The sequence below is a fragment of the Budorcas taxicolor genome, chromosome X, assembly GCF_023091745.1.
Source record: "Budorcas taxicolor isolate Tak-1 chromosome X, Takin1.1, whole genome shotgun sequence".
In the NCBI taxonomy this organism is placed as follows: Eukaryota; Metazoa; Chordata; class Mammalia; order Artiodactyla; family Bovidae; genus Budorcas; species Budorcas taxicolor.
Window position 1 is genome coordinate 83701367 of NC_068935.1, and position 144179 is coordinate 83845545.

At 38.9% G+C, this 144179-nt stretch overlaps 1 protein-coding gene and 3 pseudogenes across 1 annotated transcript; 2 read left to right on the forward strand and 2 right to left on the reverse strand.

The window, feature by feature from the left end:
* Positions 1 to 1232: 1232 nt before the first annotated feature.
* On the reverse strand, positions 1233 to 11312 carry LOC128069539 (uncharacterized; annotated as a pseudogene).
* Positions 11313 to 26111: 14799 nt separating this feature from the next.
* On the forward strand, positions 26112 to 26762 carry LOC128069733 (uncharacterized). Its single transcript, XM_052662854.1, has one exon. It carries the CDS (start codon positions 26112 to 26114, stop codon positions 26760 to 26762), a length of 651 nt encoding a protein of 216 aa, XP_052518814.1.
* Positions 26763 to 31968: 5206 nt separating this feature from the next.
* LOC128069732 (uncharacterized) lies at positions 31969 to 32651 on the reverse strand (annotated as a pseudogene).
* A 6832-nt stretch (positions 32652 to 39483) lies between these two features.
* LOC128069540 (uncharacterized) lies at positions 39484 to 113500 on the forward strand (annotated as a pseudogene).
* The last annotated feature ends 30679 nt before the right edge of the window (positions 113501 to 144179 follow it).

Consider the following 144179-nt stretch of genomic DNA (forward strand, 5'->3'; position numbering starts at 1 on the left):
TGGTGGCCGATATATCAAGGAGTATTCATCTATGTGAATTCTTCCTGTTAGCAGATATATTGCTTCATCATTAGCACCTTGACCAACCTCATGCCACAACCTTTAGGTTCCAATGCTGGGACACATCAGGCCAAATAAATAAAATGATGAGAACATAGCCCTGCCTATCAGCAGACAGTTCAGTTCAGTGCAGTTCAGTCACTCAGTTGTGTCCGACTATTTGTGACCCCATGAATTGCAGCATGCCAGGCCTCCCTGTTCATCACCATTTCCCAGAGTTCACTCAGACTCATGTCCATCGAGTCCATGATGCCATCCAGCCATCTCATCCTCGGTCGTCCCCTTCTCCTCCTGCCCCCAATCCCTCCCAGCATCAGAGTTTTCTCCAATGAGTCAACCCTTCTCATGAGGTGTCCAAAGTACTGGAGTTTCAGCTTTAGCATCATTCCTTCCAAAGAAATCCCAGGGTTGATCTCCTTCAGAATGGACTGGTTGGATCTCCTTGCAGTCCAAGGGACTCTCAAGAGTCTTCTCCAACACTACAGTTCAAAAGCATCCATTCTTCGGCACTCAACCCTCTTCACAGTCCAACTCTCACATCCATACATGACCACAGCAAAAACCATAGCCTTGACTAGATGGACCTTAGTCGGCAAAGTAATGTCTCTGCTTTTGAATATGCTATCTAGGTTGGACATAACTTTACTTCCAAAGAGTAAGCGTGTTTTAATTTCATGGCTGCAGTCACCATCTGCAGTGATGTTGGAGCCCCCAGAAATAAAGTCTGACACTGTTTCCACTGTTTCCCCATCTATTTCCCATGAAGTGATGAGACTGGACACCATGATCTTCGTTTTCTGAATGTTGAGCTTTAGGCCAACTTTTTTGCTCTCCTATTTCACTTTCATCAAGAGGCTTTTTAGCTCCTCTTCACTTTCTGCCATAAGGGTGGTGTCATCTGCATAGCTGAGGTTATTGATATTTCTCCCAGCAATCTTGATTCCAGCTTGTGTTTCTTCCACTCCACCGTTTCTCATGATGTACTCTGCATAGAAGTTAAATAAGCAGGGTGACAATATACAGCCTTGACGTACTCCTTTTCCTCTTTGGAACCAGTCTGTTGTTCCATGTCCCGTTCTAACTGTTGCTTCCTGACCTGCATACAGATTTCTCAAGAGGCAGGTCAGGTGGTCTGGTATTTCCATCTCTTTCAGAATTTTCCACAGTTTATTGTGATCCACACAGTCAAAGGCATTGGCATAGTCAATAAAGCAGAAATAAATGATTTTCTGGAACTCTCTTGCTTTTTCCATGATCCAGTGGATGTTGGCAATTTGATCTCTGGTTCCTCTGCCTTTTCTAAAACCAGCTTGAATGTCAGGGAGTTCACAGCTCATGTATTGCTGAAGCCTGGCTTGGAGACTTTTGAGCATTACTTTACTAGCATGTGAGATGAGTGCAATTGTGTGGTAGTTTCAGCCTTCTTTGGCATTGCCTTTCTTTGGGATTGGAATGAAAACTGACCTTTTCCATTCCTGTGGCCACTGCTGAGTTTTCCAAATTTGCTGGCATATTGAGTGCAGCACTTTCACAGCATCATCTTTCAGGATTTGAAACAGCTCAACTGGAATTCCATCACCTCCACTAGCTTTGTTCGTAGTGATGCTTTCTAAGGCCCACTTGACTTCACATTCCAAGATGTCAGGTTCTAGATTAGTGATCACATCATCATGATTATCTGGGTCCTGAAGATCTTTCTTGTACAGTTCTTCTGTGTATTCTTGCCACCTCTTCTTGATATCTTCTGCTTCTGTTAGGTCCAGACCATGTCTGTCCTTTATCGAGCCCATATTTGCATGAAATGTTCCCTTGGTATCTCTAATTTTCTAAAGAGATCTCTAGTCTTTCCCAATCTGTTGTTTTCCTCTATTTCTTTGCATTGATTGCTGAAGAAGGCTTTTTTATCTCTTCTTGCTATTCTTCGGAACTCTGCATTTAGATGCCTATATCTTTCCTTTTCTCCTTTGCTTTTTGCCTCTCTTCTCTTCACAGCTATTTGTAAGGCCTCCCCAGACAGCCATTTTGCTTTTTTTGCATTTCTTTTCCATGGGAATGGTCTTGATCCCTGTCTCTTGCATAATGTCATGAACTTCATTCCATAGTTCTTCAGGCACTCTATCTATCAGGTCTAGGCCCTTAAGCCTATTTCTCACTTCCATTTTATAATCATAAAGGATTTGATTTAGACAAGCTACCTAAATTTTTTTTCTGAACAAACGACTTCTACACATGTTCCTTGACATGGTTCTGCCCATCAAAAGGCCAAAACACAGCTCTAAACACCACAGAACAGGCCCCAGCCCCTTCAACCAGGATGCTAGCACGAATCTCTAGAGCAACCTAACACATTAGGGTGAAGAAACCATAAAGGAGAAAACTATGATCTTTCATTCTACAGATCTGAATCTGCAAACAAATGTCAGAACCCAACCTGGGACAAAATGGTCCCTGGATCTTGGGTGAGAAGATGGCAGTGAACAACTGCAATACATAGTCACTTCCCCAAAGTTAAAAATATAAATAAGCTACTACATATAAAAAATGCAATAGATATTTGAATAAAATGAGATAGCTAAGAACATGATCCAGAAGAAGAGAAAAGATAACATTTCATAAGAATAAATAAGTAATGTGGAGAAAGACAATCTATCTGAGAAAGATTTTAGAGTAATGATTGTAAGTGTGATCTAAGAACTCAGGAAAAGGATGTATTTACAGAAAGACAGGCTATAAGAAAACTTTAGCAAGAATTAGAAAATATAAAGAACAACCAAACATAGTTGAAGGCTAAAATAACAGAAATGAAAAATAAACTTGAAGGAGTAAATAGAAGAATAATTGATGCAGAAGAAAAGATCAGTGAGTTGTAAGAAAAAGTAATGGAAATTACTGCTGCAGAACAGAATAAAGAAAAGAGAATGAAGATAAATGCAGTTTGAGAAACTTCTGGGACAATGTCAAATGCACCAGCATTTGCAAATTAGGTGTCTCAGAAAGAGAAGAAAAGACCTGAGAACGTATTGAAGACTAATAGATGAAAACTACTCTAGTGTGGGGGGAAAAAAAACAATAGTAAAACAAGTCCAGGAAGCACACAGAATCCAATACAAGATTAATCAAAGGAGGAATTCTCTAAAACACACAGTAATCAACATGACAAAAATTAAAGACAAAGGAAAATTATTAAAAACAAGATAAAAGCAACAAATAACATACAAGAAAATCACAATATGTGTATCAGTAAAAAATCTGCAAGCCTGAAGGGAGTTTCACAATATATTTAAAGTTATGAAAGGAAAAACTTACAACCAAGACTACTCTACTTACAAAGAATCTCATTCAAATTCAATGGAGAAAACTTTCTGAAAAAGTTTTACTTACAGAAAACAAAAACTAACAAATCCAGTACCACCAAAAGACAATTTTACGACAAATACTAAAGGCACTTCTCTAGGCGAAAAAGTCAAGGTCATGAAAAAAAAAAAATGAAGATTATGAAATGGGAAAACTCATTGTTAAAGGCAAGCACACAGCTTTGTTGTACCGGTTCAGTTACTAAGTGGTATTTGACTCTTTGTGGCACCATGGAGTGAAACAAGCCAGGTTCCTCTATCCTTTACTATCTATTGTAGTTTGCTCAAATTCATGTCCATTGAATTAGGGATTCTATCTAACCATCTCATCCTCTGCTGCCCCCTTCTCCTTTTGGCTTCAAACTTTTCTAGCATCAAGGTCTTTTCCAATGAGTCACCTCTTGGCATCAGGTGGCCAAAGTATTGGAGCTTCAGCATCAGTCCTTCCAATGAATATTCAGGGTTGATTTCACTTAGGATTGACTGGTTTGATCTCCTTGCAGTCCAAAGGACTCACAAAAGTCTTCTCTAGCACCACAATTCTAAAGCATCAATTCTTTTGTCCATTCTTTATGGTCCAAATCTCACATCTGTACATGACTATTGTAAATACCATAGGCTTGGCTATATGGATCTTTGTCAGCAAAGTGATGTGTCTGCTTTTTAATATGCTTTATAGATTTGTCATAGGTTTTCTTTCAAGGAGCAAGCATCTTTTAATTTCATGGCTGCAGTCATCATCCACAGTAATTTTGGAGCCCAAGAAAATGAACTTTGTCATTGCTTCCTCTTTTTCCCTTCTATTTGCCATGAAGTGATGGGACCAGATGCCATGATCCTCTTTTTCTGAATGTTGAGCTTTAAGCCAACTTTTTCACTCTCCTCTTTCACTTTCATCAGGAGGCCCTTTATTATTTCTTCTTCACTTTCTGCCATAAGGGTGGTGTCATCTACATATCTCAGGTTATTGATATTTCTCCCGGCAATCTTGATTCCAGCTTGTGCTTCATTCAGCCCAGCATTTCTCATGATATACTCTGCATATAAGTTAAATAAGCAGCGTGACAACATAAAGCCGTGAGGTACTCCTTTCCCGATTTGGAACCAGTCTGTTTTTCCATGTCCAATTCTAACTGTTGCTTCCTGACCTCCATACAGATTTGCTGATTATTTAGAGAAAGACAAATCAAAACTACAATGAGGTGTCACTTCACACTGGTCAGAATGGCCATCATCAAAGAATAAGTAAATACTGGAGAGGATGTGAAGAAAAGGGAACCCCATTGCACTGTTAGTAGGAATGTAAGTTGATACAGCCACTATGGGGAACAGTACGGAGCTTTCTTTAGAAACTAGGAACAAATCTGCCATATGGCCCAGCAATCCTACTAGGGAGCATATACCCTAAGAAAACCCTAATTCAAAGGGACACATTCACACCAATGTTCATTGCAGAACTATTTACAATAGCCAAGACATAGAGGCAAACGAGTCAGTGGTACTGAAGTTATACAGAATAGAGTAAGTCAGAAATAGAAAAGCAAATATATGTTAATGCATATATGGAACCCATAATAATGGTACAGATGAACCTATTTGCAGGGCAGAAATAGAGATTCAGACATAGATAATAGACTTATGGATACAGAAGGGGAAGAAGAGGGTAAGATAATTGAGAAAGTAGCACTGAAATATATATATTGCCATGTATAAAATAGCAAACGGGAAATTGTTGTATAGTGCAGGGAGTTCAACACATGCTCTGTGACATTCTAGAGGGGTAGGATGGTGTGGGTGGTGGGAGAGAGGTTCAAAAGGAATTGGACATGTGTATACGTATGACTGATTCATGTTGATGTGCGGCAAAAACCAACACAACACTGTAATTGCACCTCAATTAAAAAGAAGAAATAACTTGACTTTCCAAAACCTACTGGACTCAGTAAAACCACTTCTAAAAGGGAAGTTTATAGTCATACAAGCCTAACTCAGCAATCAAGAAAAGTATCAAATAAACAACTTAAACTTATATCTAAAGCAACTACAGAAAGAAGAATAAACAAAACTGGAAGCTAGTAGAAGGAAATAAATGATAAAAATCAGAGCAGGAATAAATTAAACAGAGAATCATAAAATAATATAAAAGGTCAATCAAACTAAAAGTTTATTCTTAGAAAAGATAAACTAAATTGATAGATCTTCAGCCAAACTCATATAAGAAATAGGCATAGGGACCAACCAAATCAATAAATTTATAAATAAAAAGGAAGTCGTTATAAATGACACCACAGAAATATAAAGAACCATAAGAGACTATTACAAGCAACTATATTACCAAAAAAAAAGGATATCCTAGAAGAAGTGGACAAATTCTTAGAAAGATTCAATCTCCCAAGATTGAACCAGAAAAAAATAGAAAATATGAACAGAACAATCACAAGCATTGAAATTGAAACTGATTAAAATTTAACAAACAAAAGTCCAAGACCAGATGGCTTCACAGTTAAATTCTAGCAAAGTGTTAGAAAAGAATTTGCACATATACTTGGGAAACAATTCCAAAAAAAATTGTAGAGAAAAGAACAATTTCAAACTTATTTTATGAGACCACAATCATACTAATACCAAAACCAGACAAAGATACCTCAAAAATCTACAGGCCAATATCCCAGATTAACATAAACACAAAAGTCATCAACGTAATACTAGCAAAATGTATTTAACATGCATTAAAAGGTCATACACCATGATCAAGTGGGATTTATCCCAAGGATGCAAGCATTTTTTTCCGTATTTGCAGATCAATGTGATACACTACATTAACAAATAGAATAATGAAATCATATGATCATCACATAGATGCAGAAAAAGCTTTGAATAAACTTGACCATCCATTTATGGTAAAGAACAAAACTCCAGAAAGTAGGAATAGAGGGAACCCACCTCAAAATAGTAAAGGCCATATATGACAAACATAGCTAACATCATACTCGATAGTGAAAAGCTGAAAACATCTCCTCTAAAATCAGGACTAGAAGTTTGATTCCTGGGACAGGAAAATCCCCTGGAGATTGGATAGGATACCCACTCCAGTATTCATGAGCTGCCTGGTGGCTCAGATGATAAAGAATCCACTTGCAATGCAGGATGCCTGGATTTGATCCATGGGTTGGGAAGATCCCCTGTAGAAGGGAATGAATACACACTCCAGTATTCTTGTCTGGAGAATTTCATGGACTTCAGAGTCTAGCAGGCTACAGTCCATGGGGTCGCAAATAGTCAGACATGACTGAGCAACTTTCACTTCACTTACTAAAATGGGAGATGATTCGAATTGCCAGATGGTAAGCACATTATTGGGAACTGGGATGAAGATTGACCTTTTCCAGCCCTGTGGCCACTGCTGGGTCTTCCAGATTTGCTGACATATTGAATGCAACAACTTGATGGCATCATTCTTTAGAGTTTGGAATAGTTCTATTGGAATTCTATCACATCCACTATCCTTATTAATAACAGTGCTTCCTAAGGCCAACTTGACTTCATTTTCCAAAATGTCTGGCTCTGGGTGACTGAGCACATCATTGTAGTTATCTGATTCATTAAGATCTTTTTTAGTACACTTCTTCCATGTATTCTTTCCATCCCCTCTTGATCTCTTCAGCATCTACGAAGTCTCTACCTTTTCTGTCCTTTATTTTGTCCATCTTTGGGTGAAATATTCCCTTGACATCTCCAATCTTCCTGAAGAGATCTCTAGTCTTTCCCCTTCTGTTGTTTTCTTCTAGCTTTGTTCATTGTTCATTGAAGAAGGCCTTCTTGTCTCTCCATGCTATTCTTTGCAATTTTGCATTCATTTGAATGTACCTTTCCCATTCTCCTTTGCTTTTTGCTTCTCTTCTGTAGCAAAAATGCAGCATGTTGAAAGTCCAGAAATAAACCCATCTACCTATGTTCAATTAATCTACGCCAAAAGATATAAGAATATACAATGGAGAAAAAACACTCTCTTCAATAAATGGCACTGGGAACACTGGACAGTTACCTGTTAAAGAATGAAACTAGTGCATTCTCTAGTATATAAAAACAAATTCAAATGTGTTAAATACCTAAATGTAAGACTGTATGCTATAAAACTCCTGAAGGAAAGCATAGAGAGGATATCTTTGACATAAATTACAGAAGTATCTTTTTGTATTTGTCTGCAAGAGTAATGGAAATAAAAACAAAATAAACAAATGGGACTTAATTAAACTTAAAAAAATTAAAGTAATCCAAATATAACTTACAGTTAATACTAAAAAAGAAAACAAAATACTTTTCCTCCCAATATAGGAACAAGACAGGGTATTCCTTTTCACCAAATGTATTTAGCATTGTGCTATTGTCTACAGACAAGATAATTAGGCAAGCAAGAAAAATTAAGAAAAAACTTTCCAGTGTAGCAGAAGTAAAACTATCTCTACCTATAGATGATATAATATTGTATAGAGAAAAATCTTAAAAACAAAACACTAATAATTTATTAGTAGCAATAAATGAATTCAGCTACTTTGAAAAATACATTATCAATATATAAAAGTCAATTGTATTTCTGTACTCTAACAATGAATGTTCCAAAAATGAAATTAATAAAACAATTATATTTAGAATAGTGTCAAGATAGCCAACAGGTGCCCAACATTACTAATGATCAGAGAAATGCAAACCAAAACCACAATAGATGTCACTTTATACCTGTCAGAATGGCTATCATCAAAAAGAGATCAAAAGTGTTGACAAAAATGTGGAGAAAAGGGAACATTTGGGCAGTGTTTTTAAGAATGCAAATTAATGCAGCCACTAGAGAAAACAGTATAGAGATTTCTCTAGGAATTGAAAATATAACTGCAATATGATCCAGCATTTAAAATTCTGGATTTATATAAAAAATGTTTTAAAGTATATCAAAGAGAAATCTGTACTCACATATTTATTACAGTACCATTCACAACAACCAAGGTGTAGAAACAACCTAAGTATCTGTCAACAGATGAATGGATAAAGAAGGTGTGGTATATATGTATAATGGGATATTATTCAACTATGATAAAGAAGAAAATTCTGTCATTTGCCAAATGTGTGGCCTTCAAGGGCATTATGCTAAGTGAAATAAGCCAGACAGATCATGTTATCCCTTATTGTGAATTCATTTAAAAAAAAAAAGACAAGTGTGAGGTAATATTAATTAAATAAGTGGTGGGAATACTGACATAATGTATACATATGTTAAAGAAGGGCAATGCCAAACAATGTTCAAACCACTGAACAGCTGCACTCCTTTCAAATACTAAAAAGGTAATGCTCAAAATCCTTCAAGCTAGGCTTCAACATTATGTGAGTCGAGAACTTCCAGATGTACAAGCTGGATTTAGAAATGATAAAGAAACCAGGGATCAAACTGTCAACATTTGTTGGATCAAAGAAAAAGCAAGAGAATTCTAGAAAAATATCTACTTATGCTTCATTGACGATGCTAAAGCCCTTCACTGTGTGGATCACTACAAACTATGGAAAATTCTTAAAGATGAGTATATCAGAACACCTCACCTGCCTCCTGAGACACCTTTATGCAGATCAACAAGCAACAGTTAGAACTGAACATGGAACAAAGGACTGGTTCAAAATTGGGAAAGGAGTACATCAAGGCCATATACTGTCACTCTGCTTATTTAATTTATATGCAGATTACAACATGCAGAATGTCACACTGAATGAATCATTAACTGGAATTAAAATTGCCAGGAGAAATACCAATAACTTCAGATATGCAAATAATGCCATTCAGATGGCAGAACACAAAAAGAAACTAAAAAGTCTCTCAATGAAGGTGAAAGAGGAGAGTAAAAAGGCTGGCTCAAAGCTCAACTTCCAAAAAACTAACATCATGGCACCCAGTCCCATCACTTCATGGCAAATAGTTGGGTAAAACATGGAACCAGTGACAGACTATTTTTGTGGGCTCCAAAATCACTGTGGACAGTGACTGCAACCATGAATTAAAAGATGCTACCTTCTTGGAAAAAAAGCTATGACCAACCTAGACAGCATATTAAAAAGCAGAGGCATCACTTTGCCAACAAAGGTCTGTACCGTCTAAGCTATGGTTTTTCCATTAGTCATATATAGATCTGAAAGTTGGACCGTGAAGAAGGCTGAGGTCTGAAGAATTGATGCTTTCAAATTGTGCTGGAGAAGACTCTTGAGAGTCTGATGGACAGCAAGGAGATCCAACCAGTCAACCTTAAAGGAAATCAGCCCTGACTATTCATTGAAAGGACTGATGCTGAAGCTGAAGCTCCAGTACTCTGGCCACCTGATGTGAAGTACTGACTCACTGAAAAAGACCCTTATGCTGGGAAAGATGGTGGAGAAGGGGTTGACAGAGGATGAGATTGTTGGATGGCATCACCAACTCAATGAACATGAGTTTGAACAAACTCTGAGAGATAGTAAAGGACAGAGAGTCCTGGCATGCTGCAGTTCATGACGTCTCAAAGAATAGAACACAACTTAGCTACTGAACAACAAAATACATACATCAAATTATCACAATAAACTCTTCTTTAAATACCTTATAATTTTATTTGCCAATTATACCTCAAAAAAGGTGAAAATATTTACATATCTGAATAGTTTTTAAGTGATCCTAATTGTATCAGTGTGGAGGACACAGTTTTGAGTAGCTCTGTCAAAATATTCTGCTTATGATGGCAGTAGGAATACTGCCCACTGTCCCACCTGTCCAGTGTCTGGTAGAAATATTCTGACTTATTCTTATGTCATGAATTTACCTATAGTTTTGTTAGCATAAACTCTCTTGGCCCTTTTTCATCTTATTGTTCATGTAGTTGTTCTCAGTAGTTTACACAGACATGTTAAAAAGTCAAAAAACCTATAAAACTTAAGCCACATTTCTTGCTTGCAAAGACAATCACTTCCAACTTTTTTAGCTTTTCCTTTTGATATTTGCCTCTACAAACCTCTAACAAGATCCTTATTCGACCACTTCTTCATTTGATAGTTTTAGGCATACTGACTTCCATTAACAGAGTGAATATGTTGGTCTTTGTCACTTCCCTGCTCCACACTACATATGGATACACCAACAGTTTCATCATATTCTAAATATAGATATACAATAAATTTGCTAGATCAATAATTATGCTTTACATTTTTATTACTATGTAAATGTTATTCAAATGAATTATATTGTTTGCAAAGACTAATTTTTCTTTCTTGCCCTAATTTTCCCCGCTTGACAGCAACATTTTCAAAATTTTCTTCTTTGCTTACTTTTGCAACTAATTATACCAAGATTATTCAAAATCTGTGTAAAATATATCTCAATACTTCAGATATTCTTATAACTTTCCCTTCTTAGTATATGGTTGCCTGGAATATCATCATCATCTTTAACCCAGAACACTTTCTTTCTCTGCTGATGCATGATACAAACTTAGGTTTCCATCACCATCTTCCTGGAAATTGTCTTTATTTGTCTGTAGTGTTAGTCTTCCCATTTCCTAGATATGTCCTAAGAAAGCATGAATGTTATGGGAATTTCTTAAGGACTTTTGATTGTCTGAAAATATCTAAGACAACCTGCACACTTGTTATAGTTTGGTTCAATTGTAAAAATGTTTAATTAATAATTCTGAAACCATTTATCCATTGCTTTTCAGACCTTAGTGTTGTTATCAAACCAATTCTGATTTCCAACTTGCACATGTAACCAATGTTTTTTCTATAAAATACACTATTGTATTGAGTAATAAATGGACACTTTAAATAAGGAATACCATACTATCCAAAGCATTAAGGTATTTTGAAATATTTATTTGGCACTCACCCCACCATGGTTTGTCTCATCTCTATTCCTAGAACTGCTATGAACTGAATGTTGGACATCCTGATATATTTCTCTAATTTTAAATTTTCACTACTATTTTTCATTTCTGACTTTGCCCCTATATCCTTGAAGACTTTCTCAAATATGTTTTACAACTTTCGTTTAAATAAATAATTTATGGATAATTTAAATATATAATTACCACCGAATTTCTAGTTTCCAAGATCTCTTCTCACATTTTTAAGTTTTTTCCTCCCTGTAAATTAATTTTTAAAATCTGATTTTACCTATTTTTATTTAACTGAAGGATAACTGCTTTAGGGGATTTTGTTGTTTTCTGACAAATATCAACACGAATCAGATATACGTAAACATATATTCCCTCCCTCTTGAACCTCCTTCCTATGTCCCTCCTCATCCCACCACTCTAGGGGGTACAGAACTCTTTATGAGTTACCTGAGTCATATAGCAAATTCTCATTGGCTATCAATTTTACAGTCTATACAGTCAGAAAAATCAAGACTGGGAGCTGACTGTGGCTCAGATCATGAACTCCATATTACCAAATTCATATTTAAATTGAAGAAAGTAGGGAAAACCAATAGACCATTTAGGCATGACCTAAGTTAAATCCCTTATGATTATAGATTGGAAGTGAAACATAGATTCAAGGGATTAGATCTGATAGAGAGAGTGCCTAAAGAACTATGGACAGAGGTTCATAACATTGTAAGGAATCAGTGACCAAAACAATCCTAAAGAAAATAAATGCCTTTTTTTTTTTTTTGGTATTCTTATTCTTCTTCTTCTTCTTTTTTGCTTTATTTTACTTTACAATACTGTATTGATTTTGCCATACATCAATATAAATCTGCCACGGGTGTACATGAGTTAAGTAATCTTGTATATATAAACACTTACTCACCTTCCCAGGATGAGAAATGATTTCTGCTTGGTGAACTGTGATGTAATTTTTCAAAGTTTGACCTACAAGTGATGGTATATTGGTTAAAATTATCTGAGGTTTGGAACCTTCTTGGAGTTGTTTGTAAGGCTGAGTTGTAACAATAAATTCGTTAAATGTGGGGAAAAAAATCATAATAGGATTGTATTGCATACCTACCAAAATGGTTGACACGTAAAAATTTTAACAATATCAAGAACTAGCTAGAATGTGGAACAATTAGAGGGGGATGTATAAAACAAAGAAAGAAAGAAAGAAAATAAATGCAAAGAAACAAAATGGTTGTCTAAGAGGACTAACAAAGAGCTGAGAAAAGAAAGGAAAAAGGCACAGGAGAAAAGGAAAGATATATTCATATGAATGTAGAGTTCCAAAGAATAGCAAATAGAGGTAAGAAAGCCTTCCTAAATGATCAATGCAAAAAACAAACAAAAAAAAAAAAAAAAAAAGGAAAACAATAGAATGGGAATGACTAGAGATCTCTTCAAGAAAATTAGAGATACTAAGGGTATATTTCATCTAAAGATGGGAATGGCAAGGAAAGAAACAGTATGGACATACCAGAAGTAGAAGATATTAAGAAGAGGCAAGAATACACAGAGGAACTATACCAAAAAGATCTTCACGACCTAGCTAACCATTATGATGAGATCACTCACCTAGAGCCAGACATCCTGAAGTGTGAAGTCAAGTGGGTCTTTGGAAGCATCACTATGAATAAAGCTTGTGGAGGTGATGGAATTCCAGTTGAGCTATTTCAAATCCTAAAAGAAGATGCTGTTAAAATGTAACATTAAATATGCTAACAAATTTGGAGAACTCAACAGTGGCCACAGGACTGGGAAAGGTCAGTTTCCATTCCCATCTCAAGAGGGGCAATGCCAAAGAATGTTCAGGCTATGGCATAATTGAAATCACTTCACATGTCAGCAAAGTAATGATCAAAATTCTCCAAGGTAGGCTTCAGCAGTACATGAACCATGAACTTCCAGATGTTCAAGCTAAATTTAGAAAAGACAGAGGAACCAGCCAGACTGCCAACATCACTTGGATCATAGAAAAAGCAAGAGAATTCCAGAAAAAAAAATCTAATTCTGCTTCATTGACTATGCTAAAGCCTTTGACTATGTGGATCACAACAAACTGTTGAAAATCCTTAAAGAGATGGGAATACCAGACCGCCTGACCTGCCTCCTCACAAACCTGTATGTAGGTCAAGAAGCAACAGTTAGAACTGGACATGGAACAAGGGACTGGTTCTAAATTGGGTAGGAGTACATCAAGCTGTATATTGTCACTCTGCTTATTTAACTTAAATGCAGATTCAGTTCAGTTCAGTTCAGAACATTTGCTGACTCTTTGCAACCCCATGGACTGCAGCATGCCAGGCTTCCCTGTCCATCACCAGCTCCCAGAGCTTACTCAAATTCATGTCCATCAAGTTGGTGATGCCATCCAAACATCTCATCCTCTGTCATCTCCTTCTCCTCATGCCTTCTATCTTTCCTAGCATCAGGATTTTTTTTTTTTTTTAATGAGTCAGTTCTTCGCATTATGTGGCCAACTTATTGGAGTTTCAGCTTCAGCATCAGTCCTTGGAAGAATATTCAGAACTGATTTCCTGTAAGATGGACTGGTTGGATCTCTGTGCAGTCAAAGCGACTCTCAAGAGTCTTATCCAACCCCACAGTTCAAAAGCATTAATTCTTTGGTGCTCAGCTTTCTTTATAGTCCAACTCTCACATCCATACATGACTACTGGAAAAACCATAGCTTTGATTAGACATAACTTTGTTGGCAAAGTAATGTCTCTACTTTTTAATATGCTGTCTATGTTGGTTAAAGCTTTTCTTCCAAGGAGAAAGTGTCTTTTAATTTCAGGGCTGCAGTCACCATACGAAGTGATTTTGGAGCCCACCTCCCACCCCACCCTCCAAAAAAAAAGTAAAGTCTCACTCTGTTTCCACTGTTTTACCATTCTCTTGCCATGAAGTGACGGGACTGGATGCCATGATCTTAGTTTTTTGAGTGTTGACTTTTAAGCCAACTTTTTCACTCTCTTCTTTCACTTTCATCAAGAGGCTCTTTAGTTCTTGTTCACTTTCTACCGTAAGGGTGATGTCATCTGCATATCTGAGGTTAATGATATTTCTCCCAGCAATCTTGAGTCCAGCTTGTGCTTCATTCAACCCAGCATTTCGCATGATGTACTCTGCATATAAGTTAAATAAGCAGAGTGACCATACACAACCTTGGTGTACTTCTTTCCTGATGTGGAACCAGTCTGCTCTTCCATGTCCAGTTCTAACTGCTGCTTCGTGACCTGCATACAGATTTCTCAGGAGGCAAATCATAAGGTTTGATATTCCTATCTCTTTAAGAATTTTCCAGTTTCTTGTTATCCACACAGTCAAAGGCATTGGCAGAGTTGATAAAGCAGAAATAGATGTTTTTTCTGGAATTCTCTTGCTTCTTCTATGATCCAACAGACGTTGGCAATTTGATCTCTTGTTCCTCTGCTTTTTCTAAAACCAGCTTGAACATCTGGAAGTTCATCGTTCAAGTACTGTTGAAGCACAGCTCAGAGAATTTTGAGCATTACTTTAATAGCGTGTGAGATGAGTGCAATTGTGCAGTAGTTTGAACATTTCTGGCCTTGCCTTTCCTTGGGATTGAAATGAAAACTGACCTTTTCCAGTCCTGTGGACACTGCTTAGTTTTCCAAATTTGTTGTGATATTAATTGCATCACTTTCACAGCATCATCTTTTCTTTTAATTTTTATTTTTACCTTATTTTACTTTACAATACTGTATTGGTTTTGCCATACATTGACATGAATCCACCACTGGTGTACATGCGATCCCAAACATGAACCCCCTTCTGAATGGGAGAAAATAATGGCAAATGAAACAACTGACAAACAACTAATCTCAAAAATACACAAGCAACTTATGCAACTCAATTCCAGAAAAATAAACGACCCAATCAAAAAATGGGCCAAAGAACTAAATAGACATTTCTCCAAAGAAGACATACGGATGGCTAACAAACACATGAAAATATGCTCAACATCACTCATTATTAGAGAAATGCAAATCAAAACCACAATGAGGTACCACTTCAAACCAGTCAGAATGTCTGCGATCCATCATCTTTTAGTAGTTGAAAACGTTCAACTGAAATTCCATCACCTCCACTAGCTTTGTTTGTCATGATGCTTCTTAAGGCCCACTTGACTTCATGCTCCAAGAAGTCTGGCTCTAGGTGAGTGAACACAGCATTATGATTATCTGAGTCATTACGATCTTTTTTGTAGAGTTCTTCTGTGTATTTTTGCCACCTCTTCTTAACATCTTCTGCTTCTGTTGGCCCGTACCATTTTGTCCTTTATTGTGCCCATCTTTGCATGATGCCTATCTTAGCCCAACTTTTGCCCATCTTTCCTCGGTATCTCTAATGTTCTTGGAGAGATCTCTAGTCTTTCCTATTCTGTTTTCCTCTATTTCTTTGCATTGATCACTGAGAAAGGCTTTCTTATCTTTCTCCATGATTCTTTGGAACTCTGCATTCAAATGGGTATATCTTTCCTTTTCTCCTTTTCCTTCAGCTTCTCTTCTTTTCTCAGCTATTTGTAAGGCCTCCTCAGAAAACCATTTTGCCTTTTTGCATTTCTTTTTCTTGGGGATAGTCTCGATCAATGTCTCTTGTACAATGTCATGAACCTCCATTCATAGTTCTTCAGGTCCTCTGTCTATCAGATCTAATCCTTTGAATCTATGTATCACTTCTACTATATAATCTAAAGAGAGTTTAGGTCATATGAATGGTCTAGTGGTTTTCCTTACTTTCTTCAAAATAATTTGGAATTTGGTAATAAGGAGTCCATGATCAGAACCACAGTCAGCTCCCAGTCTTGTTTTCACTAATTATATAGAGATTTTTCATCTTTGGCTGCAAAGAATTTAATCAATCTGATTTCGGTATTAAGCATCTGGTGATGTGCATGTGTAGTCTTCTCTTGTGTTGTTGGAAGAGGGTGTTTGCTATGACCAGTACAGTCTTTTGGCAAATCTCTGTTAGCATTTGACCTGCTTCATTTAATACTTGAAGGCTAAATTGGCCCATTACTCCAGGTATCTCTTGACTTCCTAGTTTTGCATTCCAATCCCCTATAATGAAAAGGACATCTTTTTTGAGTGTTAGTTCTACAAGGTCTTGTAGGTCTTCGTAGTACCATTCAACGTCAGCTTCCTCAGCATTACTGGTCGGGCATAGACTTGGATTACTGTGATGTTGAATGGCTTGCCTTGGAAATGAACAGAGATCATTCTTTTGTTTTTGAGATTGCATCCAAGTACTGAATTTCAGACTCTATGTTGACTATGATGGCTACTCCTTTTCTCCTAAGGGATTCTTTCCCACAATAGTAGATGTAATGGTCATCTGAGTTAAATTTACCCATTCCAGTCCATTTTAGTTTGCTGATTCCTAAAATGTTGATGTTCACTCTTGCTATCTCCTGTTTGACCACTTCCAATTTGCCTTGATTCATGGATGTAACATTCTAGGTTCCTTTGCAATATTGCTCTTTACAGCATTGGACTTTACTTCCATCACTAGTCACATTCACAACTGGGTATTGTCTTTGCTTTGGCTCTGTCTCTTCATTTTTTCTGCAATTATTTCTCCACTGATCTCCAGTAGCATTCTGGACACTTACTGACCTGGGGAGTTCATCTTTCAGCATCCTATCTTTTCTTCTTTCCATACTGTTCATGGGTTTCTCAAAGCATGAATACTGAAATGGTTTGCCATCCCCTTCTCCAGTGGACTATGTTTTGTCAGAACTCTCCACAATATCCCATTTTTCTTCGGTGGCCCTTCACAGCATGGCTCATAGTTTCATTGAGTTAGACAGGCTCAATGAGTTAGGCTGTAGTCCATGTGGTCAGTTTGGTTAATTTTCTGTGATTGTGGTTTTCATTCTCTCTTCCCTCTGATGGGTATATTCAGATTATATCATGAGAAATACTGAGCTGGATGAAGCACAAGATGGAATCAAGATTGCCAGGAGAAATATCAATAACCTCAGATAAGCAGATGCCACCTTTATGGCAGAAAGCAAAGGGGAACTAAAGAGCCATTTGATGAACGTGAAAGAGGAGAGTGAAAACGTCTTAAAACTCAACATTCAAAAACTAAGATCATGGCATCCAGTCCCATCAGTTCATGGCAAATAGATGGGGAAGTAATGGAAACAGTGACAGACTTTATTTTCTTGGTCTCCAAAGTCACTGAAGATGGTGACTGCCTCCATAAATTTAAAAGATGCTTGCTCCTTGGGAGAAAAGCTATGACAAACCTAGACAGCATACTGAAAAGCATAGACATAACATTACTGACACAGGTCCGTATATTTAAAGCTATGGTTTTTCCAGTATTCATATATGTATGTGAGAGTTGGATTATAAAGAAAGCTGAGCACTGAGGAATTGATCCTTTTGAACTGTGGTGCTGGAAAAGACTCTTGAGAGTCCCTTGGAATGCAAGGAGATCAAAGAAGTCAATCCTAAATAAACCAATCCTGAATATTCATTAGAATGTTTGATGCTGAAACTCCAATGCTTTGGCCACCTGATGCAAAGAGCCGGCACATGAGAAAAGACCCTCATTCTGGGAATTATTGAAGGCAAGAGGAGAAGGGGATGACAGAGGATGAGATAATTGGATAGAATCAGTGACTCCACGGACATGAGTTTGAGTAAGCTCTTGGAGATGGTGAATGACAGCAAAGGCTGCCATGCTGCAATCCATGGAGTTGTAAAGAGTCACGACTGAGTGACTAAACAGTAACAACAAATAGGTTTTGAATCATCTTGTTTTTAATATCACTTATTCTGGAAAATTTTGTATTTCCCTTCTGTTTTCTTCAGTTACCTGTTCGTTATTTAGAAACGTATTGTTTAATACCATATGTTTATGTTTTTACAGGTTTTTTTTTCTTGTAATTGATATCTAGTCTCATAACATTGTCATAAGAAAAGATGCTTGATATGATTTTAATTTTCTTAAATTTACTTAGGTTTTATTTGTGACACAAGATGTGATCTATCTTGGAGAATTTCGACGTGCACTTGAGAAGAAAGTTTATTCTTCTGTATTTGGATAGAATATCCTGAAGACATCGACAGGATTCATCTGGTCGAATGTGTCATTGAGGCTTGTGTTTCCTTATTAATTTTCTCTTTTGATAATCTGTCCATTGATGTAAGTGGAGTGTTAAAGTCTCCTACTATTATTGTGTTATTGTCAATTTCTCTTTATATGTTTGTTAGTGTTTGTCTTAGGTATTGAAGTGCTCCTATGTTGGGTGAATAGATATTTACAATTGTTGTCTTCCTCTTAGACTGATCCCTTGATCATTATGTAGTGTCCATCCTTGTCTCTTACAATGTTCTTTATTTTAAGGTCCCTGGTAGCTCAGCTGGTAAAGAATCAACCTGCAATGAAGGAAACCTGGTTCAATTTCTGAGTCAGGAAGGTCTGCTGCAGAAGGAATAGTCTACCCACTCCTGTATGCTTGTCGTTCCCTGGTGGCTTAGCTGGTAAAGAATCCACCTGCAATGCGGGAGACTTGAGTTTGATCCCTGGGTTAGAAATATCCTCTTGAGAAAGGAATGGCTACCCACTCTAGTATTCTAGCCTGGAGAATTCTATGGACTGTACAGTCTATGGGGTCACAAACAGTCAGACATGACTGAATGACTTTCCCTTTGTCTGATAACAGGATTACTACTCCAGCTTTCTTTGGATTTCCATTTGCATGGAATATATCTTTCTATCATCTCACTTTCAGTCTATATGTGTCTTTAGGTCTGAAGTGGGTTTCTTATAGATAGCATATATATGGGGCTTGTTTTGATATCCATTCAACTAGTCTTTATCTTTTGGTAGGAGCATTTATCCCATTTACATTAAAGGTAATTATATATATATTTATATATTTTATGTATATATATATATTCCTATTTTTTCTTAATTGTTTGGGGTTTGTTTTTGTAGATCTTTTTCTTCTCTTATATTTTCTTATTATATAAGTCCCTTTACCATTTGTTGTAAACCTGGTTTGGTGGTACTAATTCCCTTAATTTTTGCTTATCTGTAAATCTTTATATTTCTCCATCAAATCTGAATGAAATCCTTGCTGGGTAGAGTAATCTTGGTTGTAGATTTTTCCCTTTCAGTACTTTAAATATATCCTGCCATTCCCTTCTAGCCTGAAGAGTTTCTGCTGAAAGAGCAATTGTTAAGCATATGGGGTTTCCCTTGCATGTTACTTGTTTTTTCCCTTGCTGCATTTAATATTCTTTCTTTGTGTTTAGTCTTTATTAGTTTGATTAGTATGTTTCTTCGTGTGTTTCTCCTTGAGTTTATCCTGTATAGGACTCTTTGCAATTCTTGGACTTGATTGACTATTTCCTTTCCTATGTTGGGGAAATTTTCAACTACAAAATCTTCAAGAATTTTCTTTATTCATTTATTTTCCTCTTTCTCTTCTGGGACCCCTATAGATCGAATGTTAGTGTGTTTTATGTTGTCCCAGAGGTCTCTGAGACTATCCTCAGTTTTTTTTCATTCTTTTTACTTTATTCTGCTCTTCTATGGTTATTTCTGCCATTCTGTCTTCCAGCTCCGTTATCCATTCTTCTCCTTCAGATATTCTGCTATTGATTCCTTCTAGTGTATTTTTTTTTTAATTTCAATAATTGTGTTGTTTGACTCTGTATGTTTCTACTCTATTTCTTCTAGGTCTTTGTTTATTGATTCTTGCATTTTCTCCATTCTGTTTTAGTGATTTTGGATTATCTTTACTATCATTATTCTGAATTCTTTTTCAGGTAGTTTGCCTATTTCCTCTTCATTTATTTGGACTTGTGTGTTTCTAGGTTGTTCTGTTATTTGAACAGTATTTCTCTGCCTTTTCATTATTTTGTTTAACTTATTGTGTTTGAAGTCTCCTTTTCCTGGGCTTTTGGTTTCAGCCCTCATAAGGTTGGTCCAGTGATTTGTGTAAGCTTTGTGTAGGGTGTTGCTTATGCTTTGGATCTGGTGTGAGGAGGTGAGATTTTTTTTCTTTTCCTCTGATGGGCATGGCTGAATGAGGTAGTAATCCTGTCTACTTATGATTGAGTTTGTATTTTTCTCTTCTTTGTTGTTTGGATGAGGTGTCCTGCATAGGGTGCTACTGGCAGTTGGATGATACCAAGTCTTATATAGAAGTGATTGCCTTTTTTGGGAGTTCTCACTATTTGATACTCTCTAGTATTAGGAGTTCTCTGGCAGTCTAGTTCTTGGTGTCAGTGCTCCCATTCCAAAGCTCAAGGCTTGATCTCTGGCTGAGAACGGAGATTCCACAGGTGGTTTGTTATGGCATTCAATGGGATTAAAACAAGTACACAAAAATAAGAAACAAAAGGTGCACCACAGACAAATGTCAGTTACAAAATCAGGCAAAAAGAATAACTAAAATAATGGAATATATACACATGCATATATACTAATAAGCAAAACCAAAAATAATCTAAAAATTAATAAATAAGTAAAGTACAATAGATTGACCTGGTGAACAAAGGAATCCAAAAACCCACCACTTCAAAACAAACTAAAAGCACAGACTGAAAACAAAACTAAAGCGAGGTGCCAACTGGGGAATAAAGCAATGAAAACAAAGCAAGCTAACAAATATGGTGAGAAAAGGAAAGAACAGAAAGAACAAAAATTCAAAGATAAATAGAGATAGATAAAGAAGGTGTATATATATTAAAGATTAACTTCAGTGAGAAAAGAACAGCAGGAAAAGCAAACAAAGAATAAATGTAAAAACAGAATAATAAATTTTAAACATTTAAAAGTTAAAATTAAAAAAAAGAAAGAAAAAAGAAATGAAAACCCCATAGAACCACAAAAGGCCAACACAGAGACAGAAGTATATAACAGAAATGAAAATTATGATTTAAAAAATTCTAAAAGATTAAATAGATTAAATAGTACTCATAAGATTGACAACTGCAACAACAGAGAGGGGAAGAAAAGAAAGAAAAAAATTCAGAAGCAGCTACAGAACAAGTCAAAATATAAAAATAATAAACATTTTTTATTGAGTTTCTGCTGTCAGAGTCCTTTCCCTCGCTGGGAGCCACAGTCCACCTCGCCTCCCCAGTATGCTCTCCAGCACTGAACTGGTCTCTGTACCGGCCGTGGGGGAAACTCAGACACTAATATGGTCCTACTCCTCTGAGTTATTGCCTCCAATGTCCACATCTGTCAGAAGTAGTGCATTTTATTTTGTGAGAACTCTCATTGTCCTTTTACATATTCCATAGACACAGAGTCTGCCTAGTTGATCATGTGAATTTATTCTGCAGCTAGTACACTGGTGGGAAGGTTTTGAGTCCTCTTCCTTAGCCACTGTGCCCCTGGATTTCAACTGTGGTTTTATCTCCACCTCTGCCTGTGCTCATCCACAGGGGTTTGCTCCTGAGGCTGCCCTGGAGGACCTGGGTCTGCCTCAGTGAGGGCCAAGTGTGAAGATGGCACAGTTGCTTGGGTCACAGGGGCCCTGGAAGCACCAGGTACTCAGGGGAATCAATGAGTAGGGCAGCAGGAAATACGGTGCTCTAGAATGGCATGACAATCTACTCCAGTATTCTTGTGTGGAGAATCTCCCAGATAGAGAAGTCTGGCAGGCCATATTCCAGAGGGTTGCAAATGGTTGGACATGACTGAAACGACCCTGCATGCAAGATACAGGACTTTATCTAGCCTCTGACAGTTTTGTCCCTGTGGGGATCATGCATGGAGGTGGCACAGTCGCTTAGATCACAGGGACCCTGCAATGCTGGCTGTGCAGGAGTGCTGGTGGCTATTTTCACAGGAGATATGGTGCTATTAGGATTTTTTCAAGCCTGTGGAAGCTCTGCCCCAATGAAGATTGCGAGTGAAGGTGGTGCTGCTTTTTAGGTCGAGGGGACCCTGGTGGTGCCAAGTGTTCAAGAACATGGGCTCCCTCAGCCACAGGAGCTATGGCCCTATCAGAGTCTTTTTCTAGCCTCTGGCAGCTGGTGATCAGAAGGCCTCTTTGACTCGTCTTTCTCTGTTTCTCAGAACATCAGGAACATAAAGGGACTCCCTCCCCTTGCTGGGGTCCTACTCTGGTGTTCAGCACATAAGGCCCTAAAAGGGCTCACCTGGCTGGGGTTCTTCTCTGTTGTTGGGTGTTTTAGGTGCTTGAAAGCCCATTCTTTCTATTGTTCAACTGCCAGTACTGGCATGTGAGGAAACAGAGGCTACTGTGATGGTTCAACCTCCTACACATGACTCAGCAGTATTGCCTTGCCTCCCTGGCTGCCTGATTTTCCTCCACAGGCATTTCCCACCACATTGTCCTCCCTCATGCCCCCTTAGGCCATCTCCCTACAGTCAACAGCAGACTTTGCCCTGGGATTGCTCCACAATCCTTATGCTCCAGCTCCGAGCTACTGTGCTTTCCAGGGGACCTGTGGCCCTGTCCAGGGTATGTGTGGCTGTGGCAAGAATTGTCTGTGTGATTCTTGTTCCATTTAGACTGTCACAGATCAGCCTCTTCACTCTCAGTCTCAAATGTTTCTCCTCTGTTCCAAACAATTACCCTAATGGGGAGGTCGGACCCCTGCTTCAGTTTCTCAACCCACCAAGGGCAGGTCAAGTCCTACTAACTCTCCTCTTTTTTCCCCCTATTTCCTTCATCTTATGGAGTTTTGTGTGGTTCTATATATTATTTTCCAGTGGTCAGGTACTCCTGCATCTCTCAGCTGGTCTTATGCAAGCACTTCTGTGTCTGAAGGTGTATTCCTGACATATCCATGGAGAGAGATGTACTCCACATCCACTTACTCCTCTGCCATCTTGTTCTCTGAGCTTAAATTTTTCATTTTGCAAAAACAACAAAGTTACTCATTTTTGTTATTTTTGTTTCTTTCTGTGTTCGCCTGTTATGTTAGAGGTTTTCTCAAATGTGTAGTAAAGTTGTTTGTCTGTTTATATGTAAAAGTGGTTAAAATAAAATCAACAAAATTAGGGATGAAAAAAAGAGGGGTTACAACGGACAATGCAAAAAGTCAAAAGATCATAAGAGTCTATTACGAGCAACTATCTGTTAGCAAAATGAACAAATTAGAGAAAATAGATTCTTAGAAAAGTTCAACCTTCTAAGACTGAACCAGTAAGAAATATAAATTATGAACAAGCCAATTACAAACATTGAAATCACGACTATGATTTAAAAAAAAAAACCTCCCTAAAAACAAAATCCCAGGGCCAGATGGCTTTACAGATAAATTCTATCAAACCTCTAGAGAATTTTGCAAAAAACTGCAGAAGAAGGAATACTTCCAAACTCAATCTACAAGGCCACCTGATACAAAAACAAGACAAAGATATCATAAAAAATGAAATCACAAGTCAATATTACTGATGAACATAGATGCAAATATTCTCAACAAAATTCTAGCAAACAAAATTCAACATTTTAGAAAGATCACACACCATGACCAAATCACGTTTATTCCAAGGATGCATGGATTCTTCAGTATATGCCAATCTGCCAATGTGATACACCATATTAGCAAATTAAAAGATTAAAAAGCATAGGACAATCTCAATAGATGCAAAAAAAAAAAAAAACCTTTCAACAAAAATTAACACTCATTTATGATAAAAAAAAAACCTCTTCAGAAAATGGGCATAGAAGGAACATTAAAAAGGCCATATACAACAAACCCACAGGAAACATTATTCTCAATGGTGAAAAAATTAAAGCATTCCCTGTAAGATTAGGAAAAAGAAAAGTTTGTCCATTCTTACCACTATTATTCAACATAGATTTGGAAGTCCTACCTATGACAATCAGAGAAGAAAGAGAAATAAAAGGAATGCAGATTGGAAAAGGAGAAGCTAAACACTCACTATTTGAAGATGACAGGATACTATAAATAGAAAATCTTAAAGATACTATCACAAAGTTGCTAGAGCTAATCAGTGAATTTAGTAAAGTTGTTATGTACAGAGTCAATACACAGAAATCCCTTGCATTCCTATATACTAACAACGAAAAATCAGAAAGGGAAATTAAGGAATCAATCCAATTTACCATTGCAAAAAAAAAGAATAAAATATCTAGGAATAAATCTACTTAAAAGACAGAAGAGCTGTATACAGAAAACTATAAGACACTGATGAAAGAAATTAAAGACAACATAAGCAGATGGAGAGATATTCTATGCTCTTGGGTTGGAAGAAAGAATGTTGTGAAAATGACTATATTACTCAAAGAAAACTAGTTAATCTAATCACACTAGGACCACAGCCTCGTCTAACTCAATGAAACAAAGCCATGCCCCTGGGGAAAGCCAAAATGGGCGGGTCATGGTGGAGAGGTCTGACAGAATGTAGTCCACTGGAGAAGGGAATGGCAAACCACTTCAGTATTCTTGCCTTGAGAACACCATGAACAGTATGAAAAGGCAAAATGATAGGATACTGAAAAAGGAACTCCCCAGGTCAGTAGGTGCCCAATATGCTACTGGAGATCACTGGAGAAATAACTCAAAAAAGAATGAAGGGATGGAGCCAAAGCAAAAACAACACCCAGCTGTGGATGTGACTGGTGAGAGAAGCAAGATCCAATGCTGTAAAGAGCAATGTTGCATAGGAACCTGGAATGTCAGGTCCATGAATCAAGGTAAAGTGGAAGTGATCAAACAGGAGATGGCAAGACTGAACGCCGACATTCTAGGAATCAGTGAACTAAAATGGACTGGAATGGGTGAATTTAACTCAGATGACCATTACATCTACTACTGTGGGCAGGAATCCCTCAGAAGAAATGGAGTAGCCATCATGGTCAACAAAAGAGTCCAACATGCAGTACTTGGATGCATCTTAAAAACGACAGAATGATCTCTGTTCGTTTCCAAGGCAAACCATTCCATATCACAGTAATCCAAGTCTATGCCCCAAACAGTAATGCTGAAGAAGCTGAAGTTGAACGGTTCTATGAAGACCTACAAGACTTTTAGAACTAACACCCCAAAGATGTCCTTTTCATTCTAGGGGACTGGAATGCAAAAGTAGGAAGTCAAGAAACACCTGCAGTAACAGGCAAATTCGGCCTTGGAATGCGGAATGAAGCAGGGCAAAGACTAAAGGAGTTTTGCCAAAAAATGCACTGGTTTTAGCAAACACCCTCTTCCAACAACACAAGAGAAGACTCTACACATGGACATCACCAGATTGTCAACACCAAAATCAGATTGATTATATCCTTTGCAGCCAAAGATGGAGAAGCTCTACACAGTCAACAAAAGCAAGACCAGGAGCTGACTGTGGCTCAGATCATCAACTCCTTATTGCCAAATTCAGACTGAAATTGAAGAAAGTAGGGAAAACCACTAGACCATTCAGGTATGACCTAAATCAAATCCCTTATGATTATACAATGGAAGTGAGAAATAGATTTAAGGGCCTAGATCTGATAGATAGAGTGCCTGATGAACTATGGAATAAGGTTTGTGACATTGTACAGGAGACAGGGATCAAGATCTTCCCCATGGAAAAGAACTACAAAAAAGCAAAATGGCTGTCTGTGGAGGCCTTACAAACAGCTGTGAAAAAAACAGAAGCGAAATGCAGAAGAGAAATGGAAAGATATAAGCATCTGAATGCAGAGTTCCAAAGAATAGCAAGAAGAGATAAGAAAGCCTTCCTCAGAGATCAATGCAAAGAAATAGAGGAAAAGAACAGAATGGGAAAGATGAGAGATCTCTTCAAGAAAATTAGAGATACCAAGGGAACATTTCATGCAAAGATGGGCTCGATAAAGGACAGAAATGGTATGAACCTAACAGAAGCAGAAGATATCAAGAAGAGGTGGCAAGAATACACAGAAGAACTGTACAAAAAAGATTTTCATGACCTGGATAATCACAATGGTGTGATCACTCACCTAGAGCCAGACATCCTGGAATGTGAAGTCAAGTGGGCCTTAGAAAGCATCACTACGAACAAAGCTAGTGGAGGTGATGGAATTCCAGTGGAGCTATTTCAAATCCTGGAAGTTGATGCTGTGAAAGTGCTGCACTCAATATGCCAGCACATTTGGAAAACTCAGCAGTGGCCACAGGAATGGAAAAGTTTAGTTTTCATTCCAATCCCAAAGAAAGGCAATACCAAAGAATGCTCAAACTACTGCACAATTGCAGTGATTTCACATGCTAGTAAAGTAATGTTCAAAATTCTCCAAGCCAGGCTTCAGCAATACATGAGCTGTGAACTTCCTGATGTCCAAGGTGGTTTTAGAAAAGGCAGAAGAACCAGAGATAAAATTGCCAACAATCTGCTGGATGATGGAAAAAGCAAGAGAGTTCCAGAAAAACATCTATTTTTGCTTTATTGACTATGCCAAAGCCTTTGACTGTGTGGATCACAATAAACTGTGGAAAATTTTGAGAGAGATGGGAATACCAGACGACCTGACCTGCCTCTTGAGAAATCTGTATGCAGGTCAGCAAGCAACAGGTAGAACTGGACATGGAAGAACAGACTGGTTCCAAATGGGAAAAGGAGTACGTCAAGGCTGTATATTGTCACCCTGCTTATTTAACTTCTATGCAGAGTACATCATGAGAAACGGTGGACTGGAAGAAACACAAGCTGGAATCAAGATTGCTGGGAGAAATATAAATAACCTCAGATACGCAGATGACACCACCCTTATGGCAAAAAGTGAGGAGGAACTAAAAAGCCTCTTGATGGAAGTGAAAGAGGAGAGTGACAAAGTTGGCTTAAAGCTCAACATTCAGAAAACAAAGATCATGGCATCCGGTCCCATCACTTCATGGCAAATAGATGGGGAAACAGTGGAAACAATGTCATACTTTATTTTGGGGGGCTTCAAAATCACTGCAGATGGTGATTGCAGCCATGAATTTAAAAGACGCTTACTCCTTGGAAGAAAAGTTATGAGCATCCTAGATAGTATATTCAAAAGCAGAGACATTACTTTGCCGACTAAGGTCCGTCTAGTCAAGGCTATGGTTTTTCCAGTAGTCATGTATGGATGTGAGAGTTGGACTGTGAAGAAGGCTAAGTGCCGAAGAATTTATGCGTTTGAACTGTGGTGTTGGAGAAGATTTGAGAGTCCCTTGGACTGCAAGGAGATCCAACCAGTCCATTCTGAAGGAGATCAACCCTGGGAATCTTTGGAAGGAATGATGCTAAAGCTGAAACTCCAGTACTTTGCCCACCTCATGTGAATATTTGACTCATTGGAAAAGACTCTGATGCTGGGAGTGACTGGGGGCAGGAGGCGAAGGGGACGACAGAGGATGAGATGGCTGGATGGCATCACTGACTCAATGGACGTGAATCTGAGTGAAGTCCGGTAGTTGGTGATGAATAGGGAGGCCTTCTTGGGGTCGCAAAGAGTCAGAGAAGACTGAGCGACTGAACTGAACTGAACGAAATATAATCTATAGATTCAATGTGATCGCTATCAAATTATCAATGGCATTTTTCAAAGAACTAGAAAAAAATTTCACAATTCATATAGAAACACAAATGACCACGAATAGCCAAAGCAATCTTGAGGAAAAATTGAGTTAGAGGAATCAACCCTCCTGACTTCAGACTATACTACAAAGCTACAGTTATCAAGACAGTATGTTGTTGGCACATAAGCAGATATATAGACCAATGGAACAAGACAGAAAGTCCAGAGATAAACACACACACCTATGGGTACCTTTTCTTTGACAAAGGAGGCAAGAATATTCAATGGGGAAGAGATGATCTCTTCAGTATATGGTGATGGTAAAACTGGACAACTATGTGTAAAAAAAAAATTGAAATTAGAAGATTTCCTAACACTATACACAAAGATACGCTCAAAATGGATTAAAACCTAAATATGAGACCAGAATGTAAATTTTTTAGAGGAAAACAGAGGCAGAATATTGTATGACATAAATCATAGCAAGGTCTTCCACGACTCACCTTCTAGAGTAATGGAAATAAAAGCAAAAATAAACTATTGGGACCTAATTAAACTTAAAATATTTTGCACAGCAAATGAACCTCTAAACAAGGTGAAAAGACAGCCCTTAAATGGGAAAAAAAAATAATAGCAAATGAAACAACTGATAAATGATTAATTTCCTAAATATGCTAGCAGTTTATGCAACTCAATAACACATAAACAACCCAATCAAAAAGTGAGCAGAATACCTAAAGAGACATTTCTTCAAGTAAGGCATACAGATGGCTAATAAAGACATGAGAAATGAAAATCCAAACTACAAGAAGGTATCACCTCACACTGGTCAGAATGGCCATCATCAAAAAATCTACAATAAATGTTGGAGAGGGTGTAGGGAAAAGGGAACCAAACCCCTTGCATTGTTGATGGGAATATAAATTGATACATCCACTATGAAAGACAGTATGGAGATTGCTTTAAAAACTAGGAGTAAAACTACCATGCTGCTGCTGCATCACTTCAGTCATTTACAGCTCTTTGCGACCCTATAGACCCTATTGCCCACCAGACTCCTCTGTCCATGGGATTCTCCAGGGAACAATACTTGAGTGGATTTGTATGCCTTCCTTCAGGAGATCTTTGTGACCCAAGGATTGAGTCTGCATATCTTATATCTCTTGCATTGGCAAGTAGGTTTTCTACCACTAGTGCCACGTGGGAAGCCAGTAATCCCACTACTGGTCACATATCCTAAAGAAACCAAAAGTTAAAAAGACACATGTACCTCAATGTCATTGCAGCACTATTTACAATAGCTAGGACATGAAAGCAACCTAGATGTCCATTGACAGGTAAATGGATAAAGAAACTGTGGTACATATATAAAATGGAATATTATTTGGCCATAAAAAGGAATTCATTTGAGTCAATTCTAATGAGGTAGATGAACCTATAGCCTATAATACAGAGTGAAGTAAGTCAGAAAGAGAAAAAAAATCATATATTAATGCATCTATATGGAATCTGAAAAGATGGTACTGTTGAACCTATTGGCAGTGCAGCCATGGAGACTCAGACATAGAGAACAGACTTATGGACATGGGCAGGGGTAGGAAACAGAGGGTGGGAAAAAATGTAGAGAGTAGCATGTAAGCATATACACTACCATATGTAAAATAGATAGTCAATGGAAATTTGCTGTATGACTCAGGGAACTCAAACCAGGGCTCTATAACAACATAAAGGGGTGGGAAGCAATGGGAGGGAGGTTCAAGAGAGAGGGGACGTATTTGTACCTATAGCTAATTCATATTGATGTATGGCAGAAACCAATGTAATATTGTAAAACAATTATTCTTAAATTACTTTTAAAAAAACTAAAAATAGTTTTTAAAAAAAAATGGTTAACTGAGACTTTAGAAGTTCCATGAGTGTGTGGAAATTTTCAAATCTGGGCTTCACAGACTAATAGAGGTTTCATTGGGAAAGATTTGATGCTGATATCTTCAGATATTTTCTCTTAATTCAGTCACATTCCCAAGGTAAATATCTTCTCTCCCTAAGATGTCTAAGTTTAGTTAGTCTTTGGAGTCAGTTGGAGGCTCAACATTCAATTTTTAAATTTTTAGTTGATGTCTTTTCTTCTCGTTCTTCACTATATCTAAAGCATAATTTGCTTTCTCTGAACTATGAAAAGTGAAAGTGTTAGCCGCTAAGTCGTGTCCAGTTATTTGGGACCTCCTGGACATACCCCACCGGGCTCTTCTGTTCATGGAATTATCCAATCAAGAATACTAGAATGTATAGCCATTCTCTTCTCAAGGGTATCTTCCTGACCCAGGAATCAAACACATGTGTCCTGCATTGCTGGCAGATTCTTTATCATCTTATCCACTAGGGAAGCCCTATCGAAGTATAGTTGATCTATAATACTATATTAGTTTCACATATACAACATATTGATTCAATATTTTGTAGACTATATTCAATTAAAGTTATAATAATAATGTCTTTATTTCTCTGTGCTATATATCTTTGTTGCTTATCTACTTTATATATAGCATTTTGTGCTTCTTAGCCCAAACCTCATCCCACCTATTTCCATCTCCCTAGTGAGTACCACTAGTTTGTTCTCTATACCTGTGAGTCCATTTTGTTTTCTTATATGCATATATGTGATATATTTTTAAATACCACATGTGATAGCTTGGAGTACTTAGCTGACTTATGCCACTAAACATATTAATCTCTAGATTGCTTCCATGCAAATGACAGAATCTCAATCTTTTTTATATCTGAATACTATTCCATTGTATAACTTTTCACATGTTCTTTATTCACTCATTTGTTCATGGAAAGTGATGAAAAGAAAAAAAAATTACCTAGGACACTGTACAGCAAGATTGTCATTTAGAACTGAAGTGGAGACAAAGAAATTAGAAAAGCAAAAACTAAGAGTTCATCAATTCCAAACTGATGCAAATGTTTCTTAATGAAGAAATATATGTTATCCTTAAGGGAAAACAAAATATTTGATTTCTGCTGCTATGAGAGAAATCACCTGGCTCCATGAAGTGAGGGAAGATCACAGGTTCAGTTCAGTTTAGTCGCTCAGTCGTGTCCTACTCTTTAAACCCCATGAATCGCAGCATGCCAGGACTACCTGTCAATCACCAATTCCCAGAGTTCACTCAGACTCATGTCCATCGAGTCAGTGATGCCATCCAGCCATCTCATCCTCGGTCGTCCCCTTCTCCTCCTGCCCTTAATCCCTCTGCATCAGAGTCTTTTCCAGTGAGTCAACTCTTAGGATGAGGTGGCCAAAGTACTAGAGTTTCAGCTTTAGCATCATTCCTTCCAAAGAAATCCCAGGGCTGATCTCCTTCAGAATGGACTGGTTGAATCTCCTTGCAGTCCAAGGGACTCTCAAGAGTCTTCTCCAACACCATAGTTCAAAAGCATCACTTCTTCAGCGCTCAGCTTTCTTCACAGTCTAACTCTCACATCCATACATGACCACTGGAAAAATTATAGCCTTGACTAGACAGACCTTTGTTGTCAAAGTATTGTTTCTGCTTCTCAATATTCTGTCTAGGTTGGTCATAACTTTTTTTCCAAAGAGTAAGCGTCTTTTAATTGCATGGCTGCAATCACCATCTGCAGTGATTTTGGAGCCCCAAAAAATAAAGTCTGATACTGTTTCCCCATCTATTTCCCATGAAGTGATGGGACCGGATGCCATGATCTTCATTTTCTGAATGTTGAGCTTTAAGCCAACTTTGTCACTCTCCACTTTCACTTTCATCAAAAGGCTTTTTACTTCCTCTTCACTTTCTGTCACAAGGGTGGTATCATCTGCATATTTGAGGTTATTGATATTTCTCCCAGCAGTCTTGATTCCAGCTTGTGTTTCCTCCAGCCCAGCGTTTCTCATGATGTACCCTGCCTATAAGTTAAATAAGCAGGGTGAAAATATACAGCCTTGGCATACTCCTCTTCCTATTTGGAACCAGTCTCTTGTTCCATGTCCAGTTCTACCTGTTGCTTCCTGACATGCATACAGATTTCTCAAGAGGCAGGTCAGGTGGTCTGATATTCCCATCTCTTTCAGAATTTTCCACAGTTTATTGTGATCCACACAGTCAATGGCTTTGGAGTAGTCAATAAAGCAGAAATATATGTTTTTCTGGAACTCTCTTGCTTTATCGATGATCCAACAGATGTTGGCAAATTGATCTCTGGTTCCTCTGCCTTTCCTAAAACCAGCTTGAACATCTGGAATTTCACAGCTCACGTATTGCTGAAACCTGGCTTGGAGAATTTTGAGCATTGCTTTACTAGCATGTGAGATCAGTGCAATTGTGCAGTAGCTTGAGCATTCTTTGGCTTTGCCTATCTTTGGGATTGGAATGAAAACTGACTATTTCCAGTCCTGTGGTCACTGCTGAGTTTTCTAAATGTGCTGGCATATTGATTGCATCACTTTCAGAGCATCATCTTTCAGGATTTGAAACAGCTCAACTGGAATTTCATCACCACCACTATCTTTGTTTGTACTGATGCTTCTAAGGCCCACTTGACTTCACATTCCAGGATGTCTGGCTCTAGGTGAGTGATCACACCATCGTGATTATCTTGATTGTGAAGATCTTTTTTGTACAGTTCTTCTGTGTATTCTTGCCACCTCTTCTTAATATCTTCAGCTTCTGTTAGGTCCATACCATTTCTGTCCTTTATCGAGCCCATCTTTGCATGAAATGTTCCCTTGGTATCTCTAATTTTCTTGAAGAAATCTCTCATCTTTCCCATTCTGTTCTTTTCCTCTATTTCTTTGCATTGATCTCTGAGGAAGGCTTTCTTATCTCTTCTTGCTATTCTTTGGAACTTTGCATTCAGATGCTTTTATCTTTCCTTTTCTCCTTGGCTTTTCACTTCTCATCTTTTCACAGCTATTTGTAAGGCCTCCTCAGACAACCATTTTGCCTTTCTTTTTCTTGGGGATGGTCTTGATTCCTGTCTCCTGTACAATGTCACAAACCTCCATCCATAGTTCATCAGGCATTCTATCTATCAGATCTAGTCCCTTAAATCTATTTCTCACTCCACTGTATAATCATAAGGGATTTGATTTAGGTCATACCTGAATGGTCTAGTGGTTTTCCCTACTTTCTTCAATTTCAGTCTGAATTTGGTAATAAGGAGTTGATCTGAGCCACAGTCAGCTCCTGGTCTTGGTTTTGTTGACTGTATAGAGCTTCTCCATCTTTGGCTGCAAAGAATATAATCAGTCTGATTTTGGTGTTGACCATCTGGTGATGTACATGTGTAGAGTCTTCTCTTGTGTTGTTGGAAGAGGGTGTTTGCTATGACCAGTGCATTTTCCTGGCAAAACTCTGTTAGTCTTTGCCCTGCTTCATTCCTTATTCCAAGGCCAAATTTGCCTGTTACTGCAGGTGTTTCTTGACTTCCTACTTTTGCATTCCAGTCCCCTAGAATGAAAAGGACATTTTTTGGGGGGGTGTTAGTTCTAAAAGGTCTTGTAGGTCTTCATAAAACCGTTCAACTTCAGCTTCTTCAGCATTACCCGTTGGGGCATAGTTTGGATTATTTTTGACATTGAATGGTTTGCCTTGGAAACAAACGAAGATCATTCTGTCTTTTTTGAGATTTCATCCAAGTACTGCATTTCGGACTCTTTTGTTGACCATGATGGCTACTCCATTTCTTCTGAGGGATTCTTGCCCACAGTATTAGGTATAATGGTCTTCTGAGTTAAATTCTCCTATTCCAGTCCATTTCAGTTCACTGATTCCTAGAATGTCGACATTCACTCTTGCCATCTCCTGCTTGACCACTTCCACTTTGCCTTGATTCATGGACCTGATATTCCAGGTTCCTATGCAATATTGCTCTTTACAACATCAAACGTTGCTTCTATCACCAGTCACATCCACAACTGGGTTGGTTTTTGTTTTTTTTTTTTTTTTTTTGCTTTGTCTCCATCCCTTCATTCTTTCTGGAGTTATTTTTCCACTGATCTCCAGTAGCATAATGGGCACCTACTCACCTGGGGAGTTCCTCTTTCAGTATCCTATCATTTTTTCCTTTTCATAGAGTTCATGGGGTTCTGAAGGCAAGAATACTGAAGTGGTTTGCCATTCCCTTCTCCAGTGGACCACATTCTGTCTGACCTCTCCACCATGACCCACCCATCTTGGGTGGCCCCAGGGGCATGGCTGTTTCATTGAGTTAGACAAGGCTGTGGTCCTAGTGTGACCAGATTGACTAAATTTTTATGATTATGGTTTCAGTGTATCTGCTGTCTGATGCCTTCTTGCAACACCTACCATCTTACTTGGGTTTCTCTTACCTTGAACTTGGGTTATCTCTTCACGGCTGCTCCAGCAAAGTGTTGCTGCTGCTCCTTACCTTGGATGAGGGGTATCTCCTCACCACTGCCCCTCCTGACCTCGAACGTGGAATAGCTCCTCTAGGCCCTCCTGTGCTCACGCAGCCACTGCTCCTTGGACTTGGGGTTGCTCCTCCCGGCCCCCACCCCTAACCTTGGATGCGGGGTAGCTCCTCTCAGCTGCCGCCCCACAGGTTAGAACTCTCTTAATTCCATTGTCATCTTTACCCTCATTCACTTTTTGAGGCAGTGGTTTTTTCACCATTGGGAAGTTTGGTTGTGTGAACTGTTATGTTTCAGGACTCCCCTCTTCTGTTGGCTTAGTACTTCGTTTTTACAAGTATGATAAATCTCTTACCAGCTTATACTTCCTCAGTTCAGCTCCCTATAGTTGGTTGCTAACATATTTCCTCATCATTTCCCTTGATATTGTGCACAATGCACACCTGAATGTTTACATTTCTATTTGGATAACTGTATATGTATGGTTGAGTCTCTTTGCTACCCACCTGAAACTATCACAACATTGTTAATTGGCTACATACTCCAATATGAAATTAAAAGTTTAAAAAATTAAAAACTAAAAATGCTTCAAATGGGATTATAATGAAATCCATTTATGCATGTAGATATGTTTTTATTGATATAGTTGATGTGCAATATTATATGTTTCAGGTGTATAATATCAGTTCAGTTCAGTTCAGTCGCTCAGTTGTGTCCGACTCTTTGTGACCCCATGAATCGCAGCACGCCAGGCCTCCCTGTCCATCACCAACTCCCAGAGTTAACAGTGATTGACAATTTTTAAAAGTTACATTCCATTTCATATTTATTATAAAATACTGGCTGTTGTCAATGTTGTACAATATTTTTACTTTATTTATTTTATACACAGTAGTTTATACCTTTTATTCCCCTACCCTTAGCTTGCTCCTCCCCCTCTTCCCCACTGGTAATCATTAGTTTGTTCTCTACATCTTTGAGCCTATTTTTGTTACCTTTGGCTGTTTTATTTTCAGATTCCATAAATAATTGATAGTGTACAGTATTTGTCTTTCCATGCCTGACTTATTTCACTCTACAAGTCCATCCATGATGCTGCAAGTAGCAAAATTTCATTTTTCATATAGAATAATATCTCACATCTTCTTTATCCATTCATTTCTTGATGAACATTTAGGTTGTTTCCATATCTTGGCAATGGTAAATAATGTTACTATGAACATTGGGGTGCATGTATCTTTTCTAATTAGTATTTCTTTTTCTGTCAAATAAATCTCCAGAAGTGGAATTTCTGGGTCTTATGGTAGTTCTATTTTTAGTTGTTTAGAAACCTCCATACTGTTCTCTATGATGGCTGCACCAAAGTACATTCCCCGCAAATTGTATACATGCATGCTTTCTCAGTCATGTCTGACTCTTTGTGACCCCAAGGACTGTAGCCCACCAGGCTTCTCTGTCCATGGGATTCTCCAGGACAGAATACTGGAGTGGGTTGCCATTTCCTACTCCAGGGGATCTCCCCAACCCAGGGATTGAACCAATGTCTCCTGCAGCTTCTCCATTGGCAGGTGGATTCTTTACCACTGAGCCACTGGGGAAGTCCCAAAATGTATGAGGGTTCTCCTTTCTGCACATTCTTGTCAATGTTTGCTATTCGTGGTCTTTTTTCAATGACGTATTATTGATTTGCAATGTTCTGTTAATTTATGCTGTACAGAAAACTAAGTTATACATACATACACATTCTCTGTAAAATTCTTTTGGATTATGGTTTATCACAGGATATTAAATATAAATCCTGTGTTATACAGTAGGACCTTATTATTTATCCATTCTATACATAATGGTTTGTATCTACTAACACCAAACTACCATTTCAACACTCCTTCATTCCCTCCACTTCTTTTTGGCAAACACAAGTCTGTTCTCTATGTCTGTGAGTCTCTTTCTATTTTATAGATAGGGTCATCTGTTTTAGATATTTTAGATTCCAATACCATATGGTATTTTTCTTTATATTTCTGACTTAATTCACTTAGTATGGTAAACTCTAGGTTCATGCACATTACTGTAAATGGGAGTATTTCATTCTTCTTCATGGCTCAGTAATATTCTGGTGTGTATATACCACATCTTCTTTATCCATTCATCTGTCAATGGACACGTAGGTTGTTTCCATGCCTTGGCTAATGTGAATAGTGCTACTATAAACATAGGCATGCATATATCTTTATGAATTGTAGTTTGTCCAAATATATGCTGAGGAGTGATATCGCTGGATATTATGGAAAATCTACTTTTAGTTTTTGAGGAACCTCCAAAATTGAAAAAAGATTCCCAAAAAATGAGTGATGTTGAGCTTCTGTTCACGTGCTCATTGGCCATCTGAATGTCTTCCTTGGAAAAATGTCTATTTAGTTCTTAGCCCACTTTTTAGATTCAGTTGTTTGCTTATTCTGTTGCTGAGTTGTATGAGCTGTATGAATACTTTGGAAATTAAGCCCTTGTCAGTCACAAGTGTTGATATAAAACTGATTACATTATTTGTAGCCAAGGATGGAGAAGCTGTATAAACTCAGCAAAAACAATACCTGGAGCTGACTGTGGCACAGATCATCAGCTTCTCATAGCAAAATGTAGGCTTAAACTAAAGAAAATTGATAAAACAATAGACCAGCCAGGTATGACTTAAATCAAATCCTGTATGAATTCACAGCAGAGGTAACAAATATATTCAAGGGACTAGATCTAGTTAACAGTGTGCCTGAAGAACTATGGTCAGAGGTCCAAAATATTGTACAGGAGGCAGTGAACAAAACCATCCCAAAGAAAAAGAAAGGCAAAAAGGCAAAGTGATTACCTGAGGAGGCCTTACAAATAGTGGGAGAATGAAGAGAAGTTAAAAGCAGGGAGAGAGGGAAAGGTACATCGAATTAAATGTAGAGTTCCAAAAAATAGCTTAAAAAGACAAAAAAGCCTTCTTCAATGAACAATGTGTAATAATATAAGAAAACAACAAAAAGGGAAAGCTTAAAGATCTCTTCATGAAAATTGGGAACATCAAGGGAGCATTCCACCCAAATATGGACACAATAAATGATGAAAAGGGTAGGGACCTAGTAGATGCTGAAAAAATCAAGAAGATATGGAAAGAATGCATGGAAGAACTGTCTAAAAAAGATCTTAATGAGCCAGATTACTACAATGGTATCGTTAGTCATCCAGAGCCAGACATTCTGGAATGCGAAGTCAAGTGGTCATTAAAAAGCACTGCTATTAATAAAGCTAGTTAATGCAATGAAATTACATCAGAACTATTCAAATCCCTAAAAGATGATGCATCAAGGTTTTGCATTCATTGTGTCAGCAAATCTGGAAGACCTAGCAGTGGCCACAGGGCTATAAGTTCAATCTTCATCTCAATTCCCAGGAAGGATAGCACCAAAGAATGTGCTAACCATCAGACAATTGCACTTATTTCCCATGTTAATAAGGTTATGTTCAAAATCGTGCATGCTAGGCTTCAACATTATGCAAACCAAGAACTTCCAGGTCTCCAAACTGGATTTAGAAAAGGAAGAGGAACTAGAGATCAAATTTCCAACATTCTCTGGATTATAGAGAAAGCAAGAGAATTTCAGAAAAATCATCGACCTCTGTTTCATTAACTATGTTAAAGCCTTTGACTGTGTGGATCATAACAAACTGTAGAAAGCTCTTCAGTTCATTTCAGTCGCTCAGTCGTGTCTGACTCTTTGCGACCCAATGAATCGCAGCACCCCAGGCCTCCCTGTCCATCACCAACTGCCGGAGTTCACTCAGACTCATGTCCATCGAGTCAGTGATGCCATCCAGCCATCTCATCCTCTGTCATCCCCTTCTCCTCCTGCTCCCAATCTCTCCCAGCATCAAAGTCTTTTCCAATGAGACCACTCTTCGCATGAGGTGGCCAAAGTACTGGAGTTTCAGCTTTAGCATCATTCCTTTCAAAGAAACCCCAGGGCTGATCTCCTTCAGAATGGACTGGTTGGATCTCCTTGCAGTCCAAGGGACTCTCAAGAGTCTTCTCCAACACCACAATTCAAAAGCATCAATTCTTCGGCGCTCAGCCTTCTTCAAAGTCCAACTCTCACAACCATACATGACTACTGGAAAAACCATAGCCTTGACTAGACAGACCTTAGTTGGCAAAGTACTGTCTCTGCTTTTGAATATACTATCTAGATTGGTCATAACTTTTTTTCCAGGGAGTAAGCGTCTTTTAATTTCATGGCTGCAATCACCATCTGCAGTGATTTTGGAACCCCCCAAAATAAAGTCTGACACTGTTTCCACTGTTTCCCCTGTTTCCCCATCTATTTCCCATGGAGTGATGGGACAGGATGCCATGATCTTCATTTTCTGAATGTTGAGCTTTAAGCCAACTTTGTCACTCTCCTCTTTCATTTCCATCAAGAGGCTTTTTAGTTCCTCCTCACTTTCTGCCATAAGGGTGATGTCATCTGCATGTCTGAGGTTATTGATGTTTCTCCCGTCAATCTTGATTCCAGCTTGTGTTTCTTCCAGTCCAGCGTTTCTCATGATGCACTCTGCATAGAAGTTAAATAAGCAGGGTGACAGTATACAGCCTTGATGTACTCCTTTTTCCTATTAGGAACCAGTCTGTTGTTCCATGTCCAGTTCTAACTGTTGCTTCCTGGCCTGCATACAGATTTCTCAAGAGGCAGGTTAGGTGGTCTGATATTCCCATCTCTTTCAGAATTTTCCACAGTTTATTGTGATCCACACAGTCAAAGGCTTTGGCATAGTCAATAAAGCAGAAATGAACTCCTTATTACCAAATTCAGACTGAAATTGAAGAAAACAGGGAAAACCGCTAGACCATTCAGGTATGACCTAAATCAAATCCCTTATGATTATACAGTGGAAGTGAGAAATAGATGTAAGGGCCTAGCTCTGATACATAGAGTGCCTGGTGAACTATGGAATCAGGTTCATGACATTGTACAGGAGACAGGGATCAAGACCATCCCCATGGAAAAGAAATGCAAGAAAGCAAAATGGCTATCTGGGGAGGCTTTACAAATAGCTGTGAAAGAAGAGAAATGAAAAGCCAAGGAGAAAAAGGAAAGATATAAGCATCTGAATGCAAAGTTTAAAAGAATAGCAAGAAGAGATAAGAAACCCTTCTTCAGTGATCAATGCAAAGAAATAGAGGAAAAGAACAGAATGGGAAAGACTAGAGATTTCTTCAAGAAAATTAGAGATACCAAGGGAACATTTCATGCAAATATGGGCTCGATAAAGGACAGAAATGGTCTGGACCTAACAGAAGCAGAAGATATTAAGAAGAGATGCCAAGAATACACAGAAGAACTGTACAAAAAAGATCTTCACGACCCAGATAATCACGATGGTGTGATCACTCACCTAGAGCCAGACATCCTGGAATGTGAAGTCAAGTGGGCCTTAGAAAGCATCACTACGAACAAAGCTAGTGGAGGGGATGGAATTCCAGTTGAGCTATTTCAAATCCTGAAAGATGATGCTGTGAAAGTGCTGCACTCAATATGCCAGCATATTTGGAAAACTCAGCAGTGGCCACAGGACTGGAAAAGGTCAGTTTTCATTCCAATCCCAAAGAAAGGCAATGCCAAAGAATGCTCAAACTACCACACAATTGCACTCATCTCACATGCTAGTAACCTGCTAAGTCACTTCAGTCGTGTCCGACTTTTTGCAACCCCTTAGATGGCAGCTAGTAAAGTAATGCTCAAAAGTCTCCAAGCCCGGCTTCAGCAATATGGGAACCTGAACTTGCTGATGTTCAAGCTGGTTTTAGAAAAGGCAGAGAAACCAGAGATCAAATTGCCAACATCCGCTGGATCATGGAAAAAGCAAGAGAGTTCCAGAAAGCTCTTAGAGAGATGGAAATACCAGATAGTCTTACCTATCTCCTGAGAAACCTGTATGCGAATCAAGAAACAACAGTTAGAACCCTGTATGAGACAACTGATTGGTTCAAGATCGAGAAAGGAGTATGACAGGGTTGTCTGCTCTCACTATGTTTGTTTAACCTGTTTGCTGAGCACATAATGAGAAACGCCAGGCTGGATGAGTTACAAGCTGGAATCAAGATAGGCAGGAGAAATATCAACAACCTCAGAGATGTAGATGATATTACTCTAATGGCAGGAAGCAAAGAGGCACTAAAGAGCTTCTTGATGAGGGTGAAGGAGGAGAGTTAAAGAGCCAGCTTAAGGCTAAGTATTAACAAAAACTAAGACCATGGCAACTTGCCCCATTACTGCATAGCAAATAGCAGGGGAACTGTGGAAGTACTGACAGATTTCCTCTTTTTGGGCTCCAAAACCACTGTGGACAGTGACTACAGTCATGAAATCAGAAGAACATTACTTCTTGGCAGGAAAGTGATGACAAACCTAGACAGCATGCTGAAAAGCAGACATTACTTTGCCGAGAAAGGTTTGTATAACCAAGGTTATGGCCTTCCCAGTGGTCACATATGGTTGTGAGATCTGGAGTGTAAAGAAGGCAGAATGCCAAAGCATTGATGCCTTCAAACTGTGATGCTAGAGAGGACTACTGAAAGTCCGTTGGACAGCAAGGAGATCAAATCAGTCAATCTTAAGGGAGATAAACCCTGAATATCCACTAGAAAGATTAATGCTGAAGCTGAAGCTCCGATATTTTGGTCATCCAATGCAAATAGCCGACACATTGGAAAAGACTCTGATGCTGGGAAAGATTGAAGTCAGAAGAAGAGAGCATCAGAGGATGAGATGGCTGGACAGCATCACTGATGCAATGAACATGAACTTGGGCAAACTCAGGGAGATGGTGATGGACAGGGAAGCCTGGTGTGTTGCAGTCCATGGGGTTGCAAAGAATTCTACATGACTGGGTGATGAACAAAAATAACAGTCACATCATTTACAAATATTTTCTCCCATTCTGTATGCTGTCTCTTTGTTTTGTTTTTGGTTTCCTTTGTTGTGCAAAAGTTTGTAAGTTTGATTAGATCCCATGTGTTTATGTTTGCTTTAATTTCTATTGCCTTGGAAGACTAACCTAAGAAAACATTGGTACAATATATGTCTGAGAATATCTTGTGTATGTTCTCTTCTAGGAGTTGTGTGGTGTCTTATCCTGTATTTAAGTCTTTAAGCCATTTTAAGTTTATTTTTCTCTATGGTATGAAGATGTGTTCTAACTTCACTGATTTAGAACAACTGGTTCTAACTTTCCCAATGCCAGTTCCTGAAGGGACTGTCTTTTTTTCCATTGCATATTCTTGCCTCCTTTGTCAAAGATTACTTGATTGTAGGTATATGGAATTATTCTAGGGCCTTCTATTCTATTCCATTGATCCATATGTCTATCTTGTGTCAATACCATGTCGTTTTGATTACTGTAGCTTTGTAGTATTTTTTGAAATCTAGGAGGGTTATGTCTCCTGCATTGTTATCCTTTCTCAGGATTGCTTTGGGAATTCTGAGTTTTTCATGGCTCCATATAAATTTTAGGATTATTTGTTCTAGTTCTGTGAAAAATGTCATGGGTAATTTGATAAGGATAGCATTGAATTAGTAGATTGCTTTGGGTAGTATGGCCATTTTAACAATGTTAATTCCCCCAATCCAAAAATATAAGATAACTTTCAATTTCTTTAAATTATCTTCAGTTTCCTTTATTAATCTTTTGTATTTATCAGCATATAATTATTTCATGTCCTTGGTCAGGTTTGTTCCTAAGTATTTTACTTTTTGGATGCAATTATGGTCCAACTCTCACATCCATACATGACTACTAGAAAAAACATACCTTTGACTATGCATACCTTTGTTGGCAAAGTAATGTCTCTTTTTTAATATGCCATCTAGGTTAGTCATAGCTTTTCTTCAAGGAGCATATGTCTTTTAATTTCATGGCTACAGTCACCATCTGCAGTGATTTTGGAGCCCCCAAAAATAAAGTATGTTGCTGTTTCCATTGTTTCCCCACCTATTTGCCATGAAGTGATGGTACCAGATGCCATAATCTTAGTCTCTTGAATGTTCAGTTTTAAGACAGCTTTTTCACTCTCTTCTTTTACCTTCATCAAGAGATTCTTTAGTTCCTTTCACTTTCTGCCATAAGGGTGGTGTCATACAGATGGCCAATAAACACATATAGATGGCTAATAAACATACAGATGGTCAATAAACACATGAAATAATGCGTGACATTATTAGATACATGTGAATCAAAATTACAGTGAAGCATCAACTCACACCTGTCAGAATGGATATAATTTTTAAAAATCTACAAACAGTAAATGCTGGAGAGGATATGATGAAAAGGGAAACCTCTTGCACTGTTGGTGGAAATGTAAATTGATACAGCCACTATGGAGAAAACTATGAAGATTCCTTAAAAACGCTAAGAATAAAACTACCATATGACTCAACAATACCATTACTAGAAATATACCCTGAGAAAATCATAATAAAAAAAAACCAACAACATGTACCCTAATATTCACTGAAGGACTGTTTACAGTAGCCAAGACATGGAACTAACATACACATCCATCTGTAGATGAATGGCTAAATAAGATTTGATACATATACAAAAAGACTGTTGCTGAGCCATCAGTTCAGTTCAGTCACTCACTCGTGTCTGACTTTTTGCTATCCCATGAACCACAGCACGCTAGGCCTCCCTGTCCATCACCAACTCCCGGAGTTTACCCAAACTCATGTCCATTGAGTCAGTGATGCCATCCAACCATCTCATCCTCCGTCTTCCCCTTCTCCTCCTGCCCTCAATATTTCCCAGCATCATGGTCTTTTCAAATGAGTCAGCTCTTTGCATCAGTTGGCCAAAGTATTGGACTTTCAGCTTCAACATCAGTCCTTCCAATAAACACCCAGGACTGATCTCCTTTAGGATGAAGTGGTTGGATCTCCTGGCAGTCCAAGGGACTCTCAAGAGTCTTCTCCAACACCACAGTTCAAAAGTATCAATTCTTCAGTGCTCAGCTTTCCTTATAGTCCAACTCTCACAACCATACATGCTGCTGCTGCTGCTAAGTCGCTTCACTTGTGTCCGACTCTGTGCGACCCCATAGACTGCAACCCAACAGGCTCCCCTGTCCCTGGGATTCTCCAGGCGAGAATACAAGAGCAGGTTGCCATTTCTTTCTCCAATACATGCTTTTGTGATGATCCAGCAGATGTTGGCAATTTGATCTCTGGTTCCTCTGCCTTTCCTAAAACCAGCTTCAACATCTGGAATTTCACAGTTCATGTATTGCTGAAGCCTGGCTTGGAGAATTTTGAGCATTACTTTACTAGTGTGTGAGATGACTGCAAATTGTTGAGGAGTTTGAGCATTCTTTGGCACTGCTTTTCTTTGGGATTGGAATGAAAACTGACCTTTTCCAGTCCTGTGCTCACTGCTGAGTTTTCCAAATGTGCTGGCATATTGATTGCATCACTTTCACAGCATCATCTTTCAGGATTTGAAATAGCTCAACTGGAATTCCATCACCTCCACTAACTTTGTTCGTAGTGATGCTCCCTAAGGCCCACTTGACTTCACATTCCAGGATGTCTGGCTCTAGGTGAGTGATCACACCATTGTGGTTATCTGGGTCATTAAGATATTTTTTGTAGAGTTCTTCTGTGTATTCTTGCCACCTCTTCTAAACATCATCTTCTGCTTCTGTTAGGTCCATACCATTTCTGCCCTTTATTGTGCCCATCTATGCATGAAATGTTCCCTCGGTATCTGTAATTTTCTTGAACAGATCTCTAGTCTTTCCCATTCTATTGTTTTTCTCTATTTCTTTGCATTGACCACTGAGGAAGGCTTTCTTATCTGTCCTTGCTATTCTTTGGAACTCTGCATTCAAATGGGTATATCTTTCCATTTCTACTTTGCTTATTGCTTCTCTTCTTTTCACAGCTATTTGTAAGGCCTTCTCAGACAACCATTTTGCCTTTCTTTTTCTTGAGGATGGTCTTGATTCCTGTCTTCTGTACAATGTCACAAACCTCCATCCATAGTTCATCAGGCACTCTGTCTATCAGATCTAGTCTCTTAAATCTATTTCTCACTTCCACTGTATAATCATAAGGGATTTGATTTAGGTGATACCTGAATGGTCTAGTGGTTTTCCCTACTTTCTTCAATTTAATTCTGAATTTGGCAACAAGGTGTTCATGATCTGAGCCACAGTCAGCCATAAAAAGTAACAAATTGAGTAAGTGTTAGTGAAGTGGATGATCATAGAGCCTGTTATACTGAGTGAAGTAAGTCAGAAAGAATTAAAAAATTGTATATTAACACAAATATATGGAATCTAGAAATATAGTTCTGATTAACCTAATCATGGTGTAGGAATAGAGACATAGAGAACAGACTTGTGGACACAGCAATGAAAGGAAAGAGTGGGAAGAATTGAGAGAGTAGCATTGAATACTCTACATTACCATATGTAAAATAGATAGCTAGTTGAAAGTTGCCTTATAACAGAGGGAGCTCAACCTGGTACTCTGTGACAACTTAGTGGATGAAGTGTTGGTGGTGGGAAGTGTAAGGAGTTTCAAGAGGGAGGGGACATATATGTATACTAATGGCTGATTCATGTTGTTGTATGGCAGAAACCAGCACATCATTGTTAAGCAATTATACTTCAATTAAAAATTAATCTTGAAAAAAAGAATGCAAAAGTACACAGAAGACAGTAAGTGATCTTCCACATCACATGCCACTGACCAAATTTTAAAGAGAGTTTGCCAATAACTCATTCTGCTTTCTCTTTGAGACAGTTTATGTTAACATTGCAGCTGGTTGCTCCTTGGTAATAGTATAATCTATTACTCATGTATATTTCATCTTTGAATAGTGCCCTTTTACTTTTGATCTCTAAATTTACAGAAAAAAAATACTTCAAGGTTCTGTTTTGCACTTGTTTGGGGAATATGTGATTGGCTTACTAGGGAAACTCTTGTGTTTTATTTGAAAATTGTGTAAAATCATATATGGCTTCATGCCACCACTTGACAAAGTTTTATAACAGCACTCTGAGATGTGAGAAAGAGTGTATAGACAGTTAAATGAAATGAAGTTTTTGAATATGCATATTGCTTTCTGGTCAAAATTTTGTTTTACAAATACTTGAGTGGTAGGAATATATTCACTTCTTCCAATAGTACAGTTTTCAGTTTTAGATTGATTTTTCAACTTTTAATTTTGTATTGGGGTATAGCCAATTAAGAAAGTTGTGACAGTTTCAGGTGAACAGTAAAGGGACTCAGCTATGTATATATACACACATACATACATAGAATAGGTCTTTATTGGTTATCCATTTTAATTATAGCAGTGTGCACGGGTAACCAAGTTCATTCTCTAAGTCTGTGACTCTCTTTTTCTGTTTTGTAAGTTCATTTGTAATTTCTTTTTAGATTCCACACATGAGGAATATCATTATTTTTCTTCTCTTCTGCCTTGACTTACTTCACTTAGTATGACAATGTCTAGGTCCATCCATGTTGCTGCAAATGGCATTAATTCATTCTTTTTAATGACTGAGTAATATTCCATTGTATAAATATACAATGTCTTCTTTATCTTTTCCTCTATTGATGGACATTTAGATTGGTTCCATGTCTTGGCTGTTATAAACAATGCTGAAGGGAACACTGAAGTGCATGTATCCTTTTGGATCATGTTTTTCTCTGGATACATGCCCAGGAGTGGGACTGCAGAGTCATATGGTAACTCTATTTTCAGGTTTTTAAAGAACATCCATATTGTTCTCCATGGTGGCTGTACCAATTTACATTCCCACCAACAGTGTTGAAGGATTTTCTTCTCTCCATACCCTCTCTAGCATTAATTGTTTATGGATTTTTGATGACAGTAATTCTGGCTGGTGTGAGGTGATATATCATTGTAGTTTTGATTTTCATTTCTCTAATAATTAGCGATGTTGAACATCTTTTCATGTGCCTCTTGGCCATCTGTAACACATCTTCTTTTTAGAAATGTCTGTTTAGGTATTCTGTCCATTTCTTTTTTTTTTTTTTTCAGTTAAGCTTCATGAGCTGTTCATAAATTTCAGAGATTAATCCTTTGTCAGTCACATAATTTGCAAGTATTTTCTCCCAATCTGTTTTTCTATGATTCAACATCTGTTGGATCATTGAAAAAGCAAGAGAATTCCAGAAAAAAAATCTACTTCTGCTTTCTTGATTATGCCAAAGCCTTTGTGTAGGTCACAACAAACTGTGGAATATTTTTCAAGAGATGGGACTACCAGACCACCATACCTGCCTCCTGAGAAATCTGTGTGTAGGTCAAGAAGCAACAGTTAGAACCAGACATGGAACAACAGACTGGTTCCAAATTGGGAAAGGAGTACATTAAGGCTGTATATTGCCACCTTGCTTATTTAACTTATATGCAGATTACATCATACAAAATTCTGGGTTGGATGAAGCACAAGCTGGAATCAAGATTGCTGGGAGAAATATCAATAATCTCAGAAATGCAGATGACACCACCCTTATGGCAGAAAGTGCAGAAGAACTGAAGAGCCTCTTGATGAAAGTGAAAGATGAGAGTGGAAAAGCTGGTTTAAAACTGAACATTCAGAAAACTAAGATCATGGCATCCATTCCCATCACTTCATGGCAAATAGATGGGGAAACAATGGAAACAGCAACAGACTTTATTTTCTTGGGCTCCAAAATCACTGCAGATGGTGACTGTAGCCATGATATTAAAAGATGCTTTCTCCTTGGAAGAAAGCTATGACCAACTTTTATAGCATATTAAAAAGCAGATATATTACTTTGTCAACAAAGTTCCATTTAGTCAGTGCTATGGTTTTTCTGGTAGTCATGTGTGGATGTGAGAATTGGACTAAAATGAATTGATGCTTTTGAACTGTGTGTTGGAGAAGGCTCTTGAGAGTCCCTTGGACTGCAAGGAGATCCAACCAGTCCATCCTAAAGGAAACGAGTCCTGAATATTCATTGGAAGGACTGATGCTGGAGTTGAAACTGCAACACTTTGGCCACCTGATGGGAAGAACTGACTCATTGGAAAAGATCCTGATGCTGGGAGAGATTGAAGGCAGGAGGAGAATGGGACAAGAGAGAATGAGGTGGCTGGATGGCACCACCAACTCTATGGACATGAGTTTGAGCAAGCTCTGGGAATTGGTGATGGACAGGGGAGCATGGTGTGCTGGAGTCCATGAGGTCACAAATAGTCAGACAGTACTGAGCAACTGAACTGAAACAAACTGAATCTGTTTGCTGTCTTTTCTTTTTGTTTATTGTTTCATTTGCTGTGCAAAATCTTTTCAGTTTAATTAGGTCCCAGTTTTCAATTTTTGTTTTCATTTCCATTATTCTGGGATACTGATTGAAAAAGATATTGCCCCCTTTTATGTTATTACAGTGTTCTGCCTATGTTTAGTCATGCTTATTATTCACACTCAATTAATTATGATTGTGTTCAGTCGCAAAGTCATGTCTGACTCTTCGCACCTCATGGGTTGTAGCATGCCAGGTTTTTCTGTCCTCCATTATCTCATAAAGTTTGCTCAAATTTATGTCTATTGAATCGCATCCTCTGCCACCCCTTTCTCCTTTTGCCTTCAGTCTTTCCCAGCATCAGAATCTTTTTCAAGTCATTATATTTAGTTGTAAATTTATGTTACTATTTGTATTTCTACTTGTGTGAGTTTTCTGTTGCTGCTGTAACAAGTTATCACAAAATTGTTTGTTCAAAACAATACAAAGGTAATATGCTGTGGATGTTACTGAGTCTTACCAAGCTAAGTTGGTGGCTAAGTTGGTAAAGAATCCACCTTCAATGCAAGACACCCAGGTTCAATCCCTGGGTGGGGAAGATCCACTGGAGAAGGAAATGGCAACCCACTCCAGTATTATTGCCTGAAGAATTCCACAGACAGTGGAGACTGGTGGGCTACGGTCCATAAGATCACAAAGATTTGGACACGACTGAGCATCTGAGCATCTATAACATCAAAGCTAAAACCAAGATGTTGACAGGGTTAAGTTTCTTTCTGCAGTATCTAGGAGAAAATCTGTTTCCTTGACCTTTACATATTCTAGAAGCCACCCACATTCCTTGGCTCATGACACTCTCCATTTTCAGAGCCAGCAGCATCAGGCCAAGTCCTTCTCACACTACCAACTCTCTGGTTTTCCTTTTTCTGCCTCCATCTTCCACTGATAAAAGCCCTTGTGATTATATTGGACTCACTTAGATTATCTAGGATAATCTCTCCACTTCAAGGTCAGCTGGTTAATATCTTCAATTCCATCTGGCTTTTAAAATTATTTGACCTTAAAAAAGTTAGGAAGGAAATATTGAGTTCCAAAGGTAGAATAGAAATCTTTTCAATGAAGAAACATTGTTTCAGTCCTAAGCAATAGTATTTTCTGTCTCCAGATTAACAATGGGAAAGCATTAAAGAGATTTTAACAGGGAAGTGACATGACCGTTTTTGTGCTATGCCAAGATTATTCTGGCAGAAGTGTGAAGAATATTTTGGTTGGGGCCAAAAGTAGAAGGAAAGATACCAGGCAAAAATGATAGTAGCTTAGACTAGGGTGCTGGCAAAGCTAGAAAGTGGAGAATAAAGTAGTGGATTCTAGAAATAAACCCATATTTGAAAACCAATATTTTAGAACTAATATTTATCAAGAATACACAATGGCATAAAAATAGTTGCTTTAATAAATGGTGCTGGGAAAACTTGTCATGTAAAAGAGTGAAACTGGACATTACAACACTCTAACTTGAAATGGATCAAAGTGTTAAATGTAAAATCAGAAACCATTAAACTTATAGAAAAAGCTTCCTTACATTGCTCTTAGCAATGACTTTATGAATATGAGAGCAAAAGCAAGAAAAGCTAAACAAGTGGGTCTACATCAAATTGAAAAGCTCTTGCACAGCAAAAGAAACAATTAACAAAATGAAAAGGCAACCTACAGAATGGGAGAAAATATTTGCAATCTACCTATCTGATAAAGAGTTTATATTCAAAATATGTAAGGAAATCATGCAAATCAATGGCCAACAAATTAAAAACTAGGTTAAAAACTAGACAGAAGGCTTGAATAAACTTTTGTTTCCTTCATAGAAAATCTACAAATGGCTACCAAGTATATGAAAAGGTGCTCAGCATCACTAATTGTCAGATAAATGCAAGTCAAAATTCTAATAATATATTTTCATTCATAATTAATAGAATGGTTATCCTCAAAAAGAGACTAGATAAGGTTTAGCAAGGATGTGGAAAAATAATCCTCTTATACATTTTCGGTGAGAATGCAAATTGATGCAGACATTATGGGAAAAGAGTATGGATGTTCATCAAAACTTGAAAATAGAATTGCCTTGTGATTCAGCAATTCCACTTTTGTATAGATCCAAAGGAAGTAAAACCTATCTTGGAGCTATATACAACCCTACATTCACTGCAGCATTATTTGTAATAGTCAAGACAAACAAATGATCTCAGTGTCTGTGATGAATTAATGGATAAAGGAAAATAATAAATAGAAACACTAAATAAATACATATTGATATAAATTATATATTTGATATAAACTAAATATAAATATATATTTAAATTTAATAAACAAAAACTCTATTAGAGTTGGGAGACCAGAAAGGGGAGCTCTCATACCCTAAAAAATAATAGTGCCCTAAAGAGAAGAGTCCAGTATTCCTGCCTGGAAAATCCCATGGACGGAGAAGCCTGGTAGGCTGTAGTCCATGGGGTCGCTGAGGGTCGGACACGACTGAGCAACTTCACTTTTGACTTTTCACTTTCATGCGGAGAAGGAAATGGCAACCCACTCCAGTGTTCTTGCCTGGAGAATCCCAAGGATGGGGGAGCCTGGTGGGCTGCCGTCTATGGGGTCGCACAGAGTCGGACATGACTGAAGTGACTTAGCAGTAGCTGTAATAAAGAGGAGAGTGAAAAAGTTGGCTTAAAGCTCAGCATTCAGAAAACTAAGTTCATGTCCCATCACTTTATGGCAAATAGATGGGGAAACATTGGAAATAGTGACTGACTATTTTTCTGGGCTCCAAGATTGCTGCAGATGGTGATTGCAGCCATGAAATTAAAAGACGCTTACTCCTTGGAAGGAAAGTTATGACCAGCCTAGACAGCATATTAAAAAGCAGAGACATTACTTTGCCAGCACAGGTCCCTCTAGTCAAGGCTATGGTTTTTCCAGTGGTCATATATGGATGTGAGAGTTGGTCTATAAAGTAAGCTGAGCACTGAAGAATTGATGGGTTTTTTTGTTGTTGTTTTTTTTTTTTTTTTTTTTGTAAGCTTTTTCACTGTGGAAGAGGTTTTTTCTTTTTTTAATTTAAATTTATTTATTTTAATTGGAGGCTAATTACTTTACAATATTGTATTGGTTTTGCCATACATCAACATGAATCCACCACGGGTGTACACGTGTTCCCAATCAATGCTTTTGAACGATGGTGTTGGAGAAAACTGTTGAGAGTCCCTTAGACTGCAAGGAGATCCAACCAGTCCATCCTAGGGGTGATCAGTCCTGGTTGTGCATTGGAAGGACTGATTTTGAAGCTGAAGCTCCAATACTTTGGCCACCTGATGCGAAGAGCTGACTCATTTGAAAAGACCGTGATGCTGGGAAAGATTGAGGGCAGGAGGAGAAGGGGACAACAGAGAATGAGATGATTGGATGGCATCACCAACTCGATGGATATGGGTTTGGGTAGACTCCGGGAGTTGGTGATGGACGGGGAGGCCTGGCGTCTGCCGTTCATGGGGTCGCAAAGAGTCGGACACGACTGAGCGACTGAACTGAACTGCACAGGAAGAAGAAAAAAACTTTTTCTTTCTTCACAAGTTCTCAGACAATGAAAAGCCACAGACTTTTTGTTTACTAGAGCCCTCCCAACATTTTTACCTCTCTGTAAAAGTGTTCTTCTTTCCTTTGCATGCACGGACTTTTGTGTGGTTCATCATGGCTGCAGACTCCCAAATTGCAATTCTCTGCTCATCCTAGGTACCTAGGAAATATCTGGCAGTATGCTTCAGGTTAACGTTTTTGTGGCCAATACCGAAACCAGAGACAACTCCTGAGAGCTCTTGGGCTGGTGAGCAAACAGGTGACCTCATTGTTGTTTGTCTGTTTGTGTTAGTCTCTCAGTCATGTCTGACTCTGCAACTCCATGGAATGTAGCCTGCCAGGCTCCTCTGTGTGTTGAATTCTCCAGGCAAGAATACTGGGGTGGGTAGCCATTCCTTTCTCCAGAGGATCTTCCCAACCCAGGGATCAAACCTTAGTCTCCTGCATTGCAGGCAGGTTCTTTTCCATCTGAGCCACCAGGTGTTTAGTCTTTTCCTTTGTATTATGGAATTCAAATCTGTGTCTTTCTCCTGAATGTGAGTTAATGACCTTTTTGTATTGAAACTGTCCAGGCCTTATTTGGGATCTATTGGAATGCTTTGTCTTTCTGATCAAGGCCTTGTTTTCTGTACATAAGTATTTATTTGGCACTTTGGTCTGATCTGAGTTTAGACTATTTCACTGAAACTGGCCAGCCTTCACACTATTCCCTTTGGAACAAGGACTGCTTCTCCTGAAGCTGGCTATCCTTCTACTCATTTGTTTAAGAACAGGGGTTATCTCTCAGAAATGGTACTGATATTTTTAGCCTTTAGCCTATTCATTGGGAAAGGTTATTCTCTGGAGACTGGCTTAAAACAAACAAACAACAACAAAAAAGAACCCTTCTTCCTTGCTCTTCTGGGACCTTTTTCTGCCTAAAACTGGATGGGACTGGCTTGAAAGTAGTGTGAATCAAGCCATTTGTGCTATAAGCTGTCTAAGTTGTCTGAAAATAAATTTTAGAGGGAAAACCTCTAGGAAGTGGAATCACTTTAACTATCTTGAAAACTGAAAATGAAAGTGTTAGTCACTCAATTGTGTCTGACTCTTTGTGATCCCATGGACTGTAGCCACCAAGCTCTTCTGTCCATGGAATTCTCCAAGCAATGGGTAGCCATTCTCTTATCCAGGGTATCCTTCTGACCCAGGGATCAAACTCAGGCCTCCAATGTTGCAAGCAGAGTCTTTATCATCTGAGCCACCCCTTGAATTGGCAGTATCTTGAGGGTACCCCTTTTTCAGAGACTCCAGGCTGATTTTATGTTTAAAAACTTAGATCCTTTCTTATGCCCATGTCTAATTAAATGGACTTACTTGTATAAAAGCAGTTTAGAGTATTAATAACTTTTATGGGGAGCTTTCAAAACACCCAAATTTAATTTTCTCAAAATCGAATTGGACTAGAATGGCTGAAAAATTTCCACAATTGAGGGGAATATTTATTTTGATTGGCATTTTGAGGCTTCCCAATATTATTAGGAATCTAAAACTGCTTGTATGCAAAGTAAGTTTTAAGATTACCTAAGGAAGCAAATGATTAAAGAAAGATAAAATGGACCCCAAAGCTTCTGGTTCTTCTTCCTTGGCTTCTTTGTCCCAGGCTCTGCCTCCAGCTCAACTTGTCTCTTTCCCTCAGCTCCTTCTGACTAGGTTCTACCTCCAGCACCATATTCCTCCTTTCCTTCTACACTGCCTATCCCTCCACTATACCTTCAAATTGCTCATACTAATTTTCTTGCCAAACTTCTACTTTCCTCTGACACCTTCTACTTTCTTTTCCTCTGAACTTGTCAGAACCTGTCCCTTTAAAATTAAACCTTCAGAGGATCTGGAAGCTAAACCCTTCATTTCTTAAACTTCCTGGTCTGAATTCTAGCCATAATCAAAGATTTTCCCAAGGTAACCATAGATTCTAACATATCTCCTGAGAAATTTAATACAGTTATCAACTTTATCAACCTGGTTTCTCTGACTTATATCAGATAGTTCATATGCTTGTTGGCAAATGTCAGGCCCAGCATTGGATGAAAACCATTAATTGAGAAAGTCCTGAAAGGACTCTAGAATTACAACTGGGAGACCAGCCTACTAATTTATATGATCAGGCCCAATAACTCAGTGCTTTTATCAAGCAATTCCAAGGCTTTTCTAAAGACTCTAGAATGGTACAAAATTCAGGTTTGCACACAGAAATATGACAAACCTGGGTATTAATTTTATAATTGTTTTAATTTTCTCTTTTACTTTTTGACAATTTCCTTTTAAAAATGCTTTATACAATTTTAAAGGTTACACTCCACTTACAGTTGTTACAAAATATTAGCTATATTTCTTGTGTTGTACCATACAGCCTTGTAGCCTATCTTACACCTAATAGTTTGTACCTCCCAAATGCTCATCCCTATATTGCCTTATAAAAAGGGAAATAAGTCAGAGAAAGACAAATACTGTATGATATCACTTATATGTAGAATCTATAAAATACGACTAGTTAATACGACAACAACAAAGAAGACTCACAGATATAGAGAACAAACTAGTGTTTACCAGTGGGGAGTCTTCAGATTGCTTTTAAAGAAAATTCTGGTCTTCCTTCAGATGCTAATTCTACTTGAGAAACTTTTAAGTCTATTAATGGATTGAACAGGGGGCTTCCCTGACAGTTCAGTTGGTAAAGAATCCACCTGCAATGTGGGAGACCTGGGTTTGATCTCTGGTTTGGAAGGATCCCTGGAGAAGGGAAAGGCCACCCACTCCAGTATTCTGGCCTAGAGAATTCAATGGACTGTTTAGTCCATGGGGTTACAAATAGTCAGCCAGACACAACTGAGAAATTTTCACTTCACTTTCCTTTCTAATATAAAAAGACCAGTATAGAATGGGAAACTATATCCATTCCAGGCTTAGTTAATCTAGCAATCCAGCTGTCTTGTACTCTAGATGAGTCACTTGCTGTCTTGCACTCTAGATGAGTCACTTCCAACGAAGGCTGCCAAAAGTCTTAATCCTCAACTTAATCTTCAACTTTAGCAAATGAAAACTAAACAAAACTAAAACCTTCCTGTTAACAATTTTTGCTATTATTGGAAAACTGATTGTCACAAATGCAAGTACTTTGGGTGTCCTCATCACTGCTACGAGCTTTCCAAAGTCCTCCTACTTCTCAATAATGGGTCTCCAAGGAACCTTAGGGGATCTTCCCAATTCTTTTTCTTAATCAGTTCAGAAAATAATTCCAGATTGGAGATGAATTTCTTCCAGTCCTAACTGACACTGAACAAAACCCTTGGTGCTCAACCAAACTACCATAAAATAGACACTGCCTCAAAGTACTAAAACAATTCAAACTATGGATCGTTAATGAACCTCAAGAGGTTTTGGTCTCTGAACCTATTCCTCTTCTTTCAGACCCTTAGAGACAGAAAAACACTCTTTTAAAAAAAAATATTTATTTATCTATTTTAGTGTTTGGCTGTGGTGAGTTTTATTGCTGCACATGATCTTTTCCTACTTGTGGAGAGGGGGGCTACTCTCTAGTTGTGGTTCCAAAGATTCTTATTGCAGTGGCTTCTCTTGTTGCAGATCACCGGCTCTGCGGTACACAGGCTTTAGTAATTGTAGCTACTACAGGCTTCTTAGCATGTAGGACCTTCCTGGACCAGGGATCTAACCTATGTCCCCTGCATTGCAAGGTGGATTCTTAACCACTGGACCAGCAGGGAAGGCTTGTGCTCTTTCTTGCCTTAGTTCCTCTGACACTATCCATTTATTAGGCCAAGACATCTCAGAGGAATATTATGCTGGAATTTCTTTTTTCCAAAAAGGTGAAATAATTCTAGTATTTGAAAGTAGCCATCAGAATAATCAAGGAGATATATTAAATGATCCTTTGACACCTTTTATTTGCTCCATCTCTGACAGTCTAGAGCACATTCTGGAAACACAGATAATGTGTTCCTATTAAATTAGCTACCACTTTCCTTAACGGCAAAGTCTCCTACTGACATTGGCAAAATTCACAGCACACCTCTCATCAATGGACTATTACTCAGCCATAAAAAGGAACATATTTAAATTCTGTAAAGCAATAATCCTTCAATTAAAAAATTATTTAAAAAAAAAAAAGAGGCCAAAAAAAGGAATGCATTTGAGGTAGATGAACCCAGAGGCTATTATACAGAGTGGAGTCAGTCAAAAAGAGAAAAATATACCTTGTATACTAATGCATATATATGAAATCTAGAAAGATGGAATTGATGAAATTATATGCAAAAAAAAGGCAGCAGTGGAGAAACAGACGTAAACAGACTTATGGACATGGGAGGAAGGGAGGAGATGGTGAGATGTATGTAGAGAGTAACATGGAAAGTTACATTACCATATGTAAAATAGATAGCCAATGGGAATTTCCTATATGTCTCAGGAAACTCAAACAGGGCTCTATATCAACCTAGAGGGGTCAGATAGGGTGGGGAAAAGGAGGGAGCTTCAAGAAGGAGGGGACATATGTATACATATGGCTGATTCATGTTGAGGTTTGACAGAAAACAACAAAATTCTGTAAAGCAATTATCCTTCAATTAAAAATAAATTTAAAAAGAAAAGAAAAAAAAAAACAGTTTGAACAGATTGATCACTAGAAGCAAAATGAAATCTATAAATAAAAAATTCCTTACAAACAAAAGTCCAGGACCAGATGACTTCTCTGAGCAATTATACCAAGCATACAATGAAGAACTTATACCTATTTTTCTCAAAGTGAAAGTAAAAAGTTAGTCGCTCAGTCATGTCTGACTCTTTGTGATTCCATGGACTGTAGGCTGCCAGGCTCCTCTGTCCATAGAACTCTCCAAACAAGAATACTGGAGTGGATAGCCATGCCCTTCTCCAGGGAATCTTCCTGATCCAGGCGTCAAACCTGGGTCTCCTTCATTATAGCCAGATTCTTTATCATCTGAGCCACCAGGGAAGTCCTATTCTTCTCAAAGTGTTTGACAATATTGAAGAGGAGAGAACTCTCCTAAAATGATTCTATGAAGCCACCATCATCTTAATAACAAAACCAGACACTACACAAAAAGAAAGAAAGAAAGAAATGAAAATTACAGGACAAAATACAGATGCAAAAATTCTCAACAAAATCCTAACAATACATTAGAAGGTCATATACCATGATCAGGTTGGATTAATTTCAGGGTCATGAGGATCATTCACTATGTGCAAATGAAACAGTGTGATATTTTGTGTTAACAAAAAGACAAAAATTGCATCACTATCTCAATAGATGCAGAAAAAACTAATGAAATTCAACATTCATTCATGATAAAAATTCTCACCAACATGAGTATAGAGGAAACATAGCTCAACACAATAAAAGTCATTTATGATAAGCCAACAGCCAATATCCTACTCACCTGTGAAAAGCTCAAAATCTTCCTGCTAGATTATGGAACAAGACAAGAATGTGCATTCACTCTTACCATTTCTTTCAACACAATATTAGAAGTACTGGAAATATCAATTAGATAAGAAAATAAAATTATCTAAATCATAAGGGAAGATGTAAAATAGTCATCATTATAATACTGTATATAGAAAACCCTAGCAACCCCACACAAAAACTGTTAGAAGTAATAAATGACTTCAGCAAGGCAGTAGGATACAAGATTAATTTACAGAAATCTGTTGCATTCTTTACACTAACAATGAAATATCAGAAAAAGAATAAAAAGCATTCCTATATAATATTATGTCAAAAAATAAAATAGCTAGGAATAAACCAAACCAAGGATTGAAAAATGTATGCCCTGAGAACTACAAAACATTGATAAAGGAATTGGGGATGATTCAAAGAAATGGAAAGATATCCTATATCCCTGGGATGAGAAGAATTAATATTGTTTAAATGGTCATACTACACAAAGAAATTGGCAAATTAAATGCAATCCCTATGACATTTTTCACAGAACTAGAACAAATGATCCTAAATATTATATGGACTCACAAAAGACCCTGGCTTCTCTGGTGGCTCAAAGGCTTCTCTGATGGCTCAAAGGCTTCCCTGGTGGCTCAGATGATAAAGAATCTGACTGCAATTCAGGAAACCCAGGTTCTATCCCTGGGTTAGGAAGATACCCTGGAGAAGGGAATGGCAATCCACTCCTGTATTCTTGCCTGGAGAATTCCATAGACAGAGGAGCCTGGTAGGTTACAGTCATCCATGGAGTCGCAAAGAGTCAGAAACAACTGAGCGACTTTCACTACTATTACTATGACTACGAAAGGCCCAGAATTGCCAAAGCCATCTTGAGGACCAAAAAAGAAAGCTAGAGGCATACACCTCCCAGACTTCATAAAATAATGCAGACTTCCCTGAAGCTCAGTTGGTAAAGAATCCACCTGCAATGCAGGAGACCCCAGTTTGATTCCTGGGTCAGGAAGACCTGATGGAGGAGGGATAGGCTACCCACTCCAGTATTCTTGGGATTCCCTAGACTTGATCCTTGGGTTGGGAAGATCCCCTGGAGAAGGGAAAGGCTACCCACTTCAGTATTCTAGCCTGGAGAATTCCATGGACTGTATAGTCCATGGGGTCACAAAGAGTCAGACACGACTGAGAGACCTTCACTTTCATTTTCACAGTAATTGAAACAGCATGGTATTGTCTCAAAAACAGACATATAGTTCAATGGAAAAAAATAAAGAGCTTATAAATCCATCAACCTACAGTCAATTAATCTTAGACAGATGAGGCAAGAATATACAATGGAGAAAATAGTCTCTTCAAGAAGTGCTTTTGGGAAAGCTGCACAGCCATATGTAAATCAATGAAATCAAAATACTCCCTCACACCATATACAAAAAGAAACTCAGAAAGTTTAAAGATCTAAATATGAAACATGACATTATAAAAGTCTTAATAAAGAACATAACCAAAACATTACCTTATGTAAATGGTAGCAATATGTTTTTTAGATCAGTCTCCCAAGGCCAAAGAAATAAAAGCAAAAATAAACAAATGGGACCTAATCAAACCTAAAAGCTTTTGCACAGAAAAGGAAGCAATAAAAAAAAGTATAGAGGCAGCCTATAGATTGGGAGAAAGTGTTGGCAAAAGATCCAAATGACAAGTAATTTAAATATCTAAAATAAACAAATGGTTCATACAACTCAATATAAGATAATAACCCAATAAAAAATGGGCAGAAGACCAAATAAGACATCTTCTTCAAAGAAGACATACAAATGGCCAACAGACACAAGTAAAGATGCTCAACACTGCTGATTATTAGAGAAATAAAAATCAAAACTACAATTAGGTATTACTTCACACCAGTTAGAATGGCTCTTGTCAAAAAGTCTACAAATAATAAAGAGACTGCAGAGAGTGTGGAGAAAAGGGAGCTCTTGTACACTGTTGGTGAGAATGTAAATTAATGCAGCAACTATGGAAAACAGTATTGAGGTTTTAAAAAAGTTAAAAATAAGGCTACCTTATGATGAATCAATTCTACTTCTGGGCATATATGTAGAAAAGATGGAGCTCTGATTTTAAAAGATACACACACCCCAATGTTCATAGCAACATTATATATAATAACACTGAAATGGAAGCAACTCTCATTTTCAAGAGATGAATGGATAAAGGAGATACGGTATACACACACACACAATGGAATACTACTTGGCCTTAAACAAGAATGAAATATTGCCATTTGTAGCAACATTGATGGGCCTATAGAATGTCATACTAAGTGAAGTAAGTCAGACAGAGAAAGTCAAATATTATATGCTACCACTTATATCTGAATTTACAAAATATACAAATGAATTTATTTACACATTGTAAACAAACACTCTTAAAGGAAATCAACCTTGAATATTCACTGGAAGGACTGATACTGAGCTGAAGCTCCAAAACTTTGGCCACTTTGGTGAAGAGTCAACTCACTGAAAAAGACCCTGATGCTAAGAAAGATTAAGAGCAGAAGGAGAAGGGGGCAACAGAGGATGAGACAGTTGGATGGCATCACTGATTCAATGGACATGAGTTTGAGCACACTCTGGGAGAGAATGAAGGACAGGGAAGCCTGGTGTGCTGCCATTTATAGGGTTACAGAGATTTGGAAATAACTTAGAGACTGAACAATAATAAAAAATAGACAACAAACTTATCTTTACCAAAAGAGAAAATGTGGGGGGAAATAAATTAAGAGTAATCAATAGATACACACTACCATATATAAAATGGAAAAACAACAATGATTTATTATATGCACAGGGATTTATACTCAATATCTTGTAATAACCTATAATAAAAAGAAGAGAACTGGAGAAGGGAATGGGTTCAACAACATATATTGTTGTTGAAGTGAGTTGCCATTTCCTCCTCCAGGGGCTCTTCCTGACTTGACTCAGGGATCAAACCCATGTCTCTTGCTTGGCAGGAAGATTCTTTCTTTTTTTTTTTAATACTTTTAAGTCAAGCATTTATTCTGGTAAGCAGTCTCATAGCTGAAAAAGACACACCATTTAACACCCTCATAGTACAATTAATAAATATGGAAATAGCCAAATTATGTTTATTCACTCACCAATCAAGGGACACATACAGTAATTATGTGTATTTCAAAAGCAAGATAATGAACATGAGGTCCAAGTGTCCAATATCAAAGTGACTGATGTGTAATTGTTTACACACTTTGTTCATACCAAAGGGACTATTATAACATTGTTCCAAATCAACATTCCCAAAGCCTCATTGAAATTTTCCATTAATTTATCTCTTCTGTAAATATTTTATAATTGTTAAGGAAAACCTATTTTTTCTTTTAATTTATTTTTTTATTGAGGATAAATGCTTTACAGAATTTTGTTGTTTTCTGTCAAACCACAACATGAATCAGCCTTGGGTATACATAATATCCCCTCCCTATTGAACTCCCTCCCATTTCTCTCTCCATCCCACCCCTCTAGGTTAATACAGAGCCCCTGTTTAAGTTTCCTGAGCCATACAGCAAATTCCATTGGCTGTCTATTTTACATATGGTAATATGTTTCCATGTTACTTTTTCCATACATCTCACCCTCTCCTCTCCACTCTCCATGTCCATAAGTCTATTCTCTATGTCTGTTTCTCCATTGCTCCCCTGTAAATAAATTCTTCAGTAGAATTTTTCTAGATTCCATATATGTGCATTAAAATACGGTATTTATCTTTCTGACTCACTTCACTCTCTGTAATAGGCTCTAGGTTCATCCACTTCATCAGAACTGACTCAAGTGTGTTCCTTTTATGGCTGAGTAACATTCCATTGTGTATATGTACCTCAACTTCTTTATCCATTCATCTGTCAATGGACATCTAGGTCGCTTCCATGTTCTAGCTATGGTAAATAGTGCTGCAATGAACAATGGGATACGTGTGTCTCTTTCAATTTTTGTTTCCTCAGGGTATATGCCTAGAAGTGAGATAGCTGGGACTTATAGTGGTTTTATTCCTACATTTTTTAAGGAATCTCCATACCATCTTCCATAGTGGCTGTATCAATTAACAGTCTCACCATCAGTGCAAGAGTATTCCCTTTTCTGCACACCCTCTCCACCATTTATTGTTTGTAGACTTTTTGATGATCACCATTCTGACTGGTTTGAAGTGATAGCTCAGTGTGGTCTTGATTTGCATTTCTGTAATAATGAGCAATGTTGAGCATCTTTTCATCTGTTTGTTATCCAACTGTATGTCTTCTTTGGAGAAATACCTTTGATTTGTTTCATTAGTGTCTTATAATTTTCTGTGTACAGCTCTTTCTTCTCCTTAGGTAAGTTTATTCTTAGATATTTAATTATTTTTGTTGCAATGGTGAATGGGATTGATTCCTTAATTTCGCTTCCTGATTTTTGATTTAGTATATAGAAATGCAAGTGATTTTTGTGAATTTATTTTGTATCCTTCTGCTGCTGCTGCTAAGTCGCTTCAGTCGTGTCTGACACTGTGTGACCCCATAGATGGCAGCCCACTAGGCTCCCCCATCCCTGGGATTCTCCAGGCAAAAACTCTGGAGTGGGTTGCCATTTTCTTCTCCAATGCATGAAAGTGAAAAGTGAAAGTGAAGTCATTCAGTCGTGTCCAACTCTTCGCGACCCCATGGACTGGAGCTTACCAACCTCCTCCATCCATGGGATTTTCCAGGCAAGAGTACTGGAGTGGGGTGCCATCACCTTCTCCATTGTATCCTGCAATTTTGCTAAATTCACTGGTTAGCTCGAGTAATTTTCTGATACTATCTTTAGGATTTTCTATGTACAGTATCAAGCCATCTGCAAACAATGAGAGGCTTTACTTCTTTTCTGGTCTGGATTCCTTTTATTTCTTTTTCTTCTCTGATTGCTATAGCTAGGACTTCCAAAACTATGTTAAATAATAGTGGTGAAAGGGGACATCCTTGTCTTGTTCCTGATCTTAGGGGAAATACTTTCAGTTTTTTACCACTGATAATAATGTTTGCTATAAGCTGATCCTATACGGTCTTTACTATCTTGAGGTAGGTTCCTTCTATGCCCGTTTTTTGAAGAGTTTTAATCATAAATGGGTGCTGAATTATATCAAATGCTTTTTCTGCATCTATTGAGATCATCACATGGTTTTTATCTTTCAATTGTTTAATATAGTATCACATTGATTAATTTGCATATATTGAAGAGTCCTTGCATTCCTGGAATAAACCCAACTTGACCATTGTGTATAAGCTTTTTAATGTGTTGCTTAACTCTGTTTGCTAAAATTTTGTTGAGGATTTTTTCATCTATGTTTATCAGTGATATTGGCCTGTAGTTTTCTTTTGTGTTGTATGGTTTTGGTAACAAAGCAATGGTGACCTTGTAGAATGAGTTTGGAAGTGTTCCTTCCTCTGGAATTTTCTGAAAGAGTTTTAGAAGGATAGGCATTATCTCTTCTCTAAATATTTGATAGAATTCTCCTGTGAAGCCATCTGGTCCTGGGCTTTTGTTTGTTTGGGAGATTTTTTATCACAGCTTCCATTTTAGTGCTTGTAATTGGGTTGTTCATAATTTCTCTTTCTTCCTAGCTCAGTCTTGGGAGACTAAACTTATCTAAGAATCTATCCATTTCTTCCAGTTTATCCATTGTATGGCTATATAGTTGTTCATAATAGTCTCTTATAACCCTTTGTACTTCTCCATTGTCTGTTGTAACTTCTCCTTTTTCATTTCTAATTTTGTTGATTTGATTATTTCCTCTCTTTTGTTCTTGATGAGTCTGGCTAAAGGTTTGTCAATTTTGTTTATCTTCTTAAAGAACCAGCTTTTAGTTTTATTAAACTTTATTATTTTTATAATTTTTATTTTTACTTTATTTTACTTTACAATACTGTATTGGTTTTGTCATACATTGACTTGAATCCACCACGGGTGTACATGCGTTCCCAAACATGAACCCCCCTCCCACCTCCCTCCCCATAACATCTCTCTGGGTCACCCCCGTGCACCAGCCCCAAGCATGCTGTATCCTGCATCAGACATAGACTTGCCATTCGATTCTTACATGATAGTATACATGTTTCAATGCCATTCTCCCAAATCATCCCACCCTCTCCCTCTCTGAGTCCACAAGTCCGCTATCCACATCTGTGTCTTTTATGCTGTCTTGCATAAAGGGTCATCATTGCCATCTTTCTAAATTCCATATATATGTGTTAGTATACTGTATTGGTGTTTTTCTTTCTGGCTTACTTCACTCTGTATAATCGGCTCCAGTTTCATCCACCTCATTAGAACTGATTCAAATGTATTCTTTTTAACAGCTGAGTAATACTCCATTGTGTATATGTACCACAGCTTTCTTATCCATTCATCTGCTGATGGACATCTAGGTTATTTCCATGTCGTGGCTATTATAAACAGTGCTGCGATGAACATTGGGGTACATGTGTCTCTTTCAATTCTGGTTTCCTCGGTGTGTATGCCCAGCAGTGGTATTGCTGGGTCATAAGGCAGTTCTATTTGCAATTTTTTAAGGAATCTCCACCCTGTTCTCCATAGTGGCTGTACTAATTTGCATTCCCACCAACAGTGTAGGAGGGTTCCCTTTTCTCCACACCCTCTCCAGCATTTATTGCTTGCAGATTTTTGGATCGCAGCCATTCTGACTGGTGTGAAGTGGTACCTCATTGTGGTTTTGATTTGCAATTCTGTAATAATGAGTGATGTTGAGCATCTTTTCATGTGTTTGTTAGCTATCCTTATGTCTTCTTTGGAGAAATGTCTATTTAGTTCTTTGGCCCATTTTTTGATTGGATCATTTATTTTTCTGGAATTGAGTTGCATAAGTTGCTTGTATATTTTTGAGATTAGTTGTTTGTCAGTTGTTTCATTTGCTACTATTTTCTCCCATTCAGAAGGCTGTCTTTTCACCTTGCTTATAGTTTCATTTGTTGTGCAGAAGCTTTTAATTTTAATTAGATCCCATTTGTTTATTTTTGCTTTTATTTCCAGAATTCTGGGAGGTGGATCATAGAGGATCATGCTGTGATGTATGTCAGAGAGTGTTTTGCCTATGTTCTCCTCTAGGAGTTTTATAGTTTCTGGTCTTACATTTAGATCTTTAATCCATTTTGAGTTGATTTTTGTGTGTGGTGTTAGAAAGTGATCTAGTTTCATTCTTGTACAAGTGGTTGACCAGTTTTCCCAGCACCACTTGTTAAAGAGATTGGCTTTACTCCATTGTATATTCTTGCCTCCTTTGTCAAAGATAAGATGTCCAGATGTGTGTGGATTTATCTCTGGGCTTTCTATTTTGTTTCATTGATCTATATTTCTGTCTTTGTGCCAGTACCATATTGCCTTGATGACTGTGGCTTTGTAGTTGAGCCTGAAGTCAGGCAAGTTGATTCCTCCAGTTCCATTCTTCTTTCTCAAGATTGCTTTGGCTATTCGAGGTATTTTGTATTTCCATACAAATCTTGAAATTATTTGTTCTAGTTCTGTGAAAAATATCGCTGGTAGCTTGATAGGGATTGCATTGAATTTGTAAATTGCTTTGGGTAGTATGCTCATTTTCACTATATTAATTCTTCTGATCCTTGAACATGGTATATTTCTCCATCTATTAGTGTCCTCTTTGATTTCTTTCATCAGTGCTTTATAGTTTACTATATATAGGTCTTTAGTTTCTTTAGGTAGATATATTCCTAAGTATTTTATTCTTTTTGTTGCAATGGTGAATGGAATTATCACAGCAATCAGGGCCAAAAAAGAAATAAAAGGAATCCAAATTGGAAAAGAAGATGTAAAACTCTCACTGTTTGCAGATGACATGATCCTCTGCATAGAAAAGCCTAAAGACTTCACCAGAAAATTACTAGAGCTAATCAATGAATATAGTAAAGTTGCAGAATATAAAATCAACACACAGAAATCCCTTGCATTCCTATACACTAAACTTTATTATTGCTAATTTCATTTATTTTTCACTTATTTCTGCTCAGATTTTTATGATTTCTTTCCTTCTACTAATTTGGGGAGTTTTTGTTCTTCTTTTTCCAATTGTTTTAGGTGTAAAGTTAGGTTGTATATTTGATGTTTTTCTTGTTTCTTGAGGTAGGATTGTACTGCTATAATCTTCCCTCAGAATTGCTTTTGCTGAATCCCATAGGTTTTGAGTTGTCATGTTTTCATAGTCATCTGTTTCTAGAATTTTTTTTTTAATTTCCCATTTGATTTCTTCAGCAACCTGTTGGTTATTTAGAAACATGCTGTTTAATCTCCATGTGTTTGTGTTTCTTGCAGGTTTTTTTTTCTTGTAATTGATATCTAGTCTCGTAACATGGTCAGAGAAGATGCTTGATACGATTTCAGTTTTCTTAAATTTACTGAGGTTTGATTTGTGACCCAAGATGTGGTCTATCCTGGAGTATGTTCCATGTGCACTTGAGAAGAAGGTGTATTCTTCTGCATTTGGATGGAATGTTCTGAAGATATCAATAACATCCATCTCACCTAATGTATCATTTAAGACTTGTATTTCCTTATTAATTTTCTCTTTTGATGATCTGTCCATTGCTGTGAGGGGGTGTTATTAAAATCTCCTGATATTATTGCATTACCATCAATTTCTCCTTCTATGTCTGTTAGTGTTTTCTTACATATTGAGATGCTCCTGTGTTGGGTGCATAGATAATTTACAATTATGGCTACCTCTTGGATTGAGCCCTTGATCATTATACAATGCTCTTCCTTATCTCTTGTAATATTCTTTAGGCCTATTTTGTCTAATATGAGGATTGTTACTCTAACTTTCTTTTGCTTCCCGTTTGCATGAAATATATTTTGCACTCAATCATTTTCAGTCTGTATGTGTCTTTAGGTCTGAAGAGGGTTTCTTGTAGACAACATGTATATGGGTCTTGTTTTTATATCCATTCACCCAGTCTACCTTTTGGTTGGAGCATTTAATCCATTTGTATTTAAAGTAATTATTGATATATATGTTTCCATTGCCATTTTCTTAATTGTTTGGGGTTGATTTTGTAGATTTTTTTTCTTGTCTCTTATATTTCTTGACTTTATAAGCCCCTTTAACATGTGTTGTAAAGCTGGTTTGGTGGTACTGAATTCTCTCAACTTTTGCTTGTCTGAAAACCTTTTTACTTCTACCTCAGTTTTGAATGAGATTTTTGCAAGGTACAGTAATCTTAGTTGCAGAGTTTTCCTTTTCAGTACTTTGAATATATCTTGCCATTCCCTTCTGGCCTGCAGAGTTTCTGCTGAAAGATCAGCTGGGATTTCTCTTGTATGTTACTTCTTGCTTCTCCCTTGCTGCTTTTAATTTTCTTTCTTTCTGTTTAGTCTTTGTTAGTTTGATTGGTATGTGTCTTGGCATGTTTTTCCTAGGGCTTGTCCTGCATGGGACTCTTTGTGCCTCTTGGACTTCATTGACTATTTCTTTTTCCATGTTGGGGAAATTTTCAATTCTAATCTCTTCAAAAATTTTCTCATACCCTTTCTTTTTCTCTTCTTCTTCTGAGATGCCTATAATTCAAATGTTGGTGCTTTTGATATTGTCCCAGATGTCTCTGAGACTGTCCTCAGTTATTTTCATCCTTTTAACTTTATTCTGAACTGAACTGAGCTAACTTTATTCTGCTCTTCAGAAGTTATTTCCAGCATTTTATCTTCCAGTTCACTGATTAGTTTTTCTGCTTCAGATATTCTGCTATTGATTCCTTCTAGAGTATTTTTAATCTCAGTAATTGTGTTGTTTGTCTCTGCATGTTTATAATTTAATTCTTCTAGGTCTTTGTTAAGTGATCTTTGCAATTTCTCCATTTTGTTATCAAGTTTTTTGACCGTCTTTACTATCATAATTCTGATTTTTTTTCCGGTAGTTTGCCTATTTCCTTTTCATTTATTTGGACTTCTGTGTTTCTAGTTTGTTCCTTCATTTATGTAGTATTTCTCTGCCTTTACATTATAATTGTTTTTAACTTATTGTGTTTGAGATCTCCTTTTCTTAGGCTTCAAGTTTGAATTATTTCTTCCCTTTGATTTCTGCATTCCTAAGGTTGGTCCAGTGGTTTGTGTAAGCTTCCTATAGGGTGAGATTTGTGCCGTTTGTTTGTTTTTCCTCTGATGGTCAAGGCTGAGTAAGGTGGTAATCCTGTCTGCTGATGATTGGGTTTGATTTTTGTTTAGATGAGGTGTCCTGCACAGAGTGCTACTGGTGGTTTGGTGATGCTGGGTCTTGTATTCAAGTAGTTTTCTTCGTGTAAGTTCTCACTATTTGATACTCCCTAGGGTTAGTTTTGGGCTTCCCTGGTGCTTCATATGGTAAAGTATCTGCCTGCAGTGTGGGAGACCTGGGTTCAATCCCTGGGTTGGGAAGATTCCTTGGAGAAGGAAATGGCAATCCACTCCAGTACTCTTGCCTGGAAAATCCCATGGACAGGGGACCCTGGTAGTCTACAGTGCATGGGGTCACAAAGAGTCAGACATGAATTCACTTCACTTCACTTCAGGGTTAGTTCTCTGGTAGTCTAGGGTCTTGGAGTCAATGCTCCCACTCCATAGGCTCAAGGCTTGATTTCTGGCCAGCAATGAAGATTCCACAAGTGGTTTGTTATGGCATTAAGTGAGACTAAAACAAATATCCAAAAATAAGAAACCAAATATGCCTGCCATTTGCACAAAATCAGGCAAATAATATTTAAAATAATGGAATATACACATATACATCCATGAGCGAAGTCAAAACAGTTCAACAAAAATAAAGTACAGCCGATTGACAAGAAATCTGTATGCAGGCCAGGAAGCAACAGTTAGAACTGAACATGGAACAACCGACTGGTTCCAAATAGGAAAAGGAGTACGTAAAGGCTGTACATTGTCACCCTGCTTATTTAACTTATATGCAAAGTACATCATGAGAAATGCTGGACTGGAAGAAACACAAGCTGGAATCAAGATTGCCGGGAGAAACATCAATAACCTCAGATATGCAGATAACACCACCCTTGTGGGAGAAAGTGAAGAGGAACTAAAAGGCCTCTTGATGAAAGTGAAGGAGGAGAGTGAAAAAGTTGGCTTAAAGCTCAACATTCAGTAAATGAAGATCATGGTATCTGGTCCCATCACTCCATGGGAAATAGATGGAGAAACAGTGGAAACAGTGTCAGACTTTATTGTCTTGGGCTCCAAAATCACTGCAGATGGTGACTGCAGCCATGAAATTAAAAGACGCTTACTCCTTGGAAGAAAAGTTATGACCAACCTAGATAGCATATTTAAAAGCAGAGACATTACTTTGCTGACTAAGGTCCGTCTAGTCAAGGCTGTGGTTTTTCCTGTGGTCATGTATGGATGTGAGAGTTGGACTGTGAAGAAGGCTGAGCACCAAAGAATGGATGGTTTTGAACTTTGGTGTTGGAGAAGACTCTTGAGAGTCCCTTGGACTGCAAGGAGATCCAACCAGTCGATTCTGAAGGAGTTCAACCCTGGGATTTCTTTGGAAGGAATGATGCTAAAGCTGAAACTCCAGTACTTTGGCCACCTCATGTGAGGAGTTGACTCATTGGAAAAGACTTTGATGCTAGTAGGGATTGGGGGCAGGAGGAGAAGGGGACGACCAAGGATGAGATGGCTGAATGGCATCACTGACTCGATGGACACGACTCTGAGTGAACTCTGGGAGTTGGTGATGGACAGGGAGGCCTGGCATGCTGTGATTCGTTGGGCCACAAAGAGTCGGACACGACTGAGCGACTGAACTGAACTGGACTGAGACTGACCTGGTGAACAAAAGAAATAAAAAAATATATTTACCAGTTAAGAACAAAACTAACTAAAGCACAAAGTAGAAAGTAAAACTAAAGCACGGTGCCAAGTGAAGGAGAAAGCAATGAAAACAAAACTAACAAATATGTTTAGAGGAAAGAAAGAAAATTAAGAAAGGAAGAATAGATATGCAAAGTTAAGTAGTGGTAGAAGAAGAAGATTTATATACATTCAAGTTTAACTTTGAGGGAAAAGAACAGTAGGAAAGGCAAACAAAGGAATAGATATAGAAAAATATAATAGGTTTTAATTTTTTTTTAATTATAAAAAAGAGAAAAGAAAAAATGGAAAAAGAAAGAAAAGAGGGGAAAAAAATGAAAGCACAGAACTGCAAAAGCCCAATGTAGAGGCAGAGGTTTATAACAACAATAAAATGTGTGACTGAATATACGCATATACCTATACACACATAATTGGAATCAAAGCAGTACAACAAAAATAAAGTACAATAGATTAACCTGGTGAACAAAGAAAATAAAAAATCATATCTACCAGAACAAAACTAACTAAAGCACAAACTGGAAAACAAAACTAAAGCAAGGTGCCAACTGAAGAACAAAGCAATGAAAATAAAACTGCCAAATATGTTGAGAGGAAAGGAAAGAAAGAAAGAATAGCTATTCAAACCTAAATAGAGGTAGATAAAGAAGTTTAACATATATACATTAAAGTTTAACTGCAAGGGGAAAAGAACAGTAAGAAAAACAAACAAAGGAATAAGTGTAGAAAAAATAATAGGTTTAAAAAATTAAAATAATAATAAAGAAAAACTCCACAGAACTGCAAAAGCCCAATATAGAGGCAGGGGGTTATAACAACAATAAAAAATGTGACTGAGGGAAAAAAAAAAGCTCAAAAGCTTAATTAGATTTCTTGGTGCTAATAAAATCAACAACTACAACAGAAGGCGGGGGGAGGCAAAAAGAAAAAATCCTAAAGAATCTACAGAGCAAGTCAAAACATAAGAATAATAAATGTTTTTCTTGAGTCACTGTTTTCAGAGTCCTTTCCCTCGCTGGGAGTCACAGTCCACCTCACCTCCCTAGGATGCCCTCCAACACTGTGCTGATCTCTAGACCTGTTGTGGGGGCAGCTCAGATTCTAATCTGGCCCTACTTCTCTATGTCCTTGCCTCCAATGTCCACAGCTATCAGAAATAGTGCATTTTCTTTTGTGGGAGCTCTCAATGACCTTTTATATATTCCATAGACACAGAGTCTGCTTAGTTGATCTTGTGGATTTGATCTGCAATTTGTACAGCTGGTCAGAAGGCTTGGGGTCTTCTTCCTTAGTCACACTGCCCCTAGGTTTCAATTGTGGTTTTATCTCCACCTCTGCATGTGGGTCACCCACTGGGGTTTGTTCCTGAGGCTGCCCTGTAGGACTTGGGTTTGCCCCTGTGAGGGCCAGGTGTGGAGGTGGTGCAACTGCTTGGGTTGCAGGGGTTCTGGCAGCACCAGGTACTCAAGGGGGTTGGAGGCTAGGGCAGCATGAAATATAGTGCTCTAGAAGGGTAGGGCAACTAGTATTGGCCAATATGCTCCAGTATTCTTGCCTGGAGAATACCTCCCTCCTTGACAGAGAAGCCCGGCAGGCCACAGTTTACAGGGTCACAAAGAGTCAGACACTACCGAAGAGACCATGCATGCATAGATGCAAGATGTTTTCGGCCTGTGGCCACTCTGCCACAGTGAGAGTTGAGCATGAAGGTGGCACAGCTACTTGGCTTGCAGGGACCCTGGTCGCATCAAGTGTTCAAGGACACGGACTACTTCCATTGCAGGAGTTATGGGTCCATCAGAATTTTTTTTTTCAAGCCTCTTGTAGCTGCTGATCAGAAGACCTCTTTGGCAAGTCTTTCTCCATAGCTCCCTCCGTTCAGGCGCTTAGAGGGCTCCCTTGCCTTGGGTCCTTCTCTGTTGTTTAGCACATCAGGAACATAGAGGGGCCCCCCTGGCTGGGACCCTACTCTGTAGATCAGTGCATTAGGCAAGTAAAAGGCACCCTGGGTGGAGTCTTACTCTGTAGTTCACTGTGTCAGGTGTTTGATGGGCCAACCTCTCTATTGTTCAGCTGCCAATACTGGCGTGTGGGGGGAAGAGAGGCTATGATGATGGCTCCACCCGCTATGCATGACTCAGCAATATTGCCTTGCTTCCATGACTGCCCTGCTTTCCTCCACAGGCATTTCCCACCACAATCTCCTCCCTTACATCTCCTTGATCTCTCTCTCCACAGTCAACAGCAGCCCTCGCCCTGGGATTGCTCCACAACCCCTAAAGCCCAGCTTCCAGCCATTGCCCCTTCCAGGGGATCTACATCCCTGTCTGAGGTATGTATGGCTATGGCAAGGACTGTTTGATTCTCATTCCATTTAGGCTCCTACAGATCAGCTGTTTCACTCGCAGCCTTAAATGTTTCTCCTCTGACTCAGACAGTTGCCCCGATATGGGGATTAGATCTCTGCTTCAGTTCCTCCACCCACCAAGGGCAGGTCCATTCCTACTAACACTCCTGTTTTTCCTCCTAGTTCCTTCATCCTACCAAGTTTTGTGTCTCCTGTCTGCTCTCAGCCAGCGTTCTGCATGCACATCTGTGTCTGAAGGTGTATTCCTGAGGTACCCATGGAAAGAGATACAATCCATGTCCACCTATTCCTCAGCCATCTTGTTCTCCCCAGGCAGATTCTTTATCACTGAGTCACAGAGAAACCAGGAAAAAAAAAAAATATATATATATATATATATATACACACACACACACACACACACATATACACACACACACTCGTGTGTGTGTGTTAGTCAGTCAGTCATGTCCAACTCTTTGCGACCCCAACAGTAACAAGAATATATATAACTGAATATCTTTGCTTTCCACCTGAAAGCAACACAATATTTTAAATCAATTCTGTTTCAATAAAAAGAAGTAATACCTGTAATCTCAAATTTATTGAAAAACAATAACCTAAGTATTCAGGAAGCTCTACAAGCTTCAAATAAGATAAATGCAAGGAAACCCATAAATAAGCACAAAACAGTAAAATGTTGATGAGTTAATCTTGAAAGCAGCAAGAGAAAAACGACATACCATTTACAAGGGAGACCTAATAAGATTAGAAACTCAGCAGAAGATCAGCACTCAGCAGAAGCAATGAAGGACAGAAGACAGTGAGGTAACATATAAGCTATGCTTAAATAAATAAATTGTCAACCAAAATTTCTATATCTAGCAAAGCTATTTTTCAAAACATAAGGCAAAATTGAGATTTTGTAAATAAACAAAAATTGAGATAGTTTGATACTTGCAGACCTGCTTTACATGAAATACTAAAAAAAGTCCTAAGGCTGAAAACAAGTGACTCTGGATGATAATTTGAATACATATAAATAAAAATATCATAAAAGTAATTATGTAATTATTTTTAAAACTATGAATAAATATGGTTTTCTCCTTTTTTCTCTTAACTTATTTTAAAGAAACAATTGTGTAAAGCATGTATAGAATGCATTGGACCCATAACTATAGAAAAACAATGTATGGGTAATGTATTTGCAAATAATAGCACAAAGGAAGTATCAATATATGGAAGAAAAGCTGTAATGGGCTAAAAATGACAACAAATGAAAAAAATAATAATTATAAAAATGTACTGTTTGGTTTGTTTCATTAATGGATATAATAGTTTTAACAACAGTACCACAAAAACTGTTTACAAAAAAAGACTAGAGAAATACAGGAATTGCATTTCTATATATGTATTGTGAGAATCATATAAGTATAAAGCTGAAGTTGATTCTGATAAGTTAAGATGTATATGATAAACCTCAGGCCAATGACTAAAAATAAATTTTACAATAAAGTGCAAATCATTAATGTAATTAAAATGCTGCTTTAGAAAATATTATTCAAGCAAAACAAAGCAGTAAGGAAGGAATAAAGAAACAAAAAATCATATAGACAACAAAAGTATAATGTCACACATAATTCCAAACATATAAAAAATAAATATAAATGTATTAATCCAAGCAAAAGACTAAGACTGTCAGACTTGAAAAAATTTCAACTGTGTATTGTATATGGAACACATACTTTAGATTCAAAGATATAAAAAATTTGAAATTAAAAGGATAGGAAAAGATACAATATGCAAACCAGCAACTATGGGAAAGCTGGAGAGACTATGTTAATGTCAGGTTAAATATAATTTAAAGCAAAAAATATAACTAGAGATAAATTAAGCTACTTTGTGGTGGCACTAGTGGTAAAGAACCTGCCGGCCAATGCAAGTGATATAAGAGATGCTGATTCGATCCCTCGGATGAGAAGATCCCCGGAGGCAGGTATGGCAAGCCACTCCAGTACTTTTGCCTAGAGAATCCCATGGACAGAGAAACCTGGCAAGCTACTGTCCATAGAGTCTCGAAGAGTTGGATGCAAACAACTCAAAGAGTAGCATGCATGCACTCAAGAGTGTCAATCTGTCAGGAATATACACTATTATAAACATACATGGACTGAATAAAAGCACACCAAAATGCATGAAACAATAATTGACAGAAATGAAGAGAGGTATAGACAATCTAACAAAAACAGTTGGAGACTTCAATACTTTCAATAAATTATAAAATAGTAAGACAAAGCCTGGAGAAGGAAATGGCAACCCACTCCAGTATTCTTGCCTGGAGAATCCCAGGGACAGAGGAGCCTTGTGGGCTGCTGTCTATGGGGTCACACAGAGTCGGACACAACTGAAATGACTTAGCAGCAGCAGCAGAAAGACAAACCCAATAAGAAAATAAAATACTTGAACAATACTATAAAGCAATTAGACCTAAAAAAACTCTAAAATATCCTACCGAGAAACCCAACATCAGCAGAGAATACATTATTCTTAAGTGCACATGGAACATTCTTAGAAATAGATCATATGTTATTTCTAAGCATATGACCTCAATAAAATTTAAAACACAGCATAATAAAAAATGTCTTTTTTGATCCAAATGAAAAGAAATTAGAAGTCAATAATTGGGGAAAATTGGGGAAATTCTCAAATTTTGGAAATTAAATAACACACTCATAAGCAATAAATGGATTAAAGAATAAATCAAAAGGAAAAATGAGAAAATGCTTTGAGATGAATGAAAATGAAGGCACTACATACTTAAGGGTTATAGCTAAAGCAGTGCTTAGATGCAAAATTATACATGTAGCTGCCTATATTAAGAAAGAAGTAAGATCCTAAATTAATAACAAACTAAACCTAAAACAAAGGTCAATCTAGTCAAAGCTATGGTTTTTCCAGTAGTCATGCATGGATGTGAGAATTGGTCTATAAAAAAGCTGAGCATCAAAGAACTGATACTTTTGAACTATGGTGTTGGAGAAGACTCTTGAGAGTCCCTTGGACTGCAAGGAGATCCAACCAGTCCATCCTAAAGGAGATCAGTTCTGGGTGTTCACTGGAAGGACTGATGCTAAACCTGAAACTCCAATACTTTGGCCACCTCATGCAAAGAACTGACTCATTGGAAAAGACCCTGATGCTGGGAAAGACTGAAGGCAGGAAGAGAAGGGGATGGCAGAAGATGAGATGGTTGGATGGCATCACCGACTCAATGGACATGAGCTTGAGTAAACCCTGGGAGTTGGCGATGGACAGGTAGGCCTGGCGTGCTGCAGTCCATGGGGTCACAAACAGTCAGAAACGACTGAGTGACTGAACTGAACTGAAACTTAAAACAAGCAGAAAGGATGGAATAGCATAGGAATTAATAAGATATAAAATGGAAAAACAATACAAAAAATCAATGAAATCAAAATGTTGTGTTTATATACACTTGCAATAAAACATTAAAAGATAAAGAGAAAAAAATCATTCACAATGGTTTCAAAAAAAAAATGAAATACTTAGGAATAAATTTAAGGAGCTAGACAGTTTATACTCTGGAAACCACAGAAAGTTCTTGAAAGAAATTAAAGAGTATTTAAATAAATGGGAAAGTGATGTATGTGCATGGATCAGAAGACTTAGCATTGTTAAGAGGGCAATGTTTCCTAAAGTAAAAAGTGAAAGTGAAAGTCTGTCAATCTTGTCTGACTTTTTGTGACCCCATGGATTATACAGTCCATGGAATTCTCCAGGCTGGAATACTGGAGTGGGTAGCCTTTCCCTTCTGCAGGGGATCTTCCCAACCCAGGTATCAAACCCAGGTCTCCCACATTACAGGCAGATTCTTTACCAGCTGAGGCACCAGGGAAACCCAAGAATACTGGAGTGGGTAGCCTATCCCTTTTTCATTGGATCTTCCTGACCCAGGAATCAGACTGGGGTATCCTGCATTGCAGGCGGATTATTTACAGCTGAGCTATCAGGGAAGCCCTAATGTTTCCTAAGCTAATTTACAATTTCAGCACAATCCTTATTAGATTCACAGATGGAGTTATTTGTAGAATTGACAAGGTGTTTGTAGAATTCATGTGGAATTGCAGGAACTCAAAATGGTCAAGATAGTCTTGAAAAGAAAGAATGAAGCACAAGCAATCACATGTCCCTATTTCACAACTTACTACAATGCAGTTGCAATCAAAACAGTGTGGAAGTGACAAACGGTAGATATATTGATTGATGGAATGAAATAGAGAGCCCAGAAATAAATTGACACTGATTTTCAAAAAGGTTGACAAAAAGAGAATCATTGTAATAAATAATGGTGAGAAAATGGGCAGCCACATGCAAATAGATGACATTAGAACTCAAAATGGATCAAAGACCTAAATGTAAGTTCAAAACCTATAAAATTCTTAGAATAAATGGGAGTAAATCTTCATGACTTTGGGTTTGCCAAAGGGTTTATAAATATGGTACCAAAGCATGATGGTACCAAAGCATGATGACACCAAAGCACTAGCTACAAAAGAAAAAAAGAAAAATTGAATTTTTATTGGTGTATTTACAATGTTGTGTTAGGTTCAGGTGTACAGCAAAGAGATTCAGTCATACATGTACATATATTCATTCTTTTTCAGATACTTTCCTTATTATAGGTTATCACAGATAGATGAATTTTATTTAAAAAAATTATTGTTTTTTAAATTTCAAAACACACCACCAAGAAAATGAAAAGACAGCCCAAAGAAAGGAAGAAAATATTTTTAAACCATGTATGTGATAAGGGACTTATATCTAGAATCCGTAAGTATTTTGGGTTGGTTTCAGCCTATGGACAGTGATGCTGAAAGTGAAAGTTGCTCTGTCATGGAACCCCATGAACTAAACCCCGCCAGTGATGCTATTAGCTAGTAATGCCTGGGAGCACTCACCTGGGCTCATACTAAATATTTGTGAGTGAGCCTCCCACAGATATTTCATAGAACAGAATCAGTGTTGTGGTTGAACCAGCCCTTGTGGTTCTTATGACTGTTAGACACACCTCAGCACCAACCATCAGGAAACTTTGGGGAAAATAAAACAAGGTTTATTACTCACAGGTTCTGAAAGGCACACAGCACACCTGGGGCCACACAGCATGGTCATGGGTAGAGAGGGAGAGTGAGTGAACCTGGGGGTTTGCCTTTATTAGAATCAAGAGTGGAGTACTTAGGATTTTAAGGGTTCACTCTTTATTGGTGAATTTAAAATATTAGAGTGGGGATTAAAGCATGAAAAGAGAAAAGTAAATAGTCAAATGGTCAGATGCTTAGGTCAATCAGAGAATTCTGAAATGGGGGGAATATCATGGGTAGTGTGGCCTGGCTCTTTATCTAGTTATATAGACAATGTAATTATTCAAGATGGATGTCTATCAATTAACAGCTTAAAATGTGGCACTTACATTATAATAAAAAAGCTAATTGTCACATGTTTACAAATATAATAAGGAATTCTTAAAAAATCAATAATAGAAAGATAAACAACCAGATTTAAAAATTGGTGAAAGATGTGAGTATTGTTGCTGTTGTTCAATTATTCAGTTGTGTCCGACTTTTTGCAACCGCATGTACTGCAGCACGCCAGGCTTCCCTGTCCTTCACCATCTTCTGGAGCTTGCTCAAACTCGTGTCCATTGATTTGGTGATGCCATCCAACCATCTCATCCTTTGTCTTCCCCTACTTTTTCTGCCTTCAATCTTACCCAGCATCAGAGTCTTTTCCAATGAGTCAGCTCTTCATATCCGGTGAAGAGTGATGTGTATTGTTTTCAAATACACAAAGTATTGGAACTTCAACTTCAGCATCAGTCCTTCCAGTGAATATTCGGGGTTGATTTCCTTTAGGATCGACTGGTTTGATCTCCTTGCTGTCCAAGGGACTTTCAAGAGTCTTCTTCAACACCACAGTTCAAAGGCATCAATTCTTTGGTGTTCAGCCTTTTCTATTGTCCAGCTCTCACATGCACACATGACTACTGGAAAAACCATAGGTTTGACTTCATGGAACTTTTAGGCAAATATCTGAGTATACATTTATCCAAAGATACATCAGTGACCAATAAATAAATTAATAGATGCTTAACATCATTAGTCACCTGATAAATACAAATTAGTAAATGCAAATTCCTATGTGACACTAGTGGTAAAGAAGACATTTGCCAACACAGGAGACATAATAAGAGAAGTGGGTTCAATCCCTGGTCAGGAAGATCCCCTGGAGGAGGGCATGTCAACCCACTCCAGTATGCTTGCCTGGAGAATCCCATGGACAGAGGAACCTGTTGGGCTGTATAGTCCATAGGGGAACAAACAGTCAGACATGACTGAAGTGACTTAGCATGGCCTGGCAAATACAAATTTAACAAGATACAATTTCACACCAATTAGCATGAATAGAGGAGAAGGAAAGGGCAACCCACTCCAGTATTCTTGTCTGGAGAATCCCAAGGACAGAGGAGCCTGGCGAGCTGCTGTCTATGGGATCGCACAGAGTCAGACATGACTAAAGTGACTTAGCAGCAGCAGCAGCAGCATAAATAGAAAAATCAAAAACTCAGAAATAAGAAGTTTTGGCTAGGCTGTGGAGAAATTGGAACACTCATACATTGTTGGTGGAAATATAAGCAATGCATCCACTTTGGAAAACAGTCTAGCAGCTCCTCAAATTGTTAAGCATAAAGATACCACATAACTCATTAATTCCACTCCTAGGTCTATAATAAAAAGATATGAAACTATATGCCTAGACATAAACTTTTAATAATCATTTATAATAGGTAATGTGCATGCATGCTTATTTGCTCAGTTAGGTGGAAACAACTCAAATGTCCATCAACTAATGAACAAAGAAAATGTGGCGTATCTGTACAAAGGAGCATTCAGTTCAGTTCAGTTCAGTCTCTCAATCATGTCCAACTCTTTGCAACCCCATGAATTGCAGCACACCAGGCCTCCCTGTCCATCACCAACTCCTGGAGTTCACTCAGACTCACGTCCATTGAATCAGTGATGCCAGGCAGCCATCTCATCCTCTGTCGTCCCCTTCTTCCCCTGCCCTCAATCCCTCCCAGCATCAGAGTCTTTTCCAATGAGTCAGCTCTTCGCATGAGGTGGCCAAAGTACTGGAGTTTCAGCTTTAGCATCATTCCCTCTAAAGAAATCCCAGGGCTGATCTCCTTCAGAATGGACTGGTTGGATCTCCTTGCAGTTCAAGGGACTCTCAAGAGTCTTCTCCAACACCACACTTCAAAAACATCAATTCTTCAGCGCTCAGCCTTCTTCACAGTCCAACTCTCACATCCATACATGACCACAGGAAAAACCATACCCGTGACTAGACAGACCTTTGTTGGCAAAGTAATGTCTCTGCTTTTCAATATGCTGTCTAGGTGCATTATTCAGCCATAAAAATGAATAAAGCACTAACACATGTTATAACATAGATATCTCTTGAAAACATTATGTTGTGAAAGAAATCAGTCACAAAAGATCTCATACTATATAATTTCATTCATATGAAACTCTAAAATAGGGAAATCTATAGAGACAGAAAGTAGATTAGTAGTTGCTTAGGGATGTAAGTTGAGGTGCAGGTGCTAGGTGAGCAATAGTTAAAGGGTATAGGATTTTTCCTCGAGATGATGAAAATGTTCTAAAATTTACTGTGGTGATGGTTGTACACATCTATTTTAAATGAATGAATTATATGGTATGTAAATTATGTTTCTATAACAATCCTTAAAATAAATAATTAATGAATAATTGAATAGGTTTAGATAATTAGAGATGAATGTAAGTTCAACCTTGTGCCAAATAGCACAGAATCCAAATTAATACATTATACATGAATGAGGTATTTTACAAAGCTGTGAGTCAACAAATGCCAACTAATTTAACATTAATTACCTAAGTGCCTAGAGATAAGAGTCCTAAAAATGGATCTGCATCTGGTGAACTGATTAGGAGACTTAGTTTCAAGAACTGATCATTGTTAAAACAAGAAGCCATGGGTAGAAAATGCATTAGAATTGTATGGTTTGTGAGTGATCAAAGGGCCACAGAGTAAATGTAAAGACAATAACAAATGAGGCAAGAAACCAAGATTGAGGAAGTTAAGGCTGTTTACATTAAGCCCACCAGAGAGTTTGTCTAAGTCAGTGGTTCTTTACCCTGGCTGTACATGGGAATCATCAGGGGAGCTTTTAAGTCAGAGTCTCTGGAAAGGGGCCTGAGCCTTGGCCTTTTTAAAGTTTCCTGTGTGAGTACTGCCAGAGTGGAAAACTACTGGGTTAGGCCAAGAGAAACTGGATATGACCAAGGGAGAGGGGGTGAATGGAGGAATGTCCACCTGGAGAATTGATCCAGATAGGTCTTTTTGAGGGTTCTGGAGGTTGTAGGGAGTCAAACACCTGGGTGTTGAAAGTAGGGTTACTCTAAAACCTAAGGTGTCAGATATAAAAGTCCTCTTAATGATTCCTAAATCTAACTCCTGTTCCTTCTTCACCACCCAGTATGTATGTGATGCATACATATAGAGAAGGGAAAGACTGATTCCAGGTCTTCTGACTCCAAATTAGTGTCCTTTATCATGCCCCACTGCCTTCCCCCTTTATAGTCTGAAACTAGGTTTAAAAGGCAGGCAGTTCTTAAATGGCCTATTAATACATTCAGCCCTTTCCCCAACTCTCTTTGCAAATCTGCCTAAGGGCTTCAAATCTTTATCTTAAATACTGCTCTTACATAATCAGTTCAGCAATAAACCTTTCCAGTTATACGACTTTTAGTCAAAGCAAATCTTTTGGTCTTGTTTTCCTGCCAAGATTCATGACTCCTGCCTGTCTCATCTTATGAGCCTAGTAATAAATATCCTTTGCTGAATGCCAATAGCAAACTGGGCACGCTAAGGCTGTTTGGACTTGGAAGCTGGTGAAGGAATTGTAGCCTGAGTCCAGTACCATCTTTTTTCTTATCCTGACCTTTTGTCCCTCTGAAGACCATGACCACCTTCCACTCACACCTAATCATCTCCAAAAGTTTACTATTGCCATGTTTAATGTATGAAGTTGTTCTGCTTTATCAGTCAGCTGAAATTCTCTCCTTGCTTTCTCAGTGTTATTCTTTCCCGTTTCTCCAGTATGCTACTATGTGTATATGTTGATATTAGTGCCTACTGTGAGTTTCACTTAACTCCTTGGTGAGCTAGCCAAAGTCTTTCTGCTTGAATGACAATTTCCTCATTATCCATGTCTCTGTCACCCTGTTCCCAAACTAGAAAACTGCTTCCTAGTTTACAGTTGCCTCTACCAGCTGAGTTCACATTTTCTTCTTTCAGCATGAGAGCTAACACTGACATACAAAGAAAGAGTAATATGTCTACTTCTCTTGACCCTATTTATTCACTACTAGAAGCAAAATGCATATTTCATGTCACAGGCAAAGGTGGATAACCAGCCCTGGGTTTTCCCATACCCAGAAGTAGTGTTTCAGGGTAGAATGATCAAGAGATAGAAGGAACTACAGATTTTATTCTGCCACAGCCTTAGCTCCAGTGGTTTTATATCCTCCAACATTTTTTTCTGACTTTACTCCAGTTCCCTTTATCTGGGATTTTGGGTGATTATCAATTGACAAATGAAGTTTCAGAGGAATTGGTTCTAACACTTGAGAATGTCCTGAGCCCATGGTACACAAGTGCTCTCCAGAAATGTCATAACTGATAGACTATCCCAGTGTCTTCCATCCTGAGTATTTAGAAAACAGAGAAGGAGGAAATGGGCATGGTCATCAGATTCCATTCGGAAAGGCAAGAACAGTAGAGATGCTAAAACAGTATGCAAGGGCTTCCCATAACTTTCCATTTGCTTTGAAAATGTCCCAATTTGTTTGAGGCAGAGGCGAAATGGTACTACCTCTAATTCATTGCTTTTGTATTTCCAATGGCAATTCTGTCATCTGAGCTTCCCATCAGATACACCTGGCCATAAGTAGAAATAACGTGCATGGGACTTGGCAAATAGACATGTGGGTTTGACTCTTGATTCCAGGTAAGCTTTAGAAATTTATTAAACTTTTATCAGCCACAATTTCTTCATATGAAAAAAAGTTATATAATACATAGTTTACAAATATGCCTTGAGAATTCAATGGCATAATTTTGATGTTAGCATAAAATATCTGCCACAGAGTGGGGATAAGAGATAAATAATAGCTATCTCATGCAAAGCCCTAACCTGAAACACTGCCAGGCCCACTCACAGAACAAAGGACTGAGCAGAGCTAGCCGGCTGTGGATCAGCCCATCCTGGGGGGCAATCCCAGCCCCAGAGAGGCATCCTCTACCAAACTGCAAGCAGGCTTCATTGCTAACCAAGACTCCTTGTGATTCTGGACCGTCGACATCCACCATCCAGCCAGAGATCGGCTCCCCAGAAGAGACACACAGCACATTTGAGAAGGCACGCCCATTGTACACCCAGAAAACCAAGCAGATGGGACAGGGGAGGCGATACGTCACAGCTCACCAAGCACCTGGTAACCTGAGCTGCTAGGACTGGGGAAGGGCACAAAATGCAGGCTCAATCAAGTCTGTGCCTTTGTGGAGTACCCGAGAACCTGAACCTGAGCAGCTTAGACCTGGGAAGTGCACTCAACCCAGGGCCAGCCTCAGACAGTTCCCGGCAGAGCAACCTAGAGCCTGAGCAGTGTAGCCTGGGAAAGCACACAAGCCATGAGTGGGGGCAAACCCAGTGTGGCAGAGACACTGGGAGCACTCCTCACAGAGGCCAGTGATATTTATTTGCAGCATTCCTCCCTCCCCACAACACCACTGAACAAGTGAGCCTAGAAAAAGTGGCCACCACCGCCCCCTTGTGTCAGGGTGGAAATTAGACACTGAAGAGGCCAGCAAACAGAAGCTAAAATAAACGGAGGGAACCGCCTTGGAAGTGACAGTTGCAATAGATTGAAACCCTGTAGTTAGCACCAACTACATAGGAATGGGCCTATAGATCTTGAGAAGTGTAAGCTGGATCAAGGAACTATCTGAAAATGAACTGATCCCACACTGTCCACAACAAAACCAGACAAAGTCCTAGATATATTTTTGCTATTATAATTGTTTTACATTTTTTTATTTTTTTAAATTTTAAGTCCTCTATTACCCCTTTAATTTTCATTTTTATAACTTACTATTACTTTGTAAAAAAGACCTTATTTTTAAAGCAAACTTAATATATATATATATTTTATAATTTTTGTGACTGTTTTTTCATTAATATTGTTTTTTTGAGAATATAACCTTTACTCTAGATTTTAATCTTTGCTTTTTGGTATTTGTTATCAATTTTGTACTTTTAAGAACCCAAGGGAGTGAGATTACTGGCTGGATTGCTCTCTCCCCCTTTGAACTCTCCTTTTTCTCCACCAGGTCACCTCCATCTCCTCCCTCCCCCTTCTCTTCTCTCCCCAACTCTGGGAATTTCTTTGTGTGCTCTGGGCTGTGAAGAACACTTAGGAAACTGATCACTGGCTGGTTCTGTCTCTCTCCTTTTGATTCCCCCTTTTATCCTCCTAGCCACCTCTCTCTCCTTCCTCCTCTTCTCTTCTCTGTGTAACTCCGTGAACATCTCTGAGGGGTCCAGACTGTGGAGAGCACATAGGGAAGTGATTACTGGCTAGCTTGCTCTCTCCCCTTTTGATCCCCCCTCTTCTCCTCCTGGTCACCTCTATCTCCCTGCTCCCTCTTCTTTTCTCCATGTAACTCTCTGTACCTCTCCAGGTGTTCCTCACTGTGGAGAAACTTTTCATCATTAACCTAGATGTTTTATCATCAGTGCTATATAGATGGAGAAGTGTTGAGGCTACTGTAAATACGACTGAAACCAGAGGCAGGAGGCTTAAGTCCAAATCCTGAGAACACCAGAGAACTCCTGACTCCAGGGAACATTAATCAATAGGAGCTCATCAAACGCATCAATACATACACTGAACCCAAGCACCACCCAAGGGCAAACAAGTTCCAGAGAAAGACATACCATGCAAATTCAGCAACACAGAATCATAGCCCTGAGCTTCAATATACAGGCTGACCAAAGTCACACCAAACCCATTGACATCTCAAAACTAATTACTGAACACTTCAGTGCACTCCAGAAAGAAGAAATCCAGCTCCACCCACCAGAACACCGACACAAGCTTCCCTAACCAGGAAACCTTGACAAGACACATACAACCCCACCCACGGTGAGGCACCTGTGAGTAATCACATAGGTAATCACTTCCCTATGTGCTCTCCAGTCCAAGGGACTCTCAAGAGTCTTCTCCAACACCACAGTTCAAAAGCATCAATTCTTTGGTCCTCAGCCTTCTTCACAGTCCAACTCTCACATCCATACATGACCACAGGAAAAACCATAGCCTTTACTAGACGGACCTTAGTCAGCAAAGTAATGTCTCTGCTTTTGAATATACTATCTAGGTTGGTCATATCTTTTCTTCCAAGGAGTAAGCGTCTTTTAATTTCATGGCTGTAATTACCATCTGCAGTGATTTTGGAGCCCCCAAAAATAAAGTGCACTCCAGAAAGAAGAAATCCAGCTCCACCCACCAGAACATCGACACAAGCTTCCCTAACCAGGAAACCTTGACAAGCCACCCGTACAATCCCACCCACAGTGAGGAACCTCCATAATAAAGAAGAACCACAAACTGCCAGAATACGGAAAGGCCAGGCTAAGTGCCCACCAAAACAAACAAAAGAGAAAGAGATAGAGAATCTACCTGATAAAGAATTCTGAATAATGATAGTGAAAATGACCCAAAATCTTGAAAACAAAATGGAGTTACATATAAATAGCCTGGAGACAAAGATCAAGAAGATGAAAGAAATGTTTAACAAGAACCTCAAAGAAATAAAAAAGAGTCAATATATAATGAATAATGCAATAAATGAGATCAAAAACACTCTGGAAGGAACCAACAGTAGAATAACAGAGGCAGAAGATAGGATTAGTGAGGTAGAGGATAGAATGGTAGAAATAAATGAATCAGAAAAGAAAATTTTAAAAAAGAGAATTAAAAGAAAGGAGGACAACCTCAGAGTTCTCTGGGACAATGTTAAATGCCCCAAAATTCAAATCATAGGAGTCCCAGAAGAAGAAGACAAAAAGAAAGACCATGAGAAAATACTTGAGGAGACAGCATTTGAAAACTTCCTTAGAATGGGAAAGGAAATAGTCACCCAAGTCCAAGAAACCCAGACAGTCCCAAACAGGATAAACCCAAAGTGAAACACCCCAAGACACATATTAACCAAATTAACAAAGAGCAAACACAACGAACAAATATTAAAAGCAGCAAGGGAAAAACAACAAATAACTCACAAGGGGATTCCCATAAGGATAACAGCTGATCTTTCAATAGAAATGCTTCAGGCCAAAAGGGAATGGCAAGACATACTTAAAGTGATAAAAGAAAATAATATACAGCCCAGATTACTGTACCCAGCAAGGATCTCATTCAAATATGAAGGGGAAATCAAAAGCTTTACAGACAAGCAAAAGCTGAGTGAATTCAGCACCAACAAACCAGCTCTCCAACAAATGCTAAAGGATCTTCCCTAGACAGCAAACACAGAAAGGGTGTATAAACTTGAACCCAAAACAATAAAGTAAATGGCAACGGGATCATACTTATCAATAATTACCTTAAACGTAAACGGGTTGAATGTCCCAACCAAAAGACAAAGGCTGGTTGAATGGATACAAAAACAAGACCCCTGTATATGCTGTCTACAAGAGAACCACCTTGAAAAAAGGGACACATTCAGACTGAAAGTGAAGGGCTGGAAAAAGATATTCCACACAAATAGAGACCAAAAGAAAGCAGGAGTAGCAATACTCATATCAGATAAAATAGACTTTAAAACAAAGGCTGTGAAAAAAAGACAAAGAAGGATACTACATAATGATCAGAGGATCAATCCAAGAAGAAGATATAACGATTATAAATATACATGCACATGACATAGGAGGACTGGATTATGTAAGATAAATGTTAACAAGTATGAAAGGGGAAATTAACAATAACACAATAATAGTGGGAGACTTTAATACCCCACTCACACCTATGGATAGATCAACTAAACAGAAAATTAACACGGGAAACACAAACTTTAAATTATACAATAGACCCAGTTAAACCTAATTGATATCTATAGGACATTTAACCCCCAAAAAATGAATTTCACCTTTTTTTCAAGTTCACATGGAACTTTCTCCATGATAGATCAAATCCTGGGCCATAAATCTAGGCTTGGTAAATTCAAAAAAATTGAAATCATTCCAAGCATCTTTTTTTTTTACCACAATGCAGTAAGATTAGATCTCAATTACAGGAGAAAAACTATTAAAAATTCCAACATACGGAGGCTGAACAACACGCTGCTGAATAACCAACAAATCACAGAAGAAATCAAAAAAGAAATCAAAATATGCATAGAAACAAAAGAAAGTGAATACACAACAATCCAAAACCTATGGGACACTGTAAAAGCAGTGCTAAGGTGAAGGTTCATAGCAATACAAGCTTACCTCAAGAAACAAGAAAAAAGTCAAATAAATAACCTAACAACACATAAATCAACTAGAAAAGGAAGAAATGAAGAACCCCAGGGTTAGTAGAAGGAAATAAATCTTAAAAATTAGGGCAGAAATAAATGCAAAAGAGACCATAGCAAAAATCAACAAACCCAAAAGCTGGTTCTTTGAGAAGGTAAACAAAACTGACAAACCATTAGCCAGACTCATCAAGAAACAAAGGGAAAAAACTCAAATCAATTAAATTAGAAATGAAAAAGAAGAGATCACAGCAGACAACACAAAAATACAAAGGATCATAAAAGACTATTATCAGCAACTACATGCCAATAAAACAGAAAATTTGGAAGAAATGGACAAATTCTTAGAAAAGTACAACTTTCCAAAACTGAATCAGGCAGAAATGGAAAATCTGAACAGACCCATCACAAGCATGGGAATTGAAACTGTAATCATAAATCTTCCAGCAAACAAAAGCCCAGGACCAGATGGCTTCACAGATGAATTCTATCAAAAATTTAAAAAGCTAACACCTATTCCACTCAAATTCTTCCAGAAAATTGCAGAGGAAGGTAAACTTCCTAACTCATTCTATGAGGCCACCATCACCCTAATACCAAAACCTGACAAAGATGCCACAATAAAAGAAAACTACAGGCCAATATCACTGATGAACATAGATGCAAAAGTCCTTAAGAAAATTCTAGCATACAGAATCCAACAACATATTAAAGAGATCATACATCATGATCAAGTGGGCTTTATCCCAGGGATGCAAAGATTCTTCAATATCTGCAAATCAATCAATGTAAAACACCACATTAACAAATCGAAAAATAAAAACCATATGATTATCTCAAAAGATGCAGAGAAAGACTTTGCCAAAAATCAACATCCATTTATGATAAAAAACTCTCCAGAAAGCAGGCCTAGAAGGAACATACCTCAACATAATAAAAGCTATATATGACAAACCCACAGCAAACATTATCCTCAATGGTGAAAAATTGAAAGCATTTCCCCTAAAGTCAGGAACAAGACAAGGGTGCCCACTCTTACCACTACTACTCAACATAGTTTTAGAAGTTTTGGCCACAGAAATCAGAGCAGAAAAAGAAATAAAAGAAATCCAGATTGGAAAAGAAGTAAAACTCTCACTGTTTGCAGATGACATGATCCTCTACATAGAAAACCCTAAAGACTCCACCAGAAAAGTACTAGAGCTAATTAATGAATGTAGTAAAGTTACAGGATATAAAATCGACACACAGAAATCCCTTGCATTCCTATACACTAACAATGAGAAAACAGAAAGAGAAATTAAGGAAACAATTCCATTCACCATTGCAATGAAAAAAATAAAATACTTAGGAATATATCTACCTAAAGAAACTAAAGACCTATATATAGAAAACTATAAAACACTGGTGAAATACATCAAAGAGGGCACAAATAGATGGACAAATATACCGTGTTTATGGATTGGAAGAATCAACATAGTGAAAATGAGTATACTACCCAAAGGAATCTACAGATTCAATGCAATCCCTATCAAGCTACCAACGGTATTTTTTCACAGAACTAGATCAAATAATTTCACAATTTATATGGAGATACAAAAAGCCTCGAATTGCCAAAGCAATCTTGAGAAAGAAGAATGGAACTGGAAGAATCAACCTGACTGACTTCAGGCTCTACTACAAAGCCACAGTCATCAAGACAGTATGGTACTGGCACAAAGACAGAAATATAGATCAATGGAACAAAATAGAAAGCCCAGAGATTATGGTCGTGTTACGTTCAACAAAGGAGGCAAGAATATACAATGGAGAAAATATAATCTCTTTAACAAGTGGTGCTGGCAAAACTGGTCAACGACTTGTAAAAAAATGAAACTAGAACACTTTCTAACACTATACACAAAAATAAACTGAAAATGGATTAAAGATCTAAAAGTAAGGCTGCTGCTGCTGCTAAGTTGCTTCAGTCGTGTCCGACTCTGTGCAACCCCATAGATGGCAGCCCACCAGGCTCTGCACTGCCTGGGATTCTCCAGGCAAGAACACTGGTGTAGGTTGCCATTTCCTTCTCCAGTGCATGAAAGTGAAAAGTGAAAGTTCCTCCGTCCATGGGATTTTCCAGGCAAGAGTACTGGAGTGGGTTGCCAATGCCTTCTCCAACATAAGGCTAGAAACTATAAAACTCCTAGGGGAAGACATAGGCAAAACACTCTCTGACATATACCATAGCAGGATCCTCTATCACTCACCTCCCAGAATATTGGAAATAAAAGCAAAAATAAACAAATGCTACCTAATTAAAATTAAAAGCTTTTGCGGAACAAAGGAAACTATAAGCAAGGTGAAAAGAGGGCCTTCAAAATAGGAGAAAATAATAGCAAATGAAGCAACTGACAAAGAATTAATCTCAAAAATAAATACAAGCAACTCCTGTAGCTCAATTCCAGAAAAATGAACGACCCAATCTAAAAATAAGCCAAAGAACTAAACAGACATTTCTCCAAAGAAGACATATAGATGGCTAACAAGCACATGAAAAGATGTTCAACATCACTCATTATTCAATTCAGTTCAGTTCAGCCACTCAGTCATGTCCGACTCTTTGTGACCCCATGAATCACAGCATGCCAGGCCTCCCTCTACATCAACTCCCAGAGTTCACCAAACTTATCTCTATCATCGATGATGCCATCCAGCCATCTCATTCTCTGTCGTCCCTTTTTACTCCTGCCCCAATCCTTCCCAGCATCAGGGTCTTTTCCAATGAGTCAACTCTTCGCATGAGGTGGCCAAAATATTGGAGTTTCAGCTTTAGCATCAGTCCTTCCAATGAACACCCAGGATTGGTCTCCTTTAGGATGGACTGGTTGGACCTCCTTGCAGTCCAAGGAACTCTCAAGAGTCTTCATCAGAGATATGAAAATCAAAACCACAATGAGGTACCATTTCACACCAGTCAGAATGGCTGCTATCCAAAAGTCTACAAGCAATAAGTGCTGGAGAGGGTGTGGAGAAAAGGGAACCCTCTTACACGGTTGATGGGAATGCAATCTACTTACAACCACTATGGAGAACAGTGTGGAGATTTCTTAAAAACTGGAAATAAGACTGTCATATGACCCAGCAATCGCACTGCTGGGCATACACACTGAGGAAACCAGAATTGAAAGAGACATGTATACCCCAATGTTCATCGCAGCACTGTTTATAATAGCCAGGACATGGAAGCAACCTAGATGTCCATCAGTAGACAAATGGATAAGAAAGCTGTGATACATATACACAACAGAATATTACTCAGCCATTAAAAAAGTACATTTGAATCAGTCTAATGAGGTGGATGAGACCAGAGCCTATTATACAGAGTGAAGTAAGCCAGAAAAAAAAATACCAATACTGTATACTAATGTATATATATGAAATTTAGAAAGATGGTAACAATAACTTTGTATGTGAGACAGCAAAAGAGACACAGATGTATAGAACAGTCTTTTGGACTCTGTGGGAGAAGGTAAGGGTGGGGTGATTTGGGAGAATGGCATTGAAACATGTATATTATCATATGTGAAACTAATCGCCAGTCCGGGTTCGATGTATGAGACAGGGTGCTTGGGGCTGGTGCACTGGAAGGACCCAGAGGGATGGGATGGGAAGTGAGGTGGGAGGGGGGTTCAGGATGGGGAACACATGTACACCCATGGCGGATTCATGTCAATTTATGGCAAAACCAATATAATATTTAAAGTAATTAGTTCCCCCAAATAAATAAATTTTAAAAAAAATTAATAAATTTGAAGTAAAATTTAAATAAAACTAGTAAATTTTTTTAAAAAGAGATAAATAGTAATTTTCTTATTTTTGTCTTCCACTCCCTCTCAGAAACTGTTTCTGTGGCATTTGCTTCTTAAATAGATTGTAACTTGCCTCGGTCCTTGCACCCAAGACTCTGAGTTGGGTCCAAGGTCTGGGGAAGTAGTAATAATAGTTGAATTTTACATAGAGTTAGCTTACTATAATATAGCTCTAGACAGTGACCTATGTGTTTTACATATACCATCTCATTTAATCCTTGCAACTACCCTGTGATATAGGTTATTATCCCTATTTTACATATAGAACAACTGAGGTATAGAAAGGTTCAATAACTTTCCCAAAGCATACAGACAATAAATGATAGAGCCAAAATTTGAACCAAATAGCCTAACTTTTAAAGTCCCTATCCCTTATTGCTACATCAGATATCTGGTAATGCTAGACTCGAGTGGAGCAAGCAACAATTTGAAACTCCCATTCTTTCATGTCAGGGCCTGTCCATACCAGAGACCAGAGCCATTTTGTCTCAGGGCTGCAAGTACCCACTGCTTCAACTTTTCCCTTTTACCTTTGTGTCCAATAACTTTAGGCCTGTGAAAAGGGCAATGTTGTGTAATGCTCTGGCAATGGAGCATCATCTGTAAGAATTCCTCAATGAACTTTACTCCAATCACAGCTGCAGCTTTCACTTTCTTATTACTTATAGCCAAAATCCCTCTCTGCCTTGGAACATAGTCAGCATCATTTCTCTAGCTGTCACTCTGTAGGTTAAAGCTTGTGTTCCAAGTTGAAAATATATTTGATTGGGTAGAAACCTCTTTAATGGACTAAGGACCTTGAGTGTAGAAAGAGTGGCTGCCGGGCCAGAGACAGCAATCTTGTCCAATTCAGTCCTAAGCATAGCAAGCAACTATCCATGGGGGAGGGGCTGGTGGGGAGGGGAACTCATCTCTGCAGGCACCATGAGCACGCCAACAGTAGCACCCCTTTCACAGTCATATTCTGAAGGACTAATGTGTTGGTTCCTCCCACTATCCACTCCAAGGCTGCTGGGAGGGAAGACTGTGAGGGTAATGCCAACCCAATGATAATTGGGTTGAGGTCATGCAGCAAGGATCTTCATTAGTCCTTACCTGATTAAATGTGCTCATTTCAGTTCAATTGCTCAGTCGTGTCCAACTCTTTGCGACCCCATGGACTGCAGCACGTCAGGCCTCCTTGTCCAGCACAAACTCCCGGAGTTTACTCAAACTCATGTCCATTGTGTCGGTGAAGCCATCCAACAACCTCATTCCCTTCTCCTCCCACTTTCAATATTTCCCAGTTTAGAGGTTTTTTCAAATGAGTCAGTTCTTTGTATCAGGTGGCCAAAATATTGTAGTTTCAGCTTCAGCATCAGTCCTTCCAATGACTATTCAGGACTCATTTCTTTAGGATGGACTGGTTGGATTTCCTTGCAGTCCAAGGGAATCTCAAGAGTCTTCCCCAACACCACAGTTCAAAAGCATCAATTCTTTGGCTTTCTTTATAGTCCAAGTCTCACATCCATACATGACTACTGGAAAAACCATAGCTTTGTCTAGGTGGACTTTTGTTGGCAAAGCAATATCTCTGCTTTTCATTTTCTTTTTTTCTTTTTTTTTTACAATTAATTAATTTATTTTAATTGGAGGGTAATTACTTTACAATATTGTGGTGGTTTTTGCCATATATTGACATGAGTCAGCCATGGGTGTACATGTATTCCCCATCCTGAACCCCCCTCCCACCTCTTCCCCCATCCCATCCCTCAGGGTCATATCAGTGCACCAGCCCTGAGCACCCTGTCTCATGCGTCAAACCTGGACTGGCTACCTATTTCACATATGATAATATGCATGTTTCAATGCTATTCTCTCAAATCATCCTCCCCTCACCTTCTCCCACACAGTCCAAATGCTGTCTAGGCTGGTCAAAATTTTTCTTCCAAGCAGCAAATGTCTTTTAAAATCATGGCTGCAATCACCATCTGCAGTGATTTTGGAGCCCACCCAAAATAAAATCTGTCACTGTTTCCACTGTTTCCCCATCTATTTCCAATGAAGTAATGGGGCCAGACTCCATGACCTTAGTTTTCTGAATGTTGAGTTTTAAGCCAACTTTTTCACTCTCCTCTTTCACTTTCATCAAGAGGCTCTTTAGTTCTTCTTCGCTTTCTGCCATAAGAGTGATGTTATCTGCATATCTGAGGTTATTGATATTTCTCCCGGCAATCTTGATTCCAGCTTGTGCTTCATCCAGTCCAATATTTCTCATGATGTACTCTGCATATAAGTTAAATAAGCAGGGTGACAATATACAGCCTTGATGTACTCCTTTCCCAATTTGGAACCAGTCTGTTGTTCCATGTCCAGTTCTAACTGTTGCTTTGTGACCTGCATACAGATTTCTCAGGAGGCAGGTCAGGTGGTCTGGTATTCCCATCTCTTTCAGAATTTTCCTTCTTTTTTTTTTTTTTTTTTTTTGTGATCCACACAGTCAAAGTCTTTGGCATAGTCAATAAAGCAGAAGTAAATGTTTTTCTGAAACTCTCTTACTTTTTTGATGATCCAGTGGATGTTCACAATTTGATCTCTGGTTCCTCTGCCTTTTCTAAATCCAGCTTGAACATCTGGAAGTGTGCTACTGAATGATTTACTGTGTAATCTTGAACAAATCCGTTTTCCTCTCTGAGCCTCTGTTTTCTCACCTATATAATTAAGGAGTTGGAATAAATCAGTGGTTTTCTAATTGCTTCAGGCAGCAGTTAGTTTTTTCCCCAAAATTTAACCATAAATCAAAGCTTGGTACATAAAGCAGAAAAAACAGAAGAATTGCTCTTGTGGACTAAGGATAGTAAGAATGACAAGGATGGTACAGACAGCAGTGGTTAAAGAAGGAGATTCTGCCCTACAGTCCTAACTGTTATTAATATAAACCTTTATACCCCCATGGTAGCCCCTGAATAACCTTAGGAGAACAAAATTTGATAACTTTTGATCTAAATATTCTTGAGGTGTGGCATTGTTAGATGGGGTTCTAAATAGGATGTTCTTATGTTGATGGTGATAAGAAAAAAATGGGATACCTGGGAATAGAGAAGAGGCTTAGATAATACTAAAACCACCCTTCTTAATATTCTACAGAGAAGAAACAATCCAGGAACATTGGTGGATTGTCAGATACTAAGTAAGTCTAAGAAAATGACTCCCATCCCCACAAACCATACTTCTAAGGACAAGAATGAGAAGGGGAAATTGAGAGTCATAAATTCTAACTGGGAATGGTGTAGCCAGCTTTAGGAATCAAGAGTTCCTGAGTCCTCATCAGATTGCATCCTTGACTTGCTGTCTAAACTTTGTCAAGTGAATCTCCCTCCTTCTCAGGGTCTGTTTCTGTCTTTCTGACACTAGGAGGGCAACACCAATCAACATGGGCAGCCTCAAGCAATGGAAATATTGACTGTTAGAACAGAAAGTCTATCCTTTGTCTTTACTGCATGTCCCATTTTGAACATCATGTGTCTCTCAAGTAGCCTGTGAAATGCCATCAATGATTTTTTCTGGAAAATTCCTAGGGTTGGTAGGAAAAAAGTACATGTCTCTTCTAATTTGGGATTCAGGCCTTAGGCTTTGAATTGGGAAGCAAATTGAAATAATGGAAAATGACATACTTCTACAATGGATGGGGCGCTTCCCTCTTGCCTTTTCATAATGCTCATGGGGTTCTCAACATTCAACACTCAAAAAATGAAGATCATGGCTTCTGGTCCCATAACTTCATGGCAAATAGATGGAGAAACAATGGAAACAGACTTTATTTTCTTGGGCTCCAAAATCAGTGCAGATGGTGACTGAAGCCATGAAATTAAAACACACATGCTCCTTGGAAGAAAGACAGCATATTAAAAAGTAGAGACATTACTTTGCTGACAAAGATCCATCTAGTCAAAGCAATGGTTTTTCCAGTAGTCATGTACGGATGTGAGGTTGGACCATAAAGCAAGCTGAGCACCAAAGAATTGATGCTTTTGAACTGTGGTATTGGAGAAGACTTTTGAGAGTCCCTTGTACTACAAGGAGATCAAACCAGTCAATCCTAAAGGAAATCAGTCCTGAATATTCATTAGAAGGACTGATGCTGAAGCTGAAACTCCAATACTTTGGCCACCTGATGCGAAGAGCTGACTCATTGGAAAAGACCATGATGCTGGGAAATATTGAAGACAGGAGGAGAAGGGGATGACAGAGGATGAGATGGTTGGATGGCATCACCAACTCCATGGACTTTGGCATCACCAAACTCCATGAGTTTGAGCAAGCTCCAGGAGTTGGTGATGGACAGGGAGGCCTGGCATGCTGCAGTCCATGGAGTCACAAAGATTTGGACACAAATGAGTGACTGAACTGAACTGCCTTCTTGAAATGGGTTTGTGGCTTAGAAGGGCCCTCAGGCAAATATCATGAGTACCACTTGAGGACCTATGTGAGAGGGTCCCCAGGGTAAGAAGGACTAGACAAAATTTTAGGGCACCCTGAGCAGCACCAGAATATGAACTCTGGTCCCTCTTCTCCCTAACTGGATCTGAGATGGACAATAACATAACTATTTCCCATAGATTTTCTTTGTACTTTAGTCCCAGAAGGAAATAGTAGGTGCACACAAATTAGGAAAATATGGAGAGGTTTGAATAAAAAAAAACTGTTTACAAAGGTATGAGTGTGGTGTAGGTAAACCTCAAGGCCTGGTACAGTACTCACTGTGGGGCCTTGTCACCACTCTTAAGTCTGAAAGAGTGAGAGGAGGGAGTTACTGAAATTTGGAAAGTAAGTATCTTTGGAGAGAATTGTCAGGAGAGGAGCTGTTATCTTCAATTGAAAAGTACAACTCAAGGTGACACTGAAGGGAGGAAGCTGGAAGAATAAAGACTCTGACTCTGATTTTTTTCCTTCCCTCTAATTTTCTGCCAGATTTCCCCTTAACCAAGCACAACTGGAAACCAGAGAGAGCACTTAAACTTGTTAGTATACAAGTCAGCATCCTGGATCAGAGAGCAGATTGGAGGAGTGTGAAGAGTAGAAAGGGAGAGGCAAAAGGAAGCCAGCCAGAAATTTGATGAATGCAGTTCAACACACCACGTTTCCCCTGTTATGAAGTCTATTCTATTTTTTCATTATCTCCATTCTTACATACTTTCAGATCCCAATACTCTGACTTCAGAGACTTCATGCTCCAGCAACCAGTCTAGAACTTTCTAGTCTCAGAAGTTTTTGAAATCAGAAATATCCTGGCAGAGAAATTTGACTCCAGAACTCCAGTGCTTCAGAACCTGTCTAGAAAGCTTTGTCCTGAAAACCAAATTGATCCTGAAATACTATTTTCCTATTCATTTATCTGGAGTATAAGCAGTGTTGCTGAATTATTCTAGCTTCAGAGCTGGTTCTGGGTCTCTTGATCCTCTGTGTATGATGCAGTCAAGCTGTTGTCACTTATAAATAATAAAGAAAGATGAATGCATAAAGCAGAGGTTGGCATTGCTCACTGGCCAGACCAACAAGGCAGGGTAGGAGATGACTGGAGGATTAAGGAGACACAAATGGTACCAAGTGAGTGGGATATTCTGATATGGGTAAATGGAATTACTTCTATTTACCTCATTGCTACGTGAGATACAAAAGGGGACAGAGACATCACCTAAAGCATAACCTCAACTTCCCAGATAGTTCTCAGAAACACAGGTTTACAGTTTCAATTCCTCATGCAGAATGTTTTCACCCAAAATGTCTCTACTCTACTGTGGTGGCAGACAGTCACAGGGGCAATAGCACTGAATTTGTCATCAAAAGGTCCAGGTTCAAATCTCTACATATTAATTGCAACGTGAACATGGGTCACTTTTCTCTCTGTGTCCTTTAGTTCATGTGTCCAATAGGAATGTGCTGGGCTGTGCTTAATTTCTCAGTCGTGTCTGATGCTTTGCTCTCCTTTGTGACCCCATGGACTGTAGCCCACCAGGATCCTCAGTCCATGGAGATTCTCCACGCAAGGATACTGGTTGTCATTCACTCCTCCAGGGGATCTTCCCAACCCAGGGATCTAATCCAGATCTCCCCCCATTGCAGGTGATTTCTTTACCATCTGAGCCATCAGGGAAGCCCAAGAATACTGGAGTGGGTAGCCTAGCCCTTCTCCAGGGTATCTTCCTGACCCAGGAATTGAACTGGTATGTCCAGCATTGGCAGGAAGATTCTTTATCACTAGCACCACCTGGGAAGCCCCAAATGAATGTGTATGTTCAAACAAATGTGTATTTGTGTGTAAATAAATTGTGTGTGCAATCTAATGGTGTATTTTTTCAGTAGAGCATTGTAAATGTGAATATACATGCTTTCATCTGAATCTGTTTGGAAAGACAAATGAGACCTCATATCATTGTACATATGAGTTCAAGTGTGTGTGTGTGTGTGTGTGTGTGAGAGAGAGAGAGAGAGAGAGAGAGAGAGAGAGAGAGAGAGTTTAAATACAGAGGACATACCTAGCCCTTCTGGACACTGTCCTAGTGATAAATGCCCTCCCCTCAATTCATGATTTTCCAAAAACCCAAGTTTTCCAAGCAGAAATTTTCCACATAGACCTTTCACTCCAGTAAGGGGACCTTTTACTTTTTTTTTTTTTTCTTTGCTTCAAGCCTCATTCCTAGCCATTTTGGGCCAAAGAGAGTAGTAAGTACCCAGCTCTACTCAGAGAATAATTGGGAACATTTTCTACACACAAAAACCTGGAAAATGACTGGCGTGTGGGACTGAAACTCAGTGCGGGTTGTAGACTGCAAGACAAAGGGCCCCTCAGCTACTTTATTTGTTCTCTTTAAAAGTAGCCCTAAGTGACTGAAATATTGTTCGCCACCACAAGCAGTATGAAATTTCACCACCAGCTGGAGTTACGTAACCATCTCCATGGCAACCAAAGCCCATAAACTTGCAGTATCGCTGTTGGCTGGTTACATAGCAGTGGTTTTAGTGCTCCCTACACCCTCCCCTTCAGCCCTTTCTTGGTTGTTTTCTCTTTTAATTCCCCTCCTCCTATTTTTCTTTCCTGTCAAAAGCAAGAAAATTAAATGTTGAATAAAATGAGGGAAAGCTGAAGCTTCTTAAGCTATTGGTGAGCATGAGGCAAGTCGTCTTCCCTGAGGAAAGTGTAGATGCTTGGCTAGCCTGCAGGCCAGCTTACACCAGGGAAATTAGTACCTCCCAATACTATACCACAGTCCACAGAAGCACATACTCTGAAATGGTTACTGTTGAAAGGAAATCAAGTAGGCTGAAGAGAAAGTCATCAGTGAGTCTCAAAAATACCCTGAACTCAGCTTCCTATGACTCTTTCTTTTGAGTATTCCTAGGAGCCCAGAGGCACTCACAGCATGATGGAGATAATGGTAGTAGAAGTTTCTGAAATGAGACTGAGGTTTGGGAGAATGGGGATACAATCCTCCTTAGGCAGTATCACTACTTTACCCAGAGCTTGGGACTTCACTGTGTTCCCACCCTGATCAAGAGACAGGCTGTGAGGTCAAAAGTGCAACAGCAGACTTCAGAACTTATGCATTCCAAACTCTGGCTTCAACTTTGAGTAGCTCTATGATCACAGAAACCTAAGAATTTCAGGATTGTTGGATATTTGAAAAAGTGTGTATTATCCACTAGTCAAAAGTCCTCTAGTCAAAGCTATGGTTTTTCCAGTAGTCATGTATGGATGTGAGAGTTGGATTATAAAGAAAGCTGAGTGCCAAACAATTGATGCTTTTGAACTGTGGTGTTGGAGAAGACTCTTGAGAGTCCCTTGGTCAGCAAAGAGATCCAACCAGTCCATTCTAAAGGAAATCAGTCCTGAATAGCCATTGGAAGGACTGATGCTGAAGCTGAAACTCCAATACTTTCGCCACCTGATGCAAAGAGCTGACTCACTGGAAAAGACGATGATGCTGGGAAAGTTTGAAGGTGGGAGGAGAAGGGGATGACAGAGGATGAGATGGTTGGATGGCATCACTGACTCAGTGGACATGAGTTTGAGTAAGCCCTGGGAGTTGATGTTGGACAGGGAGGCCTGGCGTGCTGCAGTCCATGGGGTCACAAAAAGTCGAACACGACTGAGTGACTTAACTGAACTGAACTGATTATCCTCTAGTTGAACAGTTACAGTGAAAGATCATCACCTATAAACATGGTTCATTCTTTCCAGGGACTGCTCTGAGAAATAGATAATTATTCATTTCATTCAACTGAAATTTGGCTCCCTGTGGGTTCCAGCCATAGGTGTATTTCCTGTCAGCTTGGGCTTGCCAGAATTGCTCTTTACCCCATGAGAATCCCTTCAGAAATCTTCCAAAATATCATACCACATGAATCTTCTCTTCTTCCAGCCAAACAATCCCATTTCTTTAAATTGCTCTTCATGAGCCTTGGGATCTCTCTCTCCATCTTCACTGTGCATGCCCCTCTTTTGTTGTCTTCCTATTAAAGCGTGATGCCTAGAGCTTGCACGCATGCATACATACTTAGAGCTTGATACAGCCCCCCAGATGAAGTCTGACCAATTAGTGAGGTGATAAATTCCAGGAATGAGCCCACACTTGAGGGTGAGAAGGTGCATGAAGTGTCAAAAGGGGGAGGAGGTTTAGGAATATATTTCTTTCTTAGGATCAGTCTCTCTATCTTGGAAAACTGGGCATTAAATGCTTTGTACCACCATTCTAATTCTGCAACCTCAAAGCAAGATGAGCTAGTTTCCCACAATTCCATGCCTAACAGTACCTCTTTCCTGGCATAACTGGCACCTGGATTTGGAATATACTAGATTGGCTCCATGCCAACTCTCTTTGTTCCTACCTTGATCCCTAGAAATATTGGTCCTGGTGAGAGCGGGGCCTTAGTCTTCCTGGTGCCCTTATACACTCTGCTTTGCATATACTTTTATATACAGAGCATACTCCCTTGCTCTGAGTGTTACAGATCTAGCCCATAGTTTCTTGTCTGAGTTCCTCTGCAGGTAGTACTGAGTTTACTTAGAAACTGCTTGTCAGGGACAATGCCATAGTCAGCAGATAATAGTAGGGTTCTAGATGTAGTGAAGGAGGGGAAAATGGGTAATAAGTTTTGAGCCATACTCACTCCTCCCTGAGAGTGGTTGTTGCAGAATCTTCACATAAATGAAAATTGGGGGAGACATTTGTATGGCCAAGTATATTGATGTTATACACAGTCTATGAGTATTTGGTGGAGAAGGGAATGGCAACCCACTCCAGTATTCTTGCCTGGAAAAGTCCATGGAAAGAGGAGCCTGGAGGGCTACAATCCATGGGTTCACCAAGAGTTGGACATGACTGAGCACAACCACAATGAATATTTAGGGAGTCTTATAAAGGTTAATGGAGATTATAGCAGAGGAGAAGGCCAAAGTCTCTCCAAACCTATTCCTTAGCAATCAGCTGCTTTGGTTCAGATTCATTTCTTTTCAGAGCTTTGTGTATATGTGTCCAACCATGTGTGCCCAGCTGTCAAAAGTTCCTGGTGTGGGGAGGTAATATTAAGCCTTGAGGAAGCCTGGAGTTAGATGAGTGAAACCAGGACTGGACTGTTCTTATGGGCAAGCTGGAAAGACTGATCAAAAAGTAGAGAATGATCATAAAATACCAAGGCAGTCAGCCCTAGCAGGAATGGAGCTGGTCCAGTCAAAGGCTGATGAGTAAGAAAACTCATTCCTTGAGTATTTAAACAGAGTGCTAGACATGGGGTTAAATGATTTCATACCCATTCATCTCATTCACAACACACTGATCACCAGTTCCATGTCACTTACCCAAAGCAGGTGCTATAATCCTCTCACAGAGAGTAAAATTGAGAGTAGGAGCAATTTGTTCAAATTCACATGACTATAAGTAACAGAGCTGGGATTCAATCCTAAGAATGTCTACCTCTAGAGGGGACTGCCTTCTATTTTTTGAGACCGTAAGCTTTACTTGAGTCTAAGCAATGGCCTCAGGCTCCATTCTTCGACATCTGGGACCCATCTTACTGAAGTGTTCTCTTGGGCATAGGAGTTGATACTGGGTAGCAGGTGAGTGAAATCCATTTCTACTACTGTGGGCCCATAGCGTCAATAACACCTATTGCCTCACTATTGATTCACTGTGGGATGCTAGGCAAATCCTTTTCTACACACTGGGTCTTGATTTTCCTATCTGTAAAGGTTATTTTGTTGCCATTGTTGTTTATTCACTAAGTCGTATCTGACTCTTTTGTGACCCCATGGACTGTAGACTGTCAAGCTCCTCTGTCCATGAGATTTCCCAGACAAGAATACTGGAGGGGGTTGCCATTCCTTCTCCAGGGCATCTTCCTGACCCAGGGATCAAACCCATGTCTCTTGTATTTGCAGGCTGATTCTTTCCCACTGTGCTACTGCTGCTGCTGCTGTTGCTGCTAAGTCGCTTCAGTCATGTCCGACTTTGTGCGACCCCATAGACAGCAGCCCACCAGGCTCCCCCATCCCTGGGATTCTCTAGGCAAGAATACTGGAGTGGGTTGCCATTTCCTTCTCCAATGCATGAAAGTGAAAAGTGAAAGTGAAGTTGCTCAGTCATGTCTAGCTCTTAGCGACCCCATGGACTGCAGCCTACCAGGCTCCTCCGTCCATGGGATTTTCCAGGCAAGAGTAATGGAGTGGGGTGCCATTGCCTTCTCCCTGAGCCACTAGAGATGCCAAAGGTAATTGTGAAAGCTGAATGAGATACTTTACTGCCATGTCTGACACCTAATAGGAACTTAATAGGTAGTAGATTAGCAGAGTTGGGCTGGGTGATCTTCCTGTTGGAATAATTTCTGAATTTGTGATTTCTCCTCTTGCCAGGAAAGGATAACCTACACTGAGTAACATAGCATATTATTTTAGAGCACTTCCAGCCTTGAGGTAGCAAAATAGTTTCCATCAACAAATTTTAGCTAAACACCTCCTCTCAGCCATAGATTTTGCTAACAATGGAATAGATGTTAGGGTTTCAGTGATACATAATGCATGAGCCTTTATTTGCAGGGGTTTCCGGAGAGAATCAGGATGGAGAGAAGGTTCACAAATAGATCAGGAGAACAGGGCAGCCACAGCAGCTCTAACTGACTCAAGAGGGTAACAACTGAATCAAGGCCCTGGGGTAGAAAACCGGCAGCTTAAGCAGGCATCAGAAGTGGGTGGTGGAAGGCTGGTGTGGTTTAAAGAGTAACAGCAACATTGGCATTGAGAACTCATTACAATGGTCTATAAGGCCCCTTATGATCACCCCCAACCTCTGCCACCTCTCTTGGCTCATTTCCCACTACTCTTCACCTTGCTTTTTCTAGCTACTCTGGCTCATTTGCTGTTCCTTGAGCAATTCAGATACGCTATGATCTTTGGACTTGCCATTTTCTTTTCCCACATATGGCTCATTCGTACCTACTTCTGGCCTGCCCTCAAATCTTACTTTATGTGGGAAACTTTGCTTGACCATCTTATCTAAGTTTATACCCACCATCCCAATATTTCTTTTCTATACGTTCTCCTTTATTTTTCTCCAAATTAGCACTTATTACTGTATAACATATATTTTATTTATTGTCCTTGTTTCTGTCATCCTCACCAGTGTTTGACTGCCAGGGATTACTGATTTCTCCACTGTGTCATCCTAAGTGCTTAAGACAGTATCATGTACATGATTGGTGCTCAATAAATAGCATTGAACAACTGAATAGTAAAATTTGCTAAATGTGCAATAAATTATTGCATTTGAAGGAGTCAAGTGTCTTTTTGAGACTCTGATAAAAGATATGAATCATTTCTGCAAAAAAGTGCATATAATCCTCCCCCTTGTTAAATTACCAGCTCTTTGAAATCCACAATCTCATTGCATTACCACAAATAACCTGTGAAGCAGGCATTTTATCTCTATTTTGCTCATGAGGGTAGTGCAACTCAGAGAAGTGGGCTAAGTTATCAAAGTTATGGAGTAAGTGGTATAGCAAGGACTATGGCCAAATTCTCCAATGTTCTGATCAATGCTGTTTTCTACCCCTAGGTTCATAGTGTGCTTATCTTGTACAAAGCTTGGGCTAGAAAAAACCACTGTGGTAGATAGTTTCTAAATTGGCATGTAATGGTCCCTACCTCCTGGTATTTATGCCCTTCTGTAATACCCTCCCCTTGAGTATAGACTGAAGCTAGTGACTTACTTCTAATTAAGAACATGGCAAAAGTGATGCAATGTCACTTCAGAGGTCAGGTTACAGAAGACCATAATTTCCAACTGTCTTGCTCTATCTCACTGTTCACTGAAACTACAGTAGGCAAGGTACGAGAAGGGAAGCTGGAAGAAAACTTAAGGAGCCACAGAAACTGCAGATATGTTTGTTCTCTCCTGACTGGCACAGCAGCAGTTCAGTAGACATGCTGTATTCTCTCATCGTTGATCCAACAGACATAGCCATAATGCAACCACAAGGGCTTTTCTGGTGGAGTTTATATAGGTTTACAGAACAAAAGAGGCCTGTGACCGAGTACATCATGATGCATATGTACAGTGCTATAAGTGATCTCAACTACTACATAACCATGTATTCACAAAACGTGGGGCAAGAGCAAGAGGCCGAGAGGTGAGAAAGCCTGACAACTGCCATCTTGGCTAATTTGCTCTTTTCCTACACCATCTTACTATCCCTCTCTTTCTCCCTTACTTGCTTTATCTGATGAAGTTGGGTCCTATTTTGGGAGCAGCTTTATGGAGAAGTCTTTGTGGCAAGGAACTGATGGAGGCCTCTGTTCAACTGCTAGCAAGGAACAGAAGCCCTCAGTCCAACTGCTCATAAGGAACGAAATCCTTCCAATAGCCAGATAAGCAAGCTTAGAAACTTATCTTCCTGCACCTGACCCTTAAGGTAACTGCAACCCCAGCTGATCCTATGACTGTAGCCTGTGAGAGACCCTGAGCTAGGTGCACCCAGATAAGACATGCCTGGCTCCATGACCCACAGTAAAATAATAGCTGGACACTCTTTAATATGCTGTTTTTATATTACTTATGCAGAAATGGATAACTGACAAAACCAGAAACACAAAGTGGCCTGTACCACACTATCTTCACTGCCTCAGCTGCCACACCTCCCTCTGTGGTTCTCAGTCCCAAAGCCTTTCTTTCACTCAATATGTCGGTAACAATAACCTATTTGGTGCTACAAGGGACTAGAGCTTGAAGAGTAACATCAGGATTGTGAAGATTCTGATAGTTGGAAGAGTTTTGTACTTTTTGGCTGAAAAAAATTGTCACATTCATAGTTTGATTTCTTTCAGGCCCTGACCTCTATGTTTATGCTAATTTACAAGACTGCTTAAAATTGTGGTTTACTGATAAGATGTCTCACCTGGAAGTCAGAACACCTGGGTTATGTCAATCAGGAAATCCACAATATTTTTCAACTGCAATCTTTGGGCATGACATTATATTGGTATTGAGGAGACTATGGCAAACAAATTAGACCCAGTCCCTGTCTTCACTATATTTTCGGTGTAATAGTTTATATTTCTGGACTGGCCACTCACAGTGGACCCACAGGCAATTCCCTTCTCTCTGTCCTGTTTCCTCATTGGTGAAATGATTAGCAGTCAGTGTATGTGGGAGGTCTGTTTCAGCTCTACAGTGCTGAATTTTTGATCACCAGTACTTAAGTATTTAAGTGATCAAGGGAGCTGCTTCCTGGCTGGCTGATTACCCAGGGTCATCAAGGTTAAATGATGAGTCCAGAGTCATGTTGGGAAATAGTGGCAGTGTTCTGAGCTGCCTCTCAAAGTAACATTAACATTTATAGCACAAAGAAAAAATCTGTTCCATAATACTTGCTTAATGACACCCTGTTCCCAAATAGACAGTAAACAAGCAGGATGAAAGGCAAGAAATTGTTAATGTTTTTAATAACCCAGTAATATTTAAATAATGGACAGTAATTATCTTATTAAATCTAAATGAAGAACAGCAAAATGAACTTTCCTGGAGTTCTAGTCTTGCTGAGGCATCCAGAGGCTCTAAGAAGTTAAAGATTAGCTGCTCCAGTGGAATTCTCTTTATGCTGAGAGAGCATTATTCCCTAAGTCAGGTTGGACTGGGAGTGGAGCTGAGAGAAGAAAACCAAAGTTGTTGCTTGAGAAAATGTCTCTGGAATGGAGAAAGGAATTCTGGGTTTGTAGATTACCAAAAATGAGCAAAAGAAAGGGAAATCTCTTCATAGACACAAGAAGGTGCATAAAGGAAAATGACTTATCCAAGATCACTAACTTCTTTTTAGCAACAAAATACTAAACTCTGTGCCTTTCCATAACACCATCCTGCACATAAACCAATTTTACCTGAGTAGATAGTTTCCAACAGTTAGGAGCACAGGCTCTCAAGGAAAATGGCCTGAGTTCAGATTTGTTCTCTGCTATTTACTAGCTGTGTGAGCCTGAGTAAATTACTTTATGTTTTTGCACCTCCATTTCCTCATCTATAAAATAAGGATGATCATATAACCTACCTCATAATATTTTCAGAAGGATTAAATGAGTTAATATTTGTAAAGCACTAAGAGCCGTGCTTGCCATAAAGTAAATACTATATAATATTTTTGAATAGAACAAACAGGATTTTCACTTAATTTTAAACAAATCTAATAGCCCCAGCAATTCAGTAGCAAGAGGGAGGTTTTCTTAGAGATCCTCATCTCTCCTTTCTGAGGCTTTCCATGTATGGTTTCCCTTCAAGCACCCACTCCTCATCAGATAGCACACTCCTCAGGTTTCCAGAACTCTGGTACTCTCTCCTCAACTTCTCTGATGGCAAGAAGTGATCAGTCCAAAGACCTCTCACATTCACTGCCCCATCGGATCAGCATAATAACTCAGGGATAGAGCAATTATTTTATTTCCATTCTAGAGATGAGGACACAGGACTAGGAACTTGATGTGACTGGTATGGCTCTCTTAACAGGGTACTATGGTTCTAGTTTAACAGGGTGCTATGATTCTAGTCCAAACTTCACTACTTACTTTTGTGTAACATTAGGTAGACATCTTCCCATCTCTGTACCTCAATTTCCTCATCCACTTAATGAAGGGGCTAGATGAAACAATCTTACAATCTGATTTAAAGGTCACACAATTTGTTTGTAGTAGAGCAAGAACTGACTTTCTGTTAAGCCACTGCTTGACTTTTCCTTGATGCCACATTTTGTTTTCAAATGAGTAAAGATTCTGAGAGAGCTCATAGAATAGGCTCAGCCCATTTTCCCTTCTACCTTACTTTCCTTTACTTAGCACAATAGGGTTAAACATGTTTTAATGTTGTAAAATGTCAGAACAAAGAAAGCCTTTGGAGACATCTTTTAGATCACTGGCTCTGAAACCAGAATGCATGTACCACAAATGTCCTCCCAAATGCAGTGGAGATACATGAACTATAGGGCCACTCTCTCCTGGAGAACTGACTTTGCTAGAAGATTTGGAAGAGTTACATTAAAATAAATACATATTCATTATGGAGTGGAATGCAAAAAATGCAGATGAACTTTTTAAGGTATAGTAAATCTACAAAAAAATTGCACTTTGACTCGGACTGGAAAAAGTATGAGAGAAATTCTAAATCATCATATTGCAGTCAGTGAAACTGATATTCAAAGAGAGGAAGACTCTTTCTCCCAAGGATCACAAAGAGATTTAAAGACAAAGAAATAACTTGAATCCAAATTACCGGCAACCTGGACAATTGTATTTTCTTCTATCTGGTCCTGCCTAGAAGGCAGAAGTGAGCCAAGGAGTGATTAAAGACTGTTTCTTGGTGCGTGAAGAAACACCTCACTGATATGGACAGGCTGCTTTGCTTCTCAAGAATGCAGTTTCTTCTTCAAGAAGCTGACCTGAGCATACAATGTATGGATAATTTAACTTGGGCTCTGAATTGAGGTTTCCTAGGTTTAAATCCTAGCCCTGTGACTATCTAGCTGTTTCACTATGGACAAGTTACTTAACTTCTCTGCGCCTCAATTTCAAAGAAAAATGAGCAGACAATATCGCTTATCTCATGTTTTTTGTGAGAATTTAGTGAGTTAATATAGGAAAAGCACTTAGAACAGTGCTAATTAGTTTTTTTTTTTTTATTGTTTAAACTAAACAAACATGGAACTAGGCTTATAGCATTACTGCATCCTGAGACTCTTCTGTGAAACCCCAATGGCAGAGAACATAGTTTATAACCCACAGGTCATTGCAAAGGTGTTTCAGATTTGGGTGGTTGGATATGGGATGTGTGACAAGCTGTGAACCTTTCAGAAAAAAATATCATCCAGAGTATCCTTATATCTAAGTAGATGGCAGGGCTTGTTCCTGAAATGGCTAAAGTGATGTCTTACATGAGCGTTTAAATACGCATTTATATTTTCTTAAAAAAGACTGAATTCCCTCAGGAAAAATGTCTGACTCTTTGGAACTCTTTTGGTGCCAGACACAAAGGAAAACACAGTAAGATGACTATTGGACATTGTTCCAAATGTGGGAAATGGAGAGGCAGGGTCTCAGACATGGGGTTTGTTACCCTTGGCAATGGAGAGGCTTAGACTGAATAGTACAGGAACTGCTGAAGGCAGGACCTGGGGTCCTGGCCTTCCCTAGGGAAGAGAGGCCCCTCATCAGTCATCTAGGCTTTAGTTAGCTGCCTGTTCCCATTTCTATGGCCTCACCAAGGCCTTTTGGAGCTTTCTCCATTTCTCTGTGTAGGTGATTACTATAGTTCTTACCCCCTAAGGCAAATTTTGAATGGGTTATATAAGCCATGTCCCCATGGCACCCCTCAGGTCCCCTGAGTCTGAATTATGACATTCATCAGTTAAGTCATCTACCAACCATGTATCTTAATTTTAACTTTTCCTGGCCCATTTGCCTTTTGAAACAATTATTTCAAAGTTGTACCTCATGAACTCTAAAACATTCTATGGAGGCATCCTAGGAATTACATAGAAGAGATGGCTTCCCCACTTCAACTAGAACAGCTCCACTTTGATCTGTTTTCTATATTGAGTTCCCCTGTTGACTTTTATTTGTGTTTAAAAGTTATAGTGTTAAAAGCAGGTTGAAAATCCATATCATGAACTGCTGAAATTATTTCAATAGTCCATAAATGTCAATATGTTGGCAAACAAAGGACATTTCTTTGAGTTGTACTTCAACTAGAATCAGACTGCATACCTTCAGCTTTGAGGCAAGGAAAAAAAGAAAAAACAGCCATCATGCATGAAGGAGGGTTGATTCCTGCCTTCAAGGAACTGAAACTCAAATTAAGAAGGCAGAACAAACAGCCTGGAATCACCTGAGCCTTTAATAGTTCAACTTGGTTCTGATTTTGTGAACTCAGAGGAGATATATCCTAAGGAAGAAGTGAAATTATACTGGCATCTGAAAGATGATAAAGTGGGCTGGGTATAGGCAAATACATGAGAGACAAGTAGAGAGGCAGAGATTGCAGTAAAGATAGTATTGGGAATAGGAGAGGTCATGGAGAGAGTGGGCTCTGTAAGGAACCAGGCCTGAGGATCAAGGGTGGTTCATACTGGGGAGCAAGGAGAGAGAAGTTACCCAGGATGGGGAGACCCAGTAATGCCAAGCAGAAGAATTTGGAATCAATGCACATTTTGACCATATATGGGGTAGATAGTGTAGGAAAGGGATCAGTAAAAGAAGCAGCACTAACAGGAGGACTTAAATGGTGATACAGGTGAGGGCTATTCAAAGGCTGTCTTGGAGACAAGAGTCCCACTTGCCACAAGTTCAGGGCTTTAGTCATCATTCATTTTCCTTTTGTTATTGCTGGCCAAGGCCCATATCTCCACCTCTCATAGAACCTTGCATGGCAATGTATACAAAGTAAATGTTCAAATAATGTTTGTGAACACAAAATGAAAGCCACTTAAAAGACAAAACCAAAAGCCTTATGTGGCTAATGAATGTTTGGAGGTATCTATCTTTACAGTCCCAGCATCTTTCCAGAGTTTTCCCATACCTCAGACAGTCTGCACACCCCCTGTTTCTATGAGGTTATGAACTCCGTAGACATGCTTCATTCTTCTCATTTTTAGATGGAAAAACTAAGTTTCAGTAAGTAAAAGGACTTGCCCAAGATAACTGAGGTAATGGCTTAGGTGTGAGTGAACCCTAGGGCTTTTGATCATAAATCCATTGCTATTCCTGAATCTCTGGTCTACTTGGAAACACAGGTGATAACAGCCAGCTGCAGTTCTCTATTCACTGCCTGGTTAAATATCTAGATCCTCTCTTCCCTCACTAAGGCATGAAGAATAAAGATAATTAACTAAGATGAAGTGGTGGGAACACTGGAATTGAAGTCAAGGTCCTAGTTTCTAGTATGAGTTCTTCCATAGCACCAGGTTCAGTTCAATAGCTCAGTCATGTCCAACTTTTTGCCACCCCATGGACTGCAGCACACCAGACTTACAAGTCCATCACCAACTCCTAGAGCTTGCACAAATTCTCGTCCATTGAGTCAGTAATGCCATCCAACCACCTCATCCTCTGTCATCCCCTTCTCCTGCCTTCAATCTTTCCCAACATCAGGGTATTTTTCAGTGGGTCAGTTCTTCACATCAGGTGGACAAAGTACTGGAGTTTCAGCTTTAGCATCATTCCCTCCAAAGAACACGCAGGGCTGATCTCCTTTAGAATGGACTGGTTGGATTTCCTTGCAGTCCAAGGGACTCTCAGGAGTCTTCTCCAACACCACAGTTCAAAAGCATCAATTCTTTGGCACTCAGCTTTCTTTATAGTCCAACTCTCACATCCATACATGACTACTGGGAAAACCATAGCTTTGACTAGATGGACCTTTGTTGGAAAAGTAATGTCTCTGCTTTTTAATAAGGTGTCTAGGTTTAATATGCTGTCATAGAGCCTGAAGAACTATGGACAGAAGTTCATGACATTGCACAGTAGGCAGTGAGCAAAACCCTCCCCAAGAAAAGGAAATTCATAAAAGACAAAATCGTTATCTGAGGAGGACTTACAAATAACTGAGAACCCAGAGGGATGGGATGGGAAGGGTGTGAGAGGACAGTTAGGGATGGGGGGACACATGTAAACCCGTGACTGATTCATGTCAATGTATGGCAAAAAAAAAAAAAACACAAAATTGTAAAGTAATTAGGCTCCATTGAAAATAAATAAATTCATTAAAAAAAAAAAAAGAAAGAAGAGAAACTAAAGGCAAAGGAGAAAAGGAGAGATATATCCATTTGAATGCAGAGTTCCAAAGAATAGCAAGAAGAGATAAGAAAGCCCTCCTCAGTGATCAATGCAAAGAAATAGAGGGAAAGAATAGAATGGGAAAGACTAGAGATCTCTTCAAGAAAATTAGAATGTTTCAGGCAAAGATGATGGGAAATAGATGGAAAAACAGTGGAAACAGTGTCAGACTTTATTTTTTGGGCTCCAAAATCACTGCAGATGGTGATTGCAGCCATGAAATTAAAAGACACTTACTCCTTGGAAGCAAAGTTATGACCAACCTAGATAGCATATTGAAAAGCAGAGACATTACATTGCCTACAAAGGTCTGTCTAGTCAAGGCTATGGTTTTTCCAGTGGTCATGTATGGATGTGAGATTTGGACTGTGATGAAAGCTGAGCGCCGAAGAATTGATGCTTCTGAACTGTGGTGTTGGAGAAGACTCTTGAGAGTCCCTTGGACTGCAAGGAGATCCAACCAGTCCATTCTGAAGGAGATCAGCCCTGGGTGTTCTTTGGAAGGAAGGATGCTAAAGCTGAAACTCCAGTACTTTGGCCACCTCATGTGAAGAGTTGACTCATTGGAAAAGACTCTGATGCTGGGAGGGATTGGGGGCAGGAGGAGAAGGGGACAACAGGATGAGATAGCTGGATGGCATCACCGACTCTATGGACTTGAGTTTGAGTGGACTCCGGGAGATGGTGATGGACAGGGAGGCCTGGCGTGCTGCAATTCATGGGGTCGCAAAGAGTTAGACACGACTGGGTGACTGAACTGAACTGAACTGATGCAAAGATGGGCAGAATAAATGACAGAAATGGTATGGACCTAACAGAAGCAGAAGAGATTAAGACGAGGTGCCAAGAATACACAGAAGACCTATACAAAAAGGATCTTCATGACCCACATAACCACAGTGGTGTGATCACTCACCTAGAGCCAGATATCCTGGAATGCAAAGTCAAGTGGGTCTTAGGAAACATCACTACAAACAAAACTAGTGGAGGTAATGGAATTCCAGCTGAGCTATTTCAAATCCTAAAAGTGCTGCATTCAAAATGCCAGGAAATTTGGAAAACTCAGCAGTGGCCACAGGACTGGAAAACGTCAGTTTTCATTCCAACCCCAAAGAAAGGCAATGCCAAAGAACGTTCGAATACTGCACAATTGCACTCATCTCATACACTAGCAAAGTCATACTCAAAATTAACATATTTGTAAATTGGGCACCCTAGAGATCTTTCCTGCATGGTTCATGCTCTCAGGCCAAGAAGCATGCATCTCTCTAGCCTGCTAAGGTAAGCCCAGATTGTAATGCTCTAAAGCATGATTATTTCCACCTATTCCCCTATCTCTCAGTGAGCTAGGTCAATTTGTCAAAAGGAAGTCTGCAGACCTAGGATCATGGCAGCATTTTTAATGATTGTGTGATGCCTTGAATCACCGAGCTTGGCTGGCTCTGGTGTATTCACTCTATTACACACTTTTATCAAATGGGTCCCTTTGCCTATTTAGTAAGCTCTTTCCTAACCTGGAAGCTCCTAAATTCTGCTCTTTGCCTTGATCCTTTATTGTGTTTATGCATTATTCTTAGATACCCAAGGACAATTCTGACTGGTGCATCCTTGCTCATAAATCTGGAGATCAGATGATATACTTTATTTATAACTGCCAATGCAAAGATGGACACTTTCAATGACTGCAGCAAATAAATAAAATAAAAATAATGGCCTCCTTTGTCCTTTCTTGTTAAACTTGCCTAGGGATATTATCACTGGGTAAGAAGAAGATGAAAACATAGCCTTGCTGAAAGTTTGCTTGACTGGGGCCTCATTTCAATAATTTATTTTTTCTCCAGCCCCATTTCACATTATATCTGTCTCCTCTTCTCATCAGTGTTGGTAATATACTCATCACAAATCTGTGAGGACAGAAGACAGGCCATGTACTTCAGTCTAATTCTCCTCTCTTATATTACTTCAAAATTCTATATCATAAGGAGTCATGATTCTCACATCTCAAGTTGAGTAACTGAACTCCCAACTACCCAGAAATATCCCCCTCAGAGAGTTTTTCCCTGTTGGGCTGCTAATGCGGCCACATGTTGTGATGGAAAGAGAAGATCTTCAGAGGTACCAGGATCTGGGTTCAAAAATCCATTCACTCCTAGTAGAATTTTGAGGAAGCGACTTTTCTCTAAGTCTCAACTGAGAATTACTAGAGGATTACAGATAAAAATTCTTTCTATAAATTTACACTGGATTCAAATTCTTTATGAATTCCAGCAAATTACTTCACCTCTCTATGTCTCAGTTTCCTCATTTGTTAAGGAGTATCATAATGGGATAAGCTTGCAGCATTGTTGAGAAGATTAAATGATATAATTTGTGGTATGGGTTTAGCCTAGTGTTTTAAATAAAGCAAGTAATTGATAAATGCTAGCCATTATTACTAGTAATAAAATCAGGCAGATAACAAAAGCATTGCTGTGGAAAGAGCATTGTGTTTGGGAAAAAAAAAAAAAAAAAAAAGGCCTGGCACTAACTTCCAGCTCTGTTACTCATTAGCTGGTGGAGACCTTGATGTACTCTTAATTTCTCTCAACCTCAAGTTCCTCATCCATAAAATAGGGCTAATAATAATGTCTATTATACCAGGTCATTGCAAGAATGACACAAGATCAGTAGTTATTTACAATGTGTTGCATCTAAGTCTTGTCAACCAACATTGTTGGAGATTCTACTGTGTAACATACTATAGGTTCAAGGCTTGAGTGGAGGGGGAGACAGTGAAGTTATGGTGATTATGGTCACCATTTAAGATATCATGGTCTAACCACAGCATATAGTCCCATAAACAAATAATTGAAGTACAAAATGTGAGCCATCATTATAGAATTGTGTATGAGTTTCAAGGAAGTCAGGTTACTGATGTATATGAAAGGGCTTCAGGGAATGTAAAGGCCAATAAAAATGTAGGTGATTACTACGATGTCAGCTTAGGTGATAAACAACCTAAAGTAAAAAAGTCATATTGAGTAGACTAGTAGCTTTCCCCTACTCTTGCCATCTGCAGACCATTTGTGGTTGGATGGGTTTAGAGAAGGTACTGAAGCTTTCAGAGCCTACCTGCTATTAACATCACCACTGTACTTCATCCACACAACTCATGGAGTGAATGACAAAGAAACTATGAAAATAAGTGAATATCTAGATCAAGAAGATGAGAAAACAAGGTGGTGATAATTAGGAAAGGCTTTCTGGAGGAGGGGGTGCTTGAGTTGGCTTTTGAAAAGAGAAGAGGAATTTTCTTAATGAACATAATAGGAAGAGTATTCCAGAGGAAGGCAAAAGCAAAGAGATGTATAATCACCTGGTATGATTGGACACTGCTGTACCTATTTCATTCTTGGAGAATTCAACTTTAAGAGGAAACAGTAAGAAATGAGGATGGAGAGATACATAGGTGCCAGATAAAGAGAAAAAAAAAAACCTTAATGCCCTAATAATGAAAGCATCTATTTTTTATTAATATTTTAAAATAGTATTTATGTAGCACTATGAACTAGCCACTATTCTAAGCACTTTATAGATATTAATTCATTTAATACTCAAAAGAATAGTGTAAGATAAGTACTATTACTGAGGCACACAGAGATTAATTAACTCGTCTAGCACCTCATAGATAGCAAACAACAGAGCCAGGATTTCTACCAAGGAATTCTAGTTCCAGAGTCCTTACAGAGGTAAGAGCTAAAATATAATCTCTTTGTTGTACCCTCATTCAGGCCACTTACTCCCATAATCTCAGCTATATCTGAGACTGTGTATTTATGTGCTCTTGTACCATATGGGCTGGTCAATTTGTCCCTGAGAGCTCAGACCTTTTTGATGTATATCTCTGTACTTCCTAGAGTTCCAGAAATTTGTCTCCTTTTTAGCATTTGTGATGATAATATGACATATTTTCTGCTTTTTTTGGCCTGAATTAAAAACTGTCTGATAATACTAGACATCATCTCACTGATGTCTTAACAAACTGTGTCATTCACCCCATGAGTTGCATGGATGAAGGACAATGGTGATGCTAGTAGCAGGTAGGCACTGAAAGCTTCAGTACCTTCTCTGAGCCCATCCAACCACAAATGGCCTGCAGATGCCAAGAGTAAGGGAAAGCTACTACTCTACTCAATATGCCTTTTTTACTTCAGGTTATTTATCACCTAAGCTGACATCATAGTAATCACTGACATTTTTATTGGCCTTTACATTCTCTGAAGTCCTTTAATATGCATCAGTCCTCTGACTTCCTTGAAGAGCTTTTAAAGTCAGTATTAAACTTTTTTTTTTTTTTTTCAAAAAAAGAAACTCAAATTCAGAGAGGGAAAATAACCTGGCCAAAGTCACACAGCTAGTAAGAGCCAGGTACACACTACACAATTCTAAGTGTCCAAAAGCTTTTGCTCATTCTACTGCTAAAGTGATCATTAAAATGACCTGTATCAAGAACATCTGGTTCTGGAGTCTGAAATGGGGAGTGAATATGGAAAGCTTTGATGGATTCCATGAAGTTCTTAAGATTGTAAAACTTCTGACCACAGTCAGAGGAAACCTTCCGAGACACTTAGAGGCTATCTTGCTGGAAGCCTCATGGCCTCAAGACCATCTGATTGTCTAAATTACCCCCACCACTGACCCATCAATGTCAGCATTTCAGTTTATTAGGCAAAGAGTTGTGTTTATCTGAGGAAAGTTTTTCTTCCAGCTCTTTACTCTCATTTACACAATGAGTCAATCCTTATCACTACTGTTCCACACACAGGCATTCTTCTATTACTTGCTAGTTCTGGGTACACTCTCAAAATACAGGTCAAACTGCTTTCCCTATAGCTATTGATACTTAAATGCTAATCTAATACTTCTGTTTCTTCGTCTGAATTCTACCTTTCTTCAACATGCTCCCACACCTAAGCCTTCCATATGCTTGGAGAGAGAAACTTTAAAAGCCTTAACATTTCTTCTTCAGTATAATCAAACATGCCTTTCTTTTTCCTCATAGCATCTGAGTTTTCTGTCTTGTTTGAACACCTTCTTAAGAAAGTCTCTTTCTTTCCAAGATTATGCAAATATTCCCTCTGACAAAAGACAGAAAAATCAAAGTCAAAAAACAAATAATAAACTGGGGAAATATTAGCAACTGATATAACAAATAAAGGATTAGTGTCCTTATTTGAGTTAATTCTTTTCAACCCACAAGATTTTTATTTTCATGCCATTAAGTCTATTTTTTTTTCTAATCCAGTGGTTATTGAACTAAAGTCCATGATCTTTTAACTATTCAAAGAACAAAGAAAGTTGCTTTTATCCATCTGAGGGTGAAATTAGATGATGTTTGTAAAAACATATGCATGATATGAATCATTTTGTCTAGGGAAAGAAACAGCTGTGCATGTGTGTATATTTGTTTAAACAAATTAGTAAAAGTATGGAAAAAGCTGTGGAAGGAATTATGCCAAATTGATAATATCAGTTATCTCCTGAAAATTGGATAGCAAGAGACTTGAAGGAAATAATTAACTTTTTAGTTATACGTATTTGTGTTAGTCACTTGTTACAATGATATGGAATTGCTTGTTATAAAAAAAAATAGCCTTTCTCTAATAATGAATGATGTTGAGCATCTTTTCATGTGTTTGTTAGCCATCCGTATGTCTTCTTTGGAGAAATATCTATTTAGTTCTTTGGCCCATTTTTTGATTGGGTCGTTTTTTTTTTTCTGGAACTGAGTTGCATAAGTTGCTTGTATATTTTTGAGATTAGTTGTTTGTCAGTTGCTTCATTTGCTATTATTTTCTCCCATTCAGAAGGCTGTCTTTTCACCTTGCTTATATTTTCCTTTGTTGTCCAGAAGTTGTGGGGAGGGAGGTGGGAGGGGGGTTCATGTTTGGGATCACATGTACACCCGTGGTGGATTCATGTCAATGTATGGCAAAACCAATACAGTATTGTAAAGTAAAATAAATTAAAAATAAAAATTAAAAAAAATAGCCTACACTCTACTCCTTCATACTTCCTTTGATGTTATTTAGTCTTGAATTTTGTGTGTGTGGCAGTATTAGGAGTAGAGAACTGAAAAGGGACAACAAACTAGCTTTCAGAAACTCAGAGAAGTTAAGTAGCTTGCACATCTAATAAACAGAACTAGGATAATACCCCCCAAAATTAAATCAAGCATGGAAATAAATTAAGAACCCCTGGAAGCTTTTAAAGGACAAGTGATTTAGCAGTCAGCCTCCAGAAAACTGCAGTAAGATCATCTAGGATTTTTCCTTAAAGTCAAAATCCTGTGTTCTCTTCCCATATCAGCACCTCTGCAAGACTGATTACAATGAACTCAAGGAAGGTAATTCATCCCAATAAAGCCCAATTTGCTTCTTGTTTTCTTGATTGGATCACACAAACCAGGGTAGTAAACACATAGATAATTGGTCCAAGAGTGTTGCCTCCTCTTTTTAGAACTCCGTCTTTCCAAAGCCCCTCTCTCAACACATTCCCCTGATCAAAAAAGTCAGTGGCTCCCAATGCTTTCCATACTAATTCTAAACTCCACATTCTGGTCTTCAGCATCTTCAATAAGATGCTCTAGGTGCACTCAAGGGACTCCCGGTGGCTCAGATGGTAAAGAATCTGCCTGCCATGCAGGAGACCCAGGTTCGATCTCTGGGTTGGGAAGATTCCCTTGAGAAGGAAATGGCAATCCACTCTACTATTCTTGCCTGGAAAATCCCATGGACGGAGGAGCCTGGCGAACTACAGTCCATGGGGTCACAAAGAATTGGACACGACTGAGAAACTTTCACATACATTCAACATTGAATGGTTTGGCTAGGCTTTAGAAGATTTAATTTAAATCTAGAAAATTTAATCTAGAGGGTAACAGTTATGGCTGGGATCCTAGACTTAAGAATTCTGCATTGGAATCTTCTTTCTATCACTTATGAACTGTACAACCTTGAACAGATTATTTAACCTCTTTAACCCTCAATTTTCTCATCTATAAAATGATGAGGAAATAATGCCCCTCTTATGGGACTGTTCTGAGAATGAAATGAGCTAACCCATGTAAAGAATTTGTTATAGAACTAAGTTCAATTATATTAGGGGTAATAATAATAATTACTGTACTTATTGGAAAATAATTTCCATGAACACAATCATCTAAACTAGCAACATTTACTCATGACCTCTTTCTCCACCAAGTTATAGGAAAGACAATTTTATGGAACTCAGCTCTTCAGGAAATTTGCAAGAAGTCTTCCAGACATGTAAATCAGCCCAACTTCACGCACACACACACACATACAAAGAAATGCTTACAAACATACACAGTATTCTGTATATAGTCATAGACAAAAGCTCCTCTTCCCCACATACCCATGTGTATATACTTAGATATATATCCATTCTTGCTAACGGTTAGAGCACTGGATTAAAAAAAAAAAATTGTCCTGAATGTTAAGAAAAATTTCATTGCTGTGCTGAGCAGACAGACTCTCAGACGCTGCTTATGCCCTTGTAATAAATATGAATATAATGAAAGGATAGAAAAAAATGCTGTAGACAAAACTTCCGGGTAAGAGCTGTCTGAAGGTACTCCCCATGGAGACAATGAGCCAGGCACTGCAGTGAGATGCCAATCTTTCCTTTTTATTTAATCATCTTGCAGGATGTTTTTAAGGCAAACCAGATAGACAGATTGTACCTATTGCCAGGGAGAGGATAATTGAGAGGGAGGCTTCTGGGACTGAATGCTCTGACCTGCCTGTGGTTAGAAAGTCCCTCAAACTTGGTGTAACCTAAAAAAAAGTTAACTGTTAACCTTCTGGGGCTAGAGAGATGGAGAGTAGGGGACCTGGCTGTTCTGTTGGGAAAGAGGAGACTAGGCTGATTTCTTTTAAATATCTGAGGGTCAGAAATTGCCCAAAGGATCAACTTCTCCAGGAATTCTTATATGGCTGCCCCTGCCATTCCCCAGGCTGAGATTCCATAACCCCTACGCTTACCTCTGCCATGGCACTTGCCACTCTGCTGTAACACTCTATCTGCTTTGTTTATCATCTAAATTCAGGGCTTAGCATAATTCCTGATATATAATAGGCACTGTATATATAAATGTATGGGGATTCCCTGGTGGCTCAGCAGTAAAGAATCTGCCTGTAATGCAGGAGACCTGGGTTTGATCCATTGGTTGAGAATATTCCCCTGAAGGAGGGCATGGCAACTCACTCCAGTATTCTTGCTTGGAGAATCCCATGGATAGAGGAGCCTGGCAGGCTGCAGTCCATAGTGTCGCACAGAGTCAGACATGACTGGAGTGACTAAGCAGCAGCAGCATATAAATGTATATATAATTGGTGACTTCCTGTCTGACTGTTTACTTTTCTTCTCTCCCACATGACAGATTTTGTATTCTCATGATGCTGTGTATTCCCAGGTCCCACAGAGTTTAGCACATAGAGGATGCTTGATGTTTATAGAATCAAGATGATTCAGTTCTCTTATAGTCTCCTGAGGACTATCTTATGTCTTAGTTTCCTTATTCAAAAAATTGGGATAATAATATGCCTTCTACATAGAATTTCTGGGAGGAGTCAAGAAGTTAATAAGTGACAAATGCTTGATGCAGTAGCTGGCAGAAATATTGTTGCTGTTGTTTACATTATTATTATCAATTTCAGACCTGATGATGGGGACAGGTCTGTCAAACCATATGGGTCTTGGTCAGGATAGTCCAATGGCACCCCACTCCAGTACTCTTGCCTGGCAAATCCCACTGACGGAGGAGCCTGGTAGGCTGCAGTCCATGGGATCGCTAAGAGTCGGACACGACTGAGTGACTTCACTTTCACTCTTCACTTTCATGCATTGGAGAAGGCAATGGCAACCCACTCCAGTGTTCTTGCCTGGAGAATCCCAGGGACAGGGGAGCCTGGTGGGCTGCCATCTCTAGGGCTGCACAGAGTCGGACACGACTGAAGTGACTTAGCAGCAGCAGCAGCAGCAGGATAGTCCCTGGGAGTCACATGAGAGTGAGGGAGGCAGTTAAATCTGTAGGTTTCTGTCTCCCTATCCCATCATGTTGCCTCCACTTAGGTACTTTGTGCAGTATTAAAGCTGTAGCTGAACTTAGAAGGCATGATTACAAGGCTCTTGAGAGTACCTTGAACAGTAAAGAGATCTAACCAGTCAATCCTAAAGGAAATCAACCCTGAATATTCATTGGAAAGACTGATGCTGAAGCTTAAGCTCCAATACTTTGGCTACCTGATGCAAAGTGCTGGCTCATTGGAAAAGGCCCTGATGCTGGGAAAGATTGAGGGCAGGAGGAGAAAGGGGTGACAGAGGATGAGATGGTTGGATGCCATCACTGACATTATAGACATGAATTTGAGCACACTCTGGGAAATAGTGAAAGGCAGGGAAGCTTGGCATGGTGCAGTCCATGAGGTCTCAAAGACTTGGACATGACTGAGTGACTGAAAAACAACCATAAAACTACAAGCTTTCTGAGAACAGGGCCAAGTCATATTCCACTATGGAACATGATTTGGAGTTGATCAGAGGAAACTCTTAGGGAGTATTTGCCAAGGATTTGGACCTGAATGGTAGCGACACAGTGCCAACTATGGTCTGGAAGCTTCCTTTCTTTGTTGGAATGGCTTTTTCCCTCCTCTTCCACTAATTCAGCTCTTCTCCTCCCCAAGTACATAATGGAAGGCAGACATAAACATTTCATAGCAGGGAAGTGAGAAAGACACAGAAATCTGCTTGCTGGCCTGATGGTCTTTGTAGTGGGAGAGCAAATTAGCCAAGATGGCATGTTCAGGCTCTCCCATCTCATATTTTGTAAATAATGATAATGTAACAGATGAGATCATTTATAGCACGACACATGTATGTCACGAGGTACTCACTTGGTCATGGGCTACTTTGTGTGGTACACCTGTATGAGCTTCACCATGAAAGCCCTGGCTGCTTCTACATTAAGGCTACATTGAAGTGACACCATGGTTATGTTATATGAGTTTATGCTATTGCTACATTATGGCTGTGCTATGGTTGCCTTATGGTTATGTTGTGGCTGCTACTATGGCTGCTGCATCAGCCAGGAGAAAGGCTGTGTTTTGGCTGCTGTGCCAGCCAGGAGATAATAAATGTGTCTGCACTTCCTATAGCTCCTTGAGTCTCCTTTCAGCCTCTTAGTTCATGCCTTGCCTACCCCGGGTTCAGCAAACAGTGTGAACAGCAATACAATTGGCACTGTAAGCATGAATCAGCACTACAGTCTTCCTTTGAAAGGAGGTGAGATGTTAATGATACCAGCTCAGGATATCTCCACCTTCTTTCTTCTATCCTCTAACACTCTAAGGACGTTAGTTGTGGAGATTGCTGTGGAGATACTGGTAGAAGTGCTAGGGCCAGGGGTAGGAAGATGGGGAAATTAAACAAGGTTCTAACACAGATCCATCATGTAACTGAAAGACAGGCCCTTCCCTGAGTATAGGAATAAGATCCTCACATTAATATAGCCTTTTGCAGTTTATAATTCTCTTCTACATCCATTTTCTATTTTTAAGGTTCAAAATAGCTTTTTGAATAGTACAAAGCAGATATAATTATTTAAACCATATATGAGGAGCTTATATTCTCTGTCTACATAGTTCTCAGAATCCATACATCCTCCTCATCAACCCCATTTGTGGGGAAAAAAAAAATACTTATATCGGTTTCCAGAAGGCTACTCTCTTGGCCTGACATCCTCAAATTCCTCAGTTCAAGTAATCACCGGGAATAAAGGTCATGGCATACTGTTTCTCTTCCCTCAACCTTAGTTCTCCAAGAAGCCTTTCCTAACAGTTTACTGAGGGAAAATATAAAGAAGAAATGGGGCACATACAAGATTGAGTTTCAGTCAATTAATGTGCTATAACATCTCAGAACTTCAGTGTCCTCGTATGAATGGAGGACATCATTGGTTTGTTTGAAGATTAGAGAGAATACAAGGATAGCATCTAACTGAAGCCAGAAGCGATGATGGTTCTCATGACATTCAAGCCAGTCTATAGTCTCATGAATGTAACCCAGGGAACAAGGTGCCTAAATAGGAGGAAGACTTTTGTCTGGAGACATTTCTGATATTTCAATGTAAAGTAATAAGGAAGTATATGTATTGAGTTCTCACTGGGGATCTGATAGGCTGCTCCTCTAGTAGAAAACATCATGACATGAGATAACCCAATTGAAGAGAAAGGATTGAATAAAGGAGAATGAAATTAGATAATCCCAGAATTATGAACCCAGTTTTATAAACATTTATCAATTTACATAAACAAATAAGGGGGAAAGGAAAATTACACATACATTGAGTGCCAGATATAGTATCCCTTTTGACCCTCACACTCTGAGCTGTAGGGTGAAGGAAACCTCTGTAGACTGACACCAGGGATTCTAACTCAAGAGCCTCATTCTAGTACTACATTATGCTTTTATCTGTCTTTAGCAAGGGTGGCCATGGCTCTTCCTCTTTAGGTCAGTGGTCAGCAATATTTTTTCCATAAAGGACTAGATAGAGAATATTTTAGGCTTTGTGGACAACAAGTGATTTATCCTCTCCCCTTTCCACTCCCTTCTTCTCCTCCTCCTTCTTCTCTTCCTCCTTCCCCTCCTCGACCACCTCCTCCTCATTATCTTTTTTCTAATATTTCAGTCAGTTCAGTTCAATTCGGTCGCTCAGTCATGTCCAACTCTTTAAGACCCCATGAATTGAAGCACAGCAGTCCTCTCTGTCCATCACCAATTCCCGGAGTTTACCCAAACTCATGTCCATCAAGTCGGTTATGCCATGCAGCCATCTCATCCTCTCATCCTTTTCGCTGCCTGCTTCAATCCCCCCCAGCATCAGGATCTTTTCCAGTGAGTCAACTCTTCGCATGAAGTGGCCAAAGTATTTGAGTTTCAGCTTCAGCATCAGTTCTTCCAATGAACAGTCAGGACTGATCTCCTTCAGAATGGACTAGTTGGATCTCCTTGCAGTCCAAGGGACTCTCAAGAGTCTTCTCCAACACCACACTTCAAAAGCATCCATTCTTCAGCGCTCAGATTTCTTCACAGTCTAACTCTCACATCCATACATGACCACTGGAAAAACCATTGCCTTGACTAGACAGACCTTTGTTGGCAAAGTAATGTCTCTGCTTTTGAATATGCTATCTAGGTTGCTCATAACTAATTCCTTCCAAGGAGTACGTGTCTTTTAATTTCATGGCTGCAATCACCATCTGCAGTGATTTTGGAGCCCAAAAAAATAAACTTTGACACTGTTTCCACGGTTACCCCATCTATTTCCCATGAAGTGATGGGACAAGATGCCATGATCTTCGTTTTCTGAATGTTGAGCTTTAAGCCAACTTTTTCGCTCTCCTCTTTGCCTTTCATGAAGAGGCTTTTTAGTTCCTCTTCCCTTTCTGCCATAAGGGTGGTGTCATCTGCATATCTGAGGTTATTGATATTTCTCCCGGCAATCTTGATTCCAGCTTGTGATTCTTCCAGCCCAGCGTTTCTCATGATGTACTCTGCATATCAGTTAAATAAGCAGGGTGACAATATACAGCCTTGACGTACTCCTATTCCTATTTGGAACCAGTCTGTTGTTCCATGTCCAGTTCTAACTGTTGCTTCCTGACCTGCATACAGATTTCTCAAGAGGCACGTCAGGTGGCCTGCTATTCCCATCTCTTTCAGAATTTTCCATAGTTTATTGTGATCCACACAGTCAAAGGCTTTGGCATAGTCAATAAAGCAGAAATAGATGTTTTTCTGGAACTCTCTTGCTTTTTCCATGGTTCAGAGGATGTTGGCAATTTGATCTCTGGTTCTTCTGTCTTTTCTAAAACCAGCTTGAACATCTGGAGGTTCACAGTTCACGTATTGCTGAAGCCTGGCTTAGAGAATTTTAAGCATTACTTTGCTAGCATGTGAGATGAGTGCAATTGTGCAGTAGTTTGAGCATTCTTTTGGAATGAAATGAAAACTGACCATTTCCATTCCTGTGGCCACTGCTGAGTTTTCCAAATGTGCTGGCATATTGAGTGCAGTACTTTCACAGCATCAACTTCCAGAATTTGAAATAGCTCCACTGGAATTCCACTAGCTTTGTTCGTAGTGATGCTTTCTAAGGCCCACTTGACTTCACATTCCAAGATGTCTAGGCTCTAGGTGAGTGATCACACCATCATGATTATCTGGGTCCTGAAGATATTTTTTGTACTGTTCTTCTGTGTATTCTTGCCACCTCTTCTTAATATCTTCTGCTTCTGTTAGGTCCATACCATTTCTGTCCTTTATTGAGCCCATCTTTGCATGAAATGTTCCCTTGGTATCTCTAATTTTCTTGAAGAGATCTCTCGTCTTTCCCATTCTGTTGTTTTCCTCTATTTCTTTGCATTGATCACTGAGGAAGGCTTTCTTATCTCTCCTTGCTATTCTTTGGAATGAACTCTGTATTCTGATCATATCTTTCCTTTTCTCCTTTGCTTTTCACTTCTCTTCTTTTCACAGCTATTTGTAAGGCCTCCTCAGACAGCCATTTTGCTTTTTTGCATTCCTTTTCCATGGGGATGGTCTTGATCCATGTCTAACGTTTAACAGCCATTTATTTGCCTATAAGCTTTTGTACATGGGCTTTGATTTGCCTTCCCCTACTTTAATGCCTTGAGCGACATGTTCTCTGACTTGCTGTGTTTCCTTCGTATGGCACTGGATAGCCACTCTCCTTGAGTTTGGTGCCAGAAGTGGGAAGCAGCAAAACAGAATGCAATTACTGATGTGTACATTCACTTTTACCTACTTCTTGGAGAAAAGACAAGCAGGAAAGACATACATGTGCATATTCCATATATTAACTGATTCTCAACTGCTGGTGGTATTCCAAACACTATTTATTACCTCATTATATTTTACAACATCATTCTGAGGTACAAATTATCACTTTCTTTTATGGTAAGAGAAAATGAAACTCAAAGGAAAGAGGCAATTTTTCTAAAGTCACCCAGATAAGAAACAGGATTTAAATACAGGTGTGTCTGACCCTAGAATCCATGTGTAATTCCACCAAATATTTACTGCACCTTACATAACAGAAGAAAATGAGGACCAAAGAGAGGATGATTCAGACTATTGTGACAAGAGTAATTAATCACTGTATCTTGAGTTTCTTGTCAGTGAAGACATAATTAGCAACATTAATAGTTTGTACAGAAACAAAGTTTCTTTTTATAGGACTGAATTATAAAATGAAAATACTATTATTGCTTCTGGTGTTCAGTTCTATATGAGGCAAATGTATTGTTGCAGGCTGACTTTGTATCTGCTCTGTACCAAGTTCTATCTTCAAGGTTGAAGATAACTATGATACAGTCTAGAATCATTGGAAGGTCAAAATCTGGGAAGGAAGATACGTCAATTTCTAACTCTAAAACATGACAGACAAATAATTTCTCCCTTGCTCCTATAACTAAAGTAGAATGAAAGCTCATTTTCTAATTTCTCCTATGTCTACTGTTCTTCACAGATTATCAAGTGATGACACTTTTATTCTCTCATTTACTTGTCACAGCAGCCCAGGAAAATAGGTTCTACCATTGTTGTTTTACAATTGATAAGACTGAGGCCCTGGAAAGTGCCTAATTTACCTAAAGTCCTGGTTTGTTAGCCCTAGTTCTGTGTATCTGCCATACCCCATTTTCTTCCTTAGAAAAAGGGGCTGTCAGACAAAATATAGAACCTATCAATTTTGTGTTGCGGATTAGGACCTTCCAAGTACTAAGAAGATTAGGGAGGAGAGTATTCTCATACAAGAGGAAGCCAAGGCTGGTAAAGACCTCTTTGGGTTCTAAAGGTAGGGTTGGGCCTTAGAGTCAAGGGAAATGCTAGTCTTAAATGCTATAAATCAGGTAAGCTATAAGGCCACAGGAACTTTATAGGTTTTATAGTGTAGTGACTACCTTCTACCATAATCCCATATTCCCTCCCCATTTTGTGAATGATGACATCGAGTTTCAGAGTGGAATCTATAACTCAGGATTTCAGATCCCTCACCTGACTCAATCCCTGTCTTCCCTTTGCCCCGAGGCCTTTTTTGGTACAGCTTTGCTTGAAATTTTGCTTTTCTCACTGGATTTCCAATTCTAACCCTCTATCCCTGCTCCTTCTATCATCATGTGCTTTTTTGTTCCTTGTGAAGTGCATAGACTTCAAGGCCATTTTGCAGTCACTAGTACTCCCTGCCCTAGGGGTTACTGGTGATGTTGATAACAGAAGAGAAAAAAAGCAAAATTCATAATGCCTGGGCACAGTCACACACACACACACACACACACACACACACACACACACACACACACACACAAATTGTATAGCCCTCTGCTATACAATCTTATGTGATTCTGCCTCAAAATCCTGTGAGGATAGGAACTACTCTCCACATTTTACAAGGCTGTTTCTTGGCCCTTATGTTCTTACTTAGCAAAATGAAGGATTTGAAGTCTAAAGCCCTTAAAAGTCTTATGTTCTATGGGCCTTTGACTCAATGGCTCTATTTTAACTAAAGTAATGTTCATATCTCTGTGAAAGCAGACTTGTGAAAAATGCTGCCAGGAATTTGGAATATGAAATGGCAGCCTCTCTGTACTAAGTGCAAAAAGAGAGACAGAGACACACACACACACAGAGAGAGAGAGAGAGGACTAAGAAATAGGCACTTATTCCTTGACTTACAGAGAGCTTTTAATATGTATGGTTTCTCATTCCTTGTCCATGTGTCTGTCTATCTTTTGACAATCTGCTTGCCTTCTGTCACTGGCTCCTAGATGAAAAGGTTGGGAGGGTGTAGCTATATAATACCAGCCAATACAATTGACAAAAATAATCTTTGCTTTGGCAAATTACCCCTTCTGGAAAAAATAATACTTTGATCTATTCACCAAACAATTATTGAATATTTATTATGTGCCAGACATTCTACTGGTAAGCAAAATTTGATCCAGCACTGAACTGTCCTTCCCCAAAGGGAAGACATTTGGCTTCTTTCAAACCTTACCAGCTGGAAATGTATGGACTCTCTGGCTCTATATTATGCCAGATATTTCAGGGAAAAGGGGAGAAGATTGTGGCTTTGGTATCACCTGGCTACTTGAATAGTCTATGAAATATAAGTTTTGAGAAGAACTGATAGAATTCATGAGCTCTTTGACATGCTAAAGACAAGCTTTAAGACCAGAGAAACTCCATGAGGGTAATATTGGAAAGCAATGTTTCCCCTTCATTTCTCCATCTTCCTAGGAGCACACCCATTATTTCCTGAGCTTTCTTGCTTCACCCTAACCCTTTCTCCTCTTCCCACTTGTGTAAATTGCCTGTCACTCCCTCCCAGGAAAGGAAAATAAAACTCTGGATTAGGATTCAGATCTGCCAAGCACAGTGCTAGAGGCTTTCACATTTGCCTTTTTACTGTGTACACCACAAGCTGTGAGCTTTTAGTTATTTACTCTACTTGATAGATGAGGAAATGGGTATTCTTACCCCAAAACCACAAAGCTAGCACACTCCAGACCCTGAAACTTATTTCTTCTGTCCTTATGACTCCTCCTTTTGCTGAGGTGATGTAAAACTGCTCCCTTACCTAGTAACGTTCTTAACATGGCCAGGGCACAAAATAGCTTAATATACTTATCAATGCAAGTCTGTTTATTCTGCAAATATTTGTGATGTATCTACTGAATAACTGCTTTTTGTGAACTACTGTACGAGTGTACTCATTTAAGAGTAAGAAGTCTGTAGTAAGCCATCCTGGATTTGAATCTTGGCTCCATCAGGTACTTACTGTGTGATCATAGTGACAACATCAACAGCACAGAGATAAATCAGAGAGCGTTTTGTTCTCTGGGTTTCTCAGATGAGATTGCAGCTCTGGCCTGGCACATAGTAAATGTTCAAAATGGGTTCAATTCAGTTCAGTTCAGTTCAGTGGCTCAATCATGTACAGCTCTTTGCGACCCCATGAATTGCAGCACAGCAGGCCTCCCCGTCCATCACCAACTCCCGGAGTTCACCCAAACTCATGTCCATCGAGCTGGTGATGCCATCCAGCTATCTCATCCTCTGTAATCCCCTTCTCCTTCTGCGCCCAATCCTTCCCAGCATCAGAGTCTTTCCAATGAGTCAACTCTTCGCATGAGGTGGTCAGAGTATTGGAGTTTCACCTTTAGCATCAGTCCTTCCAAAGAACATCCAGGACTGATCTCCTTTAGAATGGACTGGTTGGATCTCCTTGCAGTCCAAGGGACTCTCAAGAGTCTTCTCCAACACCACACTTCAAAAGCATCCATTCTTCAGCGCTCAGATTTCTTCACAGTCTAACTCTCACATCCATATATGACCACTGGAAAAACCATAGCCTTGACTAGACAGACCGTGGTTCATAAAGTAATGTCTCTGCTTTTGAATATGCTATCTAGGTTGGTCATAATTTTCTTTCCAAGGAGTTCGTGTCTTTTAATTTCATGGCTGCAATCACCATCTGCAGTGATTTTGGAGCCCAAAAAAATAAAGTCTGACACTGTTTCCACTGTTCCCCCATCTATTTCCCATGAAGTGATGGGACAAGATGCCATGATCTTCGTTTTCTGAATATTGAGCTTTAAGCCAACTTTTTCACTCTCCTCTTTCACTTTCATCAAGAGGCTTTTTAGTTCCTCTTCCCTTTCTGCCATAAGGGTGGTGTCATCTGCATATCTGAGGTTATTGATATTTCTCCCGGCAATCTTGATTCCAGTTTGTGTTTCTTCCAGTTCAGCGTTTCTCATGATGTACTCTGCATAGACGTTAAATAAGCAGGGTGACAATATACAGCCTTGATATACTCCTTTTCCTATTTGAAACCAGTCTGTTGTTACATGTCCAGTTTTAACTGTTGCTTCCTGACCTGCATATAAGTTTCTCAAGAGGCAGGTCAGGTGGTCTGGTATTGCTATCTCTTTCAGAATTTTCCACAGTTTATTGTGATCCACACAGTCAAAGGCTTTGGCATAGTCAATAAAGCAGAAATAGTTTTTTATTTCTGGAACTCTCTTGCTTTTTCCATGGTTCAGAGGATGTTGGCAATTTGATCTCTGGTTCTTCTGTCTTTTCTAAAACCAGCTTGAACATCTGGAAGTTCACAGTTCACGTATTGCTGAAACTTGGCTTGGAGAATTTTGAGCATTACTTTGCTAGCGTGTGAGATGAGTGCAATTGTGTGATAGTTTGAGCATTCTTTGGCATTGCCTTTCTTTGGGATTGGAGTGAAAACTGACCTTTTCCATTCCTGTGGCCACTGCTGAGTTTTCCAAATGTGCTGGCCTATTGAGTGCAGCACTTTCACAGCATCATCTTCCAGGATTTAAAATAGCTCAACTGGAATTCCATCATCTCTTCTAGCTTTGTTCATAGTGATGCTTTCTAAGGCCCACTTGACTTCACATTCCAAGATGTCTGGCTCTAGGTGAGTGATCACACCATCATGATTATCTTAGCTACTATTATTTTTTATTTATTCATTTAGCAAGCTTCTATTGATGCTTACTTTGTAGGGGACTCCCTGGTAGCTCAGACAGTAAAGACTCTGCATGCAGTGGAGGAGATCTAGGTTCGATCCCTCAGTCAGGAAGATCCACTGGAGAAGGGAGTGTCTACCCACTCCAGTATTCCTGCCTGGAGAACTCCATGGACAAAGAAACCCAATGGACTACAGTCTATGGGGTCACAAAGAGTCAGACATGACTGAGCAACTAACACTTTCATTTTCACTATGTAGCAGGATCTGTTTCTGCGGTTCCTGAGTGAGAAATCCACACACTCAGAAAGTGCCCTGATTGCCCTGACTTGCTAAATTCATTTCCCTAGTTGTATTTTACCACTTACCACAGCCCCAATTTAGGGTACATGAGTCACTCTTAGGCAGTGAGCTTAGTTGATTTCTTTACCATTCAGTTCTATCAATTTCCTGTGGAGTACTTCTGTTTTCCTGTTTTCTAGCCAGAACAGAAAATAAACAGCCTCTGTAGCAACTGAGTACTAGCTGTGGGAGTGATGGCAACTCCAGACACCATTAGCTTATTAGCTTTTTTGCTGTTTTTTGCTTTACAAAAGTAATGCAAGGATTTTAATTCCTTTGGTCCAGGAAAAAGGAGGAAATGGAGTTGAAATGTACAGCTATCAGCATATTTGAAAGACAAGCAGAGGTTGTATTTATCTGCCCTGTTAAATACTCAGCTTTCCCCATATGGTGCCATGAATGCCTACCCTCTCCAACATTCTACAACTGAGTTCCTTCTCACCTGGTATATTTACCTATCTTATGTTCCATCTATTCAAGGTATTGCCAAGAAACAATATTTCTGAGAAATTAATTTGTATTAAAATATTAATAATAAATAAAATTATTATAATTAATTATATATATTTACCATTACAAATATATAAATGATAAAAGATGACTCTAACCTTATCAATAGGTCTTTGAATAAGTGTATTCCATATATAATACCTTACTATAATCATCATCATCATTAATTTTCATGTTGCTATTGAAATGGATAAGAGTTAAGGCACTTGATTTCAAGTCCTGGCCCCCCTATCTTCTAACTATGGGCAAGTTATTTAACTTTTTCTGGGTCAAAGTTTATTTATAATATTTACTACCTCACACTGTTGATTTAAGTATTAAATAAGGTAATTTATATGTGTAGGTATGGGGTTTGATTCCAAACACAATTTCGCCCCTCCTACCATCATCATGCTGTGGCTTCTCCTTTGCCCTTGCACATGGCATATCATTTTTTGGTAGGATCCAACTTTCTCCTGTTGATGGTTGTTCAGCAGCGAATTATAATTTTGGAAGCACATACCTTCCAGAAACACTTGGAAGGCTCAAACAAAACCTGTGCACACCGGGAGACACCACAGAGACTGAGCCAGACCTGTCTTTGAGTGTTTGAGTGTCCCTGTGGGGGTATGGGTTAACAGTGGCTTGCTGCAGGGACAGGGGCTCTGGGTGCACCAGACCTGGGTGTGGCAAAAGCCCTCTTGGTGGAGGTCACCATTAATCCTACCATAGATCCATGAGAACTTACACAGAACTGAGGAAACAGACTCTTAGAGGGCACAAACAAAACCTTGGGCACACCAGGATCCAGGAGAAAGGAACATTGCTCCCAGAAGAGACTGACACAGACTTGCCTGTGAGTGTCCAGGAGTCTCTGGCAGAGGCATGGGTTGGAGGTGGCTTGCTGCACGGTTGGGGTCCCTGAGTGCAGCACTGCATGCACTGGACTTTATGAAGGAGGTCACCATTATCTTCATTAACTCCATGATCAGATCTGAGGTCTCAGATCAGACAACTGGAAGGAAACACAGCCATGCCCATAAATAGAAAATTGAATTAAAGATTTACTGAGCATGGCCCCCCCATCAGAACAAGACCCAATTTCCCCCACAGTCAGTCTCTCCCATCAGAAAGCTTCCATAAATCTGCTATACTTATCCATCAGAGGAATGAAAACCACAATAACAGAAAAATAATCAAACTTATCGCATGGACCACAGCCTTGTGTAACTCAATGAAACTATGAGCCATGCCATGTAGGGCCACCCAAGATGGACGGGTCATGGTGGAGAGTTTTGATAAAATGTGGTCGACTGGAAAAGGAAATGTCAAACCACTTCAGTACTCTTGCCTTGGAACCTCATGAACAATATGAAATGGCAAAAAGATATGACACTGAAAGATGAACTCCCCAGGTTGGTAGGTGCCCAATATTCTATTGGAGAAAAATGGAGAACTAACTCCAGAAAGAATGAAGAGACAGAGCCAAAGCAATAACAATGCCCAGTTGTGGATGTGGCTGGTGAATTTAATTCAGATGATCATTATATCTACTACTGTAGGCAAGAATCCCTTAGAAGAAATGGAGTAGCCATCATAGTCAACAAAAGAGTCCATGATGCAGTACTTGGATGAAATCTGAAAAACGACAGAATTATATCTGTTCATTTCCAAGGCAAACCATCCAATACCACAGTAATCCAAGTCTATGCCCCAATCAGTAATGCTGAATGAGCTGAAGTTGAATGGTTTTATGAAGACCTACAAGACTTTCTAGAACTAACACCCAAGAAAGATGTTCTTTTCATTACAGGTGACTGGAATGCAAAAGTAGGAAGTCAAGAGATACCTGGAGTCCCAGACAAATTTAGCCTTGGAGTACAAAACGAAGCAGGTAAAAGGCTAACATAATTTTTCCAAGAGAATGCACTCATCATAGCAAACACCCTCTTCCAACAACATAAGAGAAGACTCTGCACATGGACATCACCAAGTGGTCAACTCTGAAATCAAATTGATTATATTCTTTGCAGCCAAAGATGGAGAAGCTCTATAGAATTAGCAAAAACATGACCAGGAGCTGATTGTGGCTGAGATAATGAAGTCAAATTCAGACTTAAATTGAAGAAAGTAGGGAAAACCACCAGACCATTAAGTGAAAGTGAAGTCGCTCAGTCGTGTCCAACTCTTTGTGACCCCACGGACCCTCCATCGATGGGATTTTCCAGGCAAGAGTGCTGGAGTGGATTGCCATTTCCTTCTCCAGGGCACCTTCCCAACCCAGGAATTGAACCCGAGTCTCCTGCATTGCAGGCAGACGCTTTACCATGGGAGCCATCAGGGAAGCCCAGACCATTAAGGTATGACCTAAATAAAATCCCTTATGATCATACAGTGGAAGTGACAAACAGATTTAAGGAATTAGATTTGATAGAGTGCCTGAAGGACTATAGAAAAAGTTCACGACATTGTCCAGGAGTCAGGGATCAAGACCAACACCAAGAAAAAGAAATGCAAAAAGGCAAAGTGAGGAGACCTTAAAAATAGCTGAGAAAAGAAGAGAAGCTAAAGGCAAAGGAGAAAAGGAAAGATATACCCATTTGAATGCAGAGTTCCAAAGAATAGCAAGGACAGATAAGAAAGCCTTCCTCAGTGATCAATGCAAAAAAATAGAGGGAAACAATAGAATGGGAAAGACTAGAGAACTCTTCAAGAAAATTAGAGATACCAAGGGAATATTTCATGCAAAGATGGGCACAATAAAGGACAGAAACAGTATGGACATAACAGTAACAGGAGACATTAAGAGGAGATGGCAAGAATACACAGAAGAATTATATGAAAATGATCTTCATGACCCACATAAGCACACGGGTGTGATCACACATCTAGAGCCAGACATCCTGGAATGAGAAGTCAAATGGGCCTTAGGAAATATCAGTATGAATAAAGCTAGTGAAGGTGATAGAATTCCAGTTGAGCTACATCAAATCCAAAAAGTAATGCTGTGAAAGTGCTGCAGTCAATATGCCAGCAAAGTTGGAAAATTCAGCAGTGGCCACAAGACTGGAAAAGATCCGTTTTCATTCCAATGCCAAATAAGGGCAATTCCAAAGAATTTTCAAACTACTGCACAATTGCACTCATCTCACATGCTAGTAAAGTCTTGTTCAAAATTCTCCCAGTCAGGCTTCAACAGTACATGAACTGTGAACATCTGGATATTCAAGCTGGATTTTGAAAAGGCTGAGGAACCAGAGATCAAATTGCCGACATCCAATGGGGCACTGAAAAAGCAAGAGAGTTCCAGAAAAACATCTATTATGCTTTATTGACTACTCCAAAACCTTTGACTGTATGGATTACAACAAACTGGAAATTTCTTAAAGGGATGGAAATACCAGACCTGCCTCCTGAGAAATCTGTATGCAGATCAAAAAGCAACATTTAGAACTGGACATGGAACAACAGACTGGTTCCAAATTGGGAAAGGAGTACATCAATGCTGTATATTGTCACCCTGCTTATTTAACTTATATGCAGAATACATCATGCAAAATGCTGGGATGAATGAAGTACAGGCTGCAATCAAGATTGCCAGGAGAAATATCAATAACCTCAGATATGCAGATGACACCACCCTTATGGCAGAAAGTGAAGAACTAAAGAGCCTCTTGATGAAAGTGAAAGAGGAGGTTGAAAAAGTTGACTTACAACTCAACATCAGAAAATGAAGATCATGGCATCCAGTCCATTACTTCATGGCAAATAGATGGGGAAACAATGAAAACAGTGAGACTTTATTTTTGGGCGCTCCAAAATCACTGCAGATGGTGAGTGCAGCCATGGAATTAAAAGACCCTTGCTCCTTTCAAGAAAAATTATGACCAACCTAGACAGCATATTAAAAAGCAGAGACGTTACTTTGCTGACAAAGGTCCATCTAGCCAAAGCCATGGTTTTTCCAGTAGTCATGTATGGATGTCAGAGTTGGACTATAAAGAAACCTGAGCGCTGAAGTATTGATGCTTTTGAACTGTGGTGTTGGAGAAGACTCTTGAGAGTCCCTTGGACTGCAAGGAGATCCAACCAGTCAATCATAAAGGAAACAAATCCTGAATATTCATTGGAAGGGCTGATTCTGAAGCTGAACCTCCAATACTGTGGCCTCCTGATGTGAAGAACTAACTCATTAGAAAAGACCCTGATGCTGGGTAAGATTGAAGGCAGGAGGAGAAGGGGACGACAGAGAATGATTGTTGGATGGCATCACTCGCCCAATGGACATGAGTTTGAGCAAGCTCCAGGAGCTTGTGATGGACAGGGAAGCCTACTGTGCTGAAGTCTATGAGGTCTCAAAGAGTCAGACACAACTGAGAGACTGAAGTGAACCCATATGTTTATGTAGAATTCCTGGAATATAGTAGACAACAATCTAATACATACGTCTCTTGATTTCTTAATTCAAGTTTGTATTCCAACTCTTTGATCAACTTTTTAAAAATCCATTTTTATTGTGTAAAATGCATATACCATGAAATTTAACATTTCAAACTTTTAAGGTTAAAAATTTAGTGCAGGAGCATTAAGTATCTGGGGTCAGCTTTAAAAGACAGAAGGAAATAACAGTCATAAAGCTCAACAACCTTACCAAATCTATTTCCAGAGTATGTATGGCCTATGCCACACATTTAGCACAGTTTTGACACCCTCTCCAGTGTTCCTCCCAGTCCTTGATCCCAACAGGAAGAATTAAAAACAAATTATGCAAATCCTAGTTAACATAGAAGGGGTGGGAAGTCTGGAAATATGAGGGTGAATTTGAGCAACTTCCTGTGCCTTACCTCTCCTTCTCTCTACCCATCTTCCATTCTCATATCTATTATTGTAGAATTAGACTAGATGATTAGTAAAATTCCTTCCAGGTTATATATTCTTGTGGTATAAAGGAAAAGATGATAGATTCCAGAATCACAGAGACCTGGATTTTTATTTAAGTCCCAGCAGCCCCACTTACTTAATTATATGAACTTGAGCACTGTGATTTTTAGTTTCATGTGTCGACTTGACTAGGTTATAGTGCTCAGAAGTTAGCTGCTGCTGCTAAGTCGCTTCAGTCGTGTCCGACTCTGTGCGACCCCATAGACGGCAGCCCACCAGGCTCCCCCGTCCCTGGGATTCTCCAGGCAAGAACACTGGAGTAGGTTGCCATTTCCTTCTCCAATGCATGAAAGTGAAAAGTGAAAGTGAAATCACTAAGTCGTGTCCGACTCCTAGCGACCCCATGGACTGCAGCCTACCAGGCTCCTCTGTTCATGGGATTTTCCAGGCAAGGATACTGGAGTGGGTTGCCATTGCCTTCTCCGGCTCAGAGGTTTAATTAAACACTAATATAGGGAATCCTGGTGAAGGTATGTTGTATATATGGTTAACCTCTACAAGCAGTTGATTTTACATAAAGATTACCCTCAATAATAGGTGGGTCTCATCTAATCAGTCTTCCCTGGTGGTGCAGATGGTAAAGAATCTGCCCACAGTGCAGGACACCTGAGTTCGATCCCTGGGTTGGGAAGATCCCTTGGAGAAGGGAATGGCTACCCACTCCAGTATTCTTGCCTGGAGAATTCCATGGACAGAGAAGCCTGGAGGACTATAGTCCACGGGGTTGCAAAGAATCAGACACAAATGAGTGACTATCATTTCACTTCTTCATCCAGTCAGTTGAAGGCCTTAACAGCAAAAAACAAGGCTCTTTGAAGAAGCAACTCTGACAAGATTATAGCATCAAGTCCTGCCTGAGTTTCCAGCTTGCCAGCTTGTCCTATAAATTTTGGATCACCAACCTCCCAAACAAATGAGCCAATTCCTTAAGAGAAATCATAAATATCCTGTTGGTTATATTTCTCTGGAGAAGTTTGAATGATACTGGCACTCACATAAAAAGCTTTTTTATTAGAGTGCTTACAGTATGCTGAGAATTGTTCTAAGCACTGGGGATCCTTGTCCTCATGGAGTTTGCAACCTACTAATCTACTTCAGAGAGGAATACAATAAATAATAGACATAACAAATAAATTATACAGTATGCTAAACTTTCTGAACCACCAGTTCCTTCTCTATAAAATTAGGGGTATTCAAAATAACAAATGTAAAAGGTCTAGAACATAGGAAGTTAGTAAGTGGTGGCCATTGTTATGGGTCCATGATTACACTATGGTTTTGAAAATTTCATTTTTAAGAGTATTTTCTGATATTTCAATTCTTCTATAGCAAACATTTCCTAGATGAACAGTGACAGAATCTAATTTATAAATAACAACTGAATTTGGAGTCAAAGGACTGACTTTGAGTCTCAACTCAATTAATAATTTTGTGACCTTCATCTAGTCAGCTAAAGCCTCTCTGAGCCTCCTTTTTTCTGTCTACAGAAAAGAGATAACAATATTCCCTCATTAGGGCTTCAGAAAGAGTAAATAATATTATAAATGTCAGTGTTTATGACTCAAGAACAAGAATGATGAGATAATGTGCTCAGAAATCTCTCTGTTAACTAAACATTTAGCTAATTAGGGGAGTTTATTCCCTGCCCCTCCCCATACCCTCTTCCACTCTATTTCTCATTAAAGGGCTACTTCTGTATTAGTTAATTATCAACTCAGGCTTAGTTTCTGTTTTGAGGTCAATCAAAAGCAACCATGGTTAAGAACTGGTTCTAACTCATAACTAACAATTGGTCATTAATCTCAAATAAAGCTTGTTTTTGACATCTATGGGCATGACATTCAGTGGACCAGGGATGGCAAAACTGAAAAGCTTTTTTCCAAATCTCTTACAAAAGCCATTCTCTGCCCTGACTTCCCAGTTGCCCATACTCCTCATACTTATACTTTTCTCCCTATACGTTCCCAGAGTAGTTCATTCAAGGAGCTTCTGAGTCAAAGGAATGGTACATGGAGCATAGGCTGCTGGATAAAGGAGAAGAGCTAGAGAAATTTTATTTGAAGCATACATTTTGTGGGGTTAATGGGAATCTGTTTGTTCATTGAAAAAAAAAAATAGAACAAGCATAATCATGGAACTACTGAGGATAGAGAGTGAAGATTTCAATCCTAACAATTCTACAACAGCTGCAAGGAGCTCAGTGGTTGAGGGTGGCTTTTATTGGCCTTCATCTAGGCAGTGTGGATATATTAAATATATCTTAATTTATTTTCCTGTTATTCTTTAAGCTAAGTGAAACTGAGCCAATTTATCTTGTGTGGTACATAGGGACCCAAAGGCTATGAATCTTTTTAGCTATGTGTGTAATGGAAATAAGGTTGGGCCTTTGCCCAAAAGATAAATATATAAGGTGCACCAGAGTTATTTTAGTAATTTTCTTGCTTTGGAACAGTTCTCCTGAAATTATGCTATATGGATATTCCCGGGGATTTGGAAAGTTCTAAGAACAATATTGAGCCATTTACCTTCCAATCTCTGGTAGGACTTCTCCCATTACCTTTGCTTAACAAAGACAACAAAATTCTCTTCCATATGCTCTAAACCATCATCTACTACCCTAAACCCAATTTCACACATGTATTACTAAACAGATCCATGAAGTTCCACCCTTCTTCCCACTTTTTGACCTCCTGGATAATTAAGTGGTCCGGTTTGATCCCAGTCATTCCTTCCTCACCTTATTTTCTCCATGCCATTGCTTCAGTTCTATGCAATTTTCTACCAATGCTGACTTTCCCCAGGGAAGGCAATAGGTTTGGATCCTACAGTTCAGGTTTCCTCTTTATTTTCCCAAGAGTGAAAAATGTGGGTTTGTTTTTTCCTTTACTTGTTTACCATAAAGTGAGCACATCTCCAAAATACATACATATATTTTATTTTCTTAGATCTAATATTCCCTTGAAATTAATAGGTGTCTTGTATTGTGTGAGGAGATTTGGGTTTCTCTTTTTCATGATTAACCCTTGATGTCTACATAATTAATAAAACGATTCTATTGTACATTTTCCCTTTAATGGCTACTAGTTTGGAGGAAGTTTCCCTCTGATAAGGGAATCCAATTATTCTTGCCATTTTACCAGTCAATTTAATCCCTTCTGCCTGCGTAAGAAAGGAAGACAGTTTGTTTTGTTGATTTCAGACAGGAAGGCCATGGTAATCTTGATATCCAGAACATTTTAAACTATTTACAACCCTACATTCAAGCCATATGTGACCACAGTCACTAGAGCCCAAAATGTCATGAGGATTTCATAGCCTGTCAAGTGAAGGCCATGTGGTCTGTGGCATTCAAAACGCAGAACTAGTGTCAGGGAATGACAATACACTGAGCCGGAAAGAGAAGCTCTAGAAGACAACCTAGACAGAGAGAGTAGATATTATTCAACTATAAATATTTATTGAATACTTACTAATAAGACACAAAGGAACAAAATAGACAACATCTGCCTTTTTGGAACTCACATGCCAGAGGAAGAAAGACAATAAGCAGCAAAGCTAATAAATAAGTAAATTGTATCTTATATTTGAAGATGATAAATTATATGGAAAATAGAAAAGTTAAAACAAGGTAAAGTGCATCAGGAGTGCTGGATATGGAGACAGTTTGCAGTGTTAAATATAGTGGTCAGGTTTCCTTTGAGAAAATATTTGAAGAAGGGAAAGGAGTAAGCCATAAAGCTATTTGGGAAAAGTGAAGTTCATGTATTGACAGAAACAGTTTTTAAGGGTAAGTTAGAAATTTGCTTGTGGTGTATATGGACTAGTAAGCAGGCAAGCGTGACTGAAGTGATGAGACTGAGGGGAAGAATGGTGGAAGAATGAGGCAGAGAAGTAACAAAAGAAAAGGGAAGTGGATTTTGACTTTTATTATGAGTGGTACAGGAGCCTTTGCACACCTTTGAACAGAGAGCCACTCTTACCTAGATTCTGCCAATGAAGCACTGTGTGGCCATAGGTGAGAGACTTGTCTCATAAACAGGACTCAGTTTCTTCATTTGAGTAATCAATATATGACAAAATGAGTTATTTTCAAGCCTTTCCAAGCCCAGGAAACTTGTCTTATAATAGATTCTCCTCACACTATCCCCCCACCTCGTGTAATGAAATACTATGCTGCCACTAACAGTAATGGATTGTGTCTGTCAAACAAAACCGTTAGTGGAAGTCTAACATAGTAGAGGTGATCTGACTAAAGCAAGCTAGAACGGAAGGGAGAGGTAAAATGAAACATCACTTGCTCTTCATTCCAGAGAGACATTTTGGAGTGTTTCTCCAAAAAAATAAGTACAGTTTTAAATGTTGTCCCATATCTATGGCTTTCAAAATGTGTTTCTTAAAGAGTGATATGCAAGAGAGGTATTTCAAAAGCTTTGCAAATACTTGGTCTGGGATTCCTTTTTAAAATATGGTTTCAGCTTTAATAAGAACATAAACAAATGACCAAAATTGACAGTAAATGAATTATAAAAAAACATAATAAAATAATTATATGATCATTCATTTTGCTCATCAAAACAGCTTCATACTTGCTGATTGATTTTATAAGTAAACATTATAAACTTGAACTTTCAAAATACTTTTGTACTAATAACATACTACTTTTATATTTTCATATATATGTTGAAGTTCTTTGTAAAATTATTTGGGGGGAAAAAAAGAGAGTTTCATTAGTAACCCCCTCCAAAACAACAACAAACCCAAACTTGAAAATTCATTAGGCTTATACAATTTCTTAATGGTAATGTTCAGCTCTAATAACAAAAGTAACATCAACAATGATAAAATCTAACTTTTACTGTGCTGGGCAATGGGCTCAGTTATTTATATCTCTCAAAATAAGTAATTACCACACATTGTCAAACCTACCAAGTGAATTGGTGCAAATGAGATGCAAATAAATGGTACTTGCGCCCAAAGATTATAAAGGTTTCCTTGTTCTTATCCTACCAGACATCCCATAAAGCAGAATGCCTGCAGAAGGACACCAGCTTCTGCAATGGATAACTTTGCTTTATCTTCCCTCTATATTGGCAGTCATCTACAGTCATTGAACACCAGCCCGGATAGAGATAAGCATTTTTTCCCACATAAAGTCCCTTACTTTATGAGCTTGACAGACATCCTTTCCTTTCACCAGCTCATTTCTATGGAATTCACTGCTTGCTATCAGATTGCAGCCATCTGCTCGTGCCTCCCTGCCTGCCAATCTGACTGCTTCTGCAGCTTCCCCATGTGGGGAGCTCTGGGTCATGGAAGTAAATGAGCTAGACTGACTGCTCCTGGGAGTCAGGAATCAGCTATTTCTGGAAGAGAGGCAATGAGGCGGGCTAAGAAGTGGGAAGGTAAATTGTGGTTGGTTCCAGTGACTGCTAGAGACCCCCAGGAGTCTCCAACATGGTGATCATTTCTGCCTAAATACCCCTTTAGCAGGCATGCCCACTGACAACTTCCCAACTCAGAGCAAGAGCCAAAGGTCCTACACTATCTGTTCCTCAAATATACCAGACATGTTCCCAAATCAGTGCTAGATTCCCTCCCCAGATACCCTGGTGGCTCATTACCTCAATTCCTTCAGATATTTGCTCACTTCCTTCTTTCCAGTTGATGGTTTCTGCTTGACCACTATGCTAGAAATTGAAACATACCACCTCCACTAGCATTTCTTTATTTATTTTAAATTAATTATGTTATTTTAATTCGAGGCTACTTATTTTACAATATTGTGGTGATTTTTACCATACATCAACATGAATCTGCCACAGGTATACATGTGTTCCCTTATCCTGAATCCCCCTCTCACTTCCTTCCCCACCCAATCCCTCTGGGTTGTACCAGAGCACTGGCCTTGAGTGACCTGCTTCATGCATTGAACTGGCACTGGTCATCTATTTTGCATATGGTATAATATACATGTTTCAATGCTATTCTCTGAAATCATCACACCCTCACCTTCTCCCACAGAGTCCAAAAGTCTGTTCTTTACAACTATGTCTCTTCTTCTGTCTTGCATATAGGGTCGTCATTACTCTCTTTCTAAATTCCATATATATGCATTATTATAGTGTATTGGTGTTTCTCTTTCTTACTTCATATAATAGGCTCTAGTTTCATCCATCTCATTAGAACTGACTCAATTGTGTTCATTTTTAATACTTGAGTAATATTCTATTATGTATATGTACCACAACATTCTTCTTCATTCATCTGCCTATGTACATCAAGGTTGCTTCCATGTCCTACCTATTGTAAACAGTGCTGCAACGAACATTGGAGTAGATGTGTCTCTTTCAATTCTGGTTTCCTTGGTGCATGTGCCCAGCACTGGGAATGCGGGGCCTTATTGCAGTCCTATTTTCAGTTTTTAAAGGAATCTCCACACTGTTCTCCATAGTGGCTTTGCCAGTTTGCATTCTGACCAAAAGTGAAAGAGGATTCCCTCTTCACCACACCCTCTCCAGCACTTACTGTTTGTAGACATTTTAATGGCATGAGATGGTACCTCCTTCTGGTTTTGATTTCCATCTCTCTGATAATGAGTGATGTTCAGCATCTTTTCACATATTTGTTAGCCATCTGCATGTCTTCTTTGGAGAAATGTCTGTTTAGTTCTTTGGCACACTTTTTGATTGGGTCATTTATTTTTCTGGCATTGAGTTGCATGAGCTGCTTTCATATTTTATAGATTAATTCTTTGTCAGGTGTTTCGTTTTCTATTTTTTTTCACCTATTGTAAAGGCTACCTTTTCACCTTGCTTATAGTTTCCTTTGTTGTGCTAAAGCTTTTAAGTTTAATTAGGTCCCATTTATTTATTTCTGTTTTTATTTCCATTACTCTGGGTGGTGGGTCATAGAGGCTCTTGTGATTTAAGTCATCGAGTGTTCTGCCTATGTTTTTCCTCTTAGACTTTTATAGTTTCTGGTCTTACATTTAGATCTTTAATAAATTTTAAATTTTTCTTTGTGTGTGTGTGTGTGTGTGTATGTGTGTGTGTGTGTGTATGGTGTTAGAAAGTGTTCTAATGTCATTCTTTTACAAGTGGTTGACCAGTTTTCCCAGAATCACTTGTTAAAGAGATTGTCTTTTCTCCATTGTATATTTTTGCCTCTCTCAAAGATAAGATATTCATAGGTGCATGGATTTATCTCTAGACTTTATATTTTGTTCCACTGATCTATATTTCTGTCTTTGTGCCAGTACCATACTGTATTGATGACTGCAGCTTTGTGGTATAGTCTGAAGTCAGCCAGGTTGATTCCTCCAGTTCCATTCTTCTTTCTCAAGAATGCTTTGGTATTCGAGGTTTTTTTTGTGTGTGTATTTCCATACAAATTGTGAAACTACTTGTTCTAGTTCTGTGAAAAATACAATTGGTATCTTGATAGGGATTGCATTGAATCTATAGATTCCTTTGGGTTGCATACTCATTTTCACTATATTGATTCTTCTAATCCATGAAAATTGTATATTTCTCCAGCTATTTGTGTCATCTTTGATTTTTTTCTTCAGTGTTTTATTGTTTTCTATATATAGGTCTTTTGCTTCTTTAGGTAAATTTATTCCTAAGTATTTTATTCTTTCTGTTGCAATGGTGAATGGGATTATTTTCTTAATTTCTCTTTTTGTTTTCTCAGTGTATAGGAATGCAAGGGATTTCTCTGTGTTAATTTTATATTCTGCAACTTTACTATATTCATTGATTAGCTCCAGTAGTTTTCTGGTGGTGTCTTTAGGGTTTTCGATGCAATAGACCATGTCATCTGCAAACAGTGAGAGTTTTACTTCTTTTCCAATCTGGATACTTTTAATTTATTTTTTATTCTTTGACTGCTGTGGCTGGGACTTCCAAGACTATGATGAATAGTAGTGGTGAGAGTGGGCAACTGTGTCTGGTTCCTGACTTTAGAGGAAATGCTTTCAATTTTTTTGCCATTGAGGATAATGCTTGCTGTGGGTCTGTTGTATATGGCTTTTCTTATGTTGAGGTATATTCCTTCTATGCCTACTTTCTGAAGAGTTTTATATTAAATGGTTGTTGAATTTTCTCAAAGGCTTTCTCTACACCTATTGAGATAATCATATGGTTTTTACCTTTCAGTATGTTAATATGGTGTATCACATTGATTGATTTGTGAATATTGAAGAATCTTTGGCTCCCTGCGGTAACGCCCATTTGGCCATGATGTATGATCTTTCTTTTTAATAAGTTGTTGGATTCCTTTTGCTACAATTTTGTTGAGGATTTTTGCATTTATGTACCTCAGTGATATTGGCTTGTAGTTTTGTTTTCTGTAGCATCTTTGTCTGACTTTGGTATTAAGATGACAGTAGCTTCATAGGATGTTTGGTGGCTTATCTTCTTTTGCAATTTTCCAGAAGAGTTTGAGTAACATAGGTGTTAGCTCTTTTCTAAAATTTTGGTAGAATTCATCTTTGAAGCCATCTGTTCCTGGGCTTTTGTTTGTTGGAAGATTTTTTACTACAGTTTCCATTTCCATGCTTGTGATTCGTCTATTAACATTTTCTGTTTCTTCCTGGTTCAGTTTTGGAAGGTTATACTTTTTCTAAAAAGTTGCCCGTTTCTTCCAAGTTGTCCATTTTATTAGCATATAATTGCTCATAGTATTCTTTTATGATCTTTTGTACTTCTGTGTTATCTGTTGTGGTTTCTCCGTTTTCATTTCTAATTTTATTAATTTGCTTGTTTTCTCTTTTTTTCTTGGTAAGTCTGGTGAACGGTTTCTCTGTTCATCTTCTCAAAGAACCAGCTTTTAGTTTTGTTGATTTTTGCTATTGTCTCCCTCATTTGTTTTTCATTTAATTCTGTTCTGATTTTTATTATTTTGTTCCTTCCACTTTCGGGTTCCTTTGTTCTTATTTTTCAAGTTGCTTTAGGTGTAAAGTTAGGTCGTTTATTTGATGTTTCTTGAGGTAGGCTTCTATTGCTGTGAACATCTTTGTTAACATTGCTTTTACTGAATCCCATAAGTTGTGGGTTGTCTTGTTTTCATTTTCATTTTTTCTCTGTATATTTTGATTTTCTTTATGATTTATTTAGTGATCTGTTGATTGTTCAGAAGTGTGTTGTTTAGCCTCCATATGCTTTCATTTTTCATGGTTTTTTCTCCCTGTAGTTGACATCTAATCTTACCACATTGTGATTGGAAAAGATGGTTGAATTATTTCAATTTTTTTAAATTTCCTATTTCAAATCCTAAAAGATGATGCTGTGAAAGTGCTGCACTCAATATGCCAGCAAATTTGGAAAACTCAGCAGTGGCCACAGGACTGGAAAATGTCAGTTTTCATTCCAATCCCAAAGAAAGGCAATGCCAAAGAGTGCTCAAACCACCGCACAGTTGCACTCATCTCACACGCTAGTAAAGTAATGCTCAAAATTCTTCAAGCCAGGCTTCAGCAATACATGAACCATAAACTTCCAGATGTTCAAGCAGGTTTTAGAAAGGGCAGAGGAACCAGAGATCAAATTGCCAACATCTGCTGGATCATTGAAAAAGCAAGAGAGTTCCAGAAAAACATCTATTTCTGCTTTATTGACTATGCTAAAACCTTTGACTGTGTGGATCACAATAAACTGTGGAAAGTTCTGAAAGAGATGGGAATACCAGGCCACCTGAACTGCCCCTTGAGAAACCTATATCCAGATCAGGAAGCAACAGTTAGAACTGGACATGGAACAACAGACTGGTTCCAAATGGGAAAAGGAGTATGTCAAGGATATATATTGCAACCCTGCTTATTTAACTTCTATGCAGAGTACATCATGAGAAACGCTGGGCTGGAAGAAACACAAGCTGGAATCAAGATTGCCGGGAGACATATCAATAACCTTAGATATGCAGATGACACCACCCTTATGGCAAAAAGTAAAGAAGAATTAAAGGGCCTCTTGATGAAAGTGAAAGAGGAGAGTGAAAGAGTTGGCTTGAAGCTCAACATTCAGAAAAGTAAGATCATGGCATCTTGTCCCATCACTTCATGGGAAACAGATAGGGAAACAGTGGAAGCAGTGTCAGACTTCATTTTTGGGGTGCTCCAAAATCACTTCAGATGGTGATTGCAGCCATGAAATTAAAAGACACTTACTCTTTGGAAGGAAAGTTATGACCAACTTAGATAGCATATTAAAAGCAGAGACATTACTTTGCTAACAAATGTCCGTCTACTCAAGGCTATGGTTTTTCCAGTGGTCATGTATGGATGTGAGAGTTGGACTATTAAAAAAGCTGAGTGCCAAAGAATTGATGCTTTTGAACTGTGGTGTTGGAGAAGACTCTTAAGAGTTCCTTGGACTGTAAGGAGGTCCAACCAGTTCATCCTAAATGAGATCAGTCCTGGGTGTTCATTGAAGGGACTGATGTTGACGCTGAAACTCCAATATTTTGGCCACCTGGTTCGGAGAGCTAACTCATTTGAAAAGACCCTGATGCTGGGAAAGACTGATGGCCAGAGGAGAAGGGGACGACCAAGGATGAGATGGTTGGATGGCATCACTGACACAATGGACATGGTTTTGGGTGAACTCCGGGAGTTGGTGATGGACAGGGAGGCCTTGTGTACTGCAGTTTATGGGGTCACAAAGAGTTGGACACAACTGAGAAACTGAAATGTACTGAACTGAAGCTAGATTTATGGCCCACGACATGATCTATCCTGGAGAATGTTCAGTGTGCACTTGAGAAAAGATGAAACCCATTGTTTTTGGTGAAATGCCCTTAGATATCAATTAGGTCTAATTGGTCCATTGTATCATTTAAAGCTTGTGTTTCTTAGCTAATTTTCTGTTTGATTACTCTATCCATAGGTGTGAGTGGGGTGGTTAAGTCCCCCACTCTTATTATGCTACTGTTAATTTCC

Coding starts and splice junctions, on each gene's coding strand:
- LOC128069733 (XM_052662854.1), top strand. CDS start 26,112: ATGGGAAAGATGAGAGATCTCTTCAAGAAAATTAGAGATACCAAGGGA.